The sequence below is a fragment of the Solanum dulcamara genome, chromosome 12 (genome assembly GCF_947179165.1).
Source record: "Solanum dulcamara chromosome 12, daSolDulc1.2, whole genome shotgun sequence".
Taxonomy (NCBI): domain Eukaryota; kingdom Viridiplantae; phylum Streptophyta; class Magnoliopsida; order Solanales; family Solanaceae; genus Solanum; species Solanum dulcamara.
In genome coordinates, this window is record NC_077248.1 from 62,526,976 (window position 1) to 62,632,143 (window position 105,168).

A 105,168-nucleotide genomic window follows, 5' to 3' on the forward strand; every position below is an offset into this window, starting at 1 on the left:
TTTTACTTTATAATATTGAGTTAAGATAACATAATTTAACTTTGAAAATTAATCAAATTGTCTTTCGAAAAACGCAACATGACAACTAAAATAGGACGGAGAGAATACTATTTAGGTAAGGTAAGTATTACTCCCTTCGTCTTTATTTATTTGTCAAATATTTTCTTATTTGATTTCTCTTTTTACTTATCAATGTAACAAATCAAGAAAGGACAATTTTTCCTTCCTATTATATTTTAATTAATTAACATTGAGTTAATATCTTTGAAAAATATAATGAGTAAAAATATGCTTAAAACTCTATCAATTAATAGGGGTAAAATGGTAAACTCACTATACCAATCATTGTTTTCTTAATATGTATGTCAAGTCAAAATTTGACAAATAAAAAAGAACGAAGGGAATCAATTAAGTTACTAATTATTATAACCTATAAAAAATAATATTTCTTTGTGCACTTTTACTGATTTATTATTATTAAAAATAAATTTTTATTTTTATTTATTTATTTAAATATATCAAAATAAAGACAATTTGTCGATGTGAATACGTAGAAAGAGATTACTAAAATCTGCTCAAAACTCCTGACGTTTTCTAGTTCAACCTGTATTAGGCTAACTCCTTAAATTATTGGGTATAACATATTCTGGCAAAGAGACCTCTCAATTTCATAATAAAAGTCTAAAGAGGTTTTTTTTTATTTATTTATTATGTTTTATCCTTTAACATTAAAAATAATTGGCATAGGTGATCTCTCAAATTGTCAAATTGATACATTATGGATGAATTTGTAATTTATATATGTTTTCATATAATAGTGTTTGAGTTTCATAGTTAATAGTATGTATACTAAGTTTCAAGTAATATGTATACAGTACATGAATATTAATTTTCATTTTCTTTTAGATACCTTGTGTATGTTTAAATTTTATTATGTGTGTTTAATTAACGGTATACCAAACTCTTATATCTAAATTAAGGCATAAAAAATATTAATCCCTATTGTATAGCTTCCCTGTTTGTTTAGTTGGCTAAGTTGTGTCAATTATTAAACCTACAAATAAAGGATAAGAAAATATTCATCCCTATTATACATTTTTTTGGCTTAGTTAGTTAGTTATGCACAAAAAAAAATAAAAAATAAGGTCTATAATTTGCTAAAACTTTTTCGTTTAAAAAAACGTCAATGATATGTAGGATTGTATTATGGTGTCAATTCTTTCAATATTAATTACTTATTTTTAAAGTTTATTAAAATTATATATCAATTAATATGAATATTATGCTAAAAATATATACAATTTATTTATCATTTGCTAAGGAGAGTGAAAGTCCATAGAAGGAGGTATTTAGAGCATGTTTGGATGGACTTATTTTAACTAACATATAAGTTGAAAACTGCTTATAAGTTAAAAAAAAACATAAGTAGGTACACCCCAATTTATTTATTTTTGACTTATAAGCTATTTTCTACTTATAAGATACTTAAAATAAGTCCATCCAAACAAACTCAATTATTTATTGGAACTTATTTTAAGCACAAAATGTCTTTAAATTGACCAATCAAACACTCAAAAAAACTGAAAACAGCTTATAAGTAACTTATAAGTCAATTCAAACGGGCTCTTAAACAATAAGATCTATTACTAGCTAAGTAAGGTAAGTATTATATTTTTAATAAGCAAATTAATAACCTGTTTGGTCATGTTTTTGGGAGTTCAAAAGTGTTAAATTTCATACAAAACATTTGGTTAAAATTTTAAAAATGGTATTGGGTCAAGTTTTTGGAAAAAAATAAGTACTTTTAGGAAGTAAAAGAGCTTGTTTTTCAAAAATTAAAAAAGTAGTCCTCCTCAAAAATACTTTTTCTTGTTCGTAATACTAAAAATAAATTTTTATTTTTATTTATTTCCGTAACATATCAAGATAATGTCAATTTATCTACTCCACCAAAATAGATATTTAATGAAAATAAATTTTATTTTTAGTGGAAATATTTATTATCCCAAAAAATTTAACAAAAATTGAATTTATGACATTACATCTAGAGTCACTAGCTTTTAATGATATTTATATAAAGTATTGATTATAAATACTTATATTTATTATTATTGCGAAATATAATACAAGAATAATTATATTATTAGTACTAAATTCTTTATTTATCATAAAAATTGAATTAGATCAGTAAAAAATGAAGGGTCGAATACTGAAATCTACACAAAAATCCTAACTTTTCGAGGAGGTAGGGTTCAACCCTGCTGGCTAATGGCTAGATGTGGCATATTTATGGACCGTAAATAAAACTCTTAATTTGAATAGAAAAGTCTAGAAATTTTTTCGTGTTTTATTTTTAATAATAATTTTTTGTTATCCAAATATATTTTTTAAAAAAATTAGAAAAGAAGACAAAATTCCAAATTTATTAAAATTATACATCAAGTAATATAAATATTATGATAAAATAAATATATTTTTTTAAAAAAGGAGAGTACAAAACCATTATGAAAGATTAAAAGTGATGGAAGGGAGGATTTAGACACGTCTATTACTAGCTAAGTAATGCAAGTATCATATTTGGATGGTTTAAAATGTTAATTTTTGTCAAAAATATTTATTTTAAAAAAAGATAGGTATTTGATCAGAGAAAATAAAATGTGAAAAGTAAGATTGAGATGGTTCAGATATGTGAAGAAAAGATTTAATGATGTCTCAGTGTGAAGGTATAAGAGTCTGGATATGAATGATTTCTAGAGTGATAAAGATAGATTAAAAAAATATTGGGGAAAGATGATTGGACAGAACATAATGTAGTTTCAATTTACCGGAACATGACTGTAAAATGGAGGTTGTGAAGTCCACGAATTTAGGTAGAAGGTTAGTCGGTAACAATGCGTTGTCTTATTACCTTTTTAATTTTGTTGATAGTTGTAGTATTGCTCATGTAGTTGCTCGTCCTTTGACATTTGTTACTACCTATTTTTTTTTGTACTTTGATTAACATTTTATTTTGTTGTTGTTATTGTCCTGTTATTATTTGTGTTTTGGTACCATATGATATTTCTTGTAATTTTGTTACTCTTTTTTTCCTAGACCATTTTGAACAATTTTTTTTGAGCCGATAATCTATTGAAAATGATCATCTACCTCAATAATATAAGGTATGCATATATTCTATCCTCTCCAAATTTCATTTTGTATAATTATATCGATTAGCTTAGTGTACGTGTTTTGCACGTATAACTTGTTTCAATTAGTAAAATTATATACAAGAAAGAAAAATTATTAGAAAGTAATATTAGTCGTTAAAATAAATGATATATATTGAAACTCGGTAAATAACTCTTCTAAATTGTAAGAAAATAATTTTCATTGTCATGTATAATAAAAAAAAATATCAAGTCTTAATTTGTCAAGATTTAAATAATTAAATACTTTAAGGACTTTGAAATAATTAAAACTTAACATATAAATTAAAATTATTTGCAAGTACTATAACCAAATAAAACTTCATCTTCAACTCCCACTTCAAATAGATATTGAAAAGAGATATGTCACATTTGAACTATTTCTTTGGATGGAAAACATGTTTGCAGAGGATCAGCTACGGAAGAAAAATAGTCATTTAAATTAATAAAAAAAAAAATTACCTCTAAAAAGAACTGTTTGAATATATTCTGTTATATTTGCTAAATACCAAAATTATGTTTTAATTTTTTCCACTTTAAACAACTAAATATTGTTTGCAAAATTTATAACCAAACAAAACTCCATTTTCAAAAAATCAAACAAAGTGAAAAGTATTTATTTTCTATAGCCAAACGTCCACTTCATATCTTGCATTCTTATGGTTCATGATCAACTAATGATTACTAACCTTAAAAGACCTGCTACAAGCATGCTTAGGATATGTAAAATATTTGAGAACAAAACACATTCTTAAAATATATATATATATACAAAATTTAATATCTATCCTTTGTAAAATCAATATGTACAGAGAAATAAAGTGCTTTGGATAACTCAATTGAAAGAGAACCATGAACGTGATTTTGATAGTTTAGTTGTACTATAACTCAATTGAAAGAATATCAAAATATTAGGATTTCTTACCTAGTTCAAATAAGGAAATAATTAGTATATATAATTTAAGTTGGTTTTAAATTATTTAATATAAGAAAATGGTGAACATACGATTTTGTCTAAAGTAGAATCTTTTAATAAATGACAAAAAAGTTCAAACGACATTATTAAGGACTGAAATTATCTGAGCTATTCTACATCTAAGCTCAAGATGAGCTATTCTACATCTAAGCTCAAGATGAAGAAGAAGAGGAAGATAGAGAGAAGTTAGAGTAGAGAGAGAGGAAGAGATTTTTCCATTTTTGGGCTTCTGTAAAATGCCCTAACTCATTTAGCCTTAGTTACATACACATATATATATAGGTAGTTACTTAGGCTAACTATCTAACTAATTGATAGTTAGTTTGTTTAACTAAGAGGGCTGGAAGTGACCATAATACCCCTGCTTCTAACTAATTTCCTAACTAATCTTTACATCTCAACACACCCTTTCAAGCTAGGAGGTGCAAAAATGTTCAAAGCTCCTAGCTTGGACAAAAGATGCTCATGCTGAACTCTTGACAGCCCTTTGGTTAACAAATCTGCAGGTTGTTCTTGAGTTAGTAAGTAGCTTACTTTTATCAGGCCTTGCTGTAGTTTTTCTCTGATAAAATGGCAATCTATCTCTGTATGCTTTGTTCTTTCGTGATATACTGGATTTGCTGCAATCCGAATTGCAGCTTTGCTATCACTATACATTTGAACAGGCAACTCAACATCTGCATCCACTTCTTTCAACATGCCCAGCAGCCATACAAGTTCTGATACAGTCGAGGCCATACTTCTATATTCAGCTTCAGTTGAGCTCCTTGATACTGTGGTTTGTTTCTTTGCCTTCCATGAGACCAGAGACTTTCCCATCTTGATCATGAACCCTGTGACTGACTTCCTGGTTAGTGGGCAAGCAGCCCAATCTACATCACAAAATGCAGTGACCTGCCTATCTGACTGGCTGGACAATAATATACCTTGTCTTGTCCAGGTTGCTTCATATGGGACTTTTTTGGTTGATTTAGAAACTGACTCAGTGTCTAAGTACTGAAGGAGATGTCTGGTCTTGTCATGTTGAGGTACAGTAGCTTACCTATGAGTTTCTGATATGCAGCTTGATCTACCAAAGGATCTTCTGATTCTTCCATCTTCTTGTTCACATGATTATCATATTGCCTTGATGTGAGCTTGATGTTGGTGTCTATGGGAGTTCCTGCTGGTTTGGCTGCAGACAGTCCTACCTCAGCTATAAGTTCAAGGGTATACTTCCTTTGATGCATGAGTATACCTTCTGTGGTTCTTGCAAACTCAATTCCTAGGAAGTATTTAAGCTCCCCCAAGTCTTTCATTTTGAAGGCTCTTTGTAAATCCTGCTTTGTGTCTTCTATCAGTTTAAGGTTGCTACCAGTTATTAACATGTCATCTACATATACAAGTACAATTGCAATACCTTCTGCTGACTTGTTAATGAATAAGGAGTAATCATATTGACTTTGTTTGAACTCAAGAGAGGGTAGAGCTTCAGTGAGTTTGTGATTCCACTGCCTTGGAGCCTGCTTGAGCCTATAAAGGGACTTTGTTAGTCTACACACCTTCTCCCCTTGACTGACAAATTCCTGAGGAAGCTGCATATATATTTCATCCTCCAGGTCCCCATGTAGGAAGGCATTGAAGACATCCATTTGATGGATGTGCCAATTCTTAGAAACTGCAATTGAGAGAATGGCTCTGACAGTGACCATTTTCACAACAGGAGAGAAGGTCTCCTTGTAATCAATTCCTTCCTGTTGACTGTATCCTTTTACAACTAACCTTGCTTTGAACCTCTCTATTTCACTTATGGATTTGTACTTGACCTTGTATATCCATCTACAGCCAATAGGTCTTTTTCCTGTAGGTAATGAAGTGATCTCTCAGGTGTTGTTGCTTTCTAAGGCCTGGATCTCAGTCTGCATAACTTTAACCCATCTTGAATCTTTGATTGCTTCAGCATAGCTTGTGGGTTCTATCACAGAGGATGTAGCTGTAATAAAACACTGATGAGATGGTGAGAGATGTGAATAGGCTACATAGTTAGATAGGGGATATTGGACATCCTGTTTGGCAGTCAGAGAAATAAAGTCCTTCAGCCAAATGGGAGGCTGTTTAGACCTAACAGATCTTCTAATGATAGTTGGTCCAGATACCTCAGAGCCACCTGCATCAGTGGGTGGTTGTGTAGGCACACAGTGTTGCTCATCACCACTTGGATGCACACATGTATCCTCTGTTGATAGTACAGATGGAGCAGTACCTGAAACTATGAATGGAGGCATTTGATAGAGCTGTGGAGCTATATTACCTAGGCTTTGTAGGTTGTCTACAAACAGTTGCTGTGATGTAGAATTATCATTCTTGGAGAATGGAAATATGTCTTCTCTAAATTGAACATCCCTGCTGACAAAAAATGAGCTGCTGTGCAAATCAAATAGGATATAGCCTTTTGACACTTCAGAATATCCCATGTGAACTGCTAATTTTGATCTGGGTATAAGTTTGTCATGTTCAGTGAGGTTCTTGGCTAGGGCTAGACAACCAAGTGTTCTCAAATGAGATAAACCTGGCTTTCTGCCATACAACCTTTCATAAGGAGTGTGAAACTCAAGCACAGTACTGGGAGTTCTATTTATTAGATAAGCAGCAGCTAGCACACAGTGACCCCAAAATTTGATAGGTATTTTAGCTTGAAATCTGAGAGCTCTGGTTACTTCTAGTAGGTGTCTATGTTTCCTCTCAGCCACACCATTTTGTTGAGGAGTGTATGGACATGACCTTTGATGTATAATACCCAGTGATTTGAACATACTATTACATACTGAGTTAACAAACTCAGTACCATTATCAGATCTTAGAACTTTAACCACCTTCCCAAACTGATTCTTAGTATACTTTAGAAAGAGTTTAAGAGACACACACACATCTGACTTGTGCTTAAGTAAGAATAGCCAAGTCATTCTTGAAAAATCATCAACAATTGTAAGGAAATACTTGTTACCATCAAAGGTAGGTGTATTATAAGTACCCCAAAGATCAACATGTATCAAATCAAAACAGCTACTGCTTTTGATGATGCTAGAAGGAAATACAGGTCTAGTTTGCTTGGCAAATGGACACACTAAGCACTCAGACACCTTACACATACTAACTTTATTCATATTGAATATCTTGGCAAGTACAGCTGAAGATACATGTCCTAGCCTTTTATGCCATAACTCTATATTGGATTCCTTGTTTGTTGACTGACCAGCATCAACAGAGTTGGCAGAATCCTTAGTCTTACTTGCATTATCTTGATTTAATTGGCTTCATAGCAGATACAGTCCACCCTCTTCTCTACCAACTTCCTTCACCTTCCCAGTGTAGAGCTCTTGGAAAACACAGAAATCAGGGAAGAAGGAGACTGAACATCCTAACTCCTTGGTTATTTTGCTAACAGACATTAAGTTGTACTTGAATTCCGGAATATGAAACACATTAGTGATCAAACTTCTAGATGGTAGACTACAAGATCCAATATGAGTTACTTGAGTGGTACCACCATTTGGTAAACACACATCCTTCGAAGTGGCAAGTTTAAGTACAGACTCTTTTAGCAGCATCTCCATCTTAGACACCATATAGTTTGTTGCACCTGTATCCACAATCCACACATCACTATTTTAAGTTACAAATAAGGCCTTACCTGCATTGTTTGCCTTATTGCAATCAGGTGCATTGGATCTTGATCCTGACTATTGATTCATCATCATAAGAATCTGCTCATACTGATCTTTTGTGAATGTACACCCCTGCAGTAGTTGCTTGACCTCTTTCTCAGCTGTCTTGTTAGAGGTAGTTGCTGATAGTTTATTTGCAGTGTGCTGTCCTGTGTTGTTTCTATCCCATATTGCTTCATTAGTCACATTTGTGTTCAAACCATAAGAGAAACTAGCCTGACCTAACTGCTGAGATTGATTAGTGTCTACATGAACCATGTTTGCACTCTAAACCTTCCTTTTGGACTTGAAATCTGGGGGGTATCCCACCACCTTATAGCAGGACTCTTTTGTGTGGCCTCTACACTTACAGAACTCACAGATTAAGGATGTATTTTTCTTAAACCTGTTATTAATACCTGAACTGTTTCCAACTCTAGAGTACATAGCTATTGAATCAGAATTTGATGAATAAAGCCCCAAATTGTTGATGCCTGTCACTATAGCCTTCTGACTTTCATCTCCTACTATCATAGCATATGCTTGATTGATAGTAGGTAAAGGATCTATCATGAGAATCTGACTCCTAGCTTGATGATATGTGTCATTCAACCCCATTAGAAATTGATACAGCTTTTGTCTATTCATGTGAACTACAAATCCTCTGGATTTCTCACAATTGCAATACGGTGGAGGCACTAACACTTCAAACTCATCCCACAATGCCTTCAGCCTCATATAATATGTTGAAACAGACAATGTTCCTTGTTGTAAAGTGGCTATTTCTTTGTGTAGGCTGTAGGTTCTTGATCCATCAACCCTGTCAAATCTCTCTTGCAGGTCAGACCATACACTTGAAGCATTTGACACAAATGCAATTCCACTAAGTAGGCTCTTTGTTACTGAGTTCATAAGTCATGATAACACAATCGCATTTACCCTTTCCCATTGGCCCCATAGCTCTTCACTATACATTTATTTTCTGCATGTACCATCCACAAGTCCTAACTTGTTTCTACCTAGCAAAGCTAGTTTGATTGATCGATTCCACAAGGTATAGTTTTCAATGCCTTGCAACTGGAATGATATGATACTAATACCACTCACATCCGTAGGACTAAGGAATAAAGGATGATTATAGTCAATACTTTGTCCATTATTACCTGCCGAGTTTGATGAACCTGATACAGCTACTCGTTGAGCTGAATTTGTGGCTTCGCCTGTCATCTCTTTATCTTTTAGCTCTTTGTTGCGGAAATTCGTTTGAGCTTCGATGAAGCTTTGATGAAGCTTAGATCTGTAAAAACTGAGCTAGAACCTTGATTGAATCCTTGACTCTGATCTTCGAGTCTTTGACTCAACTAGATGAGCTTCTTGCTGCGATCACAGCTCTGATACCATGAAATTATCTGAGCTATTCTACATCTAAGCTCAAGATGAGCTATTCTACATCTAAGCTCAAGATGAAGAAGAAGAGGAAGATAGAGAGAAGTTAGAGTAGAGAGAGAGGAAGAGATTTTTCCATTTTTGGGCTTCTGTAAAATGCCCTAACTCATTTAGCCTTAGTTACATACACATATATATAGGTAGTTACTTAGGCTAACTATCTAACTAATTGGTAGTTAGTTTGTTTAACTAAGAGGGCTGGAAGTGACCATAATACCCCTGCTTCTAACTAATTTTCTAACTAATCTTTACATCTCAATAAGGACCTTCTGCTTTTAATATTGTGTAGATAGATTTAATTATACCATTTCTTCTGTAAATAATATCTATTAAGAAAATTATTAATTTTCTTGGATTTCAATTTAAAGGTCACCTAAGCACATAAAGAAGATATAAAATGATGGAAAAGAAATGTCTCACGTCAATCAATAAAACTATATATAAGAAAAATAAAATTATTAAAAAAATAGCAATTGACATTAAAATAAATAGTATTTCTATCTAAATAATATAAACAAATATTTTAAGGGCCTAAATAACCAATTAATTGATATATAAAGGGTTTGAAGTGGAAACCTTCTGATTTGAAGATGGACCCAATAATTTTGGAGGCTCTACAATTTTTTTTAGTGTCTTCGGAAGTGATCTCTTCACTGTCTTCATCATATAATGTCTTGGCAATATATCTAACAATGGATATAAAAACAACATCAGCCATAAAAAATACCATAAAACACGAACACAAACATGAAATTTGATTAAAATCATTTTTTAAAAAAAAAACATAAAACTTAATGCTTGATTAATGCTTGTTACAAGGCTGCACTCGATATATTTTATATAACTAGTCAAGTGCTCGTGTTTTGCACGTATGTATCGCGTTAATTAATAATAAATTTATATAAAAATAATCAATTGTTATATGTACATTATATTATTAAGTATAATAATAGATAGATGAAATATGAAAAATAGTCTAAATATTATATAAAAATTTATTATATAGATAGATAAATAAATAAATGCATGACAAAGAATAATTCAAAGCTACCATAAGTAATAATACTTATCACTTATTCTATAAAGTAAATAAATAATGTAGCTAATATTTTATTATCAAGAGAAACAAAGTACTTTCGATGCATTACTTCATTACTTGAATCTGATGTAATTGTGTAAATAGTACTATTTACTTTTAAAGATGTGAAAAAATTGTTTGACAAAATTTGATACAAGGTAAAGTTTAATATTGATTTTAAACTCCTAAAAAATTGGTCTCCCTACTTATGTAAGATATAAAAATAATTTAATAAGAATTTTAAAACCATTATCAAAGTTCTAAATATTAGAAAAATAATTGAATGATAATTATATTCAATATGAAATCTATTTTTAAAGGTAAAGTTGCTTGATTTTGATTTGGACTCAATTTTAGTTTGTACTTTAAAAATATGTAACTCAAATACAATTTTAATCTCTAAGAAATCTATTGTTTTGAAGAAATCAACTAAGAGAATAAATTTTTTTAAGGGAAGAATTATTTTTTTTCTCGACTTCAAATTTACTGAGGTTGGACTATGTCAATCTTGTATATTCATTCAATAATTAACAACAACAACAACAATAATAATAATAATAATAATAATAAACCTTTGATTTTTCTATTTATTTCATCCGGGGGCAAGATGCTTGTTTCGTCCAATTTTTTAATTAGAAATTTTCAATTGAAAGGAAAACACAAGAAATTATCAAAAGAGGAGAATCAATTGTTGATTATGTATAATTGATATATAACCTTTAAAGATATTAATTAAAAGAAATAAATAAAGATAGAAAAGATGAGAATAATGTATACAAGAAAACGACTTGAATCAAAATCAAAATAAGAAGGAAAATAGAAATTGAAAAGGCCAAAACCTTAGTATGAAACTTTTCCATCTTCCTTTATATAGGTATCACCAATAAACTTTTTTCTTATTTGGTTTAAGGTAATAATTTACTTAAATTAAAATTTTAATTCCATAATTCAACAAATTTCGGTGGGCAAACTTAACCCCAATTCTCAATTGGAATTGGAACAATGCTTTGCTGATCCAATTTCAAATTGGAATCAACTTTCATTGGTAATAATTTATTTATATGTCATATATAAATAAATTCTAGATATATTATATTTCTTATATAAGGTAAAATTCTAATTGATTTAGAAGTGTTAAATATTATGATTTCTTGTCTAGATTAAATTAGAACTTTAATTAATTTCAAAGTTCAAAATATTAGGATAACAGTTAGATGATAATTACTCCAAAAAAATAGTGAAAAGATTATTTTATCTAAATCGGAGCCTAAAGAGCAAAAAGTTCAAACAATATTATTAAAGATTTTTGATTTTTAATATAATCTATCTATCTATCTATCTATCTATCTATCTATCTATCTATATCTATCTCTCTCTATATATATATATTAGATGAGTTAAAACAAAAAGTCCTATGACTAAAAGGAATGAAAAGTGGTTAAATTTTTTATTTATTTGAAAATCTCTGGTAAGTTTTTGCTGATTAAAAGGGAAGTGATCATATTTTTTACTTGTGTAAAAGAATAACTTTAAATAACTTTTGCCTATTCTTTTAGACGTTTTTTGGTTATTATTCTTTTGACGTTTTATTTTTATCTTTTTTTTTTGTCTATTTTTTTTCCCTATTTCTTTGGACCCATTTTTTTTTTTTTGCTTATTTTTGGATGTTTTTTATGTCTATTATTTTGAAAGTTTTTTGACTTATTTTGGATCAAGTCTATTTTAGTTGGAATTTTTTTTCCATGTAGCCCTTTGATCATAATAACAAAACTTTCTCTATTTAATTTTTATTATGTTTATTATAGTTAATAATTAGTATCACTAAATTAATGATATAATAATTTGAGGAAAATGGTGAAAAAACAATTTTATTTAAAACAAAGTCTTTTAATGAATGACAAAAAGTTCAATCAATATTTTAAGATTTTTCATGCGTTTATTAGACTACTTCACACTAACTAAACATTAACCAAAACATATACAACTACGCTTGCCGACTTCACCAATTCTACATGAAATTGGACAACCTCACGATGACTCAATTTTAGTTAAGAGTTTTACATTTTTCAAGTATAATTCTTTTAAACATTTATAATTTTAATTAATTTTAAAATAAATAACTATTTTATCTATTACAGAGTCTTTTAATGAATAACAAAAAGTTCAATAAATATTTCTAAGGACCTTCTTCTATATATGTGTTCTTCTAGTTTAAGTAGAATACTATTTATTTCCTTGATTATGAATAGGAGTGTTTTTAAATCAACATATTTTATAGGATTTTTTGAAAGCAAATATATTTTTTTCTACGGAGGCTGTTGTCTCCTCTTGGTTGATTTTTATTTTTTATTTTTTTTAGCTTTAGGTTTTTTTTTCCTACGTTCAGGCTACCTCTAAGCCTCTTGGGTAATGTTTATTTTTAAAAAATAATAATAATTGAGAAAACTTAGAACAACTCATTACAATAAATTTAGAATTCATTAATTTTTAAAATATATTTTTCTCTTAGTATATTATTTAGGAATCCTTAATTAGTAATTCTCATAATATCTTTTATCATATATTTTAGGACTCTTTAATTTTAAAATACAAATTTTAGGAAAAATATGAAAAAATAATTTTATCTAAAGTAAAGTCCTTTAATAAAGGGCAAAAAATTTAATCAATATTTTAAGAATTTTTGTGCTTTTAATATAGTATAAATTAAGTTATTATTGTTATTTCCTTTAATAGTACAATTATTAATTTTGGTCCAGGATACAAAAGTTTATCTGACCTGTAATAATGCAAATAGACAGAGGCGTGATGTGTGTACTTCCGCGTAAATTTAGGAAATTGCAAATGATAAAATATTTCATTCTAAATTAGTTGCCACAATTTACTCTGCAATCATCAATTTAATTATTTTTTAAATTATTAAAATTAAGATATATAAAAATTATATAAAAAATATTATAAATTATAATTTATTTCATATTAATTTTAATAAAAATATATTTTAAAATATTTATATAATTTAACTTTCAAAAATTGAAACATATCAATTGATTTGAAACGGGAGAAGAATTGATTAAAGTTAAGAAAAAAAACTTTACTTTTATTGGGGAATGGAATACTAGGGAAGCCTCATCTGTTTTATGCAGCTATATGATTGAATTAAAATTAAAACTTAAAAAAAAAAAAAAAAAAAAAAAAAAAAAACTCCACATGCATAATTGATGTTTGGCTTGATACATAATCAGTCCCCGATACTTTTCATGATATTTTTAAGCACTTAAATTAAGTTATATTTTACTTAAATATTTTTAATTTAAATTTTGAATTTCTTTAAGCGTGTTTTATTTTCATTCTTCTATTAAATAGTTAAGTTTGTTATTTTTTTTAATAAACAGACATCAACCTCAAATAAAAAATATCTAAAATTTTACGATTTATTGAGATGTGACTCGTAAGGCTCCATGGGTGGGGGGCTATAAGTATTCTAATAATTTACCTACTAAGGTTGCTGGTTAAAGTATATTTGAATTTTGACAGAATTAATCAATGACCTTTTAAAGTTAACGTCAATTTTCACTTAGACACCTTAATTACGCTTTGTTTATTTTAGACACCTCATTCCTTACACCGCTGTGTCATTTTGACACTTTTTTCACAATCTTTTATTGACCCTATGTGCGTGTTGACTAAACGTGTCCACGTGGATTAAAGGTCCAATTAGGTCATGCCATTTTATTTTAAAGAGAAAAAATTAAGTGGCAAATAAATTAAATGATTTTGACCAATTAAAAAAAAAATTCCCCTCCCACCCCTCATCCCCCTCCCCCGTTATCTTCTCCATCAAATTAAACTTCTCACTACAACACAATCATTTTCTGTTTCAAATCTCTCCTTTTTCATTCACATAGTTATCTTCTCCGGCATATTCCTCCATTTTCATGGTCTTTTTCGCAAAATTCACTTGATTTCATTGTCTTCTTCATCGCACCTTTCTCCCATTTCTTCATTTAATTTGGTATTTAGACATATAAATATAAAATTTGAGAAGTTATTATGCAGATTATTTTTTTCTTTTTTATACTTAATTTTATTCTCCATTTCTTTTTTTAAAAAAAAGGAGCTAATATTGTTGTTCCTGTCTTTTTCTTACAATTTCTCTCTCAACTGGTGAGGTCAAATATGTATAATGTATTGTGCTCAATAATTTTAACATTATGTTTTCCCACGCAGATAATAGAAAAAGTCTGAAAATTCGAATGAAGCCAGAAATCTTTGAGAGAGAAAATGTAAGAAGAGTACTGGCTGAAAAATGAGAAAGAAGAAGAGAAAAAATAAAATAAATAGGCTAAATAAGCCTCACACACGCCATTAAAGAGAGTATCACGCTTACTTTACCACATCAGCAAAAAGTGTCAAAATGACACAGTGGAGCGTGACAGTGTCTAAATGAACAAAGTTTAGATGAGGTGTCTAAATGAAAATTAGTGTCAAATTAGGAGGCCACCTATGGGTTCAACCTTGAATTTTAAATAATTTATTTTTCATAATTACGCTATAAACTTTACGTCTTTTCACTTTTTTTTTTATTATAAATTTTAGTTAAACGTATATTCGTTAATTATAAAATTATGTTGAAAAACATAAATTATAGAAAATAACATTAAACGGGATGCAACTTTGTGGGATTTTACAGAATATGTTATTGTTGATGATAACATTAAACAAGATGCAACTTCATTTAATATAAATAAAAAAATACTAATCATATTTAGCTAGATTAATAAATGACATATTTTATTTTTTCACTAGAATAATAAAACTCTCCAATATACTTTATTTATGCATTGATTAATCTTTTGCTATGCATAGAGTTTGGGAAAAGATTGAATCATAAGATTTTATTGTGCATATTTTTACTTTATTATTTTGTAAGAGGTTGTTTTTATGGCTTCAACCCATTATCGAACAGTCATTCTGAGCAATTTCTTCCGACTCAGCAGGGTCAAGATTTGACATCTTTATCTCTTCTTGTTTAGAATCCTATGTAATTTTATCAGTTACTCTGAGACTCACTTTTCATTAAATTATTTCATGATATCATTAAAATAGAATAAGTTATTTATGCACAATATTATTTCATACTAATTGTACGCGCTACTATATTTGTAGTAAAAATACGTCATTTCAATTTTATATTTTTAATACGTCAATTCTATATGTTTATATTATCATCACTAAATTTTCCTAACTTTATAGATATATATATGAACTAAAACTCCACCATAACTTATCCCTCTAACTTATGCACTTGTCATTACGTTTCTCATCATCACCTTTGTTTTTTATAAAGAATTTTCTTTTGTACATATAGTCTACTAATTAATAAAAGTTAGAGTTCTAGAATTTTTTTTTAAAAAAAACATCTTATTGAAAGAGCCCCTTCAAAAATAAGCTTTATAAAACACGAATCTCAAAATTTTAATATGAATATAAAACATTAAATAGAAAAATAAAAGAAAATATATGACTAATAGAGGAAAAAAATAGATGGAGTAAGAGTACAAGACAATTCTACCACATAAAAAAATAGAAAAAATAAATAAAAATGAAATGTTCTGTTCATTTATATTTGAATAGATGAAAGGAACTCATATATTATAATTGCATATATTATATGAAAAAAGATAATCTAAACGCAATTAAAATTTAATCAACTCTTTATATTTGTGTGTATCTATCTTTTTATGCCTTGGTTCAAGTAAAAGATAGTGAGTTAAATTTTGAAAGTTAACTACACTATTATATATCTCTGGTTTTCTTATTTTTTATTCAATATTCAATATTCACATTAATATTATATTAAAATAATTAATAACATATGTAATTGTAAAATAAATAAAGCCTTTATTTTTTCTTGGTGGTGGAGAATTACCACTTCATGCCATACTGATTATGTAGCACGTTTTGGCCAGCCCAAGTCCCTATCACAACCTCCTACCAAAGGGTGGACCCATCTATGTCAAAAGGTATTTGTTGACGCTGCTTCGTTGAAAATTTTTAATATTATACACGGTGGCGGGTGGAGTCAGAATTTCACATAGGAAGTTTACGGATTGTAGCCTTTAAGCTGCCGTATTTGTTTAATTCACAGATTTTATATAATTTGCAGATTTGTATAATTGGCAGATAATTGAGTTATTTTTACATAAACTAGAAATAACTAATTTATAAAAATACAAACATTTGAATTTTAAATATTTATACAAATTATATTATATAAAATTACATTATACAAAAGTTATACAAATTATACAAATTCGAACCTTAATTTTAACGCTAAATGTTTGTTACGATCCGAATTCGGGTGTGATGACACCTGTCATTTTTCACCGGACAAGTCAGCCTAAGACTCAACATTTATGGAAAATAAAGCGAAAACAATCTAAATAAGTAAGTAATAAACAAAAACGGAAGTCTTTGAACTTAAAATATCCCCAAATATTGATTGTTACATGTACAAGCTTCGAAATTTTGAGCACATGAACTTTATATGCAAACCTACTATTTTCGACGTTCCGAACTCAATGAAACCATCAAAATTTGAATTTGAGGTCTATTTGATCCGAAACTCAATAAGTCGCAACCAAACTAATTTCAAACCTCAAAAAGATCAAAATGCCCTCGGAGCCTCCGAAAAATATACAGGAACTCTCCCTAGGCCTAAAATCACCCTCTGAATCCAACAGAGTCGTTGAAATTTAGTTTCGAGCATCCGATCTCCAAACATTGACCAAAGTCAATCCTATGGCCAAAAATTTAAATATTTCCAACCCAAATCCACGATATAACCCCGAATATGATTCCGTCAACTCTCCCAGACCAATTTCAATATTCTGGAACTGTTGAAATCGGCGAAATTTCGTTCTGTGACTTGAAACTCGAATGACCTCAAATACCACTTTTGAGTCATTCTAAACCTCAAAAGATCAAAATGCCCTCGGAGCCTCCGAAAAATATACAGGAACTCTCCCTAGGCCTAAAATCACCCTCTGAATCCAACAGAGTCGTTGAAATTTAGTTTCGAGCATCCGATCTCCAAACATTGACCAAAGTCAATCCTATGGCCAAAAATTTAAATATTTCCAACCCAAATCCACGATATAACCCCGAATATGATTCCGTCAACTCTCCCAGACCAATTTTAATATTCTGGAACTGTTGAAATCGGCGAAATTTCGTTCTGTGACTTGAAACTCGAATGACCTCAAATACCACTTTTGAGTCATTCTAAACCTCAAAAAGATCAAAATGCCCTCGGAGCCTCCGAAAAATATACAGGAACTCTCCCTAGGCCTAAAATCACCCTCTGAATCCAACAGAGTCGTTGAAATTTAGTTTCGAGCATCCGATCTCCAAACATTGACCAAAGTCAATCCTATGGCCAAAAATTTAAATATTTCCAACCCAAATCCACGATATAACCCCGAATATGATTCCGTCAACTCTCCCAGACCAATTTTAATATTCTGGAACTGTTGAAATCGGCGAAATTTCGTTCTGTGACTTGAAACTCGAATGACCTCAAATACCACTTTTGAGTCATTCTAAACCTCTAAAACTCAAAGTTTACCAAGAATCTCAACTTTTCAAGAAAACCACGGAACTAACATCAGATATCAATGAAATATGACTCAGGAAAACTACCGGGAGGGGTAAAATGGTCTTTTTACGAAAATTTCCAAAAATGACCTTCAGGATCATTATAATGTTAGTGGCGAATTGTAAATTAGCTAAATAATAGCTATGTTAACTAATTGACTAATATATATTTACTTGTTCGCGTAATTTTTCCTTAGAAAGGGGATTGAGTAGTTTAACAAGTTAGGAAGAAAGGGTGAAATTTTGTTAGGCTTATAAGAAATAGTGATTGAATATGTTATATCAATAATATAGATATTAGGTAAATTTGTGTTAGTTATATTAATTCTTATTTGATGTATTAAAAATAATATAAATAATTCATCTTCTTATTTTTGACAAGAATTGGAGATAGTAAAATTACTGGTTAAATAAGAAAAAAATGGTTATATAATACGGATTTGAAAATTGAAAAGACAAGAGAAGTTGCATAGGCATATAACTATTCGTTTGATAGCTAGTTAAAAATTAAATTATTTATGGATTAAGCATAAGTATTATTATGTTTGCTAATATGCTTTTGATATGCATAATTCACTAGATCTAATACCGTATTTGCTTTACAATTTAGAAGCTTACAAATATACGTACTTCCTTTGTCCAATAATAATTTTCTACTATTGAATTGACATAGAGATTAAGAAGCAATAAGTAATAGGTATAATTTTACCAAATCATCCTTATTAAGTATTCCTTCCATTCCATATTAAGTTAATTTTTGAGGAATTTTTTATTGTTCAAAATAATTGAATTGTTCAAAGTTCAAGATAGATGTTTGAAATTCCATATTTTCCCTTTCATTTATTGAAGTTTTATATTTTCTAGGAGATAAATCACAATACTTGCAAAGTTATATTTATGATTTTACAAAGGGCAATAGTGGAAAGTATGGTTCAAATTATGTCCTTGAAAGTTTTTTTTAATGCGTATGCGCATTGCCTCACAAATTCACTTAATATGGAATAGAGGAAGTACAAGTCATCTAAACATTAAAAAATGAATAGCAGTAGTAGTGTTTAATTGTCTACTATTGAATTGACACAAGAATAATAATTGTCTACTATTGAATTGACACAGAGATTAAGAAGCAATAAGTGATAGGTGTAATTTTATCAAATCACCCTTATTAAGTACAATTCATCTAAATATTAAAAAAAATACTAATAGTATTTAATAATAAGGGTAAAATAATGAATAGTAATAGTATTTAATAATAAGGGTAAAATAGACACATTATGATAAATGATTCATTGATTTTATAAACTAAACAAGTATTATTGGACATCCCAAATTATATAGTAGATAAATAAAAACGGACGAAGAGAGTATAAATTATGCAAAAATTTATGCAAAATAGAAGATAAAACAACATAATTATACACAAATAATTAAATTTTATATAATTAGTTACTACATAAAATAATATATATTTTTTCATACTTATATTTATAGTAATTATACACGTATAACTCTAACCCACTAATAAACAACCCTAAAGTTATTTTTAATCTTGAATTTGACAACTTGTAGGGAATATCAAATGGCAAGTGTGGACAATACTACTTTCATGGAAAGAAGACTGATTTTGTTGTTTTTCATGTTTCTTTTGCTTGTTTCTATGCACAAGGTTATTTCACATTACAATAAAACGTTTTAAAAAATAATAATTAGTTTAAAAATATTTATCCACTATTGATTTTGCACGATTTTTCAAAAACTATAAATAAAAGAGTAATTTTACCATATCAATACAATATCTTGAAAAATGTAATAGGAAAATGATTACTAATTAACGATAAGGATAAATTAGGAACTAAGTAAAATTATCTTTTGATTTCATAAATTGGACAACTATTGTTGGACATCTATTTTTAATATAGTGAACAAATAAAGATGGACATAGGAAGTAATAATTGTGAACTATTTTCACAAGTCCGAAGTCAAAAGGCCAACTTTTTTGTGTAAAAATTCCAAAAAAGGTAATGATTTTAGGATCATACCAAAAGGTAGAGATAGCAATTAAGGCTGGATGGAGTGGGGGCGGGTCGGGTTGAGGCTTAGCCCGCAAAAATTTCAATACATCCCACCCCACCCCGCCTTGCATATATATATATATATATATTTATTTTTTCAATCCGCTCTGCTTCGCCTTGCAAAGACCTGCCCCTCCCCACCCCCACAAAAGTTTAAAATTTTATTTTTTTATTTTGTTATTTTGCTAAATTCACAAGTTAAATATAATAATAATAATTATTTTTTCTTTTCGTAAATCCCATCTGATAGAGAATAAATGCTAATTCGAAATTCAAACTTTAGGAAGAATGACACAGTAACATACTAAAAGAGAAGGTAAACAGTATACTTATGTTAAGCTTATTTGATGAATTTTTGTTAGTGATAGAGCATATTGTTAATCTTATCATTTTTCATTGAAAACAAAAAAAATATGAATTGATAACTTGACAATTCGAATATGAATTATCCAAACAAAGTATGATTAAATTTTTTTCATTCAACAACTACCCAGTATTAAATTAGAATCAAGTTTAGTTGTTGCTTGACTAAATTGCAGAACTAATTTTCAAACATAAAACAGAGGACTAAATCTTTTCAGTTTTCACAAAAAGTATAAGATTTTCTTTGTTTTTTGGTAACTGGGGCAATTTTATTGAAATGGGAAACTACTACATAGTAGTACTAGAACAAAATTAACGTAGGAGGAGAATTGGAAACTTAAACTTAGTAATATATATACTAAGCAATTGATTGTGAAACCCGCGATTTGTCCCGCCCCGTACAAGATTTTCAAAATATTGCTTCAATCCGCCTCTCTCCCGCCTCCTCCCCGCAAAAGGACAAACCTGCCCCACCCCGCATGCAGTGGCGGATCCAGAATTTTAAATAAGGAGTTCAAAATTTAAATAAGTAGACACACGAGCTAGTCGAAGGGGGTTCGACATCTACTTTATATACATAAAAACTTATTTTAACCATGCATAAATAGTATAATTTTTCGTCGAAGGGGGTTCGGATGAACCCCCTCGGCATAAGGTGGGTCCGCCACTGCCCGCATGATATAAAACCCGCCCTGCCCCACACCCCGTACCGCACCATTGTCATTCCTACCAAAAGGGCAAAAACGCATGGCATCATGCGACTTGCCCTTTTTCATTTAATGTATGTTAGTACAATGATCTAGTCTGATAAACATCATAAGTCTTCAAACAATAGTAAAGACTGTAAATAAAAGTTAAAAATAATGGCGGTACGAATTTCAAGACCCTCACCACTAATCTAAATAATAAAATATCTCCAGAAGAAGAAGATCAACTGCTACATGGGATACCCTGACTAGGATCTGCATAAAAAGGGACATAGAAGTAGGGGTAAGTACAATCAACATGTACTCAGTAGGTTTAACCGACTGAGTATAAAAAATTAATCAAAAGTCATGAAATAAACTAAGGAACGTTTCTACCTACACACAAAAAGGTCTTATTCCGGCTACGCTGTCGCCAATTTATATAGAACGACGGGACAAAAGTAAACACATAAACAAAGTTAAGTATCACAGTTAGATATATAGGTCAAGTATCACAGGTATCAATGCGATGCAATGCAATATGATGATGCAATGATGTAATGTTACGGTGGAATTAAGGCTGTCGTACGACATATCGTATACACCTGCTGAGCTGTGCTACCAAGCAAGACTCATAGGGATCTCGCAGACCATATACCTCGTCACAATCCCAATGTATCAACTACCTCACCACCCAACTTGTGGCCAAGGACTCATGATACTAATATCTCTTTCACTCGCCACCTACTCGTAGTCAAGGGATCACAATGTATCCACTACCCTGCCGCAAAACTGCTTCGGTCAGGGACTCAAGATACGAGGGTTTAAAGGTTTCACATTTTTTTTCTCAAAAAGAATTTTCACACATCTCAACTTTCCAATGATCAATGATAATATGAATGAGGATGATTGCATTCACATCACATAAGGCATGAAGGTAATTTACAACTCAATATGTAATATAAGGTTCAAAGTTGTCAAAATTTAACATAAGCATGATATTCACCCTCAATTGACAGTAATGGGAAGGAAATACATCAAGTGAGTGTTCACCCCTTGCTCAACAATATACCACTACTCAGGCATGTTCAAAACCCTCAACTCAACCCCTCAAACGGGCATTACCAGTTAAATAACCTCTACTATTCTCTACTCAATTAAGTCATGGATTACACAGTCTCAATCATAGATAAAATATCACATAAGGCCTCCACACGGGCTTCAAAGCGCATATAAACCCCCACACGGGCATCACAATATCAATTATCAGTCTCAAATTATACTACGACCCTATCCCAAAGTCTACAACATAGAATTTGACTAATCACTCTAACTCTGTCCCAAGAAGGATAGCCAAACCTACCTCGATAGTAGAAACCGCACTCGAACATCTCCACCAGATGATCAACTCTCGAATTCAATGCCCGGAATAACAACCCACTATAAAGAATAAAATATACGCGTCATAAAGAGTCCAATGACACCCATATTGATAGGTTTTGAAACAGGAGATAAAATAGTCCAAAAATTATTTAATTTTGAAAAGGATCAAATCGGAACGCACCCTCGTGATCACGAAGCCTACGAAACCTGTACATCACAATCGCATGACCCCTCATCGCGATCGAGATGAAGAGAGAGTACAATACCAGAAACCATAACACAACAGATTGCTAAGTCTAAAAACGCTCTTGATTGGACCCTTGAAAATTATTTGGGGTCCGATAAAAATAAATCGGATATGCTACTAGACTGAATTCGACATTTTGGACTCAATGAAATCGTCAGATTTTCAAAAAGAAATTGTTTTGACCAAAATATCCTCCCGGACCCCCTATATGCCTAAAACTCAACTTTTTGCCTAAAAAAACTCAAAACTGCAATTAAGGTCTCGGGGCTCTAAGTCAATGCTCAATTAAACCAAATTCGACGTTTCGAACGCAACAAAACTGACAGAAATCTTATCCGACACTTGGATTTTAAAATGTTGAAAGAAATCAAACCAACTCATTTAACTTTTCAACTCAAGGCCTTAAATTCCCATATCAACCTCAAATCAGTTTTCGACGATTCTCTTACACCAAACTGATGGAACTGACGAAATTTTATTTCGAGATCCGCAGCTCTATTTGGTACCGAAAACCACTTTTTCATCTCTTAACTCTATAGAACTCAAGAATAGGCTCATTTCACTATCTATCAAGACTTTAACACATTCAACCACATGAACTAAACAAATAATACTCGGGGGCACTAATGATAAGGGTAAAATGATAATTTCGCGTAAGTTTTCGAAAATGACCCTTAAGGTCATTACAACACAATTCTAAGGTAGGCAATAGTATATAGTTTATACGTACAAAAAAATTGATTTTTGAGATTAAAATTTCCTAATTCACTATTTCAGTAATTTCATTTTAAAAAAAATACTCATAGTTGGGCAGTAGTCTCATGGCTATTTTGGAAATTAAATTAAAAAATAACAAAAGTTAAATGTTGAAAATAAATGTAAAAAATCAACAAAAGCTAAAGGTGAAAAGTAATATAGTTGGTGAGATTTGAACCTTGAATATAAGGTGCAATTAGAGGGCCTTTACCATGGAGATACATTTTTTTTATTGCTTGTAGGGTTTAAAATTAATATATGTACGTAAATACAGAAAATCTATACTATATATACAGTGTTATTTTTTGCCAAGAATGTTCAGATGAATCCCCTCCTGCCCCCTAGATCCTCCCCTGGGATCAGAGGTCCACAAGGCACAAACTCTAAGGATAAGTCGCATGGCCCCAACGACTTACCCTTAAAGTTCGACTAGCGGACGTTAAATGAAAAAGGGCAAGTCTCATTGAGCCATGCGTTTTTGCCCTTTTGGTATGATCCCAAAATTATTTACCTTTTTGAAATTTTTACAAATAAAAGCTGTCATTTTAGCTTCGGACTCCTATTATTAGTGACAATAAAGAAATTAATACAAAGTAGAGAGCATCTAAGATTACAACTACCTTTTAGAAAGGATGCTATAATCATCTAGGTCTCAAGCAGAAAATAACCAAAACAAAGTATGCTATACTACCGCAACCAGTTCAAAGGTTTAAATGAACAAAATTTCATTAACTGTAATGCAACAATAATATTCATGAAATTTACCATCAAAGAATGTGGTGTAGTCGATTAGGCTGCTCCTTTCTTAACCAGAGGTCTTGAATTTGAGCCTTGGGTAGGAAAAAAATCTTTGGTAGAGAGTGCTACCCTCCGAATGGGACCTCACCCAACGCGAATTCAGAATAATCGAACTCCAATGCAGATATCGAACACCAAGAGAAAAAAAATATATACATGAAATTTTACTAGCGTCGACGCCACATATTACCCATAATTTGTGTATTCACATTATCATCATATTCAAATGATATCATAATCTTACACTGATGCACTAAACATCAGATCACGTAACGTTATACTCGCCCCAGTCACTTTCTGAAATATTCAGTATTTGTAAATATTGAACTTCAATATGTGCAATCAATATTTATAAAATATAATTTTTTTATCTCAATTTATGTGATACTATATGATTAGATAAGATAAATAAGAAAAAGATTTTTTTTTGAAATTTGCAGTCTAAAATAAATTTTGAATATTTTGTGGCTATAAGTAATCTCAATAAAAGTAAAATGAGAATTTTAAAATTTACTTTTAAATAGAAAACTGACATTTTTTTCCCTGAAAAGACTTAAAAGGAAAGAAAGCCACATAAATTAAACCAGAAAAAGTGTAAAACCTGTTTAGGAACAAATTATTTTCATTCATAATTTTTTGTCAACTGAAATTCATATCCAAACATAACTAAATCATACACCCAATATCTTTTTTTTTTCCAACTACAACCAAATATTGTACAAATAAAACACCTACTTCTTCACACACCTCTAAACTAATCACCAAAACAAATAACTAAAAGGGTATAAGAATTACAATCTCAACAACTTATATTTGTTTACTAGTTAATATAGTCAATGTCTCATAAAACTAAACAACAATATATTAATTCTTGATGTTAGTAGGTGTAATTTTCACATAGCAATTGGTTCTTGAGTTGCTAGAATAGCACATTGGGCATGTCTTGGACAAGTGATAATATGGTCATTGGTAAGCCCAACTGCCTGCATGAAAGAGTGTATAATAGTTGGGCCAACATATCTAAAGCCTTTTTTCACCATATCTTTGCTCATTGTTTCTGATTTTGATGTCTTTACTGGGATTTTGTTGAAGGCCTTGTATTGTGTTGTAATGGGCTTGTTGCTCACAAATCCCCATAGGTACTTGTGGAATGACCCAAATTGTTTCTTGATCTGTAAATTCAACAATCAAATGAAACCATTAGTAATCAAAGAATTGGGTCGCAAAGTTAGCTAATGAAAATATGATTTATCTGAGTCGCGAAACTTGTGCTAGGAATTCACTTTGGAAAATAGCATCAAATAATCTTTAACATGTCTGATCTTGAATTTTTTACCCTCGCTTGCCTCAGGGAAAAACTTTAAGGTGAAGAGTAAAAAATGTTGTCGATTAGGTAAAGTTTGTTAAACTTGAAATTTTGCCGGTGGAGTAAGTGAGGCCTAAAGCTCAAGACTACTTGTTTCCAAGGTCATTCTTGTAACTCACTCTATCTTACTCATCCAAATTCATCCCATATAAGTTGTGCTTATTTGATTGAAGTATATATATTTACATTACTGACGATTGAACTCCAGATTTTGGGTTAAAGGTTAGGAAATTCCAACCACTCCACATTTATTGGTGGTCAAGTAAGACAATAGACCTAAGAAATTTTAGTAGCTCAGATGATTGTTTACCAAATTTTTAACTTTATTGGTAATCACCAACCTTAACACCAAATTTTACATCAAATTTAGTGTAAATCAACTCCAACCCACTGGATCAAATTTTACACAAAAAAATAATCTTTTTTCTCTCTCTTCATTATTATATTATTATTTTTCACTTCATTTATTATTTCTTATTTCATTTATATTTTTTTATTTCATAAAACAAAATTCTTTCTAAAAAACATTCACTATATATAATTTTCATACTATTTCAAATTATAGACGTTTAATATAAAATTATTTTATATCATAATTTTTTAAATAATATAAATTGCTAGCAAATATTACATATTATACATAATAATAGATAACACAAATAAAAGTGAAATCATTAACGAAATATAATTAAATAAACATTATACAATTGAAAATTTTATTTTAAGACCTACATGAATATTCAACTTTCAAGATCACTATAGTGCTCCCATAAATGTTCTATTAATGCATTACGTAGTTCAAAATATGTTTCTTTGTCCTTAATTTTTTATGTCAAGCAAGTTTATTGCTAGTTTGTTGAATGTTTATTATTTTCGATAATTTTAAAGTACATTGTATTATTTATCCACCAATTTATATTTTTGCATATTTAATTTTTGTCAAGGTTAATTGTACTTATATCCAATTCAAATTTATAGTAGAACTAACATTGATTTAATTTCAAAAAAATTCAACTAAAGGAAAATAATATATAAAAAATTAAAATTTTAATCTAAAATTAAAATTATAAAAATATTACGTAAAACTAATAAAATATTTTAATTAAAACATACCAATTTATATAATATTTAATTAAAAATATTGTATAATAAAATAATAATAAAGAACAATTGGTGTGATGAATAGTGTAACATCAAATTTGGTGCTACACTATTCACACACCAAATTTGGCATGAATTAGAGCAACTTTGCACTAAATTTTACACCAAATATAGCATTTGGTGTAAAATTTGGCATGGCTTGGTGATGACCTCACACACCAAATTTGGAATGGATCGTAGTAACTTTGCACCAAATTTTATATCAAATATAGTATTTGGCGTAAAATTTGACATGACTTGGTGATCACCTCACACATCAAATTTGGTGCAAAATTTGGGAGGATAGGAGCAACTTTGCATCAAATTTGCACCCCTCTCCCTGCCCCCCACTTTCTCTTTCCTACCCCCAATTATTAGTGTTATTTTTTTAAAAAAAGTAAGCCTGTAGACTTTAATTTTATTAATTGGTTACTAAAATTCCAACAGTTGGCTAAGTCAAGGCCAGATGTGTTATTCTGATTCCATGTGGCCCACCATGTGGTTATGTTAGTACTAATTAATAAAGTGGTGTTGGCTACAATGCAATGATTGACTAAATAAATGTCAAAAAGTTAGTACAAAAAAAGTATTTGGAAGCAATGGAAATGACAGTTTAAAAGTTAATTAGAGATTAATGTTATGCTAATATTTTACTAATAATTATTTACCTCTAAAATTCTATTAGAGTTGTCAACAACCCCTCTGACTTGGCTCAACTCAATTCCATATTCAATACTTGTTGAATTTATCTTTTTTTCATTGTATTTTGCAACAATTTCTGGATCAAATCCTGAAAATGCATCCCTGGAAGAAAGAACAAAGCAAGTTAGATCTAAAACTTTATGAAACGCTGATGGATGTGTGTCGGATCCTTAAAAAAATAATGCATTTTTAAGGATCTGATATAAGTGTGGCATCATTTATCGAAAGTCTGGCAAGAAAAGCAAATGCTCACCTGAAATCGTGCCTTTTCTTTAACACTGAAGTCCAGTCTGATCCAACTTGAGCCACAGTTAATACCAACAACTCAAATAGCAGACTGCATATGATTCAATAAGAAAATTAGTGCCCAAATGCTTCTAATAAAAAAAAAGTAAACAGGTGGACAAAGGTGGCTCCGCTACTAACTGACGATGTAGAAGAGTTTCTATGCCATTAATATAATTTAACATGTTATAACAGATCAGTTAATTATAATTACTTTTCAAATAACATAATTATCTAAATATCTTTTATATCGTCATTGTATAGAACTTAAACTCGACACGATATGTGAAATATACATGAAAATGGAAAGAAAAAGAGAATTGCTTACTCATCATCATGGACAGGAACTCCCCATTCTTCATCATGGTATGTAATGTAGACAGGGTCTAGAAAAACAGAACAAAAACAGAATAGTTAGTTTCAGTCATCCCACATGAGGTGTTCATCCTAATTGAATTCAAATGAGATAATGGTCAAAAATACCTATTTCCTCCATCTCAATTTAAAATTTAAGAAAACAAGACAGACTTTTCAAACTTGTTGTCTAAGACAAGGTTATATTGATTTTTGTGTGGCTATATTCATCTCAATTGAGGTGAAATGACATTTCAAAGTTAAATTGTTATAAAATATAAAAATATTTCATTTTCTAATGTATTCACATAAATTAGGACGGAAGAAGAACTATCATTTTTTGCAGGTTTTATACCTCAATTATTAGGTATTTTCTTTTCCTATCTCAACTATCACTACATGGGTATTAGGTTGATCAACTTTGAGATATGTTTTAATATATAAATGACAGATGTTCAAATAGACAAAAGAGAACAACTTATTATAATTGTGATAAAACTCAAGAAGTTAAGTTTTTGTAATTACCAGAATTAGGTGTGATAAAGCTGCATCTTTTCCCTTCTTTAGAACATGAATCAACAGCAGCAGCAGTGACTAATTTGGCATCATTGAACTTAGCAGAATTAGTTCTTCCATAATGTGCAATTCTCTGTTTCCTCTGCACTTGCATATTGGCAACTTGTTCCTTTCTTGCTGCTGCTATGCTTCCAGCAACTTCAAGAATCATAAAAGAAGAGTCTTTTTTACAAGAATTTTTTATCAAGATTGTGTTTTTAGAATCATTTTTCATTTTCTTGATAGATGGTTGTCTAGGTGACTTGATTTTAGGTGAAATAGGAGGAGTTGTTAGTGTTGAATTTTTCACTTTTGGGATTTTGGGTGTCACAATTTTCTCATTACTTATATTCAAGACATTAGAATCATTCACTTTCTTGATAGATTGTTGTCTAGGGGACTTGATTTTGGGAGAGATAGGAGGAGGTGAAATCTTGAAATTTGATGTATTTTTTTTGTGGGAATTGTTGTATGGTTGAAGAACAGGACGTCCATTGATATGAGAGAGTGATTGTGGAGAAATATCAACAACAACAACTCCTCCTTGTTTCTTGAACTTGTAAGAACACATTGTTTTGTTTTGTTTTGTTTTTTTTGGTCAAAAGGGGTTTTGTTAGTTTTTTGTTTTCTTGGATAATGGAAGAGGAAAAGACTTTTGAGGCTAATGTACAAATGAAGATGATTAATGTACTCAAATGTGCTTAAGGGAGGAGAGAAGCTAAGGGAAATGTGAAGGATTTTATAGAGAATATGTAAGGGGTTGGAGCCTTTTTTTGAGGGGTTAGGGATATGGGGTGGGGTGGGGTGGAGGTGGGGGTGGGGTGTGGATGTGGGGTTGGTGGGGGTGTTAAGGAACATGTATGAGGGAAGTTGTTAAGTTGATTGGAATGAACATGGAGGAGTTGGGGTATGCCATCTTGTGAGGGGGCACTTTTCTCTTTTTGTTTAACATAACCACGAGGATGATAGTGACACAAACCTTCCTCGAATCTGCATTTGCATGGTTTACAATATTTAAAAATGATAGTGTAAAAATATATATTATATTACTAGTGTAATTTTATTAGTTAGAGTAGATTATTAGGAGTATTTTGTATTTTCATCTTTACGGTTGATACAAATGGTTATATTATTTATTTTGTCATTCAGTATTCCGTATTTGTAGCAAATACTAGTTAAATGTACGTGTTTTGCATTCGCGTATCACATTAATAAATATTTTCTTCTAGATTAAGTGAAAATATTTTACACGTGTAAAGAATTTACGTGTAGGGCGTGAGGACGAATTTAGTCTAACACTCTGAGTAGCCTTACATATATGGAAGAATAAGGTTCTGAAAGAATCTTGAAGAAGATGCTCAAAATCCTAGCTTTTCTCCTCTTGAATATTGCTCTAAGACTTGAAAGTCATTATGAGGGTAAATTGATGGAATAATACTGACAAACCCTTAAGTAGGTATAAAACCGCCAGAGTTTAGGCTTGAAAGGGTATGGAAAAGATAGAAATAACCCTTATTAAAAACTAGGGGGGGGGGGGTCTACAACCATCTACGGTCTATAGAAACTTCTACGGGCCGTAGAAGTCAGTCGTGGATGTGTTAACTGAATTTCCTAAGTTTCTGAAGTTGGGATTTACGGATCATTCTACGGTCTGTAGACACTTATACGGTTTGTCCTGTACATCTGTAGAAATCACTCAAAAGTGGAGTTTTAGGAGTTTGATCTACGTCCATTCTACGGTCTGTAGATTTTTCCACGAGCCGTAGAAAGTTCCATATAAATAAGATTAAAGTTTTCCAAGTGTCAGGACTTGGTGTACGAGTCGCTTCTATGATCTGTAGAAATCTTTACGACCCATAAACTCATTCGTAGAATTTACTGTTTCTGAACCTTGTTTCACGAACCACTTCTATGATCTGTAGATCAGAACTTTTGTAGATTTTGGACTCCTTTTCAGGGCTTTTCTGATTTGGTCAGAGTTAGAATTTTTGGAATGTTACAGTTGATCCCTTCCACTTGACGATTCCCGAGTATCAAATTTCAATACGATTATCAAATACCGAATGAAAAATTAAAAAAAATCCTAAAGTAATGTGATATTAATTGGATTAAGGGGGTGGGGATGGGGAATGGGGAGTATGAAAGTGGTGGCAATGCCAGCAATTCAGGGACCCTCCTTTTTTCTCTGCCTTTACTGCTTCATTGGTAGCCAGCTCTGTCTCTTTTTGGTTCCAAATACCCAAGCTGGGGTGAGGTTTAGTTTTTTGGGGCCAGAAAATGACCAATCAATTCTTTTTCCCTTTAGAGCTGGCTTCATGTTGATTCCCCTTTATTTCCTTTCCTTTATCTTTAATATTCCTCTCTACAAAGAGTATCTTTCTAAGGAAAAAATATCAATTCTTGATTAATTATAATTTATGAGATTAGTTGTAATTCAGTTGATGGAAAGTAGCCAACTGCCTGTATACAAAAATGTTAGGGCTTTAGTTCTTACTTTAACATTTTAATTCAAGATTCAGTGTTCTAACAATTTTTTTGTGTGACCTATACATAGAGTTTTAATTAAGTTTATGAATTTTGATAATTATAATTATTTTTATTTATTTGATTTAGGTTTTGTCTCATCCGTAACTTCAATGATAGTTATACAATCGATATATAAAACTTAACTCTTACTAGTATCAAGTAACAGGTCCATTTTGCAATAAACAAGCAAGGTCTAAAGTATAACCTTTTTCAAGTTTCATCCATTTTAGGGCAAGAATCTTATTCTACTCATCTAGTGGCCATAGGCAAGTTCCTATCACTAGCCATGACATTTAAGACAATGGATTTATGTGTGTATTATTGAGACCTATCACAATCTAAGATTACTATACAATTTTGTGATACAAAGTAACAATAATTGGCATATGGAGTACAAGGTAACAGCAAAGAATAATTAATGTGTGTATATATATATATATAAAACAATAATAGAAAAGTTGCAATTGAGCTCAGTGACGTCGACATAATTTTTCTTAAAATAGCATTGAAATACACATAACAAAAGCTTAATGCACAAAAGTACTGTTCTTTAATTTAATATTATCTATTATCACAACTCAGCTTGTATCATTTTCAGGTGGTATTTACATTCTAAAAGTGTGTCTCTCTCTATATATATATATTCAGTGTAATTCTACAAAATAGAGTCTGAAAAGAGTGAGCGTATGCAGATCATACCCCTATCGCAGAGATAGAGAGATTATTTCTGATAAACCCTCGTCTCAAGAAAAAATAGTTCAAAGCAATCCAGCGAATGAAGAAACAGAAGTATAAGAAACAATAACTAATAACAAAAAACAGTCAATAGTAACAAAATAAAAACTAATATAATAATCAAGATACAAGAAATCAATACATACTAATAGAATTCTAGAAAATATTTTCAGTGACCAATCTATTTTTTGGTGCCTTGTTCCAATCACTTGTTATTTTCACTTCTCCAAGAGTATAATCTAAACCTTATATTGTAAGCAATATATGTGACAAGTGTGAAATCTTGGACTTCAAGCAGTACTATTCAAGTTCAAATATAACTATTTTCTTCGGTAAAAAAATTCATGTGTTGGAAAGCTTACGCTACTTATTTTTCATTTGGTGCCAATATCCATTTTGGGGTTCCATTAATCCTGATTCAAGTTGAAATGAGTGGGATAAAACGCTCTTCACCAAAGATAACTTTATACTCAAGACTCGAATTCGAGATCTCTGATTAAGGATGAAAGAGTACTTACCATTTCATCTGCTATAACTACTCAAGTTCAACTTTGAAATGATGATCAGCCAATCAATTAATTACTACATCTCAATCTTAATTAAGTATGAATTCTTGTCAAACAAATTGAACATTAGAGTTGGTGTCGGAGTTAGAGGGATGAAAGGGAGTTTATCTTAATTTATTTCATTAAAAAATGAAACTGTATATATAGGATCAAACCGTTATTTTACACGTTTAGATCCGTCACATATATAATAGAATTGTAATTTTTTGTGTTTTTGCAAAGTAAAGGCAACAACTTAGTGAATGCCAATTCACTCACCTAATTAATTAATACTTTAGTGTACTAGTTTTAATGGATGGTAATGATATCACATTTAAGTTACTTTGGATTTCAATAGAAAAGAGAAAGACAAGCCATGTGCAGCTGCATCAAATAATGAGACGCAATACTTGGCAAAAACACATGATTGACATCTATCTTATCAATTCGTACCTCCACAATTATTTTATCATAATTTTCTTTCAATGTTCGATATTTATATTTAAATTTGACTAAATTTGAATTCACACATTGTAAGGTTCGATTAAATTTGAATTTATACATTACAAGATCTATTTTTGAGGGATAGTGCTTCTAACATAATTTTGTCCATTTCCAAATATTCAAATCCGAAATTTCTAATTAAAAATGGAGAAATCTCAACCATCCACCACGACTCAAATTGATTTCCCCATAAAATTTTTGTAATCAGACATTAATTAACTATTTGTATACCTTCCTCGCAAACTCCTTTTTTATATAAAAAAAATTGTAGTTAATTTATTTATTTTTCCCTGAAAGAATCAAGAAAAAGGACATGAGGAATTTTCATGCTTAGAATCGGTGAGACCTAATTAAAATGTTTACATTGAATTTCTTTGATCCAATAAATTATTAAGTCAACATTTTAGTTTCTATTAGATGAATCACTCTTATCATTTCTGTGTTGCGAAAAATAAAAAAATTAGAAGTTATGAGGAAAAAAAATAATAACTGAAATTTCTTGACTAAAAAGAAGTAATTCGATCATATAATAATAATATATGCAGTGTAATATGATCTATTTGGATCCACTGCTTTTTGCACATGTGTTGGCTCTATTTGTGGAATTTTAAAAAAATCTTTTTGTCTTATTTTCTCTCCTTATATACAAAAAGAATAGCTTATACGATTATGTACCAATTATTATAATTATTGTGTACGTACAATTTGAAGTGGGAATAAACTTTTTGTAATTTTATGAAATACACATGCTACACGGCTAAATAACATCATAACTCATAATGTATGTGTGCGCTAATTCCTTTTCTTGTTTTCCTCTCTGTTTCCCTCTTCTTCTTTTTTCTTCCTCCAATATAAGATTCCTATATTTTTGACAATATTTCAAAAATATATAACAATTAGAAAATATACAATAATTTTAGGAGTGACGATGGAGTGGGGTAGGGCAGGATGGGCACAAAGCAAGGCAAATGCTAAACGGGACGGGATTGGGCAGGACAAGAGAAATTCTATAGATGGTGTGAATAAAATTTACAAATTCATGTGAATCTGTAACTTATAAGTTAGGTCTCTCTCTCTCTATATATATATAATAAGTAATGTTGAGCCAACATAGTTAGTTGAGGAATAGCTGAGTAATAGTCAGTTAGTTAGAGATTGTAACATCATCAATTAGTTAGAAGAATTAGTTAGTTAGTTTTCTTGTTCATCAAGTAAGCAAGTCTCTATAAAAGAGGATAATGTGCAATGTATTCATTCATTCAAACTATTCAATGAAAGCTCTCCATTCTCTCTTCTTCTCCATTTTGTATTCTACTCAAAATCAGTAGTTAGGAGTTCATTTTTAATATAGTATCAGAGCTGAGATTGCTGTAGACGTAGCTAGATTCTGAACATGGAAAAAAGCACCATTGTTGGAGCTTGATTGAAGCCATGGTTAATTCAGAAGCATTGCAGGAAAAAAATGCACGGATCTCACAGCTAGATTATAATCATCTATTGATTCTGCAACCTTTAGAGGAGCTACGTTGATTGGATTGAAGTTGACATGATCAGAGAATTATACGTTGTGGAGTAGATCAATGAGACTTTCTCTATTGGGAACCTTCTACCTGATAAGCAAGCTATAGGATCTAAATGGGTATATAAGATCAACTACAAGTCAAATGGTGAAGTAGAAAGGTACAAAGCTAGACTGGTGACAAAAGGATATAGTCAAAAGAAAAGGGTTGGATTTCCATGATACTTTTTCCCCATTAGCTAAGATGGTGTCTATAAGAACTGTTATCAGTTTAGCTGCATGCAAGCAATGGTCTATCTCACAAATGGATGTTAGTAATGCTTTTTTGCAAGGAGATTTTTATGAAGATGTATACATGCATATGCCACAAGGTTTTGTAAGAAAGGAGAGAAGAAAATATGCAAATTTGTCAAGTCTCTCTATGGTTTGAAGCAGGCTTCAAGACAATGAAATATCAAACTCACAGATACACTAGTCATTGCAGGGTATTCACAGAGTGCATATGATTATTCCCTTATCACAAAGAAGGAAGAGATGAACATTGCTATTGTACTTATGTATGTAGATGATTTACTTATCACAGGCATCACACTTGGCATGATAGAAGAAGTTAAAACCACTCTACATAATCACTTTAAAGTGAAGGACTCAGGAGACTTAAGATTTTTCCCTGCATAGAGGCTATGAGGTCAAGGAAAGGAATACTATTGAACCAAAGAAAATACAGCTTGGAACTGATTTCAGAAGTAGGTCTCAGTGGTGCCAAACCAACTCCTACACTATTAGAGGCAAATCACAAGCTCACAACAGTGGAATATGATGTTCATGTGGGTAACAACACTGATCCTGAACTAAAAGATATAGTTGGGTATCAAAAACTGATGGAAAAGCTGATCTATCTCACTATTACTAGACCAGATATATGATTTGCTGTGCAGGTCCTTAGTCAGTTCATGCAAAGGCCAAACAGTCTCATTTGGAAGCAATTATGAGATTGGTAAGGTACCTAAAAGGGACACCAGGTCTTGGTTTTTTTTTCCATCTAACACAAAACAAGCACTGGCTATCTATTGTGACTCTGATTGGACAATCTGCCCGAACATTAGAAGGTCAGTCATTGGGTATGTTCTGAAGTTAGGGGGTGCTCTTTTATCTTGGAAGTCCAAGAAGCAACATACAGTCAGTAGAAACTTAGTAGAGGCTGAGTATAGATGCATAGTAGTGACAATTGCTGAACTAACTTGGGTTTATGGTCTTCTTGAAGAGCTGAATTGTCAAGTACCTACTCCTGTTGCTTTATATTGTAAAAACCAAGCAGCTATACAGATAGCTTCTAATTCTCTATTCCATAAAAGAACTAAGCATATCAAAATTGATTGTCACTTTGTAAGGGACAAGATCAAAAGTGGTCTGGTTCAACCACATTTTATTCCTATAGCCTCTCAACTGGCAGATGTATTGACTAAGAGTTTGGGGACTGCTCAACACAAGCTACTAATCTCCAAGCTTGGTATATTCAATGCTTTTCACATACCAGCTTGAGGGGGGGTGTTAAGTAATGCTGAGTCAACATAGTTAGTTGAGGAATAGCTGAGTCATAGTCAGTTAGTTAGAGACTGTTACATCATTAATTAGTTAGAAGAATTAGTTAGTTAGTTTTCTTGTTCATCAAGTAGAGAAGTCTCTATATAAGAGGATCATGTGCAATGTATTCATTCAAATTAATCAATGAAAGCTCTCCATTCTCTCTTCTTCTCCATTCTGTATTCTACTCAAAATCAGTAGTTAGGAGTTTATTTTTAATAATATATATATATATATATATATATATATATATATTATATCTTTGTTGGTAGATTTTATTTAGGCATGACTCGAATTACGCCATGTTCTAATATTGAACACCGACCACATATTAAAGTGTACCTATTAGAAACTTTCGTCTCAAATTTCCGAAATTTTTCATGTGTATTTTTAAGCCCTCATCACTTATGTAAGTTAATTATATAAAATATGTGACTTCTTTTTATTATACATATCAACCTTAATTGCAGGTAAATGCCTGAATTTATGACTTATTGAAACTAGTGTATAATTCAAGGAGGTGATATATTTTAAATGGTTATTAACTTCTTTAAGTAATGAGCACATAAAAAAATATTTCACACTGAATATTTTCTAAAATTGGAGTCGCGAATCATGTTTAATAGAAATTCTTTATCATTAATTTGTTTAGATATTTAATAGGAACAAATCTTAGTTTGATCGAATGCCTAAATGGAAATTTACTGAAAAATTTGTAAGACGATATATATATAAGTAGTTCGGCTAAGCCGGCAAGAGAGATGGAAAGAGCGGATCGATCTCCTGCTTCCCGAATGCCTTGACTTACTAAAGACTGGAATGAACCATGAAATTGATAAGGAATGAGATTCGGTATCTACTCTAGATATGATCTTTCCCATAAAGCTAGGCATGAAAAATCCGTATTCCAGAGCAAGTCAGAAGACTAGCTGCTGTCTTCGCTTTATTGGAAGAAAAAAAGAATGATCCTCGTTTTCCAGACATCCCAGAAGAAGAGTTAAGGGAGCTCCAATTGGAAATTGAAAAAGAAACTATGGCTTTCAGCGAGGGAAATGTCTGGCGAGACACGTTTAACGTAGTAGAAGGTTTAATTGATAGGAATAGTTGTAGTGAGCGCGAATTCATCAAAAAGAAAGTGTTGGGGTATATATATATATATATATATATATATATATATATATATATATATATATATATATATATATATATATATATACCCGACCTACATGCCCATATATACGGGGTTTTAGCTATGACCTACATGCATGCTTAGTTTTGAACAAGTACAATCATATCATAATGACTTATTGTAGCACCTGCAACCACAAAAACACAAAAAGCAACAATGAAAAGTTCTCTTATTTTTGTCTCACATGCTAAGTTAGAGATAAATACTAGTAGTATAATTTATAGGGTCCCAAATATCCTTCAGCCAACCAACAATTTTTTTTTAATTTTAAAAGTGTATTACTTACAAATTTCCAGCTCCTAACAGATCTTCATTGAAGAGGCAGGAGGCCCAAAGGGCTACTTGATCAATTAATATCTACATTAAAGATGATGGATGATACACATTCAACATTTATTTTTAATGGTGGCATATATAAGTGGCAAAATTAACTATTTTTTAGTAATTCGTTTAACTCATTTATGTTTTAATGGATTAGATCTTGATTCGTTTGAAACTTAACCTAGCAGTCAAATCTGAAATGACCCATTAGGTCAAAATAGTATAATCCAACGAGCCAAAATCAACTTGAAGATTGCGAATCATATAATGTGGAAGAGCTTGAACTAAGAATTTACTTCTTTTTTTCGAAAAAGTAAAAAAGAAAAGAAGAAAAATTGGATCATATTGAACGAGTTGAGTTATGACATGTTATTGGATTCACTTTGATCCAAACAAACTTTGGTATGACCCTTAATTGAATTTAACCATTTTGACCTGCTCAAGATTGACTCAAACTCTCAAATAAGTGGTGAAGAAATATACAATAAAGGGTGGTCGATCAGTCGAATATTTTTTAATCAAAAAATTATTATTATATAAATAAAAAGTGTTATATTTCTATACATATATTTATTATAGATTTGACACCTCTATTTTTGGTATATGTACGTGTGAAAAGTTGAGCATGTGTATGCATATATAGGCTCCATGACAACCAATTTTGTGAAATTGACATACAAATGGAAATGTTATCCCTCTTGGCTGCCTTTTGCACTAGTGACATCCATATGCTCTTAATTAGCACCAACTCTTATGAGTCAAATTAAATCCCTCACATGCATTGCTTTAGTGGGGATGGTTTTTCAATTATTATCATGTTATAAAAGTGTAGCTAGGTGCATTAAACTTCGAATTAAGTGGGGTTAGGAGAATGGACAAGGGTGGACGCTTAGTACTTCGGTTTGATTTTTAAAAACTTTGATTCGATATTTTGATTTTTGATGATAAATATCAAATATTGGAATGTAGGTTGTTTTATTTGATTTTATTCGATTCAGTTTAGTTTTTTCTTGTTTGATTCAATCGGTTCATCGGTATGGAATGAGTTATTTTCTGGAGAAAATTAGGCAAAATGTCCATTGGGTGTTATTCTAAATAACTCATTTATCATTAATTACATAAATGCCTATTCAACCTGAACTCTTTCCAGGGATATGCATTTTTGTTTCTTCTTTGGTCTTCTTCCGGCCATTAATGATTGTTTTTCTTCTTCTTTCTTCCTCCTTCTTCTTCCTCTTCCTCCTCCTTCTTCTTCTTTTATTTTTAAAGCTCGCCTATAAAAATCAACGTACCGCACACATAAATCGTTTTGAGTGAATAATATATTAAAAGATCTAAAACATTTAGAGGAGCTCATATCTAACTTTTAGACTATTTAGAGATAATTTTGAGTTGGTCAGGATTCAAAGAGTTCATTTAGCCATTAAATTTTCTTCAAATATATATGATATAAACTATTTATACAATATCGATACATTACATATACATAAAATATAATATTTATATATCAGATATACATGATATACATTAGGTATACACTATTAATACATTACATATACATACGACTATTTTGTTGAAATTTCTTTTTATTGTTTGTACATATTGATAAATAATCCTATTTTCTACTTTAAAAATGGGTATTTTCAGTTCGACCTAAAGATATTAATTGGTCACTTTCAAGAAAAATGATTGTGGTTGACATGTCTCTGGTTTTTTGAGATAAATTTGAATGAAATAATATTATAATGAAATAAGCTATTTGAATCTGATCGGAGAACAGAATTAACCAGCAATATGTATAAGATAACTCTATTTATCAAGACTACGACATATAAGAAGAAATTCTCTTGTATTTTGAATGGTAATTGCCTTTGGTACTTTGGTGGGGCGAGCAACCCTTAGACCAAAAAAAGAGTCTTTGACTTTTTTTTTCTTTTTTTTTCTTTTTATGCATTTCATTTTCTATTTGGCCCGCTTCAAACAAAATGAGAAAAGAAAAGATCTGATTAATAGCAGAGTTTTTTTTTCGATCTTCTTTCGAAGAAGAGACCTTCACATTTCTAATTTAATAGAGTCGGACAACTTTCTTTGCCCCAATTTGGCGAATGGTATCTTATTTCTCAATTCTTTAGTTTTTATGCCCACTCTTAAGAATGGTTGGATTATATTTATTCTAATTTTACTTTACGTGTTTAAAAGAAACTACTTTCATAACTTGAACGGTTGAATTCATGACCTTTTTATCACAAGATCAAAAGAGGTTGAGTGAACAATGCCAATAGAAGAAATTAAGAACAATGCTAGAGCTAAACCTCACATTAAATCTTCTTGATATAAGGAAAAAATCTAGCATAGTGATAAGGTGGTTCAAAAATTACTTAGGTTTTCACGTTCAAAGTTCAAGTTGGATTTTTTAAGGAAAGTTACACATTTGATCCTGATAAAAAATAATAACATTTGTGAGCTAAATATACATAAATTAGACATATAATTTATGTATATTATATATTTATCAACTATTATTTATCGAAAATGATATCTCTGAGCCACAAAAATAGAAATAAAATATGTCCACTTTCAACTTTTTCTAGACCTCATTGTGAAATTATATTGGTATATTATTGTTTTTTATTATTTTTATTTTGGGTGCCTGCTATACACCGTAAAAAATCTCTTTTTAATCCCCTTATGAAAAAAATCTTGGCTTCATCATTGCTTGAGCCCATGATCCCAAGGGAGTAGACAAACAATTTTCTTAACCACTTTGTGTCTTTCCTAGCTACCTAATTACACATTCTATAGTTTGAAATAATTACATATTGTCTTATTAATTAATAATTTTGTACTAGATTTCAAGTAAGATAAACTACTCCAAATTTCCCCCTCAATACATATATATATTTGATATCATATACATTTTGAAATACGTATTCATTGTTAGAGAGGCCAGCGAGAGAGTCAACATGTATCTTTGATAGTACTAGATTCATGTATCTTTGATACCATAGACATTTTGAAATACAGATACCTAGGAAGACATGTGTGTGTGAGAGAGAGAGAACGAGGAGAGAGAGAGTCAATGTATCCCATATAAATGTGAATTACGCTTGGATATAGTATATCTGGAATAAATTACACCTAATTTGACCCATACATGTATCTGAGTGTGCCAATTACATGTATCTGGCAAAGAAAAAGTGGTACGGAAGGTAATTTCCTAAATTGATTAATGTGAGTGCATATAATTAGGACCTAAACTAGTGAGATTTGTGTTATTTGCTCTACTTTAAATTCTCTCGATAAATATTTTGACTCCAGAAAAATTCTAGCACAATCATAATGTGGTTCAAAAAATGCTTTAGGTTACAAATTCAAAATTTAACTTTGATTTTGGTTGAATCTCTTTGTATAAATTCTTGGCTCAACTATTCCTTCAATCCATGATCTACAATTGCGAATCTAGAGTACAATCTATGGTTTACAAAAATCGTATAACTTTTACCCAAATCTTGTATATGTATTAAGAAATATACTAAATATCTATAAGTATTTAACTGTGAACTCAATTATTATTGTATATTAACTTGAAACTGTTGTAAGAACTCATAAACCTCCAATCTTGAATCCACCTATAACCTACCGACTAGGGAGAATCAAATGGGACAAGAGGGTTTTCACCTGACACCTTTGATAAAAAATTACACTGTATATATAAGATAATTTATTTATGTAAATATACATATTTTGAATACCATACACAAAAGTAGAGATTGACAAAGTGGTTTAAGGGGTTCAAAATTTCACCTTGAGGTTCCAAGTTTAAATCTCATGCACTACATTTTTTATTTTTTAAAACCCCTTAGTAAAAATCTTGGATCCGTCACTGCCTGTCGATGATCTTGTCACATGACTAGCAGAGCAGCCAGTTTATGATTTTGTTTCCAAACGTACAAAAGGAAAGGTGTTGGAAAGTAGCAATATACATTGCATATAGAATCTAACTAATGGAGAAGCACAAGGTAATTCATTGAGTACTGCTAGCTTTTGCCTTATGCTGATTCTTGTTTACAATGGCTCTCTACTTTTAATCTAACGTTCGATTGCCACAAGTCGACTCCTGCTCGGGAGATCATCATCAACATGAATCATTTTGAATGATTTTCAAGAAAGAATAGTCTCATCTAAGGATAATTTGTTATACTTTATATTATGCTAGTCTTGTACGTTGGAGATTCTTCATGTCGCGGAGAATCTCCAAGTGAGCTTTAGAATAGTATATATAAAGAAACTTGAAAGAAAGACACAACTCTACTATCACCAGAAGAAACTTCTCTTTCCTTTTTCCTATCATATACAAATGATGGTTAGTGAAACCAGTGGAGACCGGCTCATCTGTCAATCTAAACGTGGTTTAGATATAGTAAATTAGCCAGAAAAGATTTCATGATTAAGAAGAAACAAAAATAAGAAAAATATTTCGCTCATGATCTTTCGTTGGCACAAAAAGGGCGTTTGGCAAACCTCCAGAACTCTGCTTGTGTGAGCTTGCTCTCAACTGCTGGTCTCGACTCCAAATAAAGGAAGAGGGTTGCAGTAGGATGAAAAACAGCATAAACTAGTAAATAATGATTGGTCTACACCAGGATGTGCTCGACTAGGCATGTGTTACATAATATTGCTAGACTAGCCAGTGACCCGAACAGTGGAGATTCATATAGCCGACCTTAACTTGCTCAGCATTGAGGCATAGCTACATCTTTTTTTGTTGTTTTCTGGAAGACCTTCAGAAAAAAATCCAGTTCACATGTACATCATGAATGAGCATATGCACGCACTACATCCATTATTGGAGCTTGGCATATCGGACATTTTCCAGTACCGGAAATCAATTCATGTGCACACATGAAACAGGTGCACATATGTCCACATCTGAAGAAAAAAAATGGACAAATGTATGAACATGATTAGTATTATTGATTTCTAGTATAATTTTTCAGTTCCGTACTTAGCGTAGTTAAATTGCTATCTATATACAAATACCTGTAAAGAAGAGAATCAACTGGCTCCTCACAGCAAATACAACATTTTCCTTTGTTTGGACCCTTGTTATCTGAATTCCCCCTGCTCTTTTGACCTGTATTATAAAAATCTTAATACTCTTCGTTACATAATCAAAGAAGATGGTATTTTCCTTATCAAATTAATCAAATTTATTAGAATCTCATATCATGATATTTGTTGTTCCAGCTCACCTAACTGACTTATTGCAGCTGCAACGTCCTGCTTAATCGAATGTTGTAATTTCATTTGCATGTTCATACAACTCTTCATAGATCTTCGTATTTCAAAAATCTCTTGGTGGAGTTGCTCCATATGTCCTCTCATTTCATATATGAGTTCCATTTCCTGTCAATGCAATGTCATTAGGTCTAATGACTCTAATCCCATACTTAATAACAAGAATATCTGACAAGTAAGTCCAAGGATAGACAACTCACAGCCGAAGGATGTCCAGTGGAGGAAGAACATGGTTGGGAGTAAATATTAGACGATTGAGATTGTAGTGAAGAAGGAGACGGGAAGTGATAAGAGTCATCAGTGACTTCCTGGTATGGATTTGTGTTCCATGACTGTAAAGTCTGTGAAGATGTGTTCTGAAGAATTAATACTTCAGGTTCATTGTATCGTTGTCTGCTAGGACTGTTGTCATCTTCGGAGTCATAGTCATAGCCCCATTCTTCCTCTTCTTCTTCTTCTCCTACCTCATCCTCCTCTTTTCTTGCATTCTGTTCCACTTTTTCCTCCTCATCTTCATCCACTTGTGCTGATACTTCTTTCTCAACATGGCTGCTCGTTGCATGTGGTAGTTGTTGTGAGCGAGATGCCATAATTCGATCAATTTTCTCTCTCAAACCACTCATAAGAAACGATGAAACACTTTTTCTGCACGAATATGAATATCAAAATCAAAGTGCAAGTCATGGACCATGATTAGATTTCAAAAGTTAAAGGATGAATATCATAGGAGTGAGCAAGGACATAGACTGAAAGGCAAGCTGGACTGTTTATTAAAATGTTGCATTTCTTTTTAAGTTTTTTAGAAATCTATTATCTCAGATCGGATGAGTCTTTCACTACATCATTGAGAGGGACAAAAACAGATAAGCTTCATGCTTGAGTAGTCATATTCTTGGTGTTTCTAAGTGAAAACTTAAATGATTTAAGAAGGAAAGTTTACTTCAAATATTAAGGAATCATTTAAAGATGCTTCAAGTTTGCAAGTCTATGTATAAATGAGCCTTTCATATTTTCGCTACGCTAATGGGCCATATAAAGTATATTTTTGTACGTGGATGGTTACGAAGCAAACCTAAATCACAAAGGTGCAGAATATGACAACAAATTTATAGGATTAGTATCACAATAAGTTTGAAGGAGTTGCTAATACCTGTGAAGAAGTTGTTGTATGTCATGATTGTCTGAGAAAGGATCAAGCATCTCTTGGTATCTTTCTTTCCTGAGACCTTCCCATTCTTTACGTGGACGAGAAATATAACTTATCCAGTCTTCATTGTCTCGCTGGTAGTTAGACTGCAGTTCATCCCATCCACTAGCTGTGAGGGAATAATCACTTACCAAGCCACGGTCACTTCCAACTAGACACTGGTTGGTTGATTCCTCTTCCAGGTCGCTTTGAGGATTAGTGCAATCACTAGTCCCTGGAAGCTGCTTGTTTGTGCCTCTATGCTTAGGAGGTCTTCCTGACTCTACAAAATCCAATAAGTTGCTATGGCTAGCTTCAGAACTTGTGTTTTCCCAACTAACTTTTTCAGGGATGTCATCTAAGCTCTGTGCTTGAGAAGTATAGCTCGGTAAGCTGGTAAGGTTCATGTCATGTTGATTTAATATACAAGAACCTTCTGATTTTTTCGCACTACATGCCATCTCCTTCTGATTTTCTGACAAGTGAGTAACCTGTATGTTGGTTGCCACCTTTCTCAAGCTTAATTTCTTACATAATTCCTCATAATGATTCTCTTCACACGGTTGATTGAATATACTAAGAGCTCCAACCTTTGGGATGTTATCTACAACCTCTTTATGGCTGTTTCTTGGTTTATGATTACTCTCTTCTTTAGATGTGCAAGAGTCTCGAGCCTTTTCTCCCAATGCTGTACCAGGCTGCATGTCAGCTCTCTCCCTGACAAGCTCCTTATGTTGATCCCCTTCTCTCTGCTGATGTGATGACAACATGTTTTTAACATGTAAGTTAGTCGCCACATTCCTGGGGCTTACTTGCTCCGGTACTTCCTCATGATGATTCTCTTTTTGCAGTTGATTGGATATACCAATATTTCCAACTTTTGGTTTGGTATCTACTACCTCTTTATGGCGGCTTCTTGGTTTATGATGATTCTCTTTTTTAGAAATGCTAGGGTCTCGAGTGTTATCTCCCAACGTTACAGAGGTACTTATTGAGTCGTCTACACCAGGCTGCAGTCCTGCTCTCTCCTTCACAAGCCCCTTAGGGGGATCCTCTTCTCTCTGCTGATATAATGAAAATCCAGTTCCTGCTTTCGCTGAGTTACTACGAGCCAGTTCTCTTTGGGAGCTTCTTAAGCCTTTGAAGTCCCGATAACTATTCTCTTTTTGTTGTCGATTTGGTGTGGAAGGGAGGCTTCCGCTCTCATGGATGCTTTCTGCTACTTCTTTTGAGGTGTTTCTTGAGACAGCAAGACCATGATTTCCTACTGTATTGAACTTTTCCCTGAAATGAATTAACAATATGGTTTAATGCATTGTGCACTGAATAGAATTATACATCAGAAAGATCAAAACTTTATTAAACATAAGCATAGTCGAGTTCCTTTCAACTACACAACTCATGAGCAAAATGTGCTTTGGATCTTCTGCTTAAATTTGGGTGTGTTTGGTATGAAGGAAAATAAGTGATGTTCTTAATTATTTTCTGATATTTGGTTAGTAAGAAGAAAATATTGTTCAAAGAACATCTAGGTATAATCTAGGCAAATACTATGACATTGAACCCGAATCCCCACCCTTTAACACAGACCCAAACTCCTTCCCGGCCCGAGACCCTTCCTTACACCATCATCGACCCGAGACCCAACCTTACCCCTACATCAACTCAGACCCAACCCCTATACCTGACCTCGACCCTGCCTTAGAACTTGATCCTCAACCTCACCCTGGTCTAACCCGAGGCCTGAGCAACCTACCCCAGCCACCACTAGGGATCCAAAGTTAACTCAAGACCTAACCTTGACCCTGGTCTCAAACCGAGAACAGAGACTCAAATCCAAGCCAAGACACGACCTTGACCCTAAGACGGGGTTGGAGTCACGTCAAATCTGAGTTAGGGTCGGGATCTGGAGTCGGATCGCCCGTTGAGGTCGGATATCAGGTCTCAGGTCGAAGTTGGATACCAGGTCCCAGGTCAGGTGGTGAGGTTGAAGAAATTGGAAACAAATTCTATTTACTTTAGGTAGGAAAGTCATTTTTCTTAAATTTGAGGAAAATAAATCCATTTGGAGGAATTTTCCAAAATATTTAAGCGAACCAAACATGAAATAATTGAAAAACATTTTCCTTCGTACCAAACACTCACAAGTGTGGAAACTTTTGTTGTACAGAAAACAAAATCAAGCGTAATATAGAAGCCTGGCATAGAGGTGTCAAGACTTGAAAACTACAAATATCGCATGGACCATTTTTACCTCATAGGCATCCCAAAATGAATCGACAACTAAAAGATGTTGCACTAGCAATCACAGTATGTTGTCTAATGGTTACAAGAATGCTACTTAGGGAGAAGAATATCTCGACTCAGGAGAACCTGAATCTATTCTTTTTGTGTCCCCATTCCGTTTATGTTAAAGCATCCACCATTCCTCCGTGAAAGGAAACGCTACTCAAGGATCAAACTAAGAAAGTTGATGCCTCATCAGAAAGACTTGGTTCGTAGAATAGAGGACTTTCTCCAAGATATTGGTTATAAGCTCCTACAGGTGACTTTTTACCTTGCAACACAGCATGGTAATTGATCGAGTGCACTTAAATTGTCCCTTGATTGTGTTAAGACTTTGTATTTTATTTAGTGTAACATGAAATTGAGAATGAACTATATATAACACTATTGTTTCATTATTTTTGTAAAGATGATTCAGATTGAGAAGGAAATACTGCACCTGAGATGCATAATTGCAGAATGTGTCGATTTAGTTGATTCAGACGCTGAGCAATTCACTGATCTGCTGCCTCCTCTAACTTCTGCGCTACGTCGTATGAGTCTAACTCGAAGCAATGACTAGTCAGGAAGTTGAATTTATAAAGATTTAATCAGTATCCACAAATAGAAATCATTCAGTTCTACCATTGTTAAATATGTCAAATCCATTAGAAAACTAAATGAGCAAAACAGTACAATACCGTCTATCCAAACATTGTTTCAACTATAGTACAATACGAAAAAATCAGGATTACAATCAAATATTAGAGGGAAAATGTACCTGAATCCGGCCTCTTTGTTGGAACTTAGAAACCACCTTACGTTCTACAAGACCTTCGAGTTCCCTCTTCCTATCGCGTTCCATTTGCAAGAGCAAATCACTCAACGCCTGACGCCCCCTAATGAAACGAGGTGAACTCAGAACCGGTGAAAAATTACACCTCTGAACTTCCGAATGATCCTTTATTGATGTCCTAACACAAGGCAACAATGCACCATCGATAGCAACAACAACATTATTATTACTATGATTATTATTACCAGTATCAAATTTCAATTTCTTGATAATATCAGCAACTCCCAACCTCTCACTTTCTTTAACATCCTCAACATCACAATTTTTACTGATATCCGTTTTATCACCAAATGAATCACTTTTTATCACAATGGAAGAACAAGATTCATCAAAGTTTCTTGATTCTGTTTCGAAATCTTTCCATTTTCTAACAAGACAAGAAACACCCCCACCAACATTTGAAACTTCCACACTACAACTTTCTTGATTTTTCCCACCAATTTCTGTTAATAAATTAGCATTGTTTTTTTGTGAATTATCACAACAATAGGAGGGAAAAAATTCCCTCCGATTTGAAATACAAGAATGTAAGTGGGATTGAACCAAATTCTTGAAATTTTTATTGAAAGAATTGGAATCTCTAGTACTAGTAGTAACACAACATCTATTATTAACAACATAACCAAATGGAGAAGAGGAGGCAATTTCTACTTGAGAAGAAGCCATTTTATTTCTTTAATTCTAATAATCCTCTCTTCTTCCCCACAAATCAAGAATGTTCAAAAAAAATAGAAATACTAATCTAAATTAGAAAAAAAAAATCAAGAAAAGTGAAATCTTTGAACATGTCTATGTTATGTTTTTTTTTCTTTCAAAAAGATAAAAGATTTAAGACAAGAAGAGAGGAGAAAAATGTTTCATAAAAATAGGAAAAATAACAGAAACAATGAAAATGGAACAAGATTTTAGGAGGGGTATTAACCGTTTAAATTTTAAAACAATGATAATCAATAAATGGTTTGTTAATCTTGATTATTGATTATCTCTATTTTTAGTCTTAATCCAATGAGTCAGTCAAAGTGGAAATTTAATTGTTTTTTTTTAAAAAATAAAAATAAAAATAAAATTTTGGATGAGTATTTAAGGTTGAGAGAATAGTTCTATTGGAGGGAATTTGAAACGTCAACCGATTAATTAATAGCTCAAACGCACGTTACGCCTTATATTTAAACACCATAATTTATGGGAGTCGTAATGAGAGGCGAAACTAGAATTTTAATTTTATGATTTTTGAATTTTATAATGAGGATTTTATGTGATAAATAATTAAGTTTAATATGTTTACATATAAAAAATACTAGGCTCATCCAAACACACATACTAGCTACTAGCTTAATGATTATCCCTCTTTCATCTTATATAATTAAAAGTATAAGAATATCGAATTTCTTTATAATGCTATCGTTTGTTCAGTTACTTTGTAAAATAATTGTTATAAAAAGATATAATAGAAGTTAATTTAACTTGACAGTTATAATGAACTATTATTATACGTAATAATATTGAGTATGTTGTTTTTATTGTTAATGTTATTTTACATGATAGTAATTATAAAAAACTCTAAATTTATATTAAGAAAATAGAGTATGACAAGGCGTCCCAATAGCTTAAGTCTAACGGACAATTAAGTTGGTCAAACTTCATTAGAGATTGAAAGATTACTAGGTGATTTCTTTTCATATGTTTAAATCTTGATAGTTATAGAGCTATTTGTTACTTATACGGGTGGGAGGTGGTAGACAGGGGCGGATTTAAGTGTATTCCTTGCAAGGTACGATAATTTTGTAGCATTTGCTCAAATTATATATATATATATATATATATATATATATATTGATATATTCTTTAAATAATATCAATAAATATTTAACTATAAACCTAATTATTATTGTATTTTAATTTAAAGTCATTGTAGAAAATCTAAACTTCAGTGATGAACAATTATAATAACTAGTTATTGTTTAATATAATTTTTTCACATGATATAAACAATCTCTTCATGCCGAATATCTATCTTCTTTTTTTTTTTTGCAAAATTTTAAAATGATGATTTTATTTACAAAATATAAACTTAGAAGCTTACATTTTAAAAAATTGAAATCATGATTTAAAATTTTAAATTATATCTTTTGATTTTAAATTATAATCTCAAATTATATATTTAAATGATGAGTTAAAATCAAAACTTCATATTGCAAATTCAATATCACGAAAGCATGTCTATACGTCTACATATGAAAATGTTGAGCAAACAAACAAATAATGGAAGCTTCCCATATATATAAAAGATTGAAAGTACATTAAGAGGAAAAAGAAAAAAAAGGAAAAAGGACTATGAGGTATTTGATATGGAATATGGACTGTGGTGTTGTGAGATAAGATATTTCTCCTTCCATTGTAAATTTTGAAAAATAGTTATTTCAAATTATTTATTATTTTATAATTTTAAATATTTTTTTAATTTTATTTTTAATAATATATAATTATTTAATTATCAAAAATAGTAAAATAATTAAAATTTTATCATAATTAATATTTCTTATTAACGCGTAGAAAAAAATAATCACGAATTAAGAGAAACTAGTACTCTCGTCGTTTTAGTTTGATTGTCCTATTTTGATTTGATACCTAATTTTTAAAAAATTAAAAAGACTTTTGAATTTTATTGTATTTAAAATGATATGTGGAATATATCAAAATATTTTTTGATTAGTGGTCTTAAATATTTAATATGGAAAGTTGTAATTAAGGAGTTAGCAAAAAAGGAAAGAGATGTTATTTTTTAAATAAACTAAAAAAGAAATAGTACAAATAAATTAAAACAGATGAGGTGATAAATTTAGGGTGATTTAACAACCATTCCTATGGAAAATGAGAAAAAAACGTATTCATCATTTAAATTGATTATCCAGTTAATTAGGACAGTTCAATTTAGTTATTTAATTGTCCTTATATATAACGGTAAAAAAATGTTTTTACACTAACTCAATAAATATGTGATCCATTTTATTGTTAAATTGTAATTAATTAATACATATTCTTATTTTAACTTATGATTTAAGCATGATAAATTAACATAATTTCATATAAAATTTTGATATGCGTAAGTTTTTACTAATCATATAACCAGAGGCAAAATTAGAATTTGAAGTTTATGGGTTCAAAATTTTAAATTTTTTTAAGCTATTGGGTTGTAAATTAATAGTTTATATAAATTCAAAGAATTTTTTACTATAAAGTCAGAGTTCGAATCAAAGTTATTAGGTTTTAAATCAATGATCTATACATACATATTCAATGATTTTTTTTTACTACAAATTCAAAGTTTGAATTCAAAGTTATTAGGTTCCGTCAAACTAGTAATCAATACATTGGTACGTAACTAACACCAATGTAAAAATACCTATCGTTTTCTTTGGTAATTCTCGCCTTTCTTGATCAACCGATCAGCTACGCCTTAATTTCATTGTTATATAATTTGTTATATTTAATTTAAGTTGATTTTCTTTATTAATAATGATTGTGATAGGATAGTTCTGGTACTTTCACCTTTAATTAGATGTTTTAGGTTTGAACCTTTGAATTTTTTTTAAAAAAATAGTTGAGAGCATCGTCCTCCAAAAATAAAATTTTGTAATATATATATTCAAATATAATCGAATTCTAATATAAATATTAAACATTTAGTAAAAAAAAAACCAAAAAATATAAAAGTATAAGGACGTTATGAATTTATTGATACCTTAAGTAACCATAAAGAGAAATTGTTGAAAGTACAGTTGTAGCATTAAGATGCAAAGGACTGCTTGTGGGCTACTGTTTTTGAAAAAAATCAACAAAATTTTATCAGAGGTTCGATATCTATGTTAGAATCTTGATTAATTTAAATTTGGCCCACATAAGACCTATTCAAGGGAAAAATACTTCCTAATAAACTTTATTTTTATATATATAGCTTGAATCGAAACTTTTGATTAAGAATAAAGAAATTTTATCTATTCCACCACAACCTCTGTTGATATGTATCACTATAACAATTGTATTCCGTGGTACTAGTTGTTTGTCACGCTAAATTTGAATTGTTACTATCATTTATAATTGTTCTTTGATCAATTCCATATTTAAAGGGTTTCCACATGTCCAACCCTTTACTAATTTTAGTACGTAAAATATGTTTTTGTCATTTTAAACATTATTCATAACATGATAAATGTAGACCAAAAAATTATTTCCAGGTGTTATTCAGACGATAGTACATATATATGGTTTCACATTGTTAAATCACTTTTTTTCCTTCTATGGAAAAAATTCAGCAAATAAACTGGAGCAAAATAAGATTGCAGATAAGCTAGCATAACATGGTTGCACTTAGATATTATTCTACTAGTCCAGACTATATATGTTATATGTATTTTATGTAGTTAACGTAATTACATAATAGACTAATGAATGAAGAAAATTAATATTCAATAATATAGTTGGATCACATTCTTTTTCTGCATAACTAGACACTTTTTGCCAAGGCAAAAAGTAAAAACTACCAAACCAAATTTGGTCCATTGGCTAAACAACCAATAATATCACCCTAGTAATACGGAAAAAATGTTCTTCTTCCGTTTTAAAATAAGTATTATCTTAGGAATAACAATATAACAATTTCATCAATAAAAAGATGTACATATATACATGGAGCAAAATAGGATTGTATATAAGCTAACATAACATGATTGCACTTGGATACCGTTCAACTAGACCAAATTATATATGCTACATGTATTTTTTTATGTGGTTAATGTAACTACGTGACAAAAACAAAAAAAAAAAATTAAAATTTTAGAAGTAGCATTGGTTGAATAAACCTATTCATTAAGTGCGATTTACACACGGTTTAAGTGTAGCTGAAATATACTCTTTTTCTACATATTAGACATTTTTTTCAAAGGCAAAAGGCAAAAACTACCAAACTAAATTTACCAAATTTGATTCATTGGCTAAACAACCAACAATATCACCCTATTATCAATAGAAAGGGCATACGGGAAAAGGTACTTCCGTCCCAATATAAGTGTCATCTTAAAAGAAATTGACCTAAACTAAGGATAACCTTAAGAATTCAAGACAAAAATTTATATATTTTTTCAATTATACCCTTATACTCCATCTACTTAATAGTGTTCAATTTTCAAGATACATTTATTAAATACGGGAAGTTTAGTAAACTACACATTATATTTTTTAATTTCTTAATAACTTGATTTTTGCTAAGATGACACTTATTTTGAAATGAAGAAAGTATTATCAATATTATTATCTTACAAATATGATGTAGTTTGCTTGAAAATATATATATATAAAAAAATCTTATTTTTGTAAGAATTTACAATATCCATGATTGGAAAGTTACCAAAATTATGAGGTCGGATCATGGTTGAATCTTTTGCTATCAATTTTTTTTTAATTTTATTGAAAAAAGTAATTCTCAATTTAATGAGCTATGGGAGCAGTAACAATGCACATGATATTCGTAACGGTAAAAATTGAAAATGTTCAAACAAATGAACCATGTTTTAAAGCCGTATAAATTTCACTTTGAAAGATCACAAAGAGACAAGAAATTCACTATTTTTAGTGATTATTACGTATATTTGGGTGAATTCATCATGATATAGGCCAAGTTCATGAGGATCCTATGACTTATAATCAAGTTGTTAATAGTCATGAATCATATAAATGACTAGACATTATGAAAGATGAAATAAAATTTATATATGATAATGGTATATAAAATAGGGAAAATTATGTGGATTGACAAAAATTACTACTATAATTATGTGATAAGGGTATAGTTTTAATTAATTACACGAATTGGTTATAGTTTAATGAAATTTGTTATTATACAAATCTGGGGGCTCATATACAAATCTGGAAACAAATATACAAATCTCTAAAGCAAATCTGGAAGTGAATATACAAATCTGGAAGCAAATCTATAGCGAATATACAAATCTCTTTGAAAGCCCAATTTGTATAATGCAGCGAGATATACAAACGGGAAAGCCCAATTTGTATAATCAGGAAGATATACAAACATTAATGACCATATCAAACATAAATATAGCTATGGAGAGTAATTAGGGAAACTATACCCATAGAAAATTATTAAGCTTAATATGTTTGTCATTTATGAAATTTTCCCTAAAATATCATTGAGTTGCTTGATATCGTCTGATAGTATTGTGATAGCATTTGATTTTGTGGAGAATAATTTTAATATTTAAAAATTAATGGGGTAGATTTATTTTTCTTGTGCTATGTGTGGATAATATTATGCTTGTTAGTAGTGATAATGAATTGTTTTATAAAATCAAATAATTTCTATCAAGAATTTTGAGATGAAAAATTTAGGAGATTGTTCTTGGCATTATATTCATGAGTTATCTTAGAATCATTATATGTTGTAACCCAAAGCATAACTGGATTTTTGAGTGTTGTTATAAAGTCGATGGAGATTTAGCTCTTCGAATTTTTGATTCTATTTCAAGAATTTTGAGGTGGAAAACAGTTGATGAAAGTCCTTGGCAAAAGCATATTGAAAATGACATCTTCATGCCTATGAAATGCAAGATATCTATACAAAGTTGATACAATTTATGACACATATATATATTAGTTCAATTCAAGTTAATACATCTATTTGTTTCTGTATTTTAATTTCAGTTTGAGAATATAGTGGCGAGTGAAGATGAGGTATCTAAATTGAGGCTTCCTGAACCTCGTGATTACCATTCTGAAATCTTAAAATTGGAGCCGAAAGGATCAAAGCATAGTCTAGATATGTTGACTAGGGAGGTTATAGAGTTGAGAAAAAAACTTGTAAAGGTATAAGCTAACTTGCCTTTAGGCTTTATCTTTTTCAAAACTGTTATTCTAATATTTGTGTTATATTTGATTATATTCTAGGCGAATGAAAATCACAAAGCTCTTGAAGAGAAGATAGACTTACAATCTATTCAAATGAAAGAATTTGTGATGAATTCCAACAAACAATTATTGAAGGATATTTCTTTGTTGTTTCCTAAGAGAGACATCAACAGTTTTTTTATTCAAAAAGCCAGGGAATCATCTAACAAAAAGGCTGGTGAGACATTTTCGGATGGATTAGACTTCAATGGAGGTTCTTTTTTTGTTTTAAATACATCTATATTATCTTGTTTTGCTTACTGGCAGGGACTTAAGTTTATTTACTGTTTAGAGTTTTTACTTATTTAAGTTGTAGTTTAAGCTTGAATTTTTTATTCACATGTTTTCACTTAGAAGAATGGTGAACTTTGACTATGAATATAATTTGCTGCATGATTTTAGCTGCTAGTATTACTATTCATAATCATAGACCTTGGAACTGAATAGTGAATTGTGTGCTTGTATTCTCTGTGCTAATGTAGAGGAGTTCTTGAATTGGGTTAGCTTCATTTTTGTTGGTGGTAGCTCATGAGTCTTTGCTCTCTTTATGCCTTTTGCTTGATGGGTTTTGTATTTGCTTTACAATTGAGGTAAAAATTATTTTTTTCACATGTTTTCACTTAGAAGAATGGTGAACTTTGACTATGAATATAATTTGCTGCATGGTTTTAGCTGCTAGTGTTACTATTCATAATCATAGACCTTGGAGCTGAATAGTGGATTGTGTGCTTGTATTCTCTGTGCTAATGTAGAGGAGTTACATTTTTATGAATTAGACACGAGTAAAAATTGTAGCTAATGAAAAAGCCTTCAGTGATGTATTTCAGTAGTGTTATCAAACTGAAACCTACATTATGAATTAAACTTGAATGAAAAATGAATTAAACTTGAATGAAAAATAAATTACATACATATTAAAGTTGAATTAGAATAGAATGAGACACGAATGAAAAGTGTAGCTAATGAAAAAGCCTTCAGTGATCTATAGAAACACAAAAATGAATTACATACACACTAAAGTTAACTCTACCTCCCAAAGTAGGGGTAAGGTGTGCGAAGACTCTACCTTTCCCATACCTTTTTTGTGGAATTACACAGGGTATGTTGTTGTATATGGTTTAGCTGCTAGTTTTACTATTCATAATCATAGGCATTGCGGAGCTGAATAGTGGATTGCGTGCTTGTATTCTCTGTGCTAATGTGGATGAGTTCTTTTACCAAATTAAAATTATTTGTGTGCTATAGTTTTCAAGTGACATTGACTAGCACTGTCATATATAGTTTAGCTTTAGTGATTTCCATACTCTAATGTAGTGTCTAGTTAATCGTCTTCCGTTTCACTCTATAAATTTGATCAAAGTATCTTGAATAGAGACATTGGATGTAAATGAGATGGAGGAGATTTTTCATTGTAACAGAGCTTATTGTTTGAAGTTGGAGATTTTTAATATGTTAAAAATTCTATGTTCCCATGATAATGGAAATGCTTATACTTATCGAATGCTATGTGTAACTTGGGATAAAGAGGAGTGGAAGTAAAAGTGGATAGGTGTCTTCCATTTCCCAAGTTTGGTAGTGAAATAAATTAGCGAATTGAAATAACACCAGGATAGTTGGGTAATTGTCCATTTAGATTTTTCAATCTTCCTTCTCTCTTACTCTCCTCAAGGAACCAAAGAGGGCCTATTTTGCTTAGACTCTCCAAAAATGTTGTCGCACCCATGTTGGGTCTTCCAAAAATGTACTATTCTTGGAGGATCCGATACGCACCTAACTGTATTTTTGAAGAGTCCGAGCAACATAAAACATTATCTGCCAAAATTGATTAGTTTTCCACTTATCATGAAAATCACTTGCTAAAGTTAGCCACCATATCAGCAGTAAAGCCTATCATGGTCAAGCTCAAATTAGCTGGTTTGAACATGTATTTTTTTGGTGCATATTTCTTAAGGTTCACCAAGAAGAGTTAGTTCGGTCAAGGGGCGGGGAAAAGCAATAAAATGTGGCATGCGTATATGCATTTGAAAATATAATTAAACCAATGAAGGTGTGGATATGAAAGAGATCTCTTTGTTTTTATGTGTCCTTATATAATATTCAGAAATGCACCACAAATCTATATAACTAGAACAGTTGGTCTCAGATTATTAATACATCAAAATTTGGTAAGGGTAGTAGACCTCTACTCACTAACTTGCCATAAACTTTAAAGTGAACAAAGATTTTACAAGCAAAAGTTTGGCCTAAGCCCTTGCAATTATAATTCTTATGTCTCTCCTTCTACAAGGCACCAGATATGCTAGAAAATATAGCTGATGGCTAACTCCATTTGAGCAACTCAGCTAAAAGGCTTTCTTTTGATGAAGCTCTCAGCTGGAGGTTGTTTAAAGTTGTGTAGCTTCGGAATCTGGTTTAAACTGGAATAGGTCTTCATAATGAAGCTCATTACTCGTAGATGAATAATTGAAAATTGGAATATAACTTGGTGTCTAAATAAAAGAAGTAAATGATAATTTTGATTGAAACAGAGAAATAACTTCTAATGGCTACTTGTAAGAAGTATCTTAAACTGGTAGAGCACTTCTCATATCAAAGCAGGTGATTTCTGATTATTACTCCCTCCAGTCTAAAATAAGTGAATTTTTGGAGTGTGGTACACCCTTTAAGAAAGTTAAATTAAATACACCAGTCAAGATTTTTTTTGACAATATTACCCTTTTGCTTTTTTCCAAACTTTTATTCACATGTTTTTTTTGTAATATATTTTAATTACACACAACATTTTCTCCTTGTGTTGATGCATCAATACATGTGTCAAGAGGGCATGACACTCAAGTTGTAGAATCAGCTCAACATGAAAAATATCAAGTGTTTAAAGCTTCCGTTAAATTTGCTACTATTGGAAATTCTGAAAGCAAAATTGGTAATGAAGGATTTAATACAAATATAATACACATTTCATATACTTTTATTCAACTTTGTTTAAATTGTTCATGTTATGTACAGATGAAGATGTTGTAGGAATTGCTATTGAACAAGTTTTATCTGAGGTTGTTGCTGATATAAATGGTATTAGTTTTATTTTGAAAGTTCAAATAAACTTCTTTGATCTCTAATTACTCTATCTGCTCCTCCCTTAATGCATTACTAAAAGATTTATTTTGTATATAGGAGAAAAGGTTGCTGATCTTAATTCAGTTGAGGTGCAACCTAATAGTAGTGTAGTTAACAAATGTGAACTAGATTGTGGTGCGTCTACTGATGCCGATGCGGCAAAGGGTTGTCAAAAATCTCCTCAAACGCTTGATGACTTCATGTTGTGTGCTAAAGATCTTTCCCAGATCCATAAGGCAGAAGCATCATATCTAAGAAAGAAAGCTACTGTTGAGGAAAACAAAAAGAAAAAGGCACCCACTATTGAGGAAAATAAAAAGAAAAAGAAAGTCATTGTTGATGAAAATAAAAAGAAAGCGACACCGAAGAAGCGTGCAAGATTTTTTTTTTTCAGGAAAGTCAATTAAATCTCCTTATATACATCATTTTGAATTTGGAGGGACTTTATGTGTAACACGTCAAATATTTGAGATAAAACATCCCTTTTCACTTGTAATCGAAGTAGATGATGAATCTGATTTGATAGATTCATTCACTTCATGGCTTTATACGGGTACAAAAAAGAGGTAATTTATTTATGTTTGTTGTTTTATATGTCAAAAAAAATTCTTTAGTTTAAATGAGTTAACTGACTGAAAATTTCATTTTTTATGCTTTAAAGAGGAAAAAACCCGTATCCAGATGTTGTTAATGTCCTCAAGCCAACATTTGAATTAAGTGTTTGCAATGTACAAGCAAAAGAATAGTTTTTCAAATTGGCACATTCTGTTCAAACATGGAATGATGAGGTTAGTTATGTAAACTCCAGTTGAACACTCTTATTTTTCTGAATAAATTTATCTTCCATTTTTCTAGACAAGCTTTAATGAGCTCACTGAATTGACTGAAACTTGGTACAAATTTAAAGTATTATCTAACACTTGACATTATTTTAAATCTTTTGCAGCATCTTGACGTCATTTTTTATTATATTAGAAAGAAGGAAAAGTATGAAACCAACAATAATGTTCGATTTACAACTACTGATTGTCTATTCAAGACAAAGATTGCTCAATCTTATTTTCAACTTTATGAAGCTCATGAAAATAAGAAGAAATTTGGAATAAAAACTTCGGATGCTATTGCTGAGTATATATGCGAACGCCATTTGTTGGAAAGCACCCCATGGGACAAAGTGGATTATGTTCTCTTTCTAGTAAACATTAAAGAAGATTATCATTGGATTTTTGTTGTGTTTGATATTGTTGAAAGGTGTTTGAAGGTGTATGATTCATTTCCGGCTAGAGGGAGGGATGAATTTTCTAACTCAAAACGCTACTGGCATGATTTCATCGATTTTACCATACTACTTGAGTGTTGTCAAGTTCTATGATAAGCGTCCTGAATTGAAGAAATCACCTAAATACAATAGAAAATATGAGTTTGAGCTCATTGAATCTAAGTTCATAACTGAAAGAATTCCAAGACAACAAGAAGATTCATTGTAAGTTTAATTATTTATCAAATAAATACTATCTTTTGTATTGGTCTTATTAAACTCAATAGTATTTTTATAATGATTTTATATTTTAAATTTTGTAGGGACTGTGGAGTTTTTGTGGCTGCATTTGCGGAGTTAGTGAGCAATGGCTAGGATATTGCAAATCAACAACTAATTGCAGACAGTCTCCGAAAGAGGTTTGAGGCTCTACTATGGAAATATGCAGTGAAGAGAATTATAGAAACAGTGATCTATAGAAACACAAAAATGAATTACATACACACTAAAGTTGAATTAGAAGAGAATTAGACACGAATGAAAAGTGTGGCTAATGAAAAAGCCTTCAGTGATCTATAGAAACACAAAAATGAATTACATACACACTAAAGTTGAATTAGAAGAGAATTAAACAAGAATGGAAAATGTAGCTATTGAAAAAGCCTCCAGTAATCCATAGAACATAAAAATGAATTAGACTTGAACTAAAAATGAATTACATACACACTAAAGTTGGAAGAGAATTAGACACGAATGAAAATTGTAGCTAATGAAAAAACCTTCAATGATGTGTTTCAGTAGTGTTATCAAACTGAAACCTGCATTATGAATTAAACTTGAATGAAAAATAAATTACATACATATTAAAGTTGAGTTAGAATAGAATTAGACACGAATAAAAAGTGTGGCTAATGAAAAAGCCTTCAGTGATCTATAGAAACACAAAAATGAATTACATACACACTAAAGTTGAATTAGAAGAGAATTAGAAAAGAATGGAAAATGTAGCTATTGAAAAAGCCTCCAGTAATCCATAGAACATAAAAATGAATTAGACTTGAACTAAAAATGAATTACATACATACTAAAGTTGGAAGAGAATTAGACACGAATGAAAATTGTAGCTATTGAAAAAGCCTCCAGTGATGTGTTTCAGTAGTGTTATCAAACTAAAACCTGCATTATGAATTAAACTTGAATGAAAAATAAATTACATACATATTAAAGTTTAGTTAGAATAGAATTAGACACGAATAAAAAGTGTGGCTAATGAAAAAGCCTTCAGTGATCTATATAAACACAAAAATGAATTACATACACACTAAAGTTGAATTAGAAGAGAATTAGAAAAGAATGGAAAATGTAGCTATTGAAAAAGCCTCCAGTAATCCATAGAACATAAAAATGAATTAGACTTGAATTAAAAATGAATTACAAACACACTAAAGTTGAATTAGAAGAGAATTAGACACGAATGAAAATTGTAGCTAATGAAAAAGTCTTCAGTGATCTATAGACCACAAAAATGAATTAAACTTGAACTAAAAAATAAATTCTTGTAGCAAACTAATGACCTAAAACAAACAGAGTTTATTCTTTATTTCAAATGTCATTCTTTATTCTTAATTCAAAGGCCTAACATTCTTGCAAGTCTTCCTGTTGTGACCTTGTTGTCCACAATTGCTGCATGTTATTTTTGATTTTTTGAATCCATCTTCTCTCAATTGCGTGTGTCTTTTATATTTTGGTCTCTCAGAAGATCTCTTTCCAAGTGGTGGAAGTACAACCTCTTCAAGAACGTGTGTTGGTATATTTCAGGTGCTTTCATCTAGGAGGGAATTCAAGGAAACTGGTATGTCAATAATAAATTCTCTCTTGTGTAGTAATCAGAGCAATATTTTTCATAACCAGTGTGTTTTGTTGTTAAAACAGTCAAAGCATGTGGACATGGCAGCTCATCCAATTAAAATCTCCCACATGTGCATGTACGTTGTTGAAGACATACCATGAATCGTGTAATGCCATCAAGTACTATATACACATATTCATTTGTCTCCCTAACCTATGAAAAATAAGAAGAAATATAAGCAAGAGAGATGTTACATGTGAATCAGAAGAAAAAATATTAGCAAATTTTTTTTACAGATACCATACTCTTAATTTCTCCGATGTAGTTTTGTTACGTTGTAGAATTTTTTCATACTTTTTCCCAAGGTAAAATTCTGAAAATATTGCCTTTGACCTGTTATTGTTATTCCATTTTTGAACAAGTTGTCTCATGAATTCTAGGAGGTGAAAGACTGTAAGAACTTTGGCATGTCTTGTTCTTGAATTGACTGATTCTGCAATGTTTGATGTCATCATCCAAGTCCTATTTATTTGAGCATGAACACGTGACCATTTGTTGTATCCAATGTTCAGCAAGTAGTCTTTAATCCTTTTGTCTATCTTCTCAACAATTGTCATATGTTGATTAAACTCTACCGTGGTGTATGTTTTTGCCATAGAGTAGAATAATTCTGTTACCTTTTGCTGACTCTTTCTGAAGTTTTTCATTATGTTTTACAACAAGTGTCATATACACGCGAAATGAGGTATTTCATCATAGACAGTTGAAGTTGCCTTAATAATGCTTGCATGCCTATCCGAAACGATACACATCTCTAATCTTTGACCAAATGCCTCTCTGAATTGTTCAAAAAACCACCTCCAAGATGCATCATTCTCTGAATCAACAATGGCATAAGCAAGAGGCAGTATACTCCCTGCATCAAGTATAATGTTTAATACATTTTTGTTTCATGTGTAATACACTTTTAATACATTGTGCAGACTTTTAATATAAATTAGAATTTCATTTATAGAAGCATTAGTATTGTATTCGAAAAGTCTCACCTGCTGCATCTAAGGTATTAGTTGTTAGCATTGTCCCTTTGTATGCTCCTTTTAGAAAAGTTCTATCAACAACTACAATTGATCTACAATACTCCCATCCTTTTATCGATGTAAACAGAGCTACAAATGCATATAGGAAATGGTCATCCTCTGATTTGTGCAATCTTATATAAGAACCAGGGTAAGTTAACTTGGCAACTTTGCATATGATTGAGCTGGATCACCTCAGACTAATTCAAGAGCTTTTTCTTTAGCTCTCCAAGCTTGCATATATGTGAGCCGCACACCATATTTCTGTAACATGTCATTTTGTATATCTCTTGGTGTGTAGTTGGCATCTGGATCAATACATTTGGCAACAATAATACTCCCAACAACTGTCTTTGTTGCTTGTCTTTCCGATAATGAATTATGTAGCAACAAACACGTGTGTTCGCTTTCAAAATCTCTAATAGCGAACATTTGAGATTTATTCACGCTTGAAGCACGTAAATTCCAACTACAGTTTTTTCCGAGGCATTGCATTGAATAACTGTTGATTTTTTTTATTAATAGACAATCAATAGTATAAACTAACTTGAATTTGAGTCTTACCATGTTGAGCTTGATCTCAATGTCTTGAATTCGAAGTGTTTAAGAATGGAATGTCTTTTTAGTGCATTGGTAAGAACATATTTATTTTTGTAAACTTGATCTTTCTCAAAAAAAGATTGATTAGGGTTAATAATGATGTCTGGTTGTATTTCTTCTTGCTCATCAACTTCCTCACATGATCCAAAACCAATTAACTCTAGCGCATCACCGATACCACTAAATGTATTAGAAAAGTATGAATTGTGTGTAATCCTCATGTCTTCTGAAGTGTCTGAACATAATAGTGGAATTAAGGTGGAATCACTCTCCAAGTTGATCAATTCAGTTGTTGTGACACATAAAGGGTATTTTGACATATCTCTATGTTCCTTTTTGGTTTTAATATACACTTTTACTCCCATATCGTTATGAATTTGAATTAGAGGAGACCTTTCATCAATCTTATATCTGATTTTAACTTTACTTGTTGATGTGTCTATTGACAATTGAGAAGCAATCACAAAAACAAGGCTAACAAATGTTGAATCGGTATTTATCAACACACCATCTGCCAAGTAATTAATATACTTGTTGCTAGAATCCTATCGGCCATTGAAGTAAAGCAGCACAGCTAGATTAGCCATGTTTTTCTCCTACATATTTTTTTGTTGAATTAGAAGAGAATTAGAGAATTAGACACGAATGAAACATGTAGCTAATAAAACTAGCCTTCAGTGATCTGTAGGCCATAAAAATAATTAAATTTGAACAATAAATGTATTACACACACATTAAACTTGAATTAGAAGAGAATTAGATACGAATAAAACCTGTACTAATGAAACCAGCTTTCAATGATCTGTAGGCTACATAAATGAATTAAACTTGAACAATAAAGGTATTACACACACATCAAACTTGAATTAGAAGAGAATTAGACACGAATGAAATATGTAGCTAACAAAACCAACCTTCAGTGATCTGTAGGCCACAAAAATGAATTAGACTTGAACAACAAACGTATTACATACACATTAAACTTGAATTAAAAGAGAATTAGACATGAATGAAATTTGTATCTAATGAAATCAACCTTCAGTGATCTGTAGGCCAAAAAAATGAATTAAACTTGAACAAAAACTGTATTACACACACATTAAACAAGTAAACAAGTAATTGTGATAAACGTAGAAACAAAAATAAACTTTCATATTGAATCACAATTGAATACAAATCGTGTATCGCTAATGAATTAGGCACACAATCTAATTCAAACCTTCAAACAATTAAACATTCAACCATTCAAACCTTTAAGTAGTCACAGATCTCTACTCAGAAATCACAATTCTTCAACTGATTCAAATCTGCATTCACCTAAATTTTGCCATTCTTCTGCAATAACATACGCATTAATCATTATACAACACAAAATGTTCATTTACGCATTACAAATAAACTGTAAACATAGGAGATCAAAGTTAAATAGATGAACATATGGCGATGAGAAGAAGATAGGATTTGCCGACAGATTAATCGCCGATTAACAATAGTTTGAATAAGTAATCGCTGCAATCAAAGAAACAAAAATCAGTAATAAAAATAAAAAATTATGGAGAAAATTTCGCATGAATATTGTTGAGTATCATACTATTCGTTGCTCTTGTTTGCTTCTTCCTCTTTTTGACTATGGAGAACACAAAAATTTCTTCTGAGAAGTGAGATTCCACCGAATACACATCACTTAATTCCAAAATTGAAGTACAAATGTTGTAGAAAATCGTGGTTGAGAAGCTATGCAGCTAAGTATTGCCCTAATTTTGGAGAAAATTATGGATGAGAAGATTGAAGAGAATATTGATGTAGCAAATTTGGAGAAAAATAGAGGAAGAAAAAATAGCGGGTGAGAAAATTTCGCATGAATATTGTTGAATAAAGACCGTACTTAATTTAATTCAAATAATTTGCTATATATGATTAAAATAATTATGTTACTCTATGTGATAAATATTTTTTAAATATTGTACATTTAGGTGATTTATCTTTATAAATTTAACTTTTTTTTTTAATCATTTTATGGGTCATAAACATCAGCCCAAACCCGACCTAGTAAAATCCGATCGTATTGAAAAAGGGGCAGTGGAATTTCCCGTCCGATACTCCTCGCCTGCTGCTGACTGACCGACCATTTGTTGCAAGAACCAAAAGAGAAGAAGAAGAAGAAAAAGATGCCGTTGAGTGCAACAATGGTGGGAGCCCTTTTGGGATTGGGTACCCAGATGTACTCTAATGCCCTTCGCAAACTTCCTTACATGCGCCGTATTCTTCTATTATCCCTTTTCTTGAATTTTTTTTTTGAAAAAAATCTTTTTTTCTTTTAATTAGCTGCTGATTTTTTGGTTTCGATTATGTAGATCCGTGGGAACATTTCTTGGGTATGGGAATTGGTGTTGTGGCTGCTAATCAGATGGTGAAATGGGAGGCTAAGAGTAATGAAGACCTAGACAAATTGCTCGAGAAATCTAGGCTTGCCAATGAACGTCGTTACTTTGGTAAATTTTCAAATTTCGATTGAACACCCTTTATTGCATTTCACTGTTTCTATCTATCTGCAATCAATTTGGAAAGACACAAGCTTTGAAATTGACAACCGTAGATGTGCTTAGATGAGGGTCTTTACTGCTGAATAGTGCTAAATATGTTTTGACTTGTCACGGGGTTTAAGAAAATTTGAACAATTATTGAATCTTGTGGTGTGTGTAGACTCTACCAAAATGCCTGGTCTTAAGTGTGCCATGTGAAAAATTGGAGTGAAAGAGTTGCTAAAAAGGGGAAAGCAACATTCTATTATGAAACGGATTAAAAAGAAAAGTAAGACAAGCAAATTGAAACAGAGTGAGTAGTATTGTCCTTAAAATTTATTGAAGGATATGCATGTGAAATGGGTAGTTTGATAAAAAGGGATTCTTGTTTGGGTTGGTCAATGTTGTTTGTTGGTAAAATGAATCTTTATTCTTCTAGAGGATGTTGTCTGGCAATGGGAGGTCAGTGCAATTGATAGATGAATCCTTAGAAAATGTGGGAACCATTAGTGGTTCCATGCCTTAAAATTCTTAGGGATGTCTGTAAAGAAGTGAATAACCTCTTTAAAACTTTAGGAAAGTGTCTTTCAGGATATTGGCTATCATTGCCAATTGGGTCCTTTCTTGAAAAGATCCTATCTTTTCTTGTCTATCTTAATTCTTATCTATTTATCTTAATATAGTGAAGAAGTTTATAATTTTGGTTGTGTTTCATTGGATTCTAGTTTTACTTTTGGGTTGCAAGTACCTAATTCTTGGATGTTAATGGATCTCGTTGTTCATTTTGATAAAGAATGGATCTTGTTGTTCATTTAAGGCTTCCTGAACCATCATTTAATGTACTAGTTTTACAAGGATTATTAAGTTGACTTGAAAGCTGGAGTGTGTATTTTGAGATTTAACTGAGCTCTAATAGTACATGGACTAGCCTCAAAGATCTGTTCTGCATTTTGATTTTCAGTACCATGTATAATATGCTCCTTAGATGACTACTGCACCTTAAAAGTAAGTTAAGGAGAAAAGAAAAGATACTGGAAAAAAGGTAAACCAGAATTAGTTTTTGCTGTGTGGGTTAGGCGCACGTCACTGGTTTGAACTCCGCTGTAGACAAAATGACTGTATTTAAGTGGAGAAGGATAGAAGTTCGGGCCTGTTATCCATAGAGTTTCAAACCACGCGACCTCTGGTGGACGTGCAGATTTATCAGTTATCAACAAAAAATGTCTTTGCTCAGTTCAGCAATGCAGATGTTTACAGTTATCAACTGGGCCTTTATATCTTTTGCTCCCTTACTACTTTTACTGATTGACATTCTGTCTTCTAGAAGTTCTTTTCGGGCAGAACTATTATTCCAATACTCATGGAAAAGGTATGACCAATCTCGGTTGCATCTTTTTCACCCTTTTCCACAAATTCCACACCTGCACATACTTAGAAACCCAATAATAAGCAGGTGGTTTCCTCTGGGATGCAACGCCTTTAAACAGCTTTTGTTCCCAATACAGGTACTATGTTACCACCATTGAAGTAAACCGAAAAGGCAAATATTACCTTGGTAGGAGTAAGGTCTGCGTACACTCTACCCTCCCCAGACCCTACGTTGTGGTATTTCACTGGGTTGTTATTGTTGTTGTTGCAAATATTAAGTAGTGGAATAACAAAACCAAGATTGATGAATTTATAATTAGATCAGACTAAAATTTTCTTGAAATATAGCTTCCATATGCTATTCATAGTTCTTTTATTACATGACATAACTTGGTTGTTAGACTTGATTATATTTTGTTTTCACCGACATGGGATGTGGTTTGTTAGATGGCCTTAGGTGTTGTTTGGTTTAAATGTGGTGTCGGGTTTATATTACTGACTGGCTTTGGCTTGGACGTAGGTTTATTTCTGAGGGTAAATGTGCTGGGTGTTATTTCTGAAGCTAATTGATTGGGCTCAGGCAAAAGAAGCAAAAAGAACATTGGACACCAACCCCATTCCCCCATTATGAATTAGAGTTGATGGTAGCCTTTTTGACTAAAGAGACAAACCAAGGGGCCATTTTTCTAGGCACAAAAGTACTCAGTACCTTGCGCGGTCCAAGCAATGGACTGGTCAAGGGGTCCAACTATGTTAGTTCATCTCCTACAAATTCCTTCTTATGCCGAAGACTGGAGAGTACAAAACTCTTCAATAGAAACTTCAATCTCCCTAGGAATCTTATGAGGATCAACTTTCACCTGCAATCTAACTCAAGCAGCGCCTCTCTTTCATCTCCAAATCAGCTTCCAGCCAATCAAGCATGTCTCCGATCAACTGAAAATATTTAGGGGCCATAGTTGGAGAGGGAAACCATGCAATCTTATCAAAATAATTTTGGGTCCTTTTTATGACAAACTTCCATTCTTTGTCTGCTATGTTTGACCATCCATCATTCAGTGAGAACTCAGGAAATGATGAACTTTTCCTGTGTTCCTGTGTGGTGACAATTCTTAAGTATCCATTGAAGTTTTGAAAAACCATGACTTGCCGATATCTCTCTTTCCTTACCAATCAACTATGTTATCGCCAGGTTTTTCAGAAGCCCATAACCCTTATCTGGCAAATTCATAACATGACCAATTTAGAGCAATAAATTGTACTTACAAATGCAGCTTTCTCTCAATCTGCTCATACCAAACATCGTGTTTAGTGGATTTTTCTTTGATCTTAAAAGACTTATGGCCAAGTGAACCAACCATAAAAAGGGCTCTTCTATCCATTGGTGAGGGAAGGCAACCACTTTTTAGAAGATCACAAGTTGGATTATCTAGTGAAAACTGGTCAGTGAGGTTAGGTCTGGGGGCAGTCAAAGATGGAGGAGAAAGTTTGTGGGGTTGGAAGATTAGAAAGGTTTATCATAGGGGAAGAGAAGGGAGAGCTTCTACCTCGTTCTCCAAAACAAATTCTTTCAAAGTATGCTTGAGGTTTTGTTATTTGGCCTCTTGAAATATGTTAATGATGGTTTCTATTCCAACCATTCTACTGCATACTACTGTATTTAAATAGTAGTAATATCATATCATCACCCAAAATCTTAAATATGTCCCCCATGCTTAAACACTTCATTCTCTGGAATGAAATACGCCGTGTGAGAGAGAACCAACTAACCCCCCCCCCACCTTGTCGTCGTCAGATCTAGATGCATCTTGTTTCTCCGCCATAATTCCCTTTCCTTTGCCATCCATATTTGATTGACTCTTGTTTTCTTTCTCTGATGTCCACTTTTTGAATTTCTACCCCTTTGTTGGAAGGGGAAAAAAGCTAAAGAGGTCTCCGTATATGACTGCAATATTTGTCAAATAAGCTAAAAAAAGGGGCAGCCCGGTGCACTAAAGCTCCCGCTATGCGCGGGGTCCGGGGAATCTGATGGTGGTGTCGAAGTAGGTAGAGGCTGTTGGTCCATAAAGTCAACAACAATGTAGAACCTACGAATAGGGTGGTGGATGAATCTGACCAAGGAGAAAGAGGATATACATGCAAAACTAATAATTCCCATTTTATTCCCATTTCTCTCATATTTGTAAACTGACAGTTCTCAGTGGAATGGTAAACTAAATCCTGCATCTGGATGTGCTCTATCTTGTTAACCTTGATCAATTCTTTCCTCAACTTTTCCCAAATGCTCCTCTACCTTGTCAAATCTTTCACTCATTTAATCAAAGGCTTGCAACAAAGTCTCCATCTGTTGGGCTATTTGTCTCATCATACAAGGTCGTTGAACTTCCAGTTGATGCCTCCTCTCCAGTCTTGGGCTTCTTTCTCCCCTTCTTGCCTAATTGGATCATTAGTTTCTTAAAGCTTCTTCCAAAAAGATTTTTTTAAAACAATAATATACAACTTTGGAGTTGGTTTTACGTTAACATCACTAACTAATAACATGATAGTAGAAGGGGAGAAAATGCTACGAACATTCGAGTCACAAGCTTGAATATTAGTATTATTTCTATTAACATTGACAAGCACTCTATTATAGACGATATAGAGTAAAAGTACCCTTCGAATGTAAATTTCTAAATTGCGGGAACTTGGTATCAACCTAGTACTGAGAAAAGCAAAGATGGGTTTGGCAACGTACTCAGTGTTTCGTTTAGCATGCTTTGTCTTGCTCTGAGCCATAATACGTCCAATCTTTACCAAAAGGAAACAAACTGGTATCTATTTCAGCATTTGCCCATTTGGAGTTCTCATGAAAGTACAAGTGACCTGGTCATCAACATTATCAAGATCATAGAGGTGATTAATTTTCTCAACAAAACAATCACTTTTTTCCCCTTCACTATTGGAAAATCCAAACCCTTATCCAAATTATGGTAGAATTGCAACACCCATTTCCATATAGTAATCATTAGCACAAAACATGTTATTGATGATGATTCCCGGATTGGGAAATAGTCTTGTCAAAATCTCTATCTGTGTGAAATTCAATTCCCTTTCATGTATCAACCTCCTATTGTACATGTAATCAATATTTTTCTTTGGACTCACGAAAGATTGGTGCAAGAAAGGAAGAAAGGAGCAGAGAGGAGAAAAAAAAGAGGGAAAAGAAACGGTTAGTACCGATGATCTATAGGTGGTTAACCGTACAATGAAGAATGATTCATGGGTTTTAGAAATCCCTCTTATTCTTTCAAAAGGTGTAATATACTCAATAATAACCAAGGAAAACACTAGTATTGCAATCACTAAAAGAAATTACAAGAGGTTAACAACTGATATGAAAGAACAAATAAGAAGAAGAGATGGGATACAGAAGAAGGTAAGGGATGAGAGGATAGACACTTCACATAAAAATAGCCTGCTCTTACTATGCCTACTCCCTGCTACTTATAACAAACTTCCACTCATTACACTTTTCCTTGCTCCACTTGCTATTCACGTTTCTGTCATCCACGTTTGACAATGAAATCTGCCAACCTTTTAGAGGGAATTGTCACGCGCTTGCTCCTTCTAGGCTGAGTAGTATTCTTGTCCACCATGGCTGCCACGTTGTCTTCCACGTCATTATTTGTGTTCATAACAATACTGTCCTCCTGGAAAAGAACCTTGTCCACAAGGTTCTGGGAAGCCTCAGTATATGGAATAACAAAATCAGTCAGTGGTAATGGCGTAACTGGGGTCACTGGAACCCCAACACAACGCTTGAGCATCGAAATATGGAAGACGGGATGAATGCGGGCCTCCTCAGGTAAGTCTAACTTGTAAGCCACCTGGCCAACGCGCTTAATGATTTGGAAAGGTCCAAAGTAACGGCGACCAAGTTTGGAGTGTTGCTGCAAACGAACAGAGTTTTGGCGGTATGGTTTGAGCTTGACGAACACCCAATCTCCCTCACTAAATTCAAGTTCAGTCCGATGTTTGTCAGCAAACTTTTTCATTCGCACCTGTGCCTTAAGCAGATTTAGCTTTAAAAGGTGCAAAACCTTATCACGATCAACAAAATATTCCTCCACTAGCTCGCTGGGACTGCTGCCCAACACATAACGTGCTATGGTGGGAGGGTCTCTGCCATAAAGGGCCTTAAATGGAGACATGCCAGCAGAGGTTTGATACGCCGTGTTGTACCAATATTCAGCCCACGACAACATTGCAACCCATATATGTGGTGCATCAGCAACGTAACATCGAAGATACTGCTCAACACACTTATTTAGAGCCTCCGATTGACCGTCAGACTGAGGGTGATATGCTGTACTCATAGCCAAAGACGTCCCTTGCAATCGGTTGACCTCCTGCCAAAAAGAATGTAGGAACCTGGGGTCACGATCAGTGACAATGGTTCGTGGAGGGCCATGAAGACGAATAATCCCAACCACAAAAGCTTCAGCAACAATTCGAGTGGAAAAAGAGGCAGGCAAAGGAATGAAATGGCCGTATTTCGTCAATCGATCTACCACAGTTAAGATGGTAGACTTGCCTTTCGAACTAGGAAGACATGTAATAAAATCCATAGCTATATCTTCAAATACCAAATTCGGAATGGGCAATGGGTGCAATAGGCCTGCTGGATGGTGGTGCACATCTTTCGTTTGCTGGCAAATTTGACAAGAAGCGACAAAACTTTGAACGTCGTTTCTCATTTGCTTCCAAAAAAAATTAGAAGCTAACCTATGATAAGTCCGGGCCACACCTGCGTGTCCTCCAATCGAAGTGTCATGAAATTCACGAAGCAAATGTTGACGGAGCGGAGAATCAGATGGAACCACCAATCGCCCCTTGAAAAAGAGTAAACCATTACGAAAAGTATAACCAATGCCAGCATCAAGCTTTTCATCCAACTTTTGTTGAAGGTCAATTAACTCCGGGTGTGTTTTATTGAGCGCTCTTAGTTCATGTTCCAGATTATAACTCCTAGCAGAGAATGCCATCAAGACCGCCTCAGTATTGCGAGATAGCGCATCAGCAGCCTGGTTCAATTTACCCGGGCGATATATGATCTGAAAATCGTAGCCAACCAGCTTACTAAGCCATTTTTGCTGCTCTGGTGTTTGAATAGTCTGATTGGTTAGGTTCCTCAGTGATTGCTGGTCAGTATAAATAGTAAACTTACGCCCTAAAAGATATTGACGCCACTTACTTACTGCTTGAGTGATGGCGAACATCTCTCTGTGATAGGTGGAGGCCCCTTGCATTCGCGTACTTAATTTTTGGCTGAAATAGGCTATTGGATGCCCTGTTTGTGACAAAACGGCTCCTATGCCTCGGCCAGAAGCATCAGTTTCAAGCTGAAATTCTTGAGAGAAATTTGGTAAGGCTAGAACTGGCGTAGAACTGAGCTTATCTTTCAACGTCTCAAATGCAGTGAGGGTTGTAAGATCCCACACAAATGCATCTTTTCGTAGCAAATCAGTGAGAGGCCCTGCTATTGCGGCATAATGGTGGATGAAGCGACGATAATAGCCTGCCAGGCCAAGAAAACTGCGTACCTCCTTAATATTCTTAGGCGGAGGCCACTGCTGGATGGCCTTAATTTTACTTGGATCGACACTAAGGCCTTGATTCGATATCACATGCCCAAGGTACTCTATCGAAGTCTGCCTGAATAGGCATTTTGCTCTCTTTGCTACAAGTTGGTGTTGGCGCAAAAGTTGCAGCACAGATTGTAAGTGATTAATGTGGTCCATCCAGCTAACGCTGTACACCAAAATATCATCGAAAAAGACCAATACAAAGTGATGGAGATAAGGTCTAAAAACCTCATTCATAGTGGCCTGGAATGTCGAGGGAGCATTGGATAATCCAAACGGCATAACTAAAAATTCGTAATGCCCATCATGTGTACGGAAAGCAGTCTTGTCCACATCTTCGGGCCTTACCCGAATCTGATGATAGCCTGACAACAAGTCAAGCTTAGAAAAATAGACAGCACCATGTAATTCATCAAATAATTCATCAATGGTTGGAATTGGGAATCTATCTCTCACAGTGATTGCATTCAAAGCTCTATAGTCCACACAAAATCGCCAAGTACCATCCTTCTTTCGAACCAGCAATACTGGCGAAGAAAATGGACTTGTGCTAGCCTGAATAATTCCCTCTTTGAGCATATCAGCTACCATTTTCTCCATCACTTGCTTTTGAAAGTAGGGATAGCGATACGGTTTAACGTTGACTGGTTCAGCCTCGGAGTTCAAGTGAATCGCATGATCCTGTGGTCGGGATGGAGGCAATCCCTGAGGTTTCTGGAAGACATCTTCATAGGTTCCAAGAATAGTAAGCAACTCCGGATCAATGGGTTCAGCATAAGTAGCATCAGGTTGGATCATTTGCAAGCAGAAATAAGAGGATATAGCCTCAGTGGAAGCATACCTACGAAGGCTATGCAATTGAACTGGTTGAGCTGTAATCGCGTCCCCCTGCCAACAGTAGGTCTTCCCTTGAAACTGAAACTCGAATAAACGAGCTCCATAATCCTTAATCACCCGACCCAACGTAGACAGCCATGAAACACCAAGCACAACATCTGCCCCATGCATCGGTAATAAGTATAAATCTAGAGTGAGACCGCAACCCTGTATCGAGAGGGAAGTTGCAGGTGTCACACCATCGCATAATAGTCGTTGTCCACTACCCACCACCACTGGGAAACTGGAAGTGGTATTAATTGGTAGTTGCAAAAATTTAGCCACTCTAGTCTGAATGAAATTATGGGTGCTTCCCCCATCCAGCAAGACCTGGACTTCATGCCCATTAATATGACCAGTGAATCGAAGAGTGGACGCTGGGTTTCCTCCGGCTAATGCATTATATGAAATGGCAGAGTGTTCTTGAATCTCTAAGCACTGCAATTCTTCATCCAAAAAATCATCGGAGGTAAACTGCTCCGGCAATGTTGGCTCAATATCGGAGCCATCTGTTAGTAACAATAGTTGTGGCGGAGCCTTACACTTGTGCCCTGCTGTGTACTTTTCTTCACAGTAGTAGCACAGACCACGTTCACGACGGCTCTGCATCTCGGCATGTGATAAACGTTTAATGGGCTGGCGATTTTGCAATTGTGTGGAAGAAGAGGATGGAACATGAGATGTGTTCATAAAATTTCGAGGTGGTGCTGAGATTGGATTGGGTAAGAGAGGGGGTCCTCTGTTTGCTAGAGCGGGTCGGAACGACCTTTTTTCCGCTTGGATACGTCGCTCCTGGATATGGGCTTGCTTAAGCACATCTTCATAGCATTTGGGCTCATGAGCAATAACTGAATTTTTAATATCTTCCCTTAGCCCATAAATAAACAGCCGTACCATTAACCCATCAGAGACGTCGGTGGTTTCATTTGCAATTGCCTCAAACCTCCCTTGAAATTCAGATACGGTAGTCACCTGTTGGAGCTTTGCCAAACGTCCCTCTGCTGATTCAAGCCCCTTTTTCTTGAAACGAATTTGTGCCTTCTCAGCAAAATGATCCCATCCTACTAATTGTTTGTTCCTGAATAACCATCGGTACCACTCCAGAGCTTCACCGTCGAGATAAAAAGATGCTAAGGTTAGCTTGTGCGTTTCTGCGATTCCGTAAAAATCAAAGTAGCGATCAGCTTGGAAGATCCACGCCTCCGGATTTTCACCACAAAATCGTCCTAGTTCCACCGGAGCCGGCCTATGACGGAGTGTGGGAACCTCAGGAGTGTCTTTCCCGTGATGAGGACGAGCAACATCCATTGTTGGATCTCGAGTTTGAGATCCTGCCGGAACGAGCTTTTCGGAAACCTCCAGTAACATATGGCGAATATCTGCAATATCCTTGGAAAAGGACTCTTTCACCTCTTTAATTGATTCATTGACGAGAGCCTTGAGTCTTTGGTCCTCCATGAGAAACCTCTGGATGAAAGCACCAATGTAATATACTCAATAATAACCAAGGAAAACACTAGTATTGCAATCACTAAAAGAAATTACAAGAGGTTAACAACTGATATGAAAGAACAAATAAGAAGAAGAGATGGGATACAGAAGAAGGTAAGGGATGAGAGGATAGACACTTCACATAAAAATAGCCTGCTCTTACTATGCCTACTCCCTGCTACTTATAACAAACTTCCACTCATTACACTTTTCCTTGCTCCACTTGCTATTCACGTTTCTGTCATCCACGTTTGACAATGAAATCTGCCAACCTTTTAGAGGGAATTGTCACGCGCTTGCTCCTTCTAGGCTGAGTAGTATTCTTGTCCACCATGGCTGCCACGTTGTCTTCCACGTCATTATTTGTGTTCATAACAAAAGGCCTGGTTAAAAATATAAAATTTTAACCTTCACTGTGTTGAAAAAGGGCCTTGACGTGTCGAACGGTACATGTCATTTGGAGACTCTTTTAAGTCTCGATGCATCAAAGCTTGACCTAGGTGCGTCTAGCTGAATTTATTTTAGATCTATTTTGAGCACAAAAAGGGTTCGACGCGTCAGACCCAATGTTGTCAAAAGCACAAAAGTGCTAAAGCTTTGTTGGAGCTTAAAGCTCACTTAAAGTGTGGGCTTCATTGAAAAAAATGTACTATGAATAATCTTTTTAATAAATATATACACATAAACACAAATATTTAGAGAACATAATAGACACATGAATAGTAAATATATATTGCTTATAATGAAGGTAAGTTCATCAAAGCATCAACTTAAGTGATAATATGGAAAGATAAACCCATTCTTAATTCTACTTCTACTCACTAGAATAATATTCTTCCATATTGTATTCCTCAATAGGGTGATTCTCATTGGTATCACTAGAATTATGGCCTATAATCTCTTCTTCCCCTGACTCATCAGAATCAATCTCATCTTCTATGTCAAACGTGGAGCTTAGAGCTTGAGGCATTAGTTGTAATACCTCCTGACTGTTGCTTTCGTCGCCTTGTGTATGTCAACACGTCCTCATTCCCCGACGCTCTTGAAACATCACCTCAAGTCAAGCTGTCATCACCAAACACCAATTCATCTTCTGCTTCCACATTAACACCCATCTTCCCAGCCAACCACTTATTACTATGATCAATGTTATCCAATGAGATTGGTTCAATGACACTCCGCAAGTCATAACGAACTTTTAAAGCACAATTGTACTTAACATACACTAGATCATTCAATCTTTGATGCTCCAAGCTGTTCCTTTTTTTGGTATGGATCTGTTGCATGGATTATTTTAATGTTAGTAATTTTAGTCTAATTGATTAATTATGCAAAGAAAAATGAATAAATAGGATACTATACCACTACAATTACTTACATGCTCAAACACATTCCAATAATCCAATGACGTTCACACCCAACAGAATTGGTCGTTAAATCAAAATTCTAATGGCTAATTTTTGGAGATGGGGAGCTGAATTACCATATAAATTCCACCATTCAACTGTAAAAAGTGTTATGTTGACAATAATTATTTATAATTTAATGTAAGGGATTATGTAAGTATTAAGTAAAATTTTAAACATAAACTAATATCAAGAGTTTAGATGTTAATATTTTCACTTACCAGGCTTGTCATTCTAGATCTTTTTGCAATCGGAAGGCCAAATTGTTCTTAAGCTCTAGTGTACAATGGTATCTCAAATATATTCTTATCTTGTACTTTAGTGCTTGGAACCAATTTTTTGATACAAGCATACAACCCATGTAATGGATGATGCAATTGGCATTCCCATTTTTCATCAATAATCTTAAAGATATACTTATACTTTGCAATATTCCCTTCAAATGACTTTTCAATAGCCTCCTTAGCTCTATCCATGGCTTTACCCTTACCGGCATTAACGTCAGTACATGTCTGATTAAGTCCTAAAAAAGATTTTATAAATTAGTGTTGATTTTACATTAGTGGAGACTTGACATGAAAGGTAAGCCTATAAAGAAATTTGAGAAACTCAAGAGTTGTGATTAGAAAGTTATCAATCTCAAAATAATTCTAAGAGGCCAATAAACATCACATGTACATAGGTAAAGATTTGGTGAACTTGGAAAAATTCTTTCTAAGAACCTGCGAATTTGTTTGTTGGCTGCTCGGAATATTTTAATGATGCTTTTGATATTTCATGATTTGAGAATCACCCTATTGAGGAATACAATATGGAAGAATATTATTTTAGTGAGTAGAAGTAGAATTAAGAATGGGTTTATCTTTCCATATTATCACTTAAGTTGATGCTTTGATGAACTTATCTTCATTATAAGCAATATATATTTACTATTCATGTGTCTATTAATTCTACTTCTACTCACTAAAATAATATTCTTCCATGTTTGTTGTGCTTCATGTTTGTGTCTGTTCTTTAAGGTGTGTGCATTCTGGAAGTTACTCTTCTGGGCTCTATTATTTTTGTCGGAGTGGCTTTCTTTTATGCTGTCTGAAGTCTATCTTAGGTTTTTTCGACTCTTGTATTGTAGTTGTCCTAATCTCACTGGAACTTTTGTTGCAGATGAAGATGAAGATTAATACTATGGACGGTTTCCAGAGAGTATGTTGCGATAGCAGCTGCAATGTGTCAAGTTGTTTGCTTAAGCAGTTTTTCCCCCTGTTATAAGGTTTGCAGTACATTGGTCTTTTGTATCGGTGAAGCACACTTTGAAATAATCATATTTTGAATGTCTTGCAAAATGTGTTTTCCCTAATAATGGGATCATCCATAGTCTCTAATGACTGTTTTGAATCATTTTATATGTTATAAACCTCAACTTTTTAACATTAAAAAAACAGAACTAACGCTTTTCCTTTTTCATGCTCCTATGGCTAAATTCCAAGGGTCCATCTGAAACAACTTCTCTATCCCAAGGTAGGGGTAAGCTAATACCCTATCCTCCCCAACTCCCACTTTGTGGGATTACATTGGGTATGTTGTTTTTCCTGTGGCCAAGATGCAAGACAACAGACACTTGATGTTAATTTGTTGAAATTCTTTTCATGTTTTCTTGGTTGTTATAATTAAGAATAATCGGCCGTATCGGTGAAGTTAACTAAAGGAGATTCAAAATATAAAGAAATAAACGTATGGATAAGCTAAGAACATTCAACATCTATTATATATATATATATATAAAAAAAAATAATTAATTTGACATATCTAGAGTGTGAGTTTTCAATGAAAGGAGTTCACCCACATATTTTATTAAGAGATGTGTAGGGCTACGCGAATGCAAGCCCCCACTGCCACAAATTATGACGTAGACTCTATCACTTGGCCGATTTTAGGTAAGTGCCTCTCCAAAGTGCAATGGGGATGACTATTTTAGGTCTTCTTGATCGCCCATTGACCCCGTCTAAGTAAGTAAGTATCAGCGAATCTTTGCGCTATACTTTTACATCTCTCTACTTGAGTTCATAATCAAATAAATATTTTCTTCAAATTAGCGAAGTAGGTGGCAATGCATATACACAAGGAGTTTATCATAGTGGTTGAAAGGCAAAAATAAATAAATATTCAAATTAATTATCTTTCCCAGCTTCACAGAGAAGAAACATGAGAAATCAACTTTAATGCATAAAGTTACTCTCATACCTCTACTATAAGTAACTATTATTTAGTATAATAATATTTTATCAAGGTATTATTAAATAGTCATGTTTTTTTGTGGAACCGATCTATTAAATAGTCATGACAAATGATATTTTATTATAGAGATTAAAAAATTGTGTATCACTTTATCCTAAAGTTATTTTTTGGCTTATGATCCCCAATGTAATAAAGTTTCTTCTACCTTTTTTTAACCTGCTGACTCTTTCTCACATGAACTTTATATATATTTGGCTTAGAATATAAAGAGTTTCAAAATCTTATAGATGAATTGTTGGGAGGAACTCATAGAAAAAAACCCCTCCAAAAATACGCGTATGTCACTATTTGCAGTGAATACAAGATATTGTTTAGAAAAAGGCGAAAGAATATGATATAAAAACTTCTCGTTAAGAGAATAATAATAATGGGAAATGTAAAAGTAATTATTTTTAAATTTAGAAGTCACATCTCATCTTTTTGATATAGACTAAAAAATAAAGTGTGTGATATAAAATGAAATGGAGAAAATATATATGCAACATTAATTCTATATATAATTGGTGAATGTTTCTATTGGACCACACCACTAGTAGGAAGGAATTAATCATGACAATAGTTACAACAGACAACTTGTAATTATGTTTTTTCTTTTTTGCATTTCCACAAGTTAAACATGAATTGAATCTTTTCAAAATAATCATGATTTTTGACATAAAGCTACAACTACCATTTCTTTTTTTCTCCCAACAAGGTGTAATGCAAAATAAACATGCAAGAAACATATACTAGGAAACTAGAAAAAAACAACAACTAACAATCCCATGAAAGTTGATCCATAGAATTTACATTAGAGTACAATCCGCAAGGTACGAATGTAGAATTCATAAACTCAAAATCAAAGTTAGAGTTAACGTCGAACGCATTTTCCACCGTTTGATCATGATCATTAACCTTGTATACATCCTCTTTATCATCACAAAACTTAGTCTGAATAATTGGAAATTGTTGATCCCCTACTTGCATTTCTTCTTCTTGTCCATTGACAGGATTTAAGGTTGTTGGTTCAAGTCCAGTCCCATGCCACATGCTATTCTCATTTATATAAGATGACACATTAATATTTGTCGCGCTTTCCATTAAAGAACAACTCGCGAAATCCAACATGGAATCTCGAGTAGTATTGAGATTTCTCTGATCACTTGTTTGAGATTGAAGAGTAGTAATTACTGTACTTTGATTTCTCTGCTCGCTCCACACGAAAGTAGGATTTTGGTATTCAATGTTAGGAACAATAGGAGTGTAATTGTATGTAATATTATCACTATGCGGAAAATTAGTAGGTAAGGTTGCAAGAGTTGATTTCAAATCCATTGAAATTATTTCTTTATTTGTTGAAGTATCAATAGTGAAAGTTGAGGTGGAATCTTGATTATGATAAGTGTAATTGTTGGATTTTTTGGTTGAATTGTTGGATTTGTTCTTGAGGAGATTGTGAGTATTTGGATCTAACCCTTGAGCAATGAGTTTCTTCTTAATGCAAGAATTCCAAAAATTCTTCACTTCATTGTCTGTCCTACCCGGTAAATGTTTGGCTATTTGTGCCCATCTATTTCCCAAAATTCTATGAACATCAATGATTGTTCTTTCTTCTTGTTCAGTAAAAGAACCCCTTCTTAAATCTGGCCTCAAGTAATTTATCCATCTCAATCTACAACTCTTTCCACATCTTTGTAATCCTGTAAAATGTTTGAAAATATAATTAAGTAAATTAAAATATATTTTACGTTTCTAATTATAACTTAAACGAAATAGTATGTATCAAATCGGATCAGAAAGAGAGCCTGAATTCAAGTCTCACCGTCACACATAATAATAATAATAATAATAATAATAATAATAATAATAATAATAATAATAATAATAATAATAATAATAATAATAATAAAAGGTCTAACGACGTTCTAGTATGTCGGAGTAATTACCATATTATCATAGAAAAGAAAAATCGTTTAACGAAATATGAGAGAGAGGTGGTAAGTGCATTTCCCTCCTTCTCTATTTTCTGAAAAATACTCTTTGAGTATGTTGACCGAATAATTGACACTCACATCTTTCTCATTTCAAATGATTTCGTCACTAAAATTTACTAGAAAATTAAGAATTACATGTGCTTGGCTCATGAATTAAGCACACAACGAGAAGAACATCGAATATATAATCAAGCATATAAAAATGTATGTTATGTTCTCTATGGTATAGTTTAATCTTTTCAGATGAGATAATCGCACAATTCAAAAGAAAACTTCATCCATAAAACAAAAACCTTCCACTAAAGAACAACAAGAAAAATATGAGAAATCAACAAAAATAAAATATATTATGTGTATATAAATTAAATTAAACCTGCTAGTTTAGGAACAGAACTCCAACATCCATGGCCATGAGTGGTAATATGTCTAATGAGTTTTTCATCTTCTTCTGGAGACCAAAGACCTCTTTTAACTTTCTGTTTGCTGCAGCAATGATGTCCCATTCCTATATGTCCTCAAATTATAAGTTGCACAATCTTCATCTCTCTATATATAATATGGCGGCTTCTCTATATGAATATAATAATATTATAATTAAAAAATAGAATTATTAATGTTTTTACTACACTAAAAATACATAGAAAGACAAATGTTTTCTTTCTCCAAATAATTGTAATTACTATACGTGTGCAACAAAGATGAAGTAGACGTCTTTCTCAATGACTATAATAAGAGAGAAAGAGAGAGGGAGAGACTCTAACTTGGAGTGTACTCATTAGAGGACCACCTTTAGTACTCATTGTGTGATGTACCAGTGTAACTGGTAAAATTATTGTCATATAATGATCACTGGAAAATTACGAGTTTGAGCTATGAAAATAGTCCCTAATAGAAATTAAAATTGCATACATTAAACCTTTATGGTTCAGCCTTTCACCGGACCCCTCTCATAACGAGGGTCACACTTAATGTATCAAACTATCTTCTTTGTTTTTTTTTTTAAAAAAGTTTTAAAGTTGTGTTTTGATGGTGTAATTTTTTTAATATATAATCAGATTATTTATAAATTAATTATAGTGTAAGTATATGATGTTGATGATGGAGGGTGGGTGGATGAGGCGAGTCAAAAAGAGAAGGATTGTCAGTCTTCTAGGCTGGCAAGCATCTGAAGAAGGAGTGAACATGATATCTTAAACGAATTTTACATCATAATAAAAAGAAAATAAAATTTTTATCAGGCATATATAAAGTTCAAATGATATATGTGCTTTTGAACTCGATAATAGCGTAGTCTAAGGGGACAAATTTGTGAGATTTGTTTGGCCAAAGTGGAGAATTTACGTGTGATGGACTTAATTTGGCCATGACAAATTGTAGTAAATTTATACAATAAGCATTAATTTAATAACGTGATAAAAATAATAATTATAACCTTCTGCTGTAGTATGTGAACATTAATCTATAATAAATGATATTAAAAAATTACAACTATCAGAGTAGCTTTTAACTTTTTTTTAGCATTTCCTAATATTATTATTTTATACATGAAGATTGTCATGAATACAAGAAATGGATTTGTTAAAATCATACTCAATATTACTATATTTTGTTTCATATTTCTGTATTGATTTGACAATTTCTTAAGTGAAAAGAAATAAGACACACTTTATAATATATAGTTAAAAATAGCTATAATATTGTATACACACATGTGTATAATATTCCACAAGCTTTCCTATTTTGTTGGAAATGAATTTAATCAGTGTAACAAAAGAAAATTACACTATCAATATCGGTAACATATAACCTGCCTGATTTCAGGTGATATTTTAGATGACATGATAATATAAAAATTATCACAAATGCACAATTTGACGCACATGACAGAGGGTGGATTACAGAGAGAGACTGACAGACTTTTAGGTCAGGAAGCTTCTGAAAAAGAGATAAACATGATATCTTAGGCGAATCCTACATCAAAACATAAGAAAGAACGTGAAGGACTTTATACGATATGCATGACACAAGCTAAGTTCACATGATATATACGCTTTTGAGTTTGATGATGGCTAAGTCCAAAGGACCAATATGTTAGGTCAGTTGGGCCATATACGTGCCATGGGCTAAATTGGATAATGACATATATATATATATATATATATATATATATATATATATATATATATATATATATATATATATATGGTATTAGTGTTGGATGCCTTTGTAGTACGATGGTAAGATAAATCTCAATGAGAACGCTTCTGAGGGAATAAAAGGTTTTATAAGTTATACATATCACAAGTTCATATAATACACATACTTTTTAGACTCTACAATGATATAACTCAAGGAACAAATCGGCAATGTCAATTAGACCAACACAGACAATACATGTCATAAATTTGGATCATGACACACCACTTATTTGTTAACACACCACTTATTTGTTATGCTTTTGTGGACCAATAAAAAAGACATTCTTAGGGGAAAATGATGTCACCAAACAAAACCCTAATACAAGAAATCTCTTAACCATCTGAAAGGTGAAAGCATAAAATAAACGACTAATTAATGAAAACTATATTTGTCATTATACAATTATTTTCGACCTACATCAACGGCTTTTTTCAAACACTTATATATATGTTTGTTTGTCTCCAAAAAGTTGATTTATTCCTAAGTGAAACATACTCAAATAATTACGTATTCCTTCAATTTTAAATTATTTATCGTATTTTTCTTTTACGCGCTCCTTAAAAAATATTAATTATAAGAATTTTTTAAAAATTATTTTACTCTAATTTATTCCGTACCCTATTAAAGTGTTTGTAGCCTTCAAAAACAACTATTATGTACTAAGAATAAAATGAAATAAATAAATTAATTATTTATAATTTTTTAAAATAATAAATAATTTAAAATAACTATTTTTAAAAATTAAGGCATATAATAATTTGATGCGAGGGAGTAATAGGAAAACAAACAAAGAAAATAAAGAGTACAATTATGAGTCAAATATGTAAAGACATATTTTCACTTTTAATATGCTATTGATGATATTGACTTTTTATTTATTTGTTTTTATTTTAGACATGTTTTCAAAAAGCCAACAAATTTACCAATTAAAACCTGCCGACGGACATGAAATTGTTAATTTTTTGGTGTTATGATGTTATTTTCTTGAAAATGCGTGCAAAGAATTCTTATTTTTTCAAAAAATGAGAAGTTATGATGTTATTTAATGAAAAATGTGTACAAAAGAATATTAAAATATGTAAAATGGTATGATTTTTCTTACTTTAGATCATTTGCAATAGTAATTACCTTGTTGAATAAAAGACAAGTCATTATTGTTGGAAATGAGTGATAGTACGTATGGCCATTTAGGGGAAGACCTAATGATTAAACCTCCCATCAATTTTCTTAGTATTCATATTCAACATAAATTACTCTTTTTCAGATCACTTAACTTGTCGTACTTACTAAAAATCAATAATCTAAATAGAGCGACTGCTTCAGAACTTCAGATGCCAATTGGTCGGCCGCGATCTTACCTCCTCTCTTATCCACGAGTCATTTTTTTTAAAATAAGATATAATTGAGTGCATTTTTCTCATTTTATCATGAGTAATAATTTTTTAAAAAAGTGATAGATATTGACTAATTAGTTAGAAAATTTAAATGAAGAACACATACACATATTTCAATATTGTGATTGCTTAGATTAACTCTTTTTTAATTTATTGAAGAGAGATTAAAGAGTGAATATTTATTGAAAAAAATTAACATTTAATTTATTAAATATAATAAATAAGGATATGGTAATCAAAACACATAACTTCTTAAAGAGTGTGTAAAATATAACAAGTAAAATAGTTCGGAGAGAGTAACAAGAATCACCTTAGTTTCGCTTTCTCTCTTTTGGGAACAAATTGAGGATTTAAATTTATGAGTTCTGGTAACTATTCGAAATTAATTTTAAAAATAACTAAGTTTTTAATATATATAGATATCTAGTAAATTTTTTAATACGAATACATTATTTGAACAAAATTTATTTATAATCTGACAAGCATATGTGGGTTCAATGCGAAAATTGTTATGGATTAACTTATAAGAAATTTACTCAATATAGTTGGAATAATCACATTAATTAATGGAAAGTCCTACGTTGGTGAGGAAGGAGATATCTGAACTTCTTATATGACTTGCACAATTTCTTTATTTTTGAGCTAACTTTTAACGTGTGAATTGTGTTCAAACCTAATTTAACATGATATCAAAATTAAACTCAATCCGAGGCAAACCTTTAGAGTCTGAAATAATTATGGAGAATTAGGAAGTTATCTTATTTCTTGAATTTAAAATCATAAACATAAAATTCTGATTCCGCCTTTGTACTCACCCATTGCTTGGACGTCAAATTTTTTTGGTGTCAACGAATTAGATGAATAGATGATGATGATTGGGCTGTCTTCCTTTAATAATTTTTTACCCTATACTCTCATTTTCCTCCTTTTCTTTCACTAAACTTTTTACAAAAGAATCTTCTCTATCTTTTTATTATTATTATTTTTATGTTATGTTATTTTGTACTTTATTTTGTGGTATTGTTCCTCACAGGAGGAAATCACGTTAAAAAGCAAAGCCTTAAAGAAGGGCATATCAAAAGAAATTCAAACAACTTTTCCCCCTTCCGTCATCCTCTAATAAAGAGTGTCATCACACAAATCTTTACAAAAATAAAAATAAAAGAAGAAAGATCTTATATAATGTGTGTGAATAATATATGAGGAAAATAAACTTAAACATGTCATCGAATTTTCAAAAAATGACTCAGTTATGTCATTTGTTAATAATTAAAGTTTATTTATATTATCATCATGCCAAAAATGCACGTTCTTGCTACTCTTCACTAACGGCTCAAATAACTGATTTTTCATTTTTTTTATTGGACACGTGACCTCTAATTAAATGACCCACGTCACTAATCAGTCACACTAAATTTAAACCCATCCCAATTATATTAAACCTGCCCTAGAACCTCTATATGGAAAATATAAGGAAAAAAACACTTGTACACCAAAAACAGAAACTATTTACAAGCAGATACTTCCTTATTTTCATACCACCCATTTTAACTGTTAATTCACGTGTACTATTTTATATTATCGGAGTATATATATACTCTTATGGTAAGAATTAGAGAACACTACTCAGTTACTCTTTGATACCATTAGAATATATATATATAACAAATAGTATTTCAGTGAAAAAGACTATTCAATTACTGCTTGATACCATCAAAATATATAGATACTATCAGAGTATATATATATATATATATATATATATATATATATATATATATATATATATATAATCCGATGATATTAAGGATGAAGAAGCGATGGTTTAGTGAATAGAACAAGAGAGCAGCCGGATAAATAGTGGGTCATGAGTTCAACTCGGATAAATAGTTTGGATTGAATTCAATTTGAGTAAATACTAAACATAATATGTCTAATTTGTGTAGTTTTGCCAAAATATAAGTTGTCTAACACACACAAAGCCTTGATAATTTTTTTAGTTTTACAGTAAAAGCTCATTAAGGAATTTGGAACTATTGCATAAAGAAATGAACCCACTGGTAATTGTCAAACTGTGGATTCGGGTTAAAAGTGTAGTGGGTTTAAAATTAGTGATATGGATAGTTTAATTTGTAATTTCTGATTTTCTTAAAAACCAACTATTGAGCCAATTGTGAAGAGTGACTTGAATATGTACTTTTTTTTGGCGTGATTGTACCAAAAAAAATTGCATTCACCTCTATAAGCTATAAATTTTCAAGCATTTTTTCTTTGAGGTTGATGAGTATAACTAAAACTTTATTTGTTTGTATTTGATGGATGTGTGACTCTTAATCATTTAAATTCAACTTATCAAGTGTGTTTGATTTTTAGGACTGAATCTTAATTATTTAGATTCAACTAATTAAGTCCATTTGTTTCTCTTTGAATAAATTAGATTTGTAGAAGAGTCTTGACAACCTTCAGACTCATTTAATAACGTTCTATTCCACAAAATAATCACATCAGCTTCCGCCTCTTCTCTCTCTCTCAACCAAATATCAATTATTATTCTCTTCATGAACTGATAAGTTTGATAATCTTTACAAATATTTTGTTAGTATATTTTTTATATTAACAAATTTTTGGGATGTATTGATGTTATGAAGAACTCTTGTTACCCTAATATTTTTTTGGATGTATTGATGTTTATCAAAAAGTCAAGATATTTGAGAGAAAAAATATTGGCCAAGATTAAAGACAATAACTATATGCATGATGTATATACTTGGGGTCTTTTATTAAAATTTTATTTTAGGCTACTAACTTTATTGAGACTCTTTGATCATCAAATTCGCTTGTAAAATTATACTAGATATATTATTGTTGTTATATTTTAATCTCCCAATACTTATGAATCAAAGAGTTGGAGAAAGAAATGATCTCGTAACATATTATTATTAGTCTATTAGATTAGTTTTTGCTTCTATATTCTATATATGAAAGGTTTTTTTTCCCTTCATTTTTGATCCTTTTATCTTAATTGTCTTGGTTTAGTTACTTTTGTCGCATATGTTCATATGTTATATTTATTGTATTTAAATATTTCGGCTATAGAACAGTCAAGAGAAAATTCAACAATGATTTGAAAGAATTTGGAGGTAGTTTACCTTTTTTAATCAAACGTAAATATTTAAATTATTATTTTCTATCAAAAAATAATATTATTTTGTTGAAATGAGATTTTTATAATATATTATTGATATAGTGTTTGACTCCATATGCATATTCATATTTTGAAAATAAACATTTTATTGAGAGAGTTGAAATATTCAATTGGAACTAACAAAAGTTAGTTCGAGTGTCTAAATATAATATTATAAAAAAATTTAAAAGGGATGACTATATATTAAATCAAAAATTTATTTAACAAAAAGCTTAAAGTCTAGTCTTGTCATTAACTAGTCCATTTTTCTTCTTTTCCTTTTTGATTTACCTTTAGAGTTTTCCTTGTAGATCTCATGTTTTACGGAAAATTGAAAAGTTGAATCACATCGAAAAAAAATAGAGTAATACATGTTTTGGTGTGTTTTGAGTTTTAATTTTAAAAATCAATAACTTAATTTGATTATAATTTTAAATAATAGATTAGGATTGTCCTCATTTTTCTTTGCCTTCATGTACAACAAGCAATAATTTACGCATACGAAAAAGAAAAAAAGTGAATAATGCTAACGTACATTGACGAGGGTTCACAAAAGTGTATTTATATTTTATTATTAAAATAAAATATTAAGAGTATACTGTTGGATTGGTGTAGATTATATTGCAATGAGCTTGAATCTCCTTAAAGAGAGCGAAATATCTGCGCCCCAGCATATATTTTTTATTTATTTTTGTCATTTTATTTTCAGCTGTAATTTATTGTAATTATGGTATATTGCATCAACACAAACGTTACTCACAAAAATAGTAACGAATATTAGGTATTATTTTTAAAATCCATCAAGTTTTTTTAAATGCATATTTACTCAAATTTACACAACTAAAAAATAATTGAGGTAGACATATAAAATGACTCAAACACCGTTAGAATTAAAAAGAGGGCCAAACAAATTGATGTGACACTGTAAATCTTCATGGGAATCATAATAAAATGTGTAATGATAAGCATAATAGAGAATATTTGTTTAATGTCAACATATATTTATTGAATATGATGTGATAAAGGTAAAAATACATATAGGAGAAATATAAAGCAAAAATGATGCCCTAGAAGGTAGGAAGTCAATTAAGCTTTTTCTGTTGTTGAAAGTTGAGTTATTTAAACTTTGTTTGTTAAAAGTATAAGAGTTTATCATCATCATTAATTACAATGCTAATATTATCATTACTTTCTAGATAGAATGCACTTTGCCGACAATTATGAAATCTAATTACCTTGGTGTTACCATTTTTATTTTATTTTTACCTTACATGTTGTATTTTCTCCGATCCATTTTATTTAGGGTAAAATGTCAAATTTGCTTTGAACTAGGTGAAATAAGGCCGCTGAAAGTTGAATCGAAATCAATAATTGAACTAAAAATTATTGATTTATCGGTAGTGAATTATTGGTTTAGCGATTTTAATAACAATTTTGATCATTTTTTTATATCAAATTATTGGTTCTTAACAGTTTGAGATTTTTTTCTTAACGGATTAACCGATAATTCGATACTAAATTAATAAATTATATTTATATCATTCAGTCTATATTCTTGACTTAAAATTTAGTTCATACTTTCATTTTTGACTGTTTCAAACTCTCGATTATTCTAAAAGGTTCAAATGTTTGATTTTGAGCATGATGTATTCTGTCAACTAATGTGCGTGGTTCATTTGATTTGTCACCTTGTTTCTAATTGATTTTTAATTTAAAAAAATTATGGGAAATCTTAACGGTTATAAACTGAGAACAAAACTGATAACAATCAATAACCAATAAATTGATATCTTAATGATTCTATAACGGTTTAACATGTCAACAAATCAATAATGGATAAGTCAAACCGATAAACTTCGAAATCAAATTGAACTAACAGATACACAGTCCTAATGTGAAATGCAATAAATTTGTCTTTCGGTTAATAATTGGATCAAATAAGTATTCTGAATTTAAATTTGTTCCTGGAATATGGAAATTGGAATAAATTTGCCCAAATTTTTAAATGGTGAAAACTTAAAATTCAATAATGCACGATTTGCGTAATTAATAATTAAATTTTAAAATACAGGATAAATTTGAACCTCTTGTGTAGTTCAGGATCAAATTTGACCTTTTTGCATAGTTTAAGAACAAATTTAATCATCCTTTCTTTCCTACGCGCCATTACCTCTACTGTCAATCATCCTTTCTTTCTTCTTTTAATTAACTCATTTGCGGCTATACACCTACATCAAAATAGTGTTCTATATTGCATGTTCAAGACATTTAGCGCATTCTCTCTTAGTGGCAATGAAGGTGGTGATGCGATAACGGGGAGAGAAGCGAGGAGGGAGAAAGAAAGGATGATTAGTGATAGAGATAAAGGCGAAAAGAGAGGAAAGAGGAATAGAAAAATTTTAAAACCTCAAAATTAAGAGAATAATCAAATTTATCTTTGAATTATGTAAAAGATTTAAATTTGGCCCTGCGTTGAAAAAGTTTAATCTTTAAGCATACTAAATTCATTAAACTCGTTCACCTAACCCATTCAAAACATAATAATTGGTCTCTACAATGTACCAATAAAAAAATGACACATATGTTTTATATTTATTTATTATAAATTAATAATAATTAAATAATATAGGTTATTTAATCATAATATTTATCATAATTGTATAAATATTGAATATTGGCATGTTTTGATTATACAATAAAATAATGGTGAACTCCCAAGTAAGACATTAGTCACCACCAAGCAGAGTAGTGATAGAATGAATAAGATTCGTCGATATTCGGTTAGTGTTTGAATTATAAATTTTGTTGAAATTTAAAATATGAATTTTTAAAGTTGTATTAAAGAATAATTTTTAAAATTTGAAGTGGTATTTGGATATGTATTTTACTTGAATATTTTTTTTTTAGTAGAAATGAAATTTCACCCAAAATCTTGTGGCTAGCTTTTGAAACTTAAATTTTTATTTTGAAGACAAATTTGTAAAAATTGATCAAATTTCATCAACAATAAATGTTTTTAATTTTTTTAAAATATACTCTAATAATCTTTGACTAAATGGGAGCTTATCATAAGTCCCGTGTTCATAATATTCAAATTCTAAATATGAAAAAAATCATGTTAGAAAATACTTTCCTCTTAAATATAGTGAACTTTAGGTAACGTGAAAATGAATTAATCAAAGTCCCAATATGAATATTAAACACCAAATAAAAATAAAAAAACAATAGTCAAGAGTTTATGATTAAAATTGTATAATGAAACGATTTCGAATTTCAAATTTTGTGTCCCACAATTGCTTGCTTATGTCTTCCTTATTTTTCTGTTAACTTCATGAAAGGAGATCGAACTCTTGGGTGACGTTTAGATTTCATCTAGCTCTAATAAATTAAATTATGTAAAAAGTTTGTTTAGTAATTTTTTATTATTATTTAATTAAAAAAAAAAAGAATGATTATAAAAAGGCAAACTTCAGTAGACTTTTTTCGTGAAGTTATGAAACTTATAGGTATCATTTAAATATATATTTTATATATATATATTCGTACTTAAAATTTACTATGTACATGACATTAATGATGATTATCATATATATTTTATTATTTATTTTATGCATAAGACATTGCTTACAAATTATTGTTACACAATATTTGAGTATGACTGTTATTAATGGGTAATGTTACAAAGAGTGTAGCGTTATAATGAATAGAATGTCATTATTATTATAAAAAAATAACATATAACATGAAAAGTCAATATTAAAATTAAATATATTATTATAATGAAATATCTTCGCTATTTCATATTAAGTGAATTATTAAAATTTTGATATAGTCCAAAATTAAATAAGTGAACTGTTCGAAGTTCAAGATAATTATTGGATTTTTTTTTTCATATTTAACCTTCATTTAATAAAGTTCTTAACTATTTTATTTTTAAAAAAAATAGTAAAATTTATTTTTATGTTCTTAAGTATTCTTTTAAGAATTTATCGTACCCAACAATTCACTGAATTAGAAAAAATATTTGTTAAGTGATCACATGAGAAATCTAATTATGATTTATTACCATATAAGAAATCGAACTCCACCTGTCAAGATATCAAATGCCAAAGTGGTTTATTTTGTGAGGATACTTTAGAATCTTTTATTTTTTTAAAAAATGCAGAGAATTCAAAATTTATGGTATTAAATTTGACATAATATTTGTGCAAATGCAAAGGAAAAATATTTATTAAGAATAAAATTTAAAATTAGGAATTGAAAGTTAAATTATTTTTAAATATAAATATATATATTATTTTAAATGAACTAATGAGGAGTGTGTCTCATAAGCAGAAATGAAAGGGCGTAATAATTCATATGCTCTTTAATGATGAATAATGAAATCTTACATCGACGGTTAATGAAAGGTACTCTCCTTATATGGTCTTATTCAATTTTCTCTTTGAATTAGTTTTGAGATTAAATTAGACCTAAAGTTCATTTAATATGGCATCAGAAATATATTTCTAATGTTGATCCCTCAAGCAAATCGTCTGAGCGTGCACACATTCAGATCGGACAATTTCAGCGCATGTGGGGGTTGATGATGCGTGTTGAAATCCCACATTATTGATTAATAAGGGATAATCTCCTTATACGATTTTAAACTATCTCCTTTCTTAAATTAGGCTCAAGATCCATTTAACACGCTTCTTCAAAATGCCACATAATTAATAATCATTTCTCATTTTGCTATGACTGAGCAAATAAGGGCCACCCCTGTCACGACCCCAATCTGCCGTAACTGGCACCCACAATACTTATTCCAGTGGGAGAACCATTTTAACAGCCCAAAAATAATAATCGCAATATGTACACAAGCTTAAAGAATGCGGAAGCAGGTCTAAATCAAGGACAAGTGCTGAGTTTTCATAAACTCAGAAAACGAACTAGTTATAACCTCCTTTATGCGGAATTAAGCACCCCTAGGAACTTAAAGTCATTGTATCAAAATTATAAACTAACAAGTCTAGAACAGGAGTACAACTTCAAATAGAAATCAGTAATAAATAAAAACATTGTCTGAACACCTAAGTCCTAGAGAAGAAAAAGGACTAGAATAACGATAGAGTCCACGGTAGCCTGAAGGAACATCTCACCCTTGAACTCGAAGACACGATCACTCCTCTAGACGAGGTCTCTCTGCAACAGGTTGAATATGTCATGTACTCAACAAAAAGCCAGAGCAAGAGTAGTATCAGTACACAAAAATAACGGTGTATTGGTAGAATCACGCGGTTAGCCAGTAAGCGGATCATAGACAAGTAATTCAACACAATAGGCATATACATATACAAAATAAGTCAACAACATCATAATATCACAACTCAATGTCTTCCACATGCTATAATTTCACACAAGGGTCCTCTTAAGGGACCTACAAACAATCAACTTTGTGTCGAAACCTGACACCTGATCCAAATATATGTCAGAATGTGACACTTGATCCAAATACGTATCGGAACATGATATTTGATCCAAATTATGTGTCGGAACGTGACACCCGATCCCAAGATATGACAATCACAAGAACATTCAATGTTTATAATATTTATACCACCAAGAACAGGTTCATCACAATAACAGGCCAGCAAGTGATCATTTTAGACATAATATAGCACGTTTCCCTATTCATATACACACATGGATCATGAAGAAATTTAACAAGTATATGAAACACATACAGGAAACTAGACCATCACCTACTTCGAATTCAAGCTTTCACAACCTTACAATGCAAGAGCCTTCCCTTTTCGGATTCGTTCTTCTCGTTCTTGGTCTAGAAAACATTAAATACATATCAAGAATCAATACAGTGGCCTAACTATCAAAGAATTATACAAAGTTTCACTTCCTAGGACAAACCCATGATCCTAACCTTACCCTAGGGCTATTTTCCACTCTAGATTTTCAGTTTAAACCCTCCCCCAATGATTATCACTCATACTTCTAATTTCTACGAAAAAAAGTATGAATCTAGGGAGTAAAAACCTTACCTTTAGCGTAGAAATCCATGGAAAATCAATGGAAATCTCCCTAGGTCACCTCTTGGAGTTTTAGAATCTGATTGTTGTAGAAAAGACCATTTCTGATCTTTTCACGACTTAAGTAGCGACTGTCCCGCTCTGGCAGAACAGATCTCACTCTGGTGGGAATAATCTCGCTTTGGCGGGATATCTGAAAATAGTGAGCTCGATTTTGTGCTCCAAGTCCCCATTTTCAATACACCCTTTCCAAATATGCCTTAAAATTACACCCTTCACGCCAAACTCGATTTCTAGAGTTTTACTCGCCCGAATGGGATTTCATGAAGTCGTAAATACTTCGTATCGTCTTGGATATTAGTAGTCCAATAAAATTATAAATTTGACCTCCCATCATTCATGTGATCACCCTAGACTTCAGCTGACTCAGAATTCATCCAAGTCTGGCCTAGGCTTAAATTTTTCGAAGTTACTATTCAAAGTTTTCTGGCTTGAAATCCTTCCCCCTTGTCTTATCCCTAACGACGGGAACAAGTCATTATAATAGATACCAATTTATCCATCACTCGTCCCCGAGTGACTAACTAGGGAAAACAGGGCTAAGGTAAAGATAGAGTAGTACCTGTTTCGTCGAACAGTTGAGGATACTTGTTTCGCATGTCCTTCTCAGCCTCCCAAGTAGCTTCCTCTATCAAATGATATTTCCATTAGACTTTAATCATATTAATCTCCTTAGTCCTTAATTTCTGGATGTCACGATCAAGAATTGCAAGTGACTCTTTCTCATACCGAAATTCCTTGTCTAATAATACCAAGTCCCATTTAATGATGTAGTCCCCATCCCCATGATACTTTTTCAACATAGACACATGGAACATGGGCTGTACGCCAGACAAGCTAGGTGGTAAGGCCAACCTGTACGCCATTAGCCCTATATAATCAAGTATTTCAAAAGGACCAACCAATATAGCGAGGGTTGAGTTTTTCCTTTTTGCCAAACCTCATCACCCCTTTAATGGGTGATATTTTTAGAAGTGCTTGCTTACTAGCCTCGAATGTCATATCTCTCACCTTGCGATCAACATACTCCTTTTGTCGACTTTGAGCCGCTAGAAGTTTAGCTTGGATGCTTCTTACCTTCTCTTGAACATCCCTCACTAAGTCAACCCCTAATGGCTCCACTTTCCCAGCTTTAAACCACCCTATGAGGGACCTGCATCCCCTCCTATATAAGGCTTTAAATGGTGCCATATCAATACTAGCGTGGTAGATCTTGTTGTAGGAGAACTCGCATAAAAGCAAGAACTTGTCCCAGTGTCCCCCAAAGTCTATCACACATACCCTCAACATTTGGAAGTGAACTGCGTACCATGGTCTGAAATGATGGAAAGGGGCACCCCGTGCAGCCTTACTATCTCATTCACATAAATTCTGGCCAGCTGTTGTGCATTGTAATCCACTCTAACCAAAATGAAGTGTGCTGACTTCGTTTACCTGTCAACCACCACCCAAATAGTGTCTTTCCCAAAGTCTTAGGAAGTCCCATCACGAAATTCATGGTTATTCTCTCCCACTTCCATTCAGGAATGGACATTCTTTGCAAAGGATCTTTTGAATTAGTCCATCTACCTGGGGAACACAAATCCTTCCCCTAAAATGGAGCACCCCACCTGCATCTAGTGTTGAGTCTGGAGCCTTGTCCATCAACAACTTTCCTCTAATTTCATTTAAGTATATGTCCTCAAACTGCTTGGTCTTGATCTCTTCTATGAAAGTGGGCCTTAAATCAACTCCGGCCACTATCCCACCTTTCTCTGAGATGCCTAGACTCATGAATATGGCCTGCAAGGCCTGAATTTATCTAGCCTGGGCCGCTTAAGGGCCCCCAAACAAGCTAAATTGCTCATGCTCACTGGCTTCCAGCTCAACGCATCTGCTACCACATTACCCTTACCTGGATGGTATTGGATAGTGACATCATAGTCCTTAAGGAACTCTATCCACCTTCGCTGTCTTAAATTCAAGTCCTTCTGGGTGAACACGTACTGTAAATTGTGGTGATCAGTAAAAACCTTGCACTTGACACTATACAAATAATGTCTCCAGATTTTTAGTGTAAACACTACCGCTGCCAACTTTAAGTCATCAGTCGGGTAGTTCCTCTCATGTACCTTCAATTTTCATGAAGCATATGCTACAACGTTGTTATGTTGTAGTTATCCTGCATCAACACAACACCCAAACCAGAATATGAAGCATCACAATAAATAAAGAAATCTTTACCTTTGACCGGCAGGGTCAAAATTAGTGCTGTGGTTAGGAGAGTTTTGAGCTTTTTGAATATCTTTTCACACTTGTCAGTCCACTTGAATGGCACTTCCTTTTTAGTCAACCTGGTCAAGTGAGTAGCAATAGAAGCAAAGTTTTTTATGAATCGAAGAAAGTAACTGGCCAGTTCCACAAAACTTCTAACCTTTGTCACAGAACTTGGCCTAGCCCAATTCTTAACTGCCTCAATATTTTGTGGGTCCACCATTACTTCTTTCTTTGAAACAACGTGGCCTAAAAAGGTAATTGAAGGCAACCAAAATTCACACTTAGACAATCTCGCATACAACCTTTGTCTTCCCAAAATTCCTAACACAATTCGACGATGATCAGCATGTTTCTGTTCACTCTTTGAATACACCAATATATCATCTATAAACACTATCATAAACAAATACAAGAATGGTTTGAACACCCCATTTATCAAACTCATGAAAGCTGCAGGTGCGTTGGTCAACCCAAATGACATTACTAAAAATTCATAGTGCCCATACCTGATCCTAAAAGTTGTTTTGGACACATCCTCAGGTCTAATTTTTAACTGATGATACCCAGACCTGAGATCAATCTTTGAGAAGACTGAAGTACCTTGTAACTGGTCAAACAGGTCATCAATATGAGGCAAAGGGTATTTATTTCTGATGGTAACCTTATTCCACTATCGGTAGTCAATGCACATTCTCATACTACCATTCTTTTTCTTGACAAACAACACCGGAGCACTTCAAGGGAAAGCACTAAGACGAATGAACCCCTTATCAAGAAGCTCCTGAATCTGAGCCTTAATCTCTCTCAACTCTGCCGGATCCATACAGTAAGGAGAAATGGAAATTGGATGAGTACCCGGCTCTAAATCAATGCAGATGTCTATGTCTCGGTCAGGAGGCATACTAGGCAAGTCTAAAGGGAAAACCTACGGAAATTCACATACTACTGGAATAGACTCAATAGAAGGAGACGTTACCTCCAGATTCCGGATATGGTCCAAATTGACCAAACAACCCTGCCCCACCATTTTTCTAGCTTGGAGACAGGATATGACCTTAGCTGGCTTAGGCTTGTACACCCATTCCCACTCTAAACTTTCCCTCCTCGGGATCTCTAGAGCCACAGTCTTTGTATTGCAATTAAGTACAAGAAAGTAGGGGGACAACCAAGTCATGCCTAATATCACATTAAAATATGTCATGTCTAGGATCACTAAGTCAACTGAAGTCTGGTAACCCATAAACACAACAAAACAAGAACGATACACATGGGTGACTATGACTGACTCTCCAACAGGGGTAGAAACATAAACAAAGGCATCCAATATATCACACAATGCCTCAATACCCAAGGTATATCTTACAGACACATAGGAATAAGTGGAATCTGGATCAAATAAAATAGTAGTCATTCAGTCATAGACAAGAATAGTATTTGTAATAACTGCGTCAGATGCCTCTTCCTCGGTTTTGCCTGGGAATGCATAAAACTGAGCTCGATCATCATGACGGGCCACCTTCCTGCCTGGATGGACTGCTCCCTAACCTGCACTACTATTGCCCCGGCCCCCACGACCTCTCAAATTTTCTCCTTACCTACTTTATGGATGTCCTCTACCACTGTTCCCTCCAACTGTTGGGACAACTGCTCGGGCTTACTGGGGTGCTAAAACTGTCCCGCAGGGGTGAGGGCACTCCTTCCGTACATGGCTCGGCTCTCCACAGTTAAAATAGTCGTAATTAAAAAATGGGTGGCTACCTAAAAAATGATGCTTCCTGGCCCTCATGGGACTAATGCTGCTGCGGAGTACCTGAAAAGTTGCAAGTAAAAGTGGACAGTACTGATTGAATTGGCCGGGCAGCAATCACCGGCCTTCCTGAACCTCTGGAATAAGACCCCTAGAAGTTATCTACACTCTTGAGCCTTTTAGCCAAAGCCTTGGCTTGCCCATCCTTCCTTACACCTTCAACTTTGTTAACAAAATCTATGACCTCGTTGAAGCTCCTGCCGGACGAAGTTATATGAACAGAAAGTACCTGAAACTCAGGGTCCAACCTCTTTATGAACAACCTGGTCCTCTCCTCTTCAGTAGTGACCAGGTAAGTAGCGTACTTGGATAGTGCATGAAATTTAGTCTCATAAGCAACCACTAATAACCCTCCCTCCTCAAGGGCTATAAACTTATCATTTTTCCTATCCCTCAGGGTGCGGGGCACATACTTATCTAAAAATAGAACTGAGCCCAAGTGAGTGGGGGCAACATAGGCGAACGACACTCCATATAGGACCTCCACCACTGCTTGGCCTCTCCCTGCGACTGGAAAGTCAAAAACTCCACTCCATGTTAATACACTATGCCCAGCTTTTGTAACCTCTCATAGTAATCAAGAATAAACTCGTAGACATCCTTATTTTCAGTACCATGGAAAATTGAAGGTTTGAGCTTGAGGAATTTGGTGAGCATGTTATGCTCAGTACCAGTCATCGTGGCCTGAAGAATGCATTTGTGCCTACCACTTCATCTGTTGGCTGAAACGCAGCAGCAAACGGACGGTCAACTGGAGTTGGTACTGCGGGCATGGTGGGGATGGCGCCAGTGAAAGATAGCCCACTCAGAAATACCATAATCTGCTGGGCCAAAATTGGATCTAGAGAGGGGATACCAGTAGCCTCAGTTTGGGTACCCTTCTCTGGTTCGCCTTCTCCTGTTCCTCTCCAGCTTCTACCTCCCCTCAAACTCATTTTGGGGAGCTAGAGGGGCCTCACCTGCCAGCACCACATCAATAGGGACCTCTACTCTGGCAGGTGTTGCCCTTCCTCTGCCCCTGCCCCGCCTAACTCTCCTGTTTCTCCCTCTTCCACGCCTTCGAACGACTGACTCTTATTCGGGATCAACTAGAGCTACTAGCCTGACACCGTTGTAATGTGTGTTAACCATTTGCAGACAAGAGGGTGAAAGCGATTAGATACCAATTTGGATCACTAAATACTAATTGGAATCAAGTTATAGCACGAAAAAAGGAAAATAGTGAAACTTTTTCTAAAATTATGTAGTCTCTCAAAGAAAAGTATAGACGTCTCCATACCGTTCCTCAAGACTCTACTAGACTTGTTTTAATATGACGAGATTAACGAACCTAGGATCTGATACCAACTTTTTCACTATCCCAACCCATCGTGATTGACACCCACAATACTTATTCCAGCGGGAGAACCATTCTAATAGCTCAACAATAATAATCTCAATATGTACACAAGCTTAAAGAATGTGGAAGCAAGTCTAAATCAAGGACAAGTGTTTATTTCCCATAAACTCAGAAAACTAACTAGTTATAACCTCCTTTGTGCGGAATTAAACACCCCTAGAAACTTAAAGTCATTGTATCAAAACTCTAAACTAACAAGTCTAGATCAGGAGTACAATTCCAAATAGAAACCAGTAATAAATAGAAACATTGTCTGAACACCTAAGTCTTCGAAAAGAAAAGGACTACAATAACGATAGAGTCCACGGTAGCCTGAAGGAATATCTCACCCTTGAACTCAAAGACATGATCACTCCTCTAGACGAGGTCTCTCTGCAATCGGTTGAATATGTCATGTACTCAATAAAAAAACAGAGCAAGAGTAGTTTCAGTACACAAAAATAACGGTGTACTATAGGATCACGCAGTTAGCCAGTAAGCAGATCATAGACAAGTAAATTCAACACAATAAGCATATAAATATATACAGAATAAGCCAACAACATCCCAATATCACAACTCAATGTCTTCCACATGCTATAATTTTACACAAGGGTCCTCTCAAGGGACCTACAAACAATCAACTTTGTGTCAGAACGTGACACCCGATCCAAATATGTGTAGGAACGTGACACCCAATCCAAATACGTGTTGAAACGTGACACCCGATTCAAATTATATGTCGGAATGTGACACCCGATCCCAATATATCACAATCACAAGAACATTCAATGTTTATAATATTTATACCACCAAGAACAAGTTCATCACAATAATAGGTCAGCAAGTGATCATTTCAGACACAATCTACCATGTTTCCCTATTCATATATATACATGCATATAATGAAGCAATTTAACAAGTATATAAAACATATACAGGAAACTAGACCATCGCCTACCTCGAATTCAAGCTTTCACAACCTTACAATGCAAGAGTCTTCCCTTTCCGGGTTCGTTCTTCTCGTTCTTGGTCTAAAAAACATTAAATACATATCAAGGATCAATACAATGACCTAACTATCAAAAATTATACATAATTTCACTTCCTAGGCCAAATCCATGATCCTAACCTTACCCTAAGGCTACTTCCCACTCTAGATTTTCAGTTTAAACCCTCCCCCAATGATTATCACCATACTTCTAATTTCTAAGAATCAAAGTATGAATTTAGGGAGTAAAAACCTTACCTTAAGCGTGAAAATCTGTGGAAAATCAATGAAAATCGCCCTATGTCGTCTCTTGGGGTTTTAGAAATTGATTGTTGCAGAAAAGACTGTTTCTAATCTTTTTCACGACTTAAGTCACGATTGTCCCGCTCTGGCGGGATAAGCAGAAACAGTGAGCTCGGAGTTTGTGCTCCAAGCCCCATTTCTCAACACACCCCTTCCAAAGACGCCTTAAAATTATGCCCTTCATGCCAAACTCGATTTCGAGAGTTTTACTTTCCTGAATGTGATTCCGCGAAGCCGTAAATATTTCGTATCGTCTTGGCTATAAGCCTATCCAATCAAATTATAAATTTAACCTCTCATCATTCACATGATCACCCTAGATTTCACCTGACTCAGAATTTGTCCAAGTCTGGCCTAGGCTCAAATTTTTTGAAGTTACTACCAAAGTTTTTGGCCCAAAATCCTTCTCTATTGGCCTATTTCTAACGACGGAAATAGATCGTTGCAACCCCACAATTTGAAAGTTAGTCCTAACATACAATCAGTATATATTGCCTACTTTTGTTGACCTACACCGTTAGTTTATCATCAATTCAGTATAAAATATATTTTTATGTGTAAAATAATTTTAAAAATTATATGTATGTAATGTCGGGAAGATTTTGATTTCGTATTGATTTTTTTTGGTTAATACAAAATCAAACTACTTATGATCGATTTTCTTTAAAAAAATATCAAACGAAATCAAACCAGACTACTAGTCGGATCCTCCCCCTTCCCCCCGCACATTTAACTCAATTATATATAAATATATATATTACATTCAAATATTAAACTTTAGGTGATTATCTATGCAAGTTATTTAAGCTGTAGCTTCATGTACACTATGAACAGCTGTACAAATATAACGTGGAATTCATAAATTGGATGGCGTGATTTACATTTTTCCAACCAATAAGAACATCCGTCACTTTCATTATAATTTATATCTTATCCTAAATTTACTGTCACTTTAAACAAAGCTTCCCATTCATTCTTTGTTGACTTCACGCGTATTGAAGATATGATTCTAGATATGATAACTGACTACTAATGTAAAAAGTTAAAAAATACGTAGTTAATGCATATTTTCTAATTTTTTTATTATTATTATTGTTAGTTTTACTCGCATGCTATCTTATTTTTAAATTTTAATAATATTAATTAATTTATAATTACCTGCTATTTCATCTGCCTCAGTTCTCAGTTATTCGTTGGTTACTGTATTTGCAACAAATTTTAGTGTATGAAAAAAAAACTCCAAATTACAAATAAAATATGAGAAAATAAGAATATTTTATTAATAAACAATGTGTGTACAATTATATATGTTCCTCCTTTGATTCTTTTTAATGATTTTTCTCCGTAATTCGAGTGTTGTGAGTAGTATGTTTTGCAGCAAATCTTTAAAAAATAGAAAATAAATCAATCATAAATAAAATTTGAAGAAACAAGAAAATTATATTGGTAACTAGTGCGGGTACAATTCTGTTTGTTCCTTTGATTCTTTTTTCTAGATTTTTCCTTGATTCGAGGGCCGTTAATAGAGTATTTTTCGAACGTAGGATGATTTGGATTTGATCTCCATCGTGATTCGAGGACCGTTAGCGGCGTATTTCTCGAACTAGCTAAAATGATTTGAACTTGATCTCCACGAAAGAATTTGTGGATCTTCTTGAAGAATTTGATTATTAAGAAGAGTTTGACATATTTTGATCTCTTTATGAATATTTCATGAATTTGTGGAATTTTTGAGATGTCTTTTCAAGGGAATATATTACCCTTTATATAGACATGAATTAAAGTTTAGGGTAGAATAGCCTCCAAAAAATCCTAACTGAAATATGACTCGTCTTGTAGAGTTCTACAAAATTTTGATGTCTACAAGTGTATATCTCGAATGTAGAATGATTCAAGACCACCTTAATTGAAATTTATTTGATCTCCATGTAAGGAGAATTTCGTGAATCTTATTGAATTAATTTTGTCAAGAAGAGTGCAGTCTCTCAAGAGTTTATGGGATATTCAAGATGACTCTTCAGGGGAATATATCATTCTTTCACTATTGCACTTGTCTTGTGGAGTCCCACAAAATTTCAATGTCTACATACTATTTTTTTCTTTATTATTTTTAATATGAGTACTCATTCACTATTGTATATTGTTTACATACTTGGATCTTGATTTTTGATATGTTTTACTTGAGCCGATGGTTTATCATCGCAAACAAGTGAACAACCTCTGTCCAATTTATTTATATATTTTTTTTAAAACATAAATTGTTAGATAAATTAGTCACACACTTTAATATGGTAGAACAGATAAGAGGTCCTGAATTCAAATCTCACTGTCATCATTATTTAAAATAATTTTTCATGTGTTTGACTCACGAAAAAAATCAAACTTGCACATGAAAAGTGTGTTGAATAATAACTAAGTAAATAAAAATATAATTTATCTAATCATTTAAACTTTTAAATAAGTTGGTCATACACTTAATACGAGTGAACCCATTACTCTAAACTAGCAAATAAGTGTTAACTTTTAAAAGTTGTCCAAAATTATAACGGAATACTTCACACATTGAGTAGAGTGTATCAATAATTGAGATTATATTAAGAGCATACAGGGAAAACCAATAATAAAAACTTAAATATCTGCATTAATTGCTTAATTAAATTATGTTGCTCAGTGCACGGCAATGTCTAATAAGATGTTAACCGATGTTTGTTATATTATGATTTTAATTTCAAATTTAACAATTATTATATTACATAAACATGTTATATAAAATACTACCTTGTCAATTCTTAGGATATGTCCTGTACGAAAGGTAAACATTTTTCAGAAAAATAAGTACTATTTTTTTTTATGTTCAGTACATAAGTAAAAAAAAATATTTTAAAAATATTTATATATAATTTAAACAAATACTATAACAGAGGCAAGAGTGTTAGCGTAGTGGGGATAAGAGTGTAGCCTGTTTTATTTTTTGCCAAAAGTGCTTAATTTTTCTCAGAATGTTTTTAGGAAAAACTATTTTTTTAGCTTTTGAAAATTAAAACAAAATCTATTACTCCCCAACAATACTTATTTTCTACCAAAAATTTAGTCAAACATCACATTTTTCTAAAATAAGCACTTTTGGTTTTCATAAAAAAACTTATCTATATAGACTATAAGAAAGATTATGTGAGTAATTAAGTTGAATTAATTACGCTTATGAGGTTTGTTTGACAAAGTCCAACAATTCTTAATTAGGAGGTGAAGTGCATAAGCAGAATATCCATGTTTATACTTCAAATAAATCAATACGAAATAACAAACTCCTTAAGTACAATTATTTGGGATAATTACAACTGTATCAGTTTGACTAATTAGAGTGACTTGATTAATTTTGATGAAAAAATTACACAATTGGCCGCTCGGCTAAAAATATTAACAATAACACATAAAACAGAATGAACGAAGCGAAAAGTCAAGGTACATAGGGTCTTTCCAAAAATAAAGAAAGTACGACATAAGAGGTTTGAAAGATATAAAAAGAATTCATTGGAACTACAGACAAAGAATTTTACTCAATTCCGAAAAAGAATTTTCCTCTCCCGCAATGTCGAGGCTCCGCCCTTGTTCAAGATTTATTACAATTTACACCTATATACATATATATTATACATTTGTTGGATATTTTTTGGATGGGAGGCTATCCTTATTGTATATTATCTTTTAATTAGGACAATATAAGTTTGTTTATCTCTTTGTAAAGGGATAATTGAAGGGTTGTGGAAATGGAGAGATTAATTAGCTATTTTTCTAAGTAATGAAAGTTCCAATTAGAATAAGGGAATAGAAGAGTTTGAGAAATGGACATATCACATAATATTTTTCTAAGAGAAATCACTAATTAATTTGTATTAGAAGAAAAAAGTTTCTTGTAATTATACCTAAAGAAACTTGAGAGGAATTGAGCTGGCAAAGGATATGCAAGAAGGTTGAATTGCATATAAGAAAGAAAAAAAGTAAAGCAAAAGGTTGCCAATGTTTCTATTTTTTTATTTTAAAACAAGCAATATCTTATGACAAGTTATATATTTAAATTTTGGGAAAATACTCAAATATGCCATCGAACTTTGAGAAAAGGCTCATTTATGCCATTTCATTAAAAATTTGGCTCATTTATGCCATTTTCGTTTGAAAAAAAGGCTTAATCATGTCAGTATTTGTTAACTGAAATGGCATAGATGAACTAAACTTTTAACGGATGGCATAAATGAGCCTTTTTCAAAGTTCAATGGCATATTTGAACCTTTTTTATTTTAAATAATAATTTAGTTAATGACTTGGCCGAATCATAATTGACCACGTGTACAAAATGGTTTTGCAAAGCGAATTTTTTTTTAGTTTACAAATAATGGCATGGATGAGCCTTTTCTCAAACGAAAATGGCATAAATGAGCCAAACTTTTAAAAGATAGCATAAATGAGTCTTTTCTCAAAGTTCGATGACATATTTGAGCCTTTTCTCTTAAATTTTATTTATCTATCTCTTGTACTACATTTGTGATTGGTCATAAATTATATCTCCCTCAATTTGCTTGAGATTGATGATTAATTGTTGTTGCTATCATCCTTTTGGGCTGAATTTGTATAACAAGACTCTCCCTAACCCTCATCTAGTTCATATTGCCTTCATATGTTTGTACATTATGTAATTTAATTGTGTATATATTTGTATTTTTATGTATAACATGTATAATGGTCGGTTATTCGCATGAACGTCCCTATTTTGGGATGGTCATTAATTTTTATTCTCCAAATTTGTGGTCTTTAAATTTTGCAACATATTAAGTAACATAAAAGGGCCAAAAATACCCCACACTGGGGAAAAAATCTCAAGGAAAAAAAATATTAGTAAGGCAAAAGTTATGTCTTATAAGGCATAACTTAGTTCTTACAAAACTTATGTTGATAGAGGTATAATTGCATAAGTTCAGTTTCTCATTTTTCGTGCGTGTTAGCCCACTAATATTTTGGTGAACTGGCTTCTGGTCAAAAAAAATTCTAAAATTCTTATGGGACCCTTCATAAGTTCCAGGGGCATCAATATGTGTAGCCTCAGCATGATCCACAGTGCATTCATAGCATTTAAGGATTGCACTAGCAGAATTAGACGATTTTCTTATTTTTCGTGTATGTTAGCCAATGAATATTTTTGTGAACTCTCTTTCGGTCAATTTTTTCTCAAAACCCTTATGGGGCCCTTCATAAATACCTAAAGGATCAGTACATGTAGCCTCGATATGATCCACGGTGCATTTATAGCATTTAGGGGCCGCACAAGTGAAATTAGGCGATTCTCTTATTTGTTTCGTGTGCGTTAGCCCATACCCTTATGAGACCCTCTGTAAGTAACTAAGATATCAGTACGTGTAGACATGACATGATCCATGGTGCATTCATCGCATTTAGGGTCTACACAAGCAAAATTAGGCAATTTTATCATTTTTCGTGTGTGTTAGCCATGAATATTTTGGTTAACTATCTTCCAGTCAATATTTTTTTGAAATCCTTATAGGACCATCCGTAATTATTCGAGGGATCAGTACATATAGAGGCATGATCCATGGTGTATTCACAGTATTTAGGGACCACACAGATAGAATTAGATGATTTTCTTATTTTTCGTGTGTGTTAGCCAGTGAATATTTTGTGAATTTGCTTTCGATCAATTTTTTCTCAAAATCCTTATGGAACCCTTGGTAAGTACTCGAGTGATCAGTACGTGTAGCCTCAACACGATCCGCGATGCATTTATGGTATTTAGTCCGCACAAGCTTTTAAGGTAAAATAAATACATATATACACATATTATACATAAAGAGTGTGCTTGGAATGAATTTAAAAAATCATATCAAGA

General features: G+C 32.3%; 5 protein-coding genes and 2 pseudogenes across 5 annotated transcripts; 2 read left to right on the forward strand and 5 right to left on the reverse strand.

Annotated features, from left to right (window-relative positions):
* Positions 1 to 24,936: 24,936 nt before the first annotated feature.
* On the reverse strand, positions 24,937 to 29,448 carry LOC129877416 (uncharacterized). The gene is made up of 5 exons (XM_055952913.1): positions 28,705 to 29,448; positions 28,154 to 28,211; positions 27,794 to 27,877; positions 27,507 to 27,642; positions 24,937 to 25,504 (listed from the first exon to the last, which is right to left on the reverse strand). The coding sequence occupies exons 1-5, from the start codon at positions 29,303 to 29,305 to the stop codon at positions 25,226 to 25,228; spliced, it is 1,158 nt and encodes a 385-aa protein (XP_055808888.1). The 5' UTR covers positions 29,306 to 29,448; the 3' UTR covers positions 24,937 to 25,225.
* Positions 29,449 to 41,975: 12,527 nt separating this feature from the next.
* On the reverse strand, positions 41,976 to 47,928 carry LOC129876707 (uncharacterized). Its single transcript, XM_055952200.1, has 7 exons — positions 47,188 to 47,928; positions 46,867 to 46,985; positions 44,106 to 45,425; positions 43,156 to 43,600; positions 42,910 to 43,063; positions 42,698 to 42,791; positions 41,976 to 42,586 (listed from the first exon to the last, which is right to left on the reverse strand). The coding sequence occupies exons 1-7, from the start codon at positions 47,926 to 47,928 to the stop codon at positions 42,469 to 42,471; spliced, it is 2,991 nt and encodes a 996-aa protein (XP_055808175.1). The 3' UTR covers positions 41,976 to 42,468.
* A 4,828-nt stretch (positions 47,929 to 52,756) lies between these two features.
* Positions 52,757 to 58,969, forward strand: LOC129875827 (uncharacterized; annotated as a pseudogene).
* A 1,764-nt stretch (positions 58,970 to 60,733) lies between these two features.
* LOC129875828 (uncharacterized) lies at positions 60,734 to 61,255 on the reverse strand. The gene is given in 1 exon segment (XM_055951055.1): positions 60,734 to 61,255. A coding segment is annotated over 1 exon segment (522 nt).
* Positions 61,256 to 64,151: 2,896 nt separating this feature from the next.
* Positions 64,152 to 76,868, forward strand: LOC129876424 (uncharacterized). The gene is made up of 3 exons (XM_055951870.1): positions 64,152 to 64,378; positions 64,474 to 64,611; positions 76,571 to 76,868. The coding sequence occupies exons 1-3, from the start codon at positions 64,288 to 64,290 to the stop codon at positions 76,585 to 76,587; spliced, it is 246 nt and encodes an 81-aa protein (XP_055807845.1). The 5' UTR covers positions 64,152 to 64,287; the 3' UTR covers positions 76,588 to 76,868.
* Positions 76,869 to 77,268: 400 nt separating this feature from the next.
* Positions 77,269 to 77,420, reverse strand: LOC129877963 (U1 spliceosomal RNA; annotated as a pseudogene).
* Positions 77,421 to 78,310: 890 nt separating this feature from the next.
* On the reverse strand, positions 78,311 to 80,192 carry LOC129876423 (transcription factor MYB86-like). Its single transcript, XM_055951869.1, has 2 exons — positions 80,048 to 80,192; positions 78,311 to 79,380 (listed from the first exon to the last, which is right to left on the reverse strand). The coding sequence occupies exons 1-2, from the start codon at positions 80,175 to 80,177 to the stop codon at positions 78,455 to 78,457; spliced, it is 1,056 nt and encodes a 351-aa protein (XP_055807844.1). The 5' UTR covers positions 80,178 to 80,192; the 3' UTR covers positions 78,311 to 78,454.
* Between the last annotated feature and the right edge of the window lie 24,976 nt (positions 80,193 to 105,168).

Coding starts and splice junctions, on each gene's coding strand:
- LOC129877416 (XM_055952913.1), bottom strand. CDS start 29,305: ATGTGTTCTTACAAGTTCAAGAAACAAGGAGGAGTTGTTGTTGTTGAT. Junction 27,878..28,153: donor GTTCCTGTCCATGATGATGA/GTAAGCAATTCT, acceptor AATCATATGCAG/TCTGCTATTTGAGTTGTTGG. Junction 25,505..27,506: donor ACTCTAATAGAATTTTAGAG/GTAAATAATTAT, acceptor TTGAATTTACAG/ATCAAGAAACAATTTGGGTC.
- LOC129876707 (XM_055952200.1), bottom strand. CDS start 47,928: ATGGCTTCTTCTCAAGTAGAAATTGCCTCCTCTTCTCCATTTGGTTAT. Junction 46,986..47,187: donor AACAAAGAGGCCGGATTCAG/GTACATTTTCCC, acceptor CTTCCTGACTAG/TCATTGCTTCGAGTTAGACT. Junction 43,064..43,155: donor CCACTGGACATCCTTCGGCT/GTGAGTTGTCTA, acceptor TTGCATTGACAG/GAAATGGAACTCATATATGA.
- LOC129876424 (XM_055951870.1), top strand. CDS start 64,288: ATGCCGTTGAGTGCAACAATGGTGGGAGCCCTTTTGGGATTGGGTACC. Junction 64,379..64,473: donor CAAACTTCCTTACATGCGCC/GTATTCTTCTAT, acceptor TCGATTATGTAG/ATCCGTGGGAACATTTCTTG.
- LOC129876423 (XM_055951869.1), bottom strand. CDS start 80,177: ATGGGACATCATTGCTGCAGCAAACAGAAAGTTAAAAGAGGTCTTTGG. Junction 79,381..80,047: donor TTCTGTTCCTAAACTAGCAG/GTTTAATTTAAT, acceptor AACATTTTACAG/GATTACAAAGATGTGGAAAG.